This window comes from Alosa alosa, chromosome 7, assembly GCF_017589495.1.
Source record: "Alosa alosa isolate M-15738 ecotype Scorff River chromosome 7, AALO_Geno_1.1, whole genome shotgun sequence".
In the NCBI taxonomy this organism is placed as follows: Eukaryota; Metazoa; Chordata; class Actinopteri; order Clupeiformes; family Clupeidae; genus Alosa; species Alosa alosa.
The window spans coordinates 4782087-4926265 of NC_063195.1; the positions used below are offsets into that span (position 1 = coordinate 4782087).

Consider the following 144179-nt stretch of genomic DNA (forward strand, 5'->3'; position numbering starts at 1 on the left):
AGGGCTCTGGACTCCTAACTTCAATTCTCGTCTGTGCAGTCGACACTCAGAAGCATCACTTCAGCACTGATTCCATGGTACTTTGACATTTTTCATACATTTAATTGGAGCAACCTACTGGTTGTATATTCCAGACATCGTTACCATATACTGAACAAACATGAATGCATTTCAGACATTTAGAGTGGCTTTTTATTTTGAGCAGTCCAGGGCACATCTGTGCAATAACTATCAAAATAATTTATCATTAGCATCTTTTGATAAGTCACACACGGAAAGTAGTTGCATTATGCCTTCAAATCAGCAGGTTTTGGTTGGATACAGATTGCATAATTAAACAATATGGCACCAGTGGCTGGCTATTGTTTGACTGGACCTTGGCCTAACTGTTAATAACTACCTCAATAGGGTGTAGATATGAGCTTACACTGTTTTACTGAAAACACAAAAATACAAGAAAAATGTATTCTACATTACTTTAAATACACCACATTTGTTTTTGCTTATTGCCCGCATAAACAGGGCATGTGCAATAGTTGAATACGCGTGTCCTGTCCCCATTCAGCTAAGTGTTCTGTGAGTTTGTTGTTCATTATAAATATTGGGAGTGAGTCTGCAAATCTTACTTCGTTGTTGTCATATATTGCCTCCACAGTCTATGATTACCACATAAAATTTTTTTTTAGCTTAATTTGTGAGCACTTGTTCATAGTTTACAGTAAGTTCAAGGATGTGACATATACCAATATTTCTGTTTTCAGATCTGGAACATTTTGAAATCCTACCAGATGGGGCAGAAGTCATTGAGCAGTGGCAGCTTCTGATTTCAAGGACTTTGTTCACCTTTATTTACAGCATTTGCATCTGTGTCTTTAAAGTGATCTAATATGTATTGACTATGTACTAGCTTATTAATCATTTGGATCCATATGAAGTTCCAAACAATGAGTGGAGCACTGACGACGACTTGTTGCCACTGTTTTGCATATCAGACGTCTTCGGCTACCTTGTTTGTGGTGTGAGCGCCTATACTCCAGAACAGTTCCGAAGCTACAAGTCCTTGGAGTCTCATGTGCAGTTCACGAATGGGTGGGTTCAGGAGCTGCAGATCATAAAGCCAGCAAACAGTGGGAACACAGTAATTCGTACAAAGGTTGTGCTCCGACGGGCTCTGGCACCTGCTAGTTTAGTAGCTGCTAACCGTTAGTGCTAACAACCACTCACGCATGTAATGTACTTTTAACTAGCTGCTATGTGTTTCAAATGTGTAGTTAGTAATGTTAACTGTCAACCCTCCCTAAACCCTCCGGGTTTCTCACGTATTTGAGCCTTTTCCCGCTGCCGTTTTAGTATTTTCCCGTAAAAGATCCCATATTTTAACTCTCTCATAACATTGCGTTAGCTCTTCCATCGGACCTGTCAGTCTCTGTACTGTTGTCCTGTTGCTACCCCCTTGCCTTTCCAGAAACACGACGCTTTTCAAAGCATCGTTTTGCTTACTTGAAGGCAACCTTTGCGTGATGTCCTTTTTAAGATAACAGCGTGGTTGTTGTCCAACGCCAATCTGTAAGCAAAATCACGTCAGACTTAGCTTCACAACACGCTTAGTTAATGCAGCAGTTTTGTAGTACGAATTTTTGCTGTCAGCAGAGGGATAGCAACAGAAAGATGAATGTTGAAATAATTTTCAGATGTTATACTTTACTGTCGTATAAATGTCATTAATATGTCATGTATACACATTACTGAGGGGTTGAGGTTAATGTTTGGTTTCCTGCATAGAATGAAACATAATGAAGTGGTGTCCTTACCTGCATAATGTATGTCCATTTATTTCTCCTCAGGTCTTGCACTCTCAGCGCATCAATGAGACTCCCCTGAAGCCATGGGTCATCATTGCCAACGATGGCCAGGTTTCCTGTGCACACTGTACATGCATGGCTGGCATTGCAGAGGCATGTACACATGTTGGGGCTCTATGGTTTAAGATTGAGGCAGCAGTCCGCATCCGTGGAAATAAGACCGTGACAGATGTGCCAGCTTACTGGAAAATACCAGCAGGAATTAACAAAGTCCACGGAGAAGTCGCCCACAAGATGGACTTTACTTCAGCAAAAGCGCAGAGGATTGCTCTGGACAGAGTCATCAATGACAACAGTCCCATGCCTGGCCTACGGACACGGGCCAGCAGACACACGCCCCAAGCCACGTTGGACGACTTGTCGTCACTGCTCCCTGTTCTTCATAAGCATAGGGCAGTTTGTATGTCGACAATGGAGACCTACTTTCACGACTATGCTGACCCTGTCCAGCCAGCTGTGATGCCAAAACCCCTGCAAGACCGTCTGCGTGACCCACAGTTTGATAATGCTCCACTAGCTGTCCTTCTCCAGCACTGTGAGACAGTGAAAGACATTGCAGCTGTGTCAAAGGAACAAGCCAACATCATCAGCAGCCACACAAAGCAGCAACATAAGTCATCTGCCTGGTATGGAGTACGGGCAGGGAGAGTAACCGCCTCAGCAATGCATGCAGTTGTTGTTTGCAACATTGAGAAGCTGGCTGTGTCCACGGTGCGAAAATTGTGCTACCCAACAGCACTGTTGACTACACAAGATGGGGAATTGAGCACGAGGAGACTGCAAGGAGTGTGTATCAGGCCAAGCAAGCACCACACCACATTGACCTGAAAATTGAGCTGTCTGGTTTCTGCATCAACCCTGAGTTTCCTCAAGTAGGCGCTTCACCTGATGGAATGCTTCACTGTATCTGCTGTGGGAAAGGCTGCCTGGAAACAAAGTGTCCGGCAAAGCACAAGAACAACACTGTCCAGGAGGCTTGTGATGGTGACAGGGACTTCTGTCTCCAACTTGTGGACAACACATATCAACTTAAACAAGGCCACAGATACTACACACAGGTGCAGACACAGATCTTTGTGACTGAGTCCAAATACTGTGACTTTATGGTGTGGACACAGAAAGATCTCATTGTTGTCCGAGGCATGCCAGATGTCAGGTTCTGGAAGTCATGTCTGCAGAAGGCACAGGAATTTTTACTGAAGGTTTCCCTCCCTGAGCTCATTTGCCGCCACTACACACAAGATGCCTCCACACCGCAGACCTCAAGAGTTATGGCTGTCAAATCTCCTAACACTGTAACAGTCCCACAAGTAAGAGGGCAAAAGAGAGCGAGGGAACTGGAGTAGGTGCGTGTGCCAAGGGCCTGAGGAACTAGAGAATACGCGGTGCGTGTGCCAAGGGCCTGAGGAACTAGAGAATATGCGGTGCGTGTACCAAGGGCCTGAGGAACTGGAGAATACGCGGTGCATGTGCCAAGGGCCTGAGGAACTGGATGACATGGTTGCGTGTGACAACGAGAACTGTGCGACGCAGTGGTTCCACCTTTCCTGTGTTGGACTTGATGCAACCACTGCAGCAGGTGACTCCTGGTTTTGTGATGCATGTCTGTAGTAGCTGTCCAAAGACATACATGGTATATTATATATTATATATTATTAAATATTGTTATATTATATTATTATATTAGATTGTATATTATATTATTGTATATTATTATATATTGTATAGATACCTTTATTTATACATTTTAAGAAATGTATATTCATTATTATATAAGAAATTGCACTACCATTTTTATTTGTATCTGTTATTGTTTACTATATTTTTAATTTGCACTACCTCCATTTTTTATTTGTATCTGTTATTGTTTATTTAATTTGCACTACCTCCATTTTCTATGTCCCATTGTTGTTTTATAGATGCCTATTTATTAATAGTATTTAACATTTTTTATAAAAACATAGTATTTGTTATTGTTATAAGAAATTGCACTACATTTTCTATGCGTCCATTTTTTATTTGTAACCTTTTACCTTCAAGCAATCCAACTGCACTGCACCGTTCTGCACTGCACTGTGTTTCAAGTTGCACTACTTGCAAATAAACACTGAAAAACATCTGATTGTCTGACACCTCTTGCTTTTGGGTATGGATGCAACAGAAACTTATGGCTGAAAACCACTTACTTGTTAGATGTTAGCTTAGAGTATATTGTCAGTACAAATAAATTGCCAATTCAATATTGATCAACATTCTTTGTGTTAATACAGTACTGCAGAAACAGCAGAATGAAGTTGTTGAAATCAATTTTAAAAGTTAACCAATAATGATAAGGGAGAAACCAGATGCACATTTATTTCAGCACAACACTAGGGCTCATGTTTGTCAGAACACAACATACAGACACAATCTTATCAAGAAATGTCATGTCTTCATCCTTGCACGGCAACACCATGTGAATAGGTACTTTAGCTGACAAAATGGTGTACTTGTTGCGGACGGTTCCGATCACCCTTTCCACATGAATTCGGAGGTGGGCAATTTTTCTTGTGCTCTCCACGTCTCTTGCATCCAGCTGACAGCGTCCTTTTGTGAAAGCTGGGATCTTTACTTCGGCACACATAAGTCCCACACTGTCCTGTATGTCAAAGCCGCGGTCAGCCAACACCAAATCCCCAGGTAACAGTTTGTCCAGAATCCCACAGTTATCAGTTACGTGCTTATCACTGACGCGTCCCCCCCATCCCTTGGAAATGAAAGAAATTGAGCCCTGTGGTGCAATACCAATGAGGAACTTCATAGTTGTGTTAGTCCCAAAGGTGACAAACTGATGGTATCTCGCCCTGGCCAGTTTACTACTGCAGAACTGTGTCATTTAGGTGAGGGTCAGGAAAACACAGGCTGACAGAACACCTGTGTCATGTACGGTCCAACACAGGCTAGAACACCCATGACAACTTCCAAGGTGTGGAAGTCCAGTGTAGTATTTCACTTTGACGTTGTCATCCTTCAGGAAATGTTCATCCATTTTTCTCTGGCCAAGCTCACATTTCAGGGTCCTGTTCTCTTCCAGCAGCCGGTTGATTTCAGCACGCCGGCGCTGGCAGAAGTCACATTCTGTCAGCAGTGTCTGGTCAGCTCCATCCTCTGCTGGTGCTGGTGTCTCCACTGTGGATCAAATAAGGAAATATTTTAGCTAAATGTGCATCATGCAGCTGAAACAGCAACAAAAGCAATATAAGGTCTTGTATCTGCTGGCTCTGTAAGGCTTACCTGGTGGAACAAGGTCATCAATAACTGTCTCATCCATCGCAGGTGTGCTGTCAGTCCTTTGCCGTTTTCTCTTTTCCTGTCTCTCATAGCGTGCAGTCTTTGTGGCCTTCATCTCAGTGTGGCCCAAGTGTCGTGATGGTGCCCAATCCGGATGCGAGTTGTACATTTCATTTGCTGGTTTTCCTGGTAACACAATTTAAAATTATTATCCATAGCAGAAGTGTTGAACACATATAGAACCATAATGTTATCAAAGATCCTTAATATACATATTATTATATTATATGATTACATTACATTACATTACAAGACGGCTGGTAAGTGCTAGGATCAGCAAGACTTGTAAGTGGTGCTATGAGAGATGTTGTTCTCTAAAGAGCTGGGTCTTCAGGAGTTTTTTGAAAATGGAGAGGGATGTCCCTGCCCTTGTAGGAACTGGCAGTGTGTTCTACCGAAGAGGATGAAATGCTATATCAAATGCTATATCAACCAACGAGGATGAAATGCTATATCAACCGTCTCTGGGCGCGCATTCATGCATGTATGTGGTGTCGCGGTTGAAGGAAAGAAACAATGTAGGCTATAAAAATAAAACCGTGCATCTTTAACTTACCAGAATGAAAATGCAGTGAACACACTATCAGACATCGGGATACTGTGGAAAGTTATGTTCGGTCGTCTTACAGCCGCGATCCAAGCGAGCCGACGACTCTTCGTTATCTCTGACACTTGGTCTCCGTGGTTACGCCTCCAGGCAGGAAAGCGGTGGAAAGTTAACCCATTTTCTATCTTTTTCCCTTGGCGATCATGTGTTGCGCTGTTACAGCCCACAATACAGCAACGGTTTACCATGGTTGAAATCAAGTTAAGGTGAAATTAATCAAATTAAAACACGGCTGAGAGGGAGTATAGCAGGCAGTAGTCATAGGCAGTAGTCTGAGTAGCGGTAAAGGAGGCAATCAACATGGCGGCCACGCAAAGTAATTACGTCATGACGCCCACACCCTATACAGCGAGCTGGCTGATGTTATCGTAAATTAATTAACGTTACAATGATGGCTGCCACATATTGCACACTGCCCTCTCCCCACATACACAGCACACTATCCCATCTCTCCTGTCATCCCCCCAACACACACCAAGACCCCTGGCAGTTGGGTTGGCTCCTTGAGCCGTGGATCTGCCCAAGGTTTCTTCCTGGGTAAGGGAGTTTTTCCTTGCCCCTGTTGCTCTTAGGTGCTCCTTGTTTGTGCCCCCCACCCAATCCCAATGCCCCCACCTTTTTTATGCAGCCCTTGCCACTTAATCTACTAAACCCCTCTTCTACTGCACTTTTTACCCCCCATTAATGCACAAATAGGCTGACACCAGACATCATGTCACTGCATTTCTTACTTCCAGTAACTATATGCATGTGACAATAAACTTCCTTGTAATCCTTGTATCCTTGCCACTGAGGATATGAGATGCTAATGTTAATCACAAAACAATAAAGGCAAAGATACATTTTTGTCAGTATGAGTTGCTGAACCTGTAACGCTTAAACTGCTAAATTACTCTCGCTATTTTACCGTAACTTCAGCAAGGGAGGGATAGCTAAGCGTTAGTTTATTTTACCTAGAAGCTAGAATCTGCAAACTCAACTCTTCATTCTCAACTTTTCAACCGCTCACCAATACCTTTCAGCATACAAAATTAAAAAGTGTCTGAACATGGCATTAAGAAACATACATGAACTTCACGTTAGCAGATCAAACTTACCAGCAAATTATGTTACAGCAACGTCTGTGCCAGTCCATCTTGTAGGCCTAACGTTACAGATAGCTTAGCTGAGGCTGCTTTGACGACGGGCCGGGTTCACCGGCTTGCTCAGGAGGTGGGCGGGTTAGAATTTCCCAAGGTTTTCCAAGATTTATGCCGCCCATACCCCCATAAACGGCTTCATAACCGTTCTTCAGAAAATCTATGGGTGACGTCACAGACGCTTTGTCCATATTTTTTACAGTCTATGGTTGAAATGTCCAGGGATATTCCAACTCATGGAACGTCTCTCGGCCAATCAGAAACAAATAAATAGTTCCATAGAACCCAATTGTTGTATAATTAAAGTGTGTGTGTGTATGTGTGATAGTCATATCATAACATCAATGTTTCGAATAATTATAGTAATGCAACTTTCTGAGAGTCTGAATGCTACCCCTGTGTGTGAGTGTGTCTGTGTGTATTTGATGATTGTGTGTGGCGTTGTGTGTATTTGATTGTGTGCAACACAAAGGAAGTCTCCATATATGGATAACATAGTGTGATACAGGAAAAACAGAGCTTTCCAACGGGACTACAGATGATATGTTTTGGATCACGGCCACGGTAGTACATGCAAGGTAAGAATGTTAACTTTTGGTGAATTTAGGAGAAATATACAGGCGCGAGTAAACACAACATAATGTCGCTACGTAATTTTGCGTAACTTCTGTTTTTTCGGACAATTTACCACTCCTAAATAGCCTGGCTAACGTCAGACCTCATCTTATTGAATAAAATTGTGCGCGTAAGGCAGCATGGGAAAACCCAGGCTAACTCCTAACCCTTAGAACCCGATTGACGCAAAGTGCGTCAAAAAAATAACACCCTTTCTTCTCTGTTACATTGCTCCGGAACTGTTCATCGCAGCAAATTAAAAAAAATAAATCATGAAATTAAATCAAATTGCATCATATTTACAGTCTATACTTCTCTGCGTTCACCTGCGCAACCATTACTCTTTTGAATTACTCGCGAACCCGTGATGGCATAGATATGGCAAGCATATCAGATGAAAGATGGGACACAGGGCTATCCATTGGTACCATGTATATCGATCCTGCTGGCTTATAAAAACAGACGAAGTGACTGCAAAAATATAACGTCATGTACACAAACCAACACTGCACACCCATTACTCTCGTTTAAATTACTCGCGGACCCGTGATCTGATAGATATGCCACGCATGTCAGATGAAAGAGGAGACTCAGAGCCATCATTTGATATCAAGTACATCCTTCTGGGTTATAAAACAGACAAAGTGACAGCAAAATAACAACTTCAAATAGCTGGACTTACCCCACATTTTTTTCTGTTTTTGTGGCAAAGCATGTTTATAATCCAAAACTATCGTTGTGTTTCTATGGCAAAGCATGTTCATAATCCGGTTTTGAGATCCTAGCAAATTCCTGCATGGCATCCAATTCAAGGCTCACATTGCATCCCAATTTGTTCAACAAAGAAACACCTTTTTTGCCTTTACTTTGTTCATGGCAATGCAGTAAAAAGTTGAGAATCATTATGAGTGCATACACCATAGCAGGCTAACACGCCAAACCTCGGTCAAGTCAGGTCAGATCAGTTCGTGTCACAGATAGGCTATGGAGCGCAGAAAGGTCATTTTTCATCACTAAATAAAAAATGGCATTTATTTCCGTAAATCACACACCACATATTTCTGTAAATTGCTCAGCCCCAGAGTATCCCTCGAACATGGTGTGGCAGGACCAAGTCCCTAATACCAGAGTCTGGATACTTAGCTCCCCCGAGCACTCTACCTAGTCTCCCACCACAGGTCACTCAAATGAATGAATGAGGGCAAGAGATGCAAAGTTCCTCGAAATACATTAATTTTATTAAATGCTCATGACCAGGTAAAACAAACATTTATTTAAAAGAAACTCAGGTAATCAGTACAACAGCGAATGGGCCCGGAGGCAAAAGTGCAGCAGTGCAATATGGACACTCAAAAGCTGGTTCACAGCACGGCAAACCATACAAGGGCCATGACCCGGCATACACACCACAAATTAAATACAAAACCAAGTCACCAAATAAGGAGCACAACAAAAGGAAACAACTTCAACAGAAAACAAAAGGCCCACATGTAATTCTGTACTACTGCCCCAGATGGAATTTGCCCAAGCCAATACTGATTACATATTCCCCAAATTAATAAAAAGAAATAAACAGTGAAACAAAACCCACAATAACCCCAACTTACAGAAACGATAAATGACAAGACAAGACAAACCAACAGACACAGACAAACAGACGGACACGTAGATTATGCTACACACACACACACGCTACACAGTCAAACACAAACCCACGCACTCCATCTTAATTTAACTTTTAACCACGCACACACGCAAACTCACCCAGTCAACAGACACACTGCAAACAGCAAGCACACCGACCGCCCAGCAGTAGGAAAGCACTGATAGTAGTATGAGCAGCGAGCAATAGCAGCAGGTACGATGGAGATGCGCGGCCGAGACCAATTATCCCAGCCCTCCAGCACGCAGCAAGAAAGACCATACAGCCTGAAGTTCCGACCGGCACCGAGCAAAGCGGCGGATAGACAGCCAAGCAGCAGAGCAGCAAAGCATCAACCGACAGACTACCTGCTGTGGCGATGCGTTGAGCCCACAACCCGAAGTACTATGAAGTACTACGATCCTCCACTGACACCCTTTACTACAGGAGGGAACGAGGAAATAAGGAGGAAACACAGTGAAACGATCACCAAGCCAAGTTTCCACTCTTGCCGTTCTTTACGAACTCTTTTCCCAAAATATGGGCAAACAATGCGTCTGCCACAAACATGAGCTGCCGTCTAACTCCAAACCCACAACACCGCTGCTTATAAATGGCATGCATGTTCGTCAATGGTGAACACCTGATGGATCAATTGGTGTCACCCCCAATCGTGTCGCCATTTGAGCTTACCCTATCACAATGGCAATTGCATTGCCCGATTTAGCACAGTCTGCCCTACACACACATGAAATGCATGTAGAGCTATAAGCTTGCTGTGGTGAGATACATGTCGAAATATACGAATTTTTATAATACGCTTTTTCTATTTTAATTCTCTAAAAATCAAAATATGCTAGTGCTAATACATGAAATGATGGCAGATCTGGATAGCCTAGACTCTGCTGAAAAAAAAACAATATATAATATATGTGTGTGGCACTTACAATGACCAGAATAAATCCTTATGAATAAAGGTAGTGAAAATGCCCTAAAAACAGCTTAGGGTTCTAAGGGCTAAATGGATCGCAACGGGATCAAAGCATTACACCTCAGGAGGTAGAGAGACTCCAGCAGGCAGCATTGGGATTTCTTGTCAGGGCTGTGGAGTATGCAATGAATAAACTATCCCCGAAGGAGACCCATCTTAAGCACACTAAATTTGTTGATGTCTAGCAGAGGACATTTGGAATAGATTGGGAAGTTTGTTGACCACAAGACAAACAATGCTGTTTCTCCCACTGTATCTTAATCAGTTCACATTATGTTTCTCCCACTGTATATTAATCAGTTCACATTATGTTTCTTAAATCAGTTCACATTATGTTTCTCCCACTGTATCTTAATCAGTTCACATTATGTTCTTTTTAGGTTTCCAGAATTCCTTACTTTTCAAGGACCACACAAACATAATAAGCTCTGTGAGGTCATAGAATACCAACTGATGAACACCACCATGCCCCCAGACCCAACCACGTTTGACATTGAGGGTTTTTGCAGGAATATGATAATATCAATAAAAGATAAGGTAAGAAATAGTCTACACCATTTGACACACATATCTACTTAACATCAAATTACATATGCCTTTTCTCAATATGTAATATCACATTGTATTTTTGTGTACCTAATTTTGAGTTTAGGTGAATGCTCTTATCATAAACAACACAACTGTGAGTTTTGTGATTAACTACAGAACTTTGAGTTTAGGCGAGTGTTCTTATGATAAAAGGACTCAACTTTTGAATTTAGGCGAGTAGTTTTATGATTAACTCCAAAGTTGAGTGTAGGTGAGGGCTATTATTTATATTTTGGGGGTTGCCTTCAGACAGGATGCATTTGGTACAGTAAGACCCATATAATGGTACGGATGCTGCAGCCTGCACCTCAGCTCCCCCTGGTGTCTGTAAGCTGTTATTAACAATTGTCTTGACAATTAAATTCAGGCACCACTGACATCTCATGGTTGTTTTTATTATGAAAGGAATAGGAGAAGTAGGCAATGTTGTTTGATATAACCGAAGACAACATTTCATTGATCTACAAAGACATGGCACATGTACTAAAATGCATATATGCATAGAGAATATACAAAAAGGCAACTACCCCTCTTATACTTGATACCAGAGGCAAGGGCAGAAATGGGCCTTGGCCGAGTGCAAAGATATAAATAGGTTCGCACCATAAGTCTTAATGCTCAAATCTGATTTTTTTGCCTGGTTGTGGCTGGTCTTTGTTATTAATTGTGGCCAATATCAGATTCAGATGTTGTGTGATTGTGTCAGTTGTGTGTGCAAAAGGACAAATGAACACACTCACAGCACACAACTAACCCAGCTGACTGAATGCCTGACTACCTTTATCGCCCTCTTTCATTTCCATGGAGTGATGCGGTAACACACAGCTAACCCAGGTATGAGTATATATACTTTGGATCCCGTGAGGGAAATTTGGTCTCTGCATGTATTTTTCGCTCAGCACACAGTGAACACACAGTGAGGTGAAGCACACACTAATCCAGACGTAGTGAGCTACCTGCTACAGCGGCGCTCGGGGAGCAGTGAGGGGTTAGGTGCCTTGCTCAAGGGCACTTCAGCCATTCCTACTGGTCGGGGTTCAAATCCGAAGTGCTAACCAGTAGGCCACAGCTGCCCCATAGAGGAAACGGATGCCAGATATAACTGTTCATACTGCACGTCACATTGCAAAACATGTGGAAGTGGCCCAAATCAGAATTCCATGTGACTTGCACTGTTGACACTGTTTTAAAGGGACACCAGGCAAGCCTGATGCTTTTTCTCTACGAAACTCCCCCTCGCTCGGTCTGAAGCTCTTTTCCTTTTCTTTGCGTCTTCCATTAAGGGTTTTCGCTGCTTCTTCGCCGGCTCTGCCATTATACACACGTTTGCAACAATCTCTAGCATTTCGTTAGCCTGCCTCTGTGCTGTAAATTGATCCTGCTTTGGTCGGCGGGTAGGATACACCGAACTTGCAAGTGGGATATTCTTCCTACAGGCATTAGGGCGGGAGAGAGCCTTCATTCAGCCTAAAGAATGAGTCATTTAACCATATACCGACTTACAAAGATGAGTAATTAACACAAAAACGTTGCCTGGTGTCCCTTTAAAACATCAGATATGTGGCGTCGTTAGACCTGGGCATTCGGGGCTATAGCCCCGGATCCTCTGGGGATAGCCCCGGATCTATGGGCCATCAACAACAACAACAAAAACTCTAATCGTGAATGAAATAAATAGCCCCGTAGAAGAGACTTTTGTGTTTTGTGTCCATTGTGTGCATTAACAGCAGCGCAAGAAAATCTGACGTGATCTGGGCAGGTTTAGAATCATTTGTTGCAAAATGTTGCACTTTCAATTCTCCTCTACGCTATTACGCATTGCTGTTTCGTGCTTCTACTAACTAGCCTTAGCGAAATAAGTGTACAGAAGGACAAACGGATATTAGAAGTTTCTTTAGAGAAAAAAAGGGCAGAGCAGGTACAAGAAGTGAAAACTCACAGTGTGTCATCATCTCCCGCAACCCAGGAGGACATTTCTCTATTCATTTACTGTTGAAATCACATGCGCAGTAAATATGGTAAACCTGACCGTGTTTGAGGGGGCTTCCAAGCAATGCATGTTGGGCTTGATTTTGACAGAATGTAACTTTTTCTTTGGGCAAAAGTTTGTGATAGCCTACACAACCCAAAGGCATTGCTTTCAAGGCACCCATAGCCCATTAATTGAAGGGGATGACGTCCAAATGTTTATCCCGAGACGAACACTCACACCTGTGCACTTGACAGAGGTGCATGACGATGTTTATTCTACAGGCTATTTTAATGTCATATTTTGGGTGTTGTATATAATGCACTTTGGCAGAAGAGACGTTCTCCTTACACGGTCTTTAAACATCAAAATATTCAGAATGCCGTGACGTGAGTCATTACAATTGGCAATTGTCAATACATTACAATTAAAGTTAAAATTGCATGTTCATCCATTTTCAAAATCTCACGGGGGAGAAACCCCAGAACCCCCCGAACCCCCGGACAAAAAGGTCTCTAACTTCTGGGCTCTAGCCCCGAACCCCCGGACAAAAAGGTCTCTAACTTCTGGCCTCTAGCCCCGAACCCCCGGACAAAAAGGTCTCTAACTTCTGGGCTCTAGCCCCAACCCCGGACAAAAAACTTCTGGCCTCTAGCCCGAACCCCCAGACAAAAGGTCTCTAACTTCTGGCCTCTAGCCCCGAACCCCCAGACAAAAGGTCTCTAACTCTGGGCTCTGCCCAACCCCCAGACCTTCTGGCCTCTAGCCCCGAACCCCCAGACAAAAAGGTCTCTAACTTCTGGGCTCTAGCCCCGAATGTTTTAAATAGCTAGCGACGCCCCTGGTGTAATATCAAGTGAAAAAACAAAACAACAGATTTGGCCTAGTAGTGTACACATATAGCCTGGGAGAACCCAGACAAACCTTTGGAGAACCCAATTTGAATTTGCTCTGGAGGTCTATCTGCCAAAAGAGGCCTCTTTAGGGTACGTTCAGACTTTAGCGTATTTTTCTGACAAAAGAAGTTATGCAGACCACTTTTTCAGTTTGAAAAAAAATTTGCCAGCGTTCTTGTTCCAAAAAGCAGCCGGAAGCGTTTTTTTGCGATAGGCAAAGTAACTAAAGTTACGTGTGGATACAAAATATCGCGGAAGAAAAAAAGGGGTTGGCTATTGCTTTTGGGATGTCATGGTAAAGTTGTGAAGTCATGTCAAACAATTCCCTATGCTCAGACACTAAAACGAGTCTCTCGACCGGTGTTCTGTCACCTTCTCCATTTTTTACTTGGTTGTCATGGGAAACCACAGGTTTCGGTAATCTGCTTGTGATTGGTCATCTGTAAAAAAGACAGCATGACGTATGCCATTTTTCCGCTAGAAGTTGAAAATTTCTCAACTTTTGAGCTGCAGAAAAAGACGGTTACAGTCGCATTTTAAAAGAAGCCGACGACTTTTTTGAAAACACGGTCCACTTCATATTGTTATAATGTAAAACGGACGCCGGCAGCTGAGTTTTTTGAAGAACACTTATTTGTTGAGATGTTTTTTTTTTCCTTTGCTCTTCATAAGTCATCTCTTTCATTGCTCTGATTAAGTCTATCCAGTTGTGTCCAGATCGGCGTCGGTTAGTGACGCCCCTTTGAATGAAACTTGTTCAGACCCAATCTCAATTTCAGTCGAGATGAGGTCTGGTGCCAACCAGGCTAGTGAACCTAGTCATAGGTTATTGGTGGAGCCACTTCCATTGATCATACTAAAATCACATTGCCTAAAAACAACCATTATCATGAATAACCACCACTCCCATTGAATATACTGTTTGTGTTTAAGTGTATGTTCACCGTATTTAGCAGACGCTTATGTCCAAAGCGACTGACAATGGCATGAAGGAACGTTAACATAGTGGGTTCAAGGCACTTACCCCAAGCTGCTCTGGGAACAACGTAATCCCTTGTAATATAGTTGACATATGTAAGTCACTTTGGACAACAGTGTCTGCTAACTGAATACATTTAAATGTAAATCGTGAATATTAAAAGAAAATAAAAAAATAAAAAGATAAGACACTTTTAGAAGATCCCAAATCTACCATTAGAATGAAGGGCACAAATGCAGTCCCTTCTGGACAAAGTATGACTTCTATGCCTCACATCTCACACACACGCTTTGTTGCTGACGTGGTCATTGGCCAGGGTGAGGATGTGTGAGAAAGTGGAAGAGTGTCATTGTTTAAATGTCTGCAACACACACACATGTACACACACATATATATATATACACACACACACACACACACACACACAGGTCTCATTGTTTGAATGTCTGCAACACACACACACACACACACACAGACACACACACACACACACACACACACACACAGGTCTCATTGTTTAAATGTCCACATCCTCTCCCATCTGGTAAGGCCACTCCGATTGAATATACTGTTTGTGTATGTTCATAGTATTTATGTTCACCGTATTTAGCAGACACTTTTGCCCAAAGCGACCGACAATGACATGCACTTATGGCTCTGAATAGAGAAGGGCGAACCGGAGAAAAACAACTACAGAGAGGGAGAACGACACACTGTGTGTCTCTGTGTGTGTGTGTGTGTCTCTGTGTGTGTGTGTGTGTGTGTGTCTCTGTGTGTGTGTGTGTGTGTCTCCTGTGTGTGTGTGTGTGTCTCTGTGTGTGTGTGTGTGTGTGTGTGTGTGTGTGTGTGTGTGTGTGTGTCAGGAAGTTCTCTCATCTAACAGTCTCATTGATCTCTCTCTCACAGATAAGCGCTTGAGGGGCATTAGAATGCATGAAATCAGACAGCCCAACATGTCGCCTCTCAACAAGGGCTCTCAGAATTTGTTTTTCACCTGTTTTTTCGGTTTCAAACCGCACTTGCTGCCTTGCTCCCCAGTTAGATATCTTAAAAGGCAGCAACTTTATCCATTCTCTTGTGCTGTTTGCTCAGTTTTATTTGTATAGACAGCATTTAGATGTCCTCTTGCCTGAGGACGGAGCAAGTCTAAGTAAACAGATAAGCCAAGGGAGGAAGTGATGTAATTAGAGGTCCAGACCACCAGTGTAGTCGCAAGACAGGGAGTCTTATCACTCGACGTCCTGGGACTGTGCTGTGTGGACTCTTGCACGCACCAGAGAGTGACACCTCAGGTCAAGCGAGCGCGGGGAACAGGACAATGACATGAAGGAACAAGCTGGCATAGTCGTTGAGAGCATCACACACACACACACAATTCTCATTCTGCTTTGCTGCTGACGTAGTCGTTGGCCAGGGTGAGGATGTGAGAGAGCGTGTGTGTGATGACGGCGTCCATCTTGTCGTCCAGCTCCATCTCCTCATGGTAGTTCTTCACCGGGAAGATGGAGCTCAGGGGAACCCCCAGCAGCTCACTGCACTCCTCCATCTGCACACACACACACACACAGTTATACACACACAGAGTTACAAACACACACACACACAGTTATACACACAAACACACACACACACACACACACAGAGTTACAAACACACACACACAGTTACACACACACACAGAGACAATAAATAGTCCATGTATGAAGTATGCAGACTATGCACTCATATGTCACATCCGCATAGCGGTACAAAATATGACTGCCGCTGTACGTCCTCGCCACGAAAATGAATGCTTGTCAAATTCTTTCCATCCCCTACTCTTGCAATTTTTGTGTGTGTATGTGTGTGTGCCTGTGTGTGTATGCTTGTGAGTGTGTGCGTGCCTGTGTGTTTATGTGTGTACAGTTGTGCTCATAAGTTTACATACCCTGCACATACACATGCTAAAGTAAACTAAAAAGAGGAATAAAAACATTCTTCTTTTGAAAATTGATCATAATGCCTTAATTAAACACAAATGGAAATATCCAACCTTTAATGACACCAATTTTCTTTGTGAATGAATAATGCAGGGTTTCCTGCAGGACTTTGCAGTTAAGGCGGTCGCTACGACAACTACGTTGTCAAAATAAGGCGGTCGCTACGACAACTACGTTGTCACCGTGTTACTATGCTACTATGTTTAGTCCCTTTCATTCCAAACCGCGACCGCAACCGACACCAGTTCAAATGTCCTGGTCTGTGGTCGGGGGTTTACAAGGGTGACTAGACTGAGAGGCTCTCTATCAGCATCAACTTCCCTATTTGCTAAACTCGTAAATGCACAATGTGGTTTGTTCAGAAAGATTTTGGAGCTCCATTTGCAGAAGTTAATCTGCCCACATAAGTGAAAGGGAGTTTAAAGTTCTGTTGACAGGCGTCTGTCTGCCAATGTAGGTGAAAAGGAATTTAATGTAAGTTTTCTTACAGATACATTTGTGTCTGTTTACGGAGTTCCCCATCCTCGCTTGTGCATGGTGGAAGCCTCAAAAAAAGTTTTCGACCAAACAAAGTTTTTCCATAAAAGTCTAGTGGGGCTACACACCAAGTTTCATGTGCCCTGGTGTTTCGGTGTTTGGGGAATCGTTGACCAAAAAGTCAAGAAATTGATGATGGATTTTCTTTTATAATAATATAAACACACACATACTCTCTCAGAAGAATAGACACAGACACACACACACGCACCTTGTCTTTGATCGTCTTGCTAGTGTACATCTCTCGAAGATCCTCTCTTACCAGTGGGCTGACTCTGTCGACCATCGTCATGACGACAGCTTGGGGTATATCTGCAACATTTAAGCACAGCTCAGAGTGTTTGTTTGGATAACTCCAGCTCGCTCACACACACACACAGATCAAATTAAATTGAAAATTTAAAAACAAATGTGTGAGTGAAAAGTGTAACTATTTCCTGTTGTTGTTTTCAGGTCTGTTTGTTTTCTTGTATGTGGTTTGTTTGTTTTCTTGTATGTGGTTTATTTCCTGTTGTTGTTTTTAGGCCTCTGTTTGTTTTCTTGTATATGGTTTATTTCCTGGTTAATGTGCATATTGCATGTGCTTGAAGTGTGTGTGTGTGTGTGTAGGGCATGTGAGAGGGGAATTGATGTGCTTTGATTCCAACTTGGTGGTAGTAGTAGTCTACGGGATTAAAAAGCATGCCCACATGTGTACATAGTATCCAAACAAAAACAGCTTGCAAATTATCCTCCTGAGCCCAGCAAGGGTTTTGCCTAAAGCAAAAGTATCTTCTGACTGGGCCAAGGTGCATTCAGATCTATGACAATCGGCTTGTTCCTTTGCTTTTTTTTAGTTTAAAACGAACTGAAAACCCAGACACGACCGTTCAGTTAAAACGTCAAAGAAAAAAGCCTGCTGAGAATGTTCGCTTCTATCTGTCAAATTTGAACCCAGTTCATGCTTTATGTGCAACATAACACTAGTCTCGCTTAGTGGGCCTAGTGCATTAATATACAAGGATCAGAAAGAGAAGAAATAAAAACTTCACAACATGCCTAGTTAAGAGGTTAAGTGGTTGGTTAGGGTTTTTAGGGTTATGGTTCAGTCCGCATCAACAGGACGGACCAACCTAGACCATGCCTAGGTTGGTTAAGGGTATTTGTTTATTGTGGTAATATGGTGGCAACATGGTGCGTAAGCTAACTGGGCTGGTTAAGAGTAGTTTGGGTATTGGATATTTCAATGTGGTAATATGGTGGCAGCATGGAGGGGAGTGTCTCCAGGACGCTGGTTTCACTGTTAAGCCTTCATGAGGTGTCGTGGGCCTAACTTAACGAAACATTGATGAATGAGGGTGCCCACTTGATAGTCCCGATGACATGCTGCATACTGTATACTGCTGTTGGATGGACCATTTGTCTTGTGTTTGTCACCATTGGTTGGCAGATTGTTGGTTAACGTGCTTGTTCTAAGTTGGGCAGGAGCTTCTGAATGTGTGTTTACCTTGGATTTTGGCACAAGGGATTTAATCCTGTGTATTAATGTAATGCTGAAGCTAGCATAGGCTAGTGATTGCTGTGAATAGGGCAGCTGGCAACTAGGGAAAGACCTTGTGAATGTATGTTTACTTGGATTTTGGCACAAGGGTTTATACCACCTAAGTCTGTGTATTAATGTAATCTTGCATGTGTAGCAACATTTTGTGAATGTTGCAAGAAACATTCACAAAAATCCATGGCATATTCTCACCTGCGTGAAGCTGCCCCCCATGTTATTCAAAAATGATTAAAAACACTGCTATTCATTTGTGCTGCGTTTGTGCCGGTTTGTGCCGTAAAAATTATCGTTTGTGCTGTTAAGGGTTTTAAGTAATTAAACTTTACATTTTCTGGAATTAATGGACTCGGGCGGAGGCTGCACGCTGGGGAGTTCTTTGCCCTCGCCCTCCTCCATTAATTCCGTATAACAGGACACCTCGGCAGAAGTTATCCCATACATTGCTCCTACGAATAATACATTTAAATGTTAAAACAGCTTGCCATGCATGCACACAATGGTAAGCTCTGCTTTCAAGTTTACCCACTGTAGGCGGTTTGCCATAAGGTATGTTAAAACCGCTTGCCATAGAACTGCCAGGTCATGGACAACGGCATTTGCAAGCAAGCTAATCTAACAGGGAACAGGGACTAACAGTTAATTCAGTGTGTTCCCAAATGCTTCAAGAAATTTCATGTCTTAACCCATAACACGCAATAGTTTTGAACATGTTAGGCTACATGTCGGTGTTGAAGTGTTTAGATTCCCAGTGCTAGCCTAGTAGGCATTTTAACAGCAATTATGGCTATGTGCTAACACCAGTCAGCTGAGTTTAATTAGCGATAACTACGGAGATGGTTTTGTAGCCTCTTTGACAGCTCAGTGACATCAGGTATGTAGCCTAACCTTATGTTTTTGCCAGCGAACTTTTAACATGATCTTCATATTGATGCTATATGGGCCTCATGCACATGAAAGATTAATATCATGCCATTGTGTTGTTTTAGAACACACCGTGAAATAAAGTTTTCACCTTACAACTTTGCTGATAACATTTCAAATAAATGCCAGTTAGCGCATTAGCAAGGATATTGTGTAACATATAGGCCACTGTTGTTTCATAGCCTTTTGCTTGTGTGTAGTTAGGAAGGCCCACTGCTAGATTTTGACAGGAGCTCGCGATATCGCGTTAAAGTAAGCTACATGGGCTCACGCAAGCTGTCAAACACTGTCCACTTGCCTACGTGGTGCACTCCTCTGGTTTATACATCCAGTGTTTACGTTAGCTAGCAGCTAACTGTGTCTGGATGTGTTGCTATCAGAGCAAAACATTAGAGATGGCGCATGACATGCAGTGATGCCTCGTATAAAAAAATAAAAATAAAAAAACGCTTTTTAAGCACCGAAATGAGGCACCGGTGCCATATTAGAAGCGTGTTTCGGTGCCCAACCCTAGTTATAACCCATCCTTATCACCTAACACATGAAACATAAAAAGGTTAATGCAACAAGAACCAAAAAAAAATGAATGAAATGTTAATTAGAAACTTTCTGATATTTGGGAATGGAAAAATAATGGATAAAATAATCAAAAAATGAATCGTTACATTAGTCGACTAATCAAAAAAATATTCGTTAGATTAATTGTTTATAAAATAAACATTTGGGAGCCATAACACATACACACACACACACACTTACCATGTGCTCTCTGTCTGACAGTCTTTATCTTGGTGATGAGGCTTTCGTCCAGGCTGGATATGTGTTCAGCTGACACCACCATGAGCAGACAGTGGGCCTGATCAGCCAAACTGGGACTACTGTTATAGTAGGAGCCCTCGTCAGACAGTGGAGACACCGGATTAAACTACAGGAGAGAGAGAGAATGAGAGAGTGGAGACACCGGATTAAACTACGGGAGAGAGAGAGAGACACCGGATTAAAGAGAGAGAGAGAGAGAGAGAGTGGAGACACCGGATTAAACTACGGAGAGAGAGAGAGAGAGAGACACCGGATTAAACTACAGGAGAGAGAGAGAATGAAGACACCGGATTAAACTACGGAGAGAGAGAGAGAGAGAGTGGAGACACCGGATTAAACTACAGGAGAGAGAGAATGAAGACACCGGATTAAACTACGGGAGAGAGAGAGTGGAGACACCGGATTAAACTACGGGAGAGAGAGAGAGTGGAGACACCGGATTAAACTACGGGAGAGAGAGAGGAAACATCTGATTTAACTATTGGAGACACGGATTAAACATGGGGAGAGAGAGAGATAGAGTGGAGACACGGATGGGGAAAGAGGAAACCACGGGAGAGAGAGAGGAAACATCTGATTTAACTATGGGGGGGAGAGAGAGAGAGAGAGAGAGAGACACACATCCAAATAAACTACGGGGGAGAGAAAGAGAGAGTGGAAACATCAGATTTAACTACAGGAGAAAGAGAGAGTGTGGAGGCACTGCAAACTCACTGCATTCCATTATCGTTACGTTGAAACAAGAATGACACATCAGCTGCTGTGCCATTATTGCTGAAGAACTACTTTAATTATGAATAAAAAAAATAGTAAATAAATAAGTGAATAAATTATTGCATTTTTGTTTCTGTCTTTTTAATTTCCTGAAAACCATCACTGTGCGTCATGCTTAATACTCTTTGATTTATGGTCTTTTAAGGGAATCAGACGTGTCTGAGTGTGTATGTAGGTGAGTCTTTTAGGGAATCAGGCGTGTTTAAGTGTGTATGTACCGTATTTTCCGGACTATAGGACTATAAGTCCACCAGTCAAAAAAACCATGATATATAAATATATATATATATGTTGCACCTGAGTCGCAGGACCAGCCAAACTAAAAATGTGTGACTTATAGAGGAAAAAACATATATATAATATATATATATATGTTGCACCTGAATCTTTTAGGGAATCAGGACCAGCCAAAGTCTATAGGGAAAAAGTGTGACTTATAGTCCTAGGGAAAATCTGAGTGTGTGGTAGGTGAGTCTTCTAGGGAATAAAGCATCTCTGAGTGTGTATGTAGGTGAGTCTTTTAGGGAATCAGGTGTAGATAGATAGATAGATACTTTATTGATCCCCAGGGGAAATTCAAGATCAGGTGTGTCTGAGTGTGTATGTAGGTGAGTCTTTAAGGGAATCAAGTCTGAGTGAGTATGTAGGTGAGTCTTTGTACCAACTTCCCACCTGGTAACCATCCTTTATGCGCCCCTTCAGGGCATTGGTGAGGTCATCAACAAGCGCCCCTGCTTTGTCTCCGCCCTCCAGTCCCATGACATCAGCGATGACAAAAGGAAGTGGTCCAGATGACCCGTTCTTAAATGAGTAGTTTTTATACTGCGGGAAACATACACACATTTGAACACATTAAAGTCTCTCTGTATATGTGTGTTTGTGTGTGTGTGTGTGTGTTAGAGACTCACTCTTGTAGTGAATCCTGCTGTAGAGTTTGCTGCTGGTGCTGGGGTTGTGACCCTTCCCTGAAGGACGCTGCTGACGGAGTTGATGAAGCTGGACTTCCCCACTCCCATTGGGCCACACAGCAGGAGGCGGAGCCTCGACACCTCTGGGTTGCCCATACACAGAGACCTCAACTCAGATAGACTGGCAGATGGCCTGCAAACACAAATGCACACACACACACAGAAACTTCAGCTCAGACAGACACACATACGTGTACACACACACACACACGCATATAGTTAAGTACAACTTATTATACGGCTCTTCACAATGCAAGTAGAATGCTCCATTGACTTGAATGGGATTTCCGAAAGTTCTAGCGGTCATTATTTCTTGGGAAAGGACCTCTGAAAACAAGAATGACCGCTGTCAATGGCAACGGAGTTTGTGCTTGGAACTTCATTCAAAAAGCAGACGGTTGATCAGCTGTGTTCTAAAGAATGTTTGATTCAAGTTCAGCGTGTGTTGCGAACTATGTTTCTTTTGCAAAAGCCACGACGAAACGGTAACAAATAAGTGTAAAGAGACATATCATGGAGTTTTATTTTTTTCGTTTTGGCAAGTAGTCGTATAATAAGCGGGATAATGTATAGAACGCCGGTCATCATGGGAAAATAAGTCCCTTCAGGGCGAAACAAGACCCCTCCGCTGGCTCGTCGGGGTCCGGTTCGCCCTGTCGGACTTATTTTCCCCATAATGACCGGCGTTCTATACATTATCCCTTACATAATGACCGGCGTTCTATACATTATCCCTTACATATAAGCCCAGTCTTTGTATTTGAGTACTTACTCCCATCTTATCCGTCTCCACTCCCGGTCCAGCTGATTCTCTGGCAAACACACAGACACAACAGCATTGGAACACACTCAAATGGAACACTCACACAGACACAACAGCATTGGAACACACTCAAATGGAACACTCACACACAGACACGACAGCATTGGAACACACTCAAATGGAACACTCTCACACAACAGCATTGGAACACACTCAAATGGAACACACACACACAGACACGACAGCATTGGAACACACTCAAATGGAACACTCTCACACAACAGCATTGGAACACACTCAAATGGAACACTCACACAGACACAACAGCATTGGAACACACTCAAATGGAACACTCTCACACAACAGCATTGGAACACACTCAAATGGAACACTCACACACACACAGACACGACAGCATTGGAACACACTCAAATGGAACACTCACACACAGACAAGACAGCATTGGAACACACTCAAATGGAACACTCACACACAGACAAGACAGCATTGGAACACACTCAAATGGAACACTCACACACAGACACGACAGCATTGGAACACACTCAAATGGAACACTCACACACAGACAAGACAGCATTGGAACACACTCAAATGGAACACTCACACACAGACACGACAGCATTGGAACACACTCAAATGGAACACTCACACACAGACAAGACAGCATTGGAACACACTCAAATGGAACACTCACGCAGACACGACAGCATTGGAACACACTCAAATGGAACACACAGAAACAACAGCAATGCAACACACTCAAATGTGCTCACATACCCACATATGCACACACACAAATAACAATTGCACAGACACACATAAACACACACAAACACACAAACACCTCTTGGTGTGGGGTGGAGGTCATAGATGTAGTCGTTTGCAAGGAGAACAATCTGCTTCAGGGCGCGTAGCAACAAGGTGTCAATCATCTCATTAAGCTCCTCCTCGTCATGGTAGTTCTTGACAGGGAAGATGAGGCTCATGGGAACTCCCACTTTAGAACTGCACTCATGCATCTACACACACACACACACACACATGTAAAAATGTTTTACAAAACAAAATGCATACAAGTTGGCCCCAGGTCCTCTCTCTATGTGTGTGTCTATGTGTGTGTGTGTGTGTCCCACCTTCTCTTTGATCTTGTGGCTCCTATAGACAGACCCCAGGTCTTCTTTGACGTGAGGACAAGCCTCGTCCACGTACGTCATGACAACCACCTGAGGGACACCTGTAGAGCGACAAGAGACGTCAGACACCATGACATTCTGTGTGTGTGTGTGTGTAGGCCCGCATGTGTGTGCACATATATAAGTATGTGTGTGTGTGTGTGCATGCGTGCATGTGTATCTGTGTGTGCGTGCATGTGTGTGTGTATGTATGCACGTCCTTGTTTGTGTGTGTGTGTGTTTGTGTACGTGTGTGTATATCTGTGTGTGTGTTTCTGTGTGTGATTCTGTGTGTGTGCATGTATACTGTATGTGTGCGTGTGTATGTGTATCTCAAAGTCAAAGTCAGCTTTATTGTCAATTTCTTCACATGTTCCAGACATACAAAGAGATCGAAATTACGTTTCTCACTATCCCACGGTGAAGACAAGACATATTTTACCAATTTAGGTCCACAGACAAACATAACATTCAAGTAAACAAAAAAGTAAGTAAATAAGAGGGCACTTATAATAATGAAAAAATAAGAGCAGAAAAATTTGGTTGAAATTGTGCATAGACAGTCAATAAAATACTAGTGCAAAGTCAGGCCAACAAAAGGCTTGGGTAGTTCTGTTTGACCTAAGTAGAAAGAAAGTGGCATAGTGGTGCAAGTTATGTAAGAGCAGCAGAAGTGTTGTGTTTTCAGGACAACAACACCAAGTTGTAAAGTGTACAAGTGTGCAAGTGTGCAAGTGTGCAAGTGGAGTAGTGCAGGCGGCCATTTTGGGTCCAATGTCCAGGATGTTATGTAGCTGAGGGGTGGAGGGGGAGAGGAGGGAGAGAGTTCAGCATCATTACAGCTTGGTGTATGAAGCTGTTGGTGAGTCTGGTAGTGCGGAGCGCGAGGCTTCTGTACCTCTTCCCAGAGGGCAGTAGATCAAACAGATTGTGAGCGGGTGACTTGCATCACTCACAATTTTGGTCAGCTTTTTGCGGGTGAGGTGGGTGGTGTAAATGTCCTTCAGGGAGGGGAGTGAAGCACCAATAATCCTTCCAGCTGTGTTCACTAGGGCTTTCCTGTTGTATTCAGTGCAGCTTCCGCCCCACACAGCGATACAGCTGGAGAGGATGCTCTCAATGGTTCCTCGGTAGAATGTGGTCATGATGGCTGGTGGAGCACTTGCTCGCCTGAGTTTCCTGAGGAAGTACAGGCGGCGCTGAGCTCTTCGCCATTGATGCAGTGTTGGTGGTCCAGGAGAGGTCTTCACTGATGTGCACCCCCAGGAATTTGGTGCTGCTCGCTCTCTCCACCACAGCACCGCCGATGGTCAGTGGCAGGTGTTGGGTGTGACCTCTCCGAAGTCAACAACAATCTCTTTGGTCTTGCTGGACGTTCAGCAGGAGGTTGTTGTCCCTGCACCACGCGGGTCAGATGGTCGACCTCCAACCTGTATTGAGTCTCGTCGCCCTTAGTGATGAGACCCACCAGAGTTGTGTCGCCAGCAAATTTCACTATGTGATTGTTGCTGTAGGTTGCAGTGCAGTCATCGTCAGCAGGGTGAAGAGCAGCGGACTGAGCACGCGGCCTTGGGGGGCCCCTGTGCTCAGTGTGATGCTGCTTGAGGTATTGTTGCCAACACGCACTACTTGGGGCCTCTGACAGAGGAAGTCCAGTAGCCAGTTGCAGAGGTAGGTACTGAGTCCCAGTTTGTCAAGTTTGCAGATGAGTTGTTGTGGTATTATGGTGTTGAATGCAGAACTGAAGTCTATAAACAGCAATCTCAATGCATGAGTCTCTTTTTTTTCCAGGTGGGTGAGGGCTGGGTGGAGGGCAGAGCAGATTGCATCCTCTGTAGACCGCTTGGCTCGGTATACAAACTGGAAGGGGTCCAGGGTGGGGAGAGTGGCTTTGATATGTGACATGACAAGCCGCTCAAAGCACTTCATGATGATGGGTGTCAGTGCCACAGGGTGGTAGTCATTGAAGCAGGATGGAGCAGTTTTCTTCGCACAGGTATGATGGTGGCAGCTTTGAAACATGATGGGACGATGGCTTGCTTCAGGGAAGTGTTAAAGATGTCTGTGAAGACATCCTTAAGCTCCCCCCGCGCAGTCCTTCAGCCACGACCTGGGATGTTGTCTGGACCTGTTGCCTTACGGGTGTTGATAGCAGCAAGTGTCCTCTTCACGCTGTCGGCAGAGAGGCACAGGGGCTGCTCATGTAGAGGGGGATGGGTCTTCTGTGGGCAGGTGCTGTTTTGTGCTTCAAAGCGAGCAAAGAAGCGGTTCAGGTTGTATGCATATGTGTGTGTATGCATGCATATGTGTGTATGCATATGTGTGTGTGTGTGTTTGTGTACGTGTGTGTATATCTGTGTGTGCATGTATATGTGTGCGTGTGTATGTGTATGCATATGTGTGTGTGTGTGTGTGTGTGTGTGTGTGTATATCTGTGTGTGTGTTTCTGTGTGTGATTCTGTGTGTGTGCATGTATACTGTATGTGTGCGTGTGTATGTGTATCTGTATGCATATGTGTGTGTATGCATGCATATGTGTGTGTGTGTGTTTGTGTACGTGTGTGTATATCTGTGTGTGCATGTATATGTGTGCGTGTGTATGTGTATGCATATGTGTGTGTGTGTGTGTGCATGTGTGTGTGTGTGTATGCATGTGTGCATGCATGTGTGTGTGTGTGTGCATGCATATGTGTGTGTGTGTGTGTGTGTGTGTGTATGTGTGTGTGCATATGTGTGTGTCTGTGTGTGTGTGTGTTTGTGTGTGTGTGTAAGTACCCACCCAGCTCACTGGCTTTCTTCCTGACCAATTTAATCTTCTGGATGATGGAGTCGTCTATGAGGGAGATCTTGCTGGCCGGGATGACGCTGACCAGACAGTGGACCTTATCGCTCAGACTGGGACTGGCGTTGTAGTGGGGGTCATTTTCAGACAGGGAGACGGCAGACTTAAACACACACACACACACCGAAGTCAGAATGTGTGTGTGTGTGTGTGTGTGTGTGTGTGTGTGTGTGTGTGTGTGTGTGTGTGTGTGTGTGTATGAGGATAGAAACATACACATCCTTACACACGCTGTAAACATTCTCACACACACACACAAACCACCATGCACATGAACACATACCTTTTAAAGATATAACATAAACAATCACCTTGTGACCATCTCTGATGTGTCCGTGTAACACTTTAATGAGGTCATCAGGATGCGCCCCCTGTAGATCGCCCTTCTCCAGCCCCATGATGTCACAAAGGACAAACGGCACACAGGTTCCGTAATGGCCGTCCTTAATTTTATGGGTTCTGAACTGAAACAAGACAAAGACTTTAGGCAGTTGTTCTAGAGGTAGAGTGAATGAAGGAGTTTGTTTGATAAGCCACGAATGTTGCTGATTGGATCATAAACGGCCGCAGTAACGGAGAGGAAGGACTTCTCTATTATTGTGTTAAATGCTCCAAATGTAAAGCACTTTCTGTGTATGAAACATAAAACAGTCGGATCTCATGCCATGAGTTCTGTCTAAGCAATGAAAAGTACTATATAAGTCTAATCCATTTTTTTATTATTGTTGTTGTTATTACAATAATAATAACAATAATAATAATAATAACAATAATAATAATTAGAATCATTATTATTGTTATTATTATTGATTGTTGCTGTTGTTGTTGTTACTGATAAACCAGTTTTTTTACGATGCTGGTGAAGCTGCAGTCACTGGCCGTCTCTGTCAAAGCCGGACTGGTCATCCGGCCCTGGAAGATGGAGTCGACGGAGTTGATGAAGCTGGACTTCCCAGCTCCCACCGGACCATGGACCAGGATGCGGAGATGCTCGACGCCCGGGTTACTGGGCTCCACTGTCCTCGTCTCTTCCTTCAGGTCATTCCTGATCCTGAGGGAGACAACCCCATGACAGTAGGAACATACGTAAGAATACCTTTGTTTTGTCACGACAGTAGGAACATACATAAGAATACCTTTGTTTTGTCACAACAGTAGGAACATCCGTAAGAATACCTTTGTTTTGTCACGACAGTAGGAACATACGTAAGAATACCTTTGTTTTGTCATGACAGTAGGAAAAAAACTTTGTTTTGTCACAACAGTAGGAACATAGATAAGAATACCTTTGTTTTGTCACAACAGTAGGAACATACATAAGAATACCTTTGTTTTGTCACAACAGTAGGAACATACGTAAGAATACCTTTGTTTTGTCACGACAGTAGGAACATACGTAAGAATACCTTTGTTTTGTCATGACAGTAGGAAAAAACCTTTGTTTTGTCACAACAGTAGGAACATACATAAGAATACCTTTGTTTTGTCACAACAGTAGGAACATACATAAGAATACCTTTGTTTTGTCACAACCATGATGGTAGAAACATGCATATGAATACCTTTTGTTTTAATTATGTATGTGCAGGTGAGACCAGTGTTTTCCATACATTGACTTATTTGTGGCGGCCCACCACAATATCAACATTGACCACCACACAATGATTTTCCAGGTTGTGCTAAATTGTGCTTAAATCTGGTTAGCATCATAACCACGCTGCGCTAATTTGTTAAAAACTGCTGCATTCAAATAAATTCTGCAAACCTACCACCACAAATATAATTAAATTCTGTGGGAAACACTGGAGACCTACTGACGTTGTCCCTGATCCTGAGGGAGACTCAAGACAGTGGTAGGGGATGGTTTGTTTTTACATTTTACTGTATACTGTATATGGAATTATAGCATAACAGCTAAAGCAGCCAGGCAGCTAGCCTACAGTTTTTTTATATGTATATACTTATATTACTTTTTCTGCTGTAAGTGCATGTTGTGTGTGATATCTGTATGGAACTAAGATCTTTAATTTCCCCTTGGGGATCAATAAAGTATCTATCTATCTATCTATCTATCTATCTATCTATCTATCTATCTATCTATCTATCTATCTATCTATCTATCTATCAGTCATACAGCGCTATACTCTGGGAGCATGTTCACGCAGTTAGGATGCTACAGCCATAGATATAGGCTACATAATGTTAAAAACTGTTGCATTCAGGTTAATTCTGCAAACGTGGCACCACAAATATAATTCAGTTGTGGGAAACACTGTACTCTGGGGCATGTTCAAGCAAGCAGCTACAGCGTTACACTCTGGGGGCATGCTCATTGTTCAGCGGAATTCCCCTTTAACTTACATCCAGTTGATTGGGCGCCAGTCTTTTTCCAACACTGAAAGAAAGCACACACACCAGAATCAAATTACACACAGGTACACCCAGGCAGGCAGAAAGTGTGGTTATGATCTGGTACTAACACTGTCATCCCATTGGAAATGGTGATGTGTGTGTGTGTGTGTGTGTGTGTGTGTGAGTGAGTGAGTGAGAGAGAGCGTGTGTGTGTGTGTGTGTGTGTGTGTGTGTGTGTGTGTGTGAGAGAGTGAGAGAGAGAGCGTGTCAGCGCTAGTGGAAAAGAGAAAGACGGATATGTTTACACTCACAGGGAAGAGCGCTCGGAGGGCTTGACTGAAAAAAGGCGAGAATGGTCTGCATGCACAGAAGGATATGTCAAATGTTAAGAAATAGTAGGCAAATCATAGGAATCGTAAACAGTATTTTGGGACATATGTTACTATAAGAACATTAGGATAGCCTATTAAAGTGCCATTACAACATCATATTACTATTATAGCATACACTACCATAGATCTACCTAGACCTACTATAGAAATCTATTAGCCTACTAGTGTTTCGTGAGAGTAGCTTACGGGCTGGTTCAAAGTCCACAAGCTGCATATTAGCCTGGCTAAGCCAGTCCGAATTCAAAACTGACTGTGCCAGGCTAGAGACAATAACAAACAAACTAGGCCTAATTAAAGTTAAATCCGAACGAACGTAACTTTGTGCTGCAGATTTCGGTTAACCCGGAGGCTTCCAACTAGACTGTTTATACGTTTTCTCGTTTAGCTAGGTAAAGCGGAAGAATTGTGTAACTCAACCTTGCACACACCTTTTTTTTAACTGGCTGCAGGCAAATAGGCCTAGTATATTCTCGTAGCCTAGGCTATGTTAGTTATATTGTAGCCACTATGCTGAATGTTAAAAGCGTTCACCTTTCTCACCTGTGTGATGAGATTCCAAATACGTAGAAGTAGGTCCAGAAAATTCGCGAATCCATCATCTGCACGAGCACGTTGTCCGTTCATGTTGGCGTGCTCTATGCTTTCTACCACTCGAATCTGCGTCTATATCGTTTATTTTTCAGACCTTTCTTCCCTTATTCTGATGGACCTTTTCTATGGACCTTTCCGTACTTTCTACGTGCACAATAACTTCTTCGTTAGTGACGGTACTTTCCTGATGATTCACTCAGTTTAAGTTTCGATTTCCTCATCTCTGACCATAAAAGTGTCAATTCCTAGATACAGAAAAATCATGTGACTAGCCTACTAGCTGAACTTGAAAAACAAAGCCGATGACTCGTGTAACAAAAAACAAAACAAAACAAAATTATTCTGATTCCCCCTCCCATTCTTTCTCTTTCTTTCTTTCTCAATTTAGACAGTGATGATGGACTTGGATCTGGGGTTTGTCTAGTTTGGTCATGGTAATGCTTTCTCGGCAATTTAAATACAGTTTTTGTATATTAAAACAAAATTTTGTATATTAGTCCCTGAGTGCGCCTCTTTACTTTCCTGTCTGAACGAACTTTATCTTGGAGTTACGCACCGGGATTAGACGAAAGGCGCAGACGCCACCTCTACCTACGTACAGAGAATGTATGTATTAATACTACTACTACTATAATAATAATAATAATAATAATAATAATAATAATAATAAAAAGGCCTAGTCTATGGAATGCACGAACAAACTTCATCACCCAGAAGTCCTAGTAATTCGGAAGTGCGTAGACGCATAGACAGGAAGACGCAAAGACGCCACCGCGCCAAATTCAGAAGAAAACATACCTCAAGGAAAGAGGTAACGTTAACATAACATTCTGTGATCTAAAAGTGTTTCAGGCCCTTGACCTCCAAGAAGCGTGTATCGTTTTTATCGTTTTTGAGAAGCTAGCCGTGCAACCTGTGTGAGTCGTCAAAATTTGCCTTTGACTATGTAAGTAAGTAAGCAAACATAACAAACAGTAAAAGCAAAGCAAACCTAATGTTCTATCCATGCTGTCAGAGTTAGCTAGATAATGTTAACATTAGTTTACTGTCCATTTCAGTAGCCACCATGTCATTAAGTTTCCCAAGCAGGCATTGACTATCTTCATTTGCGTAGTTTATTGAGCCATTAACATTAGCGTTATGATTAATTTGTCCAGTTAGTAAGTTACCATCGCCAGTGGCATGAACACACATCGTTGCTGTTTCTTGGATATGGCAGGTAGACTGGAGCGACGAACGAGACGCCTTGAAGCAGTGACTGAAAAGGGAATTGCTCAGCAAAAACATCCGTCAGATGAACAATGTATTTTAAGTTAACTTGTTCTTGTTTTTTCCCCCCCCGGTTGCCACCAGCATCGCAGTGACAATGGGTGACGATTACCTATCGGCGTCCGTGTCCGCGGTGGGAGAGGCTACGTACACACTGGCCGGAGAGGAGGACAGCGACGCGCCAGCCGTCTTCTTCTGCGTGAAGTGCAGACTGCCCCTGGGCGATTCTTTCTCGTGGTCCGGGACGGACGAGCAGCAGAACCACATACTGCTACGGAGTAAGCATCCGTTGTAGCAGGCAGCTCACTGCGCCGGGATTAGTGTGTGCTTCACCTCACTGTGTGTTCACTGTGTGCTGTTTGTGTTTCACTAATTCGCCGATTGGGTTAAATGACCAAATTTCCCTCACGGGATCAAAAAAGTATATATACTTATACTTCTTCTTCTTCTTCTTCTTGGGAATGGGTGGGTTTCTATAGCAACAGATCAATCATACTGACTCGGAACCTAACTGAGCGTCGTAACATACAACATACATTAATTTGTTAGACACGAATACCATTTAAGGTAAGATGACCGTAGCGGTCCTGTGTGTGGTATGTCGTATTGTGCAGTTAAACACATGGTAAAGTTTGTTTAATATTTAACATAATTCTCTGTCCCCTTCGTTTCCATCTCTCTCAGGAGTCTGCAACTATATTGTATCAGTGTACATTTGTATTTATCAATATGACTATTTTAAATACTACTACTAGTATTATTCATCTGCTGACTTGCATGCATTTTGTGTGTTTAGTCTAACAAACTTCCTTATGACAAATAGTGGGCTTTTCTCAAAGTCAAGGATTCGTGCTTGGTAGAACGAGTCATGCCGAGTCAAATCCTTCAAAGACGAGGCAAAACTTCTTAACATATAGAACACACACAATGGAACAGACTAGCGAGTGTGCAGGAAGCTGCAGGTGCATCATTAAAAATCATGTGCGCACAGGATTGTGGGTGTTCCAAGCACGCAGAAGATACACGCATGCATCCTCGAAAATCTTAGAACGAAGGACTCAGTACATGATAGAATTTTAAAGCACCCTTGACATTGGACCAGTGCTTGGCGAGATTCGATGATGTAACGTCCTTGAAAAAGTGCCTTTGAAGGACCCATCCTTGACTTTGAGAAGTGTCTCTGACAGCTTGTCACTAGCGCTCTTCCCCATGTGTAAAGGAAGCGTGTCACTGTAATGACACAACATTTTATAACCTCTAAGTCAGTGGCAGTGAATCTGCTGGGTTTGTTCTCAGTCTGTCTCTCTCTCTCCTCTTGCCGTCTCATCTTCTTATCTTTCTTTCTTTCTATTTTACTTTCTTGTTCTCTCTCTCTCCCCTCCCCTCCCCTCTCCCTCTTTCTCTCTCTCTTTCTCTCTCACAGGAGTCAGCAACAACGTGGCCGTCGGCCGGGAGCCTCTCTTCGCTGGAAAGTACAAGAAGATGGGCTGGTACGTATGGGGACCTCACTCACTCACGTCATACATGCTGTAATAAATGTAGCTGCCCCCAGGGGGTGCCATTACTCTGTCAAGTTATCCTACCTTGATGAAACATCCTACCAGTGAAGAAGATAGGCTGGCCCATAGTTTCACTGACATTCATAAGTTTGGGGAAGACCTACACCCACTGGAGCTTAGCTATCCCACATTTGGACAATTTAGTATAATTTTCTACAGATTACTTTCATCCTAAACGATTGATATTTAGTACACTTTTCTACAGATGACTTTTATCTAGGGCCGGTTCCATAGTAACAAAATTCAAGTTATAGAATGTAGGGCTTTTATTGCAATCCCCCCAAAAATATACTTCAACAAAAAAACTGTTAGGATAGCAAATCCCAGTAGCTGACATCCAACCGTATAGGACAAACAAGGCGGGCAAAAAAACAGGGCCCAAAATGTTGCACCTCAGACTTAAATGGGACTTTAGTGATTATGGTTGTTGCGTAAAACTCCAGATTGTTTTTCCACATGACCAGTGTGATCCGGACCCTGAGCTGTCTCGGCTGTTCCTCGCCGATCGGAATCATGTACGTGTCGACGCCCAAGGAACTGGACCATCGGCGGTCTCTCTTCAGCATGGACGTGGCCAGAATCGACAGGTACACGCACACACTCACACTCATGCGCACACACGCACACACACACTCACACACACACGCACGCACGCACACACACACACACGCACGCACTCGCACACGAACGCCCAGGGGCATAGCTACCCATTGTTTGAGGGGTATGCAACAACAAATTGCCGTCCCCCCTCCCCACCAAAAAAAAAAAAACACAAACAACTAAAGTAAAACAAAAGGCCAATAATGTATTACATATTATTTTTTAAGAAATTCTGCCAATTTGAACTTGAAGTATTGTGAAGTGTTGCATTGTCACTTTAGGAGAGTCTAAACGGTTCTCATAACGTCCTTTTGCCAGCTGTTGCTCACAAAAGATAAGGCTGGTCCAACTCTAGCCTTTGTTTGTGCCACATTGACAGCACAACATTGTTATTACAAGGAGTCTTCATTGTTAGTAAATGGAAACATGTAATGAGTTGTTGCTAGTGTGACATTTCTGTTTGCAGTTTGCCATATGATTAAAAGTGTGCAGTATGAGCATGGTAGCCACCTAGCTATCTGAATGGAATAGGCTATTACAATCGGCATATGCTTAGCAAACGCTAGTTAGTCTGGTAACATGAATAACACGAACATGAAACGTGTGCCTCCATGCACAGACGTCACACTTTAAACCCTACCTGTTGCTTTTCACCATCCACTTATTTAGCTACTGTCGCATCCCTTGACATGCCATCTCATTTTCCCTTTCTTTTTCTATTTTTAGCCCCCAACAGCTTTTTTGCTGCATCCATCTTTTTCCATAGACGAAAACTCACTACTCGTACCTGCTCGCTCAGCGCTCACGGCGCCCCCACTCCCTCTTCTATGTCAAAATTCTATGATAGGGTGCCTACTCTAGCCTGTTAGTCCTCTAAAATGTTATTTAACATTGAGGAAATGCAGAAATGATAACAACAGTATCATGAACAGTAGCTACATATAGAATATACCAAATATGTTATTATTATTGACCATGGCTTTGGCGCCCCCATGGTGCTGTGCCCCTATGCGCCGCATATAGCGCATACCCACTTTTTGCGCCACTTCGAACGCCCACGAACCCAGAGCTCTGCAATGCCACTGCAGATCTCTATTAATTAATTTTAATGGAACTTTCGCAGCGTTCTGAAGAGCCGTATAGTAATGATAGGCCTAGTTTTAAAATAGTTATGAAAAGAATTGTTTAGTTTTGGCCGGAAAAAAAAATATGCATGGCTGGTAATTTTTTTCATCTATCAGCCACTTTGGCTAGTAGGCCAAAAAGTTCATTCCCCCTTTTATTATCATAAACCAACCCCCCCCCCCCAGGGACTTTGTCGTCAGTCTGAAATAAAGATTGGATTGACAAAGTGGAGTGGAATAATTGACCTGTACGTTCCCTTTCTTGTGTATGTGCAGCTATGTAGTGGGGTCCTCCACCCAACAGAGGGCGACGTTGAGCTCCGAGAAGACGCCTGTTACCCTTGAGTACAGAGAGGGCGTTCAACAGCAGCTCAATGAGGTGACGAGAGTAGAGACACACGTAGAGAAATTTGATACATTTACAGACAATTTACTTTAAAATTGTTTTGCAAAATACTAGCAAATAATTATGGTCCACAAGACTCTTAACTGCCCCTGTGTGTGTGTTTGTGTGTCATGTTGTCCAGCTGAAGACTCTGTGTGTGTGTGTTTGTTTGTGTGTCATGTTGACCAGCTGAAGACTCAAACTGCTCCTGTGTTTGTGTGTCATGTTGCCCAGGTGAAGGCTCTAACCGTGGCGATAGGACAGAGGCTGTCTGAGATCGAGGCCAACCTGCAGAACAAGTCCGTATGACCACGATGGCCTCTACAACTCTGCTCACCTTCACCAGTGGTGACTTTGACAACCCAAACATACAACTAATGTGACTTTGTCTGAGATCAGTGGTGACGTTTGCAGCCTCGACCCTTATGACTTTCACTGGTGTTGACTTTTTCAACCCCTATTGGCCATTTCTGATGACCTTCATCGCTAACTCTCCGGCTAAGATACGACCCTCTGATGACCTTCACAGTTGTGGCATTAACGACTTTTATTTACACCCGCTCTGCTTCACATTGTTGTGTCACAAATACACAGCAGTCATTTGTACAGGTCTTAGAAAGCATCATTTAAATACATAGCAGTCATTTGTACAGGTCTTAGAAAGCATCATTTAAAGTGTGAATTTAAAAACAAATGTGTTCAATTCTGTTATTAAAGTTCATGGATTGTGAAAATGTACAACATACACTGGTCAACATACAAAACACAAATAATAATAATAATAATAATTGTGTGTGTGTGTGATTTGGGAGAATGTTTTTATAAAGTACAGCTATTACAGTCACACACAGTGACTATAGATAAAGTCCAATGAGAACACACAAACACCCTGAGGCTTGTATGTATGTATTAGATCCAGAGGATAGGGAAACAGAGTCAAAACCCCGCCATTCTAATCAGAATCCGCTGGTTCAGTGAATGGGTGGAACACACACACAGGACTTCCACAGGGCTTTGATGTCAGCTCTTCCCATCATTGTGAAGTAGAATTCACCAAGTGTGTTCACCCACTAACAGGGAACGTGAGCTGGGTCGCGAGACAGGTTAGTGTTTTTTTTTTACCCTACTGATGTGTTGTTGCCATGGTTATCCTGCTTAGGGTGTAATGCCGCCCGGATATTCGTAAATCCCGACCTGCGACTGAGGGGAAAAAACACTTCAGCACAAACAACACATTACATTTATAACACGTTACATCAAAATCATGCTCTCCAATGACTGTGGCCTCCCCTTGTGCACCCTGGCTCACGCCTGATATCAGGCACAGTGCCTGATTACTTTCTTAAGCAGAGTTTCCTCATCTCTGCACTTGCTTGTGTGTGTGTGTGGGAAGTTATGTGTCGTAAAGTGCAGTCACTGCAGCCACCGTGGGCAGGAGCTGCCTGAGGCCTTTCTGGGCAGTGCTGGCCATCCTGACCAAGGGGTACATGGGCCCCTGGATCAACTGAGCATGTGCTATTCGTACGACGACGTCCTCAATGTTGCCCCCATCTGGCAAGGTTCTGACGCACATCCTGTGGAGGACATCGAGCAAGCCATCAATCTCGTACGTACTTCCTTCCAGGGCGGCGCAGAGAATGTCCCTCTCTGCTGTGCCGGTGAACCTTTTCGGGAGTCAGAGCACAAACATGTCATTAGAATGCAGAATGCTATTCACTCACTGAGAATTCTATGTGATGCAATAATGAACAAATGCTATTCACAGAGGGTTCCTTTTTGATGATGAAACAATGAAAAATTCTATTCACAGGGGGTTCCTTTTTGATGATGCAACAATGGAAAAATTCTATTCACTGAGGGTTCCATTTGATGATGCATAAATGAATACACGTCTAATCTTGATTACATCAAAGATTATTGAGCACTACAGTTAGACGTGTATTCATTTATGCATCATCAAACAGACTTCAAAATGGAGAAAGCCTATATTATTCCTAATAGATATATAGTTTAGAAACATATATTGTTTAACAGATATATATGGTATGGTTTTTGGCTTTGGAAGTCTGTTCCTGATATAGTAGGCTCCTCCACATGAACAAATTACCCCTGACAAATATTAGTATAGAAGCCACAAAATGGGAACTCAGACACTCAGAACTCATGTTCAACACATACAATTTCATATATTTTTATAGATTTTATTTATTACAGCTCATTTGTGTTCATAGAATGACTTCACCCTCAACTGAAAGTTAATCAGCAACATTGACAGAATACCCCACAGGTTTCCATTTGCAGTACACACTTTAATACAGAAATCAGGCGTGTGCAAAATTCCAGAATTTAATTGAAACTGGCTCTTAAATTCCAATTAAATTCTTGAATTTCACTTGCATTTCAATTGAGGTAGCAAACAGGAAGCAGAATTGCAATTCGAATTGTGCACAACCCTGACAGAAATGCATAAAATCTTAGTTTTGAGCATTTCACTCTGATCTTCCCACACAGGCTTAAAATTGTAGTAAACATTTTAGAGTGGTAAGGACTGCACAGAAACTGGTCGGCCATCCCCTCTCCACCCTGTTTGACATCTTCAACTCTTGCTGTCTCAGCAGAGAGAGAAACATCATCACAGACATCACTCACCCATGCCACCATCTGTTTGACCTGTTGCCCTCTGGAAGGCACTAGGTGCATCAATTCCAGAACCAACAGACTCAGAAACAGCTTTATCCCCTAGGGCCATAACCATGTCGAACTCAAAAAAAAGCAAATCCCCTCCCCACAACCAGTGCTATATTTATTAGCTTTTATTTTATCAAGCCTCATCTTTTTTATGTTACATATGCACTTTAAAGTGTAGAGCTCTTAATTTTGTTGAATTTGTCCTGTGACACATTTCTGATTAATAGTATTTTATTTAACCAACCACAAGACTTGATGTTGCAAAAGTAGGAGATGGAGTAAAGCCTGATGTCATCATACTCAAATTATAGTCAGAACATGAGTCTGATACTGCTCCATTGAGATGTGATTATGGGATGTGTTTCAACCGATACAGGGGGTGAATCCTGTAGGAAGAACACCCGAACCATCCTTCTCCACAATTGCCTTAACATTGTTATCTGGTCTTTTTTTAAAAGTTATTGCACTGTCGATATCTTCTACGAAAGACGCGATGGCGAAATCTAAATCTCTACTTTCTAGCAACAGTGTTTTTGTTAGGGAGAACCAGGATGAAACGCTTTGTAATTAAACATCATTTACAAAGACATTGTACCATACCGAAAGCAAATATTTTGTCCCTAGCAATCTACATCTGTCCTCTTTCAAACACAGTTGCATTTTCAGCTCTAAACAAAACCGCTTAGGAGTTACTCTGGTCCGAACCGCTCTGGTTCAGGCATAGTTGCTCCACAACGGAACCAGTCCAGACCAAACTTCGCAACCTCAAATGTCGTGGGCTAAGTTTGGCTGGCACCCAGGCTAGGATGGAGTACCAGATGGAGACAAATTGACAAGTGTGATTTATTTTTGCGGAGAGAATGTGCAGGACTGGTCATATTTTGTACCACTACACACCACTCGGACATCTAGTTTCACAATAAACATTTCACCTTACTCTCCACTAACTCCATTTTCTCACTCAGATGGAACATTATCAGCTTTAAAGGGAAACTTGGCAGGATTTCCCCCTCTGCTGGAGAAATTGTGCATTATGCTATTTCAAACTGTAGGAAAAGGTAATGATAAAGCACATGGATTTGTTTACAAGCTAGCGAAACGGTTAGCTTAAGTTTGGCAGAACTATGTGGATGTTACAAGGTAAGAAACACGATTTAAAACTAGTTTCTTGTTTCTCACTTCTCTTTCCGGGACGGTAGTCTCAATGTTGCAAGGTTGGTTTTCCGCCTGGGGACGCTAGGCGCAGCGGGGAAAGTCACCATTTTCACCGGTACAGGTCATTTAACCATCCAAATGATTTCTAAACGGGTTTATTACGTTGAAATAGTTGCCAAGTTCCCCTTTAAGCCCTTAATGCTTTAGCTTTTAATGAGCAGCTTTCATTAGGAACGTTGATGGAATACCACCAGTTGTCTATTTGAAGTACACATTTTAATATAAATACATAAAAATTTAAGTCAATACATAAAGTGTTATGTCACTCTACCCACCTCAGGAAAGACTTGATGAGCATCTCCGGGGTGAGCGCCTCCTCTCCGTGAACGAGACAGACGGCGAAGGCAAGGGGTAGCCGGGTGGGGAAGTAGCCAACGTCCCGATAGCCCTTCAGCAGGATCCTGCCGGCAGCCTCCCACTCTGCCTTGCCCCGGTCAGGCAGCAGGGTGGGGATGCGCGGCGTCGTTGTTCGCTCGCTGCTGCCGCCGCAGCGTCCGCCTGCAAGAACACTGCCCAAAACCTGGAATACGCTTCCCGAGGGGATGCTTGGCCTGGCGCATTGACGCCAGACTCGTCTGCGAAGCTCACGGATGCAGAGGCCAGGCGGGACGCGTCGGCGGCAGATTCGCCGACGAAGCTTACAGACAGAGCGGCGTCCATCATGCTGGGGTCTTCGAACTGCTTGATCATGTCGCGGGCGATGTTGACGCGCCGCAGTCTGAGCGTCCTCGAAGTGGAGCTGGGACACGACGGCTCCCACCGAGACCTCTTTGGTTGAGACGGAGCCTCAAGAGCGGGGACGCGCGACTCCTGGGAGTCACAGAGAAGCTTGGGAGCTTGCGAGTCACAACTATTCAACTCTAACTGCGCGTGGTGTCCGGATCTAAAAGACGGCGGCGATGCCAACGCCTCGACCGCAAAGTGATACGACTCGTCCGGGTACCCGAGGACCTCGTGAGCTAAATCGCTGGAGGCAACGCAGTTGACGTCCGATGACAGCGATGACATTGAAGTCGACGTCGAGCGCGGTGGCGGCCCGAGCTGGGGCCTGCTCGGGCTTGACACGTGCTCAGAACCGCACGACTCGGACCCGGACTCCAATCTTAACTCAGACTCGGGTTCGAGTTCGCCGCGATCACCTGAGCACAGGTAGAGTCGCAGCATTCCATGCTTGAGGGGCTCATAGAGCGCTCCCACGGTTGCATCGCGGGGCATCTGCGTGCCGCTGTAGTCCCGGATTTGGAACAGGAAGTCAGTCTCGGGGCCCTTGGTGGAGAGCCCCTCCGGGAAGAACATCTCCTTCCCCAGCTGGAAGAGGTCGTCGTAACTGGCGTTCTTGGGCATGACCAAACGCCGCGTGCCTCCGCCGTTGCGGCTGCGCACCTGTCTGCCGTTGTGCATCCAGCCGAACTCTATCAGCCGTGTGTGCTTGGCCGCATTCTTGTTGCCCAGCAACGTAGACATACGCCGGTGGTGATGCTCCTCCTCCTCAGTGGCTGCGTTCATCTTCTGGAAGGCAAAATAAAATCATTCACAATTTTTTTATTTCATAATTATTATTTAGTTATTATTGTATAAATATAATAATTTAATAAATGATTTTGTGTTGACTTTGTAAAGTGACCTTGAGTCTGAGAAAGGCGCTGTATAAATAAAACATATTATTATTATTGCACAGCCTCACATTTCGGTGTCTGGACCGGTCTTGTAGCTTATCCATGAGATCCGGCCTCCTTGACTCCTCGCGCAGGTCCCACGAAACAGGAAGTAATCTTTCCCTTGCTCCGTAGTCTACTCTCAATGCTGTTGCTTGGCTAAACTGTCGAGACACACACATAATATTTGAAAAATATTTAAATACAGATATATAGAACCTTTTAGAATAATTTACTGATGTTTATTACATCCATACATATGCATTTCCTTAGCATAATTCTTACCACCAACACAGAGTAATATTCATCCGCAACATAAACATAATGTTTATTCATTCATTCAAAAGGTCATTCATTCATCCTTAATAATGGATTGGATTTGTAGGGGTCCCAGTGATCTGTGAGGGGATTGGTGGAGGTCCCAGTGATCTGTGTAGTGATTGGTGGGGGTCCCAGTGATCTGTGAGGGGATCACACACACACACACACACACACACACACACACACACACACACACACACACACACACACACACACACACACAAACACACACACAGGGAACATACCGGAGGCCTCTCTGCAGTGTGTGATGTCCTGAGATGGTTTGACAGGGAAGACGCCATGGTGGTCACCGGAGAGCACTGGTGCGAAGGCGGCGGTTGACGTTCCCCGCAACCCGACAGGCCGTCACTGAGATGCAGCGGCGGAAAGCTAACTCTACACGGAGTCTCTCCGCTGTCCGCATCTACAAAGTAGAGCAAATAACAAACACAAACAAACAAACAAATGTTAAAAGTAAGTTTTGTTTCTCCTCCACATGGATGATTACTTCAATACTAATTTGAGAATGACATAAAAACAAGCAACCCACAAGAAAATGGTAAGATGATCTCCTTACCATCCTGCGAATTGTCATCATTTTTTAAATTATTAAATATATGATGTTTTTTCGTTGGTTAGTTTGTTTAATTATTATATTTGTTCTTATTTTTCTTTTTCTCTATTATTGTGTGACATGATCCACATGTAAAGCACTTTAAACTGCATTCTCTGTATGAAATGTGCCATACAAATAAAGCTTATTATTATTATTATTATTATTATAATAAAAAAAACCTTCACATCATACAAATGTAACACTACTGTGTAATACACGCACTTAATATTGCTTCCCTTTTTTCTGCAATACAGGGATGAAAAATCTGCTTCCTAAAAATGCAGTCCAAAAGTAGGCAAAACAAATAGTGCACAAAAACTACACAAAATAGTAGTTACAAACAAAATCAGAAGTCTTCGAACTTCAGAATGGAGAAGAATTATGTCTGTCCCTACCTTGTCGACGACAACCCTCTTCATGTTCTTCGAACTCCTCCATCTTCACCATAGCGACCTGTTGACATGCTTGCAGTAGTGCCGCGTCCCGGTCTTCTGCAACTTCCTCCTCCTTTAGTATCAACTCAATACTGGCTGGCTTGATGTCGCTGTAGCCGCAGCTAAGTGAGAGAAAAGAAGACTCCTTCTCTTCTTGGGAATCTTTCACTTTTACAATGACCTCCATGATGGACCGTTCGAGTAGAACTGCAGAACCTCTGCTAGTGCAGTGCGAATGGGGGGAAAGGTCCGTCTCAGCGCCAGAACCAGAACCATTTATTACGGGTCGGCCTGACCGGTTCCACGGATAGGTTCCACATGAAGACGATCAGCCTAGAACACAAAGAACATTGAGGCGCGTTCTGTGAGAACCTCAGTAATCTTGCTCCGTAGTCCACAGTAACCTTTCCCCTGCTGCGTAGACCTCAGTGCTGTTGCTTGGCTATACTGTATAGTAGAGATACAAACATGCACAAATAATACCTCAAGAGACAGAATATTCATATAGAGATTAAAGAGAGTGTGTTGAACTCAGACAGACAGACAGATAGATAGATAGATAGATAGATAGATAGAGATACTTTATTTATCCAGAAGGAAATGAAGGTGTCAAATAGCTAAATACACATCATACATACACATAGGCACACAGACATATGCCATCTACGCATGCATGCAGACTACAAAAACTACACATACAATACAAAGGAACCAAAAATACAAAGCAAAATGCTGGATGAACCAGCTGTGTGCATCGGATATTTCAACATGTGGAAATAAAAAAGGGCTTAAATCTAGAAATATGCAAAACTCTTTGGTGGACTATTTAGCTTAGGCTAAGACAAGGCAAGTTGATTTATATATCGCTTTTCATACACGGAGGATTCAATGTGCTGTACACTATCAGATAATAACAAGCAGCTGTAGGCTAAGTAACATAAAGCTATTCACTTACTAGAGTTTAGATTAGGTCTCCTATAAGGACAAGGAAAGCCACTGCATGTCTAGTCAATGTATTAATCAATGACTGGTCACCCTATCTATTTCTGAACCAACTTAATTAACTTTAATAGTCTTGTTGAACGTCTAGGTTAGCTGTAGGCTTTACCGTAACCAGGACCATCAACTAAATGCCATTCATAAAACGTAGCTATTCTCTACATGTAGTCTACATATTCAGATTACCAATGTCATAGAGTTCATTTTAGTTGCAACCTGTAGTGTTTCTGTTCATCTGCGTCTACCACCTGTATAATGTTTGTTTACAGAAATGTAAACAAAAGCCTAGCACATAGACTAACGTGAAGACGTGAAGTCAGGTCGGTTATTGCGTGCTAGTGCATAGCAAAGACTGTTTTTACAGTTGTTTACCTTTCATTAAGAAGGCAAATGTTGTCTCCTGATAACAGCACAGCACCTTCAATCTCGAACAAGTGAGATTTGATTTATAGTTTTACCATGATATCGTGTGCCTCTCATTCATACTGTTAGCGTTAGCCAAGTAAAACTTACATCTCCCTCTCTGAAGTCTTCTGGCGGTTGTCAACTCCAAGTTTAGAATTACTGCCACCTAAAGGACTGGAGGGAGAAGTCCCATGCCTCATGACAAACCACAGAAAAAATAAAAAAGTAAATCAATAGTGATAACCCTTTGGTGCCTATCGAAAAATGACCCATTTATACTTATTTTAATCAGCTGATTGATACTAATATTCACAAATAATCTACTAAACTTAATATCCCTGACTTAGTCAGATTAAAAAGGGTCAGGAGTCAAAGGCATCATTTAAAACTGAGGGAAAAGTTAAACACAATAGTAGTACAATGTTGGTTTCATTTTTGGTGAATGATTAGGAATTCTGCATGAGTCATTGGGAAACATTTAAAAACTTTATGAGTGTGTGTATGTGAGAGACCAATATGTTTTTTATTGGCCAATCTCTGCTCTTGAACTTCGCCTGCAAATATAAATAGCTGTGTCAATCTTCTGACATTGGCTGTGATATTCGGCTGTTAAATGAAAAATGAACACAATAAAAATAAAGAAAGAAAGAAATCAAGCATAGGAAAGGTTAAAGCAACACCAAAGAGTTTTTTGTACCTTAAAATAATGTTTCCAAAATCGTTTCAGTGGTTCATCAACTGGTAACAGGGTGAGCGGCACTTTCTGCATTCCCTTTCGAGGCCCTCTATCGGCTATAACCGCACTATGTAAGTTTGCCAGATCGGGTAGCGGATCTGTAGTTCGATGGAATGAGACAAGAAACTACAAATTTGACTTGCATCTGATGTCGCAATACATCATACGTTTTATAAGTCATGCAAAATATTATCCCTTGTCTGTGGACATCGTTATTTGCAAAGCCAGTGCTGGATAAACAAATAGCGTGCGTGTGACAGAGAGAAAGTTGGTTTAAGGTTAAAACACATCATAAGTCACACATTGTAAGACCCTAGGTTGCTCTTAGACTACAGTTTCCCTTTAAATAACCAGACTTTATTATTCTCATACTAAATAAATGTTCCATTGGCAAGTCTTGGAAAAAAAAAAGTCACAGGTCTGCGTCAAGCTGGCCCCCCATGTCATTACAAAATGATATTCAAAACCCTGCTATTTGTGCCGGTTTGTGCCGTAAAAAATATTGTTTGTGCCATTAAGGGTTTTAAGTAGGCCTAGCCTAATTAAACTTCACATTTTCTGGCCAGGGACGTCACTCAGCCCCCCATACTTGTCCAAATTTCCCCAAAGTAATCTCAATAGTTCGTGCTACATTTGTGCTGATAAAAGATCTGCAGTTAAAAGAAACATACAAAACCGTACAGAGAGGTTGTAACACCTGTAACTGGTAACTGTTTGATCTTACAGCGTAGCAAGGTTGAACATGCCCGCGTATTTGACGATACGGTATCATACTGAATCAGGAAGGTATGGACCAGGAAGGCATTTTCTTCCATTTTCTTCCAAAGGCATTTTCTTCCATACGGGTCTTATTATAACCTCTCGGTACACTTTCAAAGTCTACAATACTTTGGTTTGTCTGGAGAAACCCTCACCACACAACAGAAGTGTTATTATATTTAAAGCATTGTTAGGGGTATAAAATAGCGACAGGCACCGGTTAGCTTTACTGTAAGCCTATTCAGTGATAATGCAAATAAACGGTAATGCTCAAAACGCCACCAATTAAGGTATTTTAATAAAAGGTAAAGTTTGAAGTTGTTAACTACCGTGATTACACCCTAGTTTGTTTTCACTCCGAGTTACACTTCAACAAACAATTTATGAATTGGATGCACTTAACTTAAGCCTAAACCTGTCAGTATTGCTACACAGAGAACACTGATACGACGTTCCATCTGTACAGATCTTCTGATGGATCTTCTGATGACCAGTGAGGTGACTAAAAGTCTGTTCACACAGAGGGCTTTTCTTCTGTGTGGAGTGTCTGATGTGACCTCAGAGAATACAAGTGTAAACATCCCTATTCACACTGAGAACGCTGGTGCACCTTCATTCCGTACTTGGCTTCTCTCTTCCATGCGTTCTCATGGAGCCTCAAATTAGAGTTGGTCCTAAATGCCTTTCCACACCGGGGACACGGATACGGCCTTTCCCCAGTATGGATCCTCTGGTGGTTCTTCAGACAAGACGCGTATGTAAAAGCCTTTCCACACTCGGAGCACTGATGAGGCTTTATTCCTGTGTGAATCTTCTGATGCTTGGCGATGGACGACTTCCATCTGAAACGCTTCCCACATACAGGACATGAATAAGGCTTCTCTTCAGAATGGACCCTCTGGTGTTCTCCAAGTTTGGAGCGTCGCCTGAACGTCTTCCCACACTCTAGACACCGATGAGTCTTTTTTCCAGTATGGATCGCCTGGTGTTCCGTAAGTGTGGACATTAGCCTGAATGTCTTTCCACACTCTAAACACCGATAAGGCTTTTTTCCCGTATGGACCTTCTGGTGTAGTTTGAGATGAGACTTCTGCATAAAGCTTTTCTCACACACTGGGCAAGGATAACGTTCTACTCCAGGGTGGCTGATATCTCCTGAGTTCATACACAGAGTTACATTTCAATCCACATAATGAACATTGACGTCGCCTTTCCCGCCTATGGAACCTCTGGTGAACGCCCAGATGTGAGATGTACTTGAGACTCTTTCCACATATAGTACACTGATACCATTTTTCTTTAGCGTGGTTTGATTCGTGCAGCTTGAGGCAAATCTTCCACTTAAATGCCTTCCCACACTGGGAGCACCGATGTGGCTTTATTGGCGAATGGATGACCTGATGTGCCGCCAGACTGTTGCCATGTCTGAAGCACTTCCCACACGTGCTACACTGAAACGGCTTTTCTCCAGTATGGATCCTCAGATGTTGTTCAAGGATATGCGTTTCACCGAAACTCATTCCGCACTCTTTGCACCTATGAGGCCTTTCTCCAGTGTGTCTGATTATCCGGTGTCTCTCCAAGTTGTGCGAGTCCATAAAAGCCTTACCACATTCTAAACACTTACAGCGTTTTTCCTCATGCGACTTCAGGTGTGTCTGCAACTGCTCCTTAAACATAAAGGACTCTCGGCACTGAGGACACCGAAATGGCTTTTCGCCCGTGTGGATCTTCTGATGGTCTGTGAATTCTCGCCTCGTCCTGAACACCTGCCCACATTTACTGCACACACACAGCTTTCTCTCTGTGTGAATTCTCTGGTGGGTCTTGAGCGAATTTATCTTGGAGAACGTCTTTCCACACTGACAACACCGATGCTGCAGGGCCCCCCGACCCCGTTACGACGCCAACCCCAGCTCTTGATGGTCTTGGTGGCGGTGTCGATGGAGTTCTCCACACGTGAGAAGCTGATGGTCCCTGAGGCTTGGGAGATCACGGAAACCTTTCATGCACATGTTGCAGAGGTACAGTCTGATGTGAGTTTGTTTGTGATCCGTAAGAATGGCTAGGTCGGCAAATGTTCTGAAACACAAGGGACATCTGTACGGCTTACAGTCTTACAAATAGCCTATTATCCTAGTCTTACAAATATCCTACCCTAGTCTTACAGTCTTACAAATAGCCTATCCTAGTGTTATAAATAGCCTATTGTCCTAGTAGTCTTATAAATAGCCTATCCTAGTCTATCCTGTTCCTGTCTTACAAATAGCCTGTCCTAGTCTTGTAAATAGCTTATCCTAGTCTTACAAATAGCCTATCCTAGTCTTACAGTCTTACAAATAGCCTATCCTAGTCTTACAAATAGCCTATCCTAGTCTTACAAATAGCCTATCCTAGTCTTACAAATAAGTGCAGGTGTAAGGTATCACTTAGTAAAAGACACATTTTTGCGTTATTGACTAAATACCCCACTTTGACCAACTATTCATTCAGACATACTTTAATGTTTTTTGAAACCCTGTTACACATACCTTGTGTATTAATTGTAGCCTATTTTTGTTGACGTCTAAGTGACACGTTGGCTTTGATGCCGAACATGACTAGCCTATAAACCAACATTCTATATAGGCTACAATTGTTTGAGGGGCTGACAATGGTATGTCATTGTTTCCACCTCAACCAACCAATATCAACGTTTGGCCAACGTGTGTTTGCTGGTTGATTGTTGATATGCTTTTTACAACAAATGTGTTGCTCAACTAAGAGAACATTACAAACAAGTATTTTACCATGCAAGCTACACAGTAACTTACTTGTAGGAGAGGAATCATGATGGTCATATTTATTTAAGTCCAATTCTCTTTTCTGTTCATGATCGTGGTTCTGTCCAGGCGATTCTGCTTCCTGTTTACAATCATGTTCTGGTCCAGGTGTTTCTACTTCCTGTTTACAATCATGTTCCGGTCCAGGTGTTTCTACTTCCTGTTTACAATCATGTTCTGGTCCAGGTGTTTCTACTTCCTGTTTACAATCATGTTCCGGTCCAGGCCATTTTTCTTCCTGTTTACAGTCATGTTCCTGTCCAGGCAGTTCTACTTTCTGTTCAAAAGCATGTTCTTGTCCAGGTGATTCTGCTTCCTGTTTACAATTATTTTCCAGTCCTGGTAATTCTGTCTCCTGTTTACAGTCATGTTCCGGTCCAGGTGGTTTTACTTCCTCTTCCTCATGTTCCTGTCCAGGCAGTTCTACTTTCTGTTCAAAAGCATGTTCTTGTCCAGGCGATTCTGCTTCTTGTTTACAATTTTTTTTCCAGTCCTGGTAATTCTGCCTCCTGTTTACAGTCATGTTCCGGTCCAGGCCAGTCTTCCTCTTCTATGATCTCAATCTTGATTGGCAAAACTGCATCCACACTTTCCCTGCAGCCAGACAAAGTGAACACATAAGAATCTGTCACACACACAGACAGCCAGACAGTGAACACATGTATACGAATCAGTCACACACACATACACAGAGAGACAGACAGACAGATGCACACACACAGACAGACAGACAGAGAGAATTACATGCACACACACACACAGACAAATTATGCTGTTGTAACATTATGTGTTATGCTGCAGTAGTTTGGTGTTCTATCTCTCTCTCTAACACACACACATACTTTTGCTGTCACACAAACACACAAACACAAATTCACACGGACAATACACAAAACACACACACAGATGCTTAAACTGTCTTTCTTTTTCTATCTCTCTCTCACACACATAATGGGCAAGATAAGGTCATCTTATTTCAATGTGCTTTACATAAACACAAGTACAGAGTACATAAAAGGGTACAGTAAAAGTACAGTACATAAATAGAGTGGTTAAGACATAAACAACAACATAGAATAATATTTAGCAAACCAGTGATAGTGATCCTTGTCAAACACATAATACTCATGAAGTGAAGACATTTCTGACTGTCTGTGATCCAGGGATGAGATTCCCCCTCTGTCTGCAATGAAGGGAATACATGTCAATACATTCCAAACAAACAAACCAAACAAACCAAACAAACAAACAATAACATGAAAACATGATTCATGATGAACAAGTATGTGGAGCGTCAGTACCAGGCCAATGGCGAGTTTATTTTTGTATTGGCGTCTGAATTATGGCAGGTACTGCGCCACTTTAGTGTGTGGAAAATGGCTGATTATCAACTGAGAGACTTCAGTCTGTCATGTTAAACTGGCTTGCCATATCAACTTCACTTTGCTTCTGTTCGTCCAATATTGACATGGGACGTCCGATAGGCTATGCAGCTACTTGCCAAAATGAGAAATGAAGAGTTTAACAGTTATTTGGTTAACCGTTCATGCGGATCTTTGTTTCCAACTGTGGCGAGTCCATTTCTCTTTGGATAAAAAGTGTCTGCTAAATACTGGGTAAAATCTTTACAATGTATTTTGTTACGGCCCAGGCCACTGTGTCCTAACTCCGCCCACCGGCACTGACGTGCCTGGGTGCTTGTTTCCCCTGTGTGCCCAGGTGTGCCTGATTGGGAGTGATATTTAAGATCGGCTCAGTCTGCACTCCAGCGTTCTCCTCCCCGGCTTGGCATTCATTTTGTTATGCTACCTTCGCCTCTGTACTGACTTACACTTCACTTTTATGTAACTAACACTACACTGACTTGCACCTCATCCTTATCGCTATTCTGAAATGTTTATGTTTAACTTTCTTTATTTCAAATTAATTTATGAATATTTCAACACCGAGCCAGTATGGTCAATTTGAATGTTGACATATGTCATGGAGCCAGTATGTTAAACAATTTGTTATGTTGACAAAATGTATAAGAATATCATGAATAAAGAATGTATTAAGAATTAAATAAACATGTATAAGAATCTGTCACACACACACACACACAGTGAAACAGTATAACAGTGATTATAGAATGGGATGAGTGTATTATTGAATTAAATAAACATGTATAAGTAAAACTTCAAATAAACATGTATAAGAATCTTTCACACACACACACACAGACAGCCAGACAGTCAGACAGTGAACACATGAGTGGATGAGTGTAGCCTATTGATGTAAATGTTTTTTAAATTGTCCTAAAATTGTTGAGAATTGCTCTAAAACTTAAACTGTTTACCATGTTGTTAGTCGCTTTGGCTAAAAATGCGTCAGCCAAATGTAATGTAATGTAATGTAATGTAATGTAATGTAATGAATGTCATGGGTACCGGTAGTTCTGAAAACATGAAAACACTTTGTCATACCCTAATACAAATATAGGAATATGTTAAAGGTGCCATGTGTAATGTCCGCCAAAAAATCAATTCATACTCCACATTCCATAAAAGATGGAGCAGTATACCTCCAGAAAGTGAGTTGGTCTACCCTAGAGTAACAACCGAGACACGTGTATTGTGTAGTTTTGGCTGGCGGTTATGTTGCCCGCGATACCGCCTCCCATAATTTTAAACTGGTATTATGACACCTGTCGGCTGTGGCTAGTAATTTAGCATGCTTATTAGGGTTGATCTCTGCAGCACTATACCTTGTCATTTTTTTAATGACATCATCGCCCTTATTTCTTCTCATTCTTTTGATGCGTGTAGCTCATTTTTTGGATATTTTTACCTCAATTCTTACACATGGCACCTTTAAAGCCCACTATGAATTTCTTTGTAATTGCTGGAAAACAGCAAACAAACTGCTCTTATACATATCTACCATTAGAGTGATGAAACATTTGATTCCCACCCCATTCAGAAAATGATCACTAATAAAAACATGGAAATGCAAATACATTCAGGGCTCTACACTAACATTTTTTTCCAGGAGCACTTGTGCGCCCAAGTAAAAAAATTTAGGAGCACAGACAAAAATTTGGGCACACAGTCACTTCTGTACTTAACTTACACATAATCTAACATTACACTGCAGCTAACAGTTAAACGTGCCAGTGCACCAATTGCGAATATTAAGAATGACTGACAACATTTAGGCTACAGGAAAAAGGATTTTAAAGATCAGTGCTTACTTTATTTTCAGTCTGTTCTATTTTCCTACATTTTGTTAATGTAAAATAATATAATACATTGCCATATTTGCATTTAGCCTGTATATCAAGTATCCTGCCAAATGTAGGCTAATTTATTTATTTGTGAATCCATCTGTAGCTAATCCAAATATGCCCATGGTGACCTATCTGACTGCATATTGCCTAATACTACTACTAAAACAGTCCGTTTTCTCTTCCACAAAACCCAGCATAGGCTATCAAGGATATATATATATATATATATATATATATATATTTATTTGAAATATCTGCATTGATGGGGGCAGTAGGCAAACGTTAGGGCCTAGTATTTCGCTTTTGCACTTCAGCTTGTATTCGTGTAAACAAACAAGCATGCGGAAGCCTGGAGTTGTCAGTAGTAGCTCTACCTTGAATAAAATGGGAGTATTACGGGAGGCTACTTTGTGCCTGTTCGCTACAGCTATATTTTGCATATTGCAGCCAATACGCCAACTGGGCTAAAAGGCATGTTAGGTTACCTTTTCTTCTCTCACTGCATTCTCAGAATTCATCCTGTTCCTCCTATAACCGATGAATTCGTGGATAGAAGAACTCATTTCTTCAATCTTTGCATCTTGGCTGGCTAGTCTAACTTTCCGCTTTTTCTGCGCCGTTTGATTTGATAGAAGTTGATTATTAGAGTCACAACGCTAAATTGCTAACGCTGATGGGAGGTGTAGTTTTTATGCTGCATTCGCGACGCGGATTCTATGGTTTGCACATGCTCTAAATATTTTTCTCGATGTTGCAGTGTATTTTGTAGACAAACAATGACATGGTTAGAAGTCATGTGTATTGCTCAATTCAGATTCGAAGACAGATTCGTCTGGTGTGTTTTGTATGGCAAAATTCATTTGAATAGGAAAGCAGCTGCCTGACGTGCATTACCAAGATGGCCACCGAATGGGAGGACTTTCCTAAAGGGCTTTGAGTTAACTCACCTTGCAAAGAATAACCCTGGAGTCCTTCAGCGTCCTCTGTTTTCACCACAACATCCTGTTGAGATGCTTCGCCATCACCAGGTAGTGTCGCGTGGTTGTCCTCGAGGGCGTCCATTTCTTTCCCTGCGATCTCCATGCCCGTTAAGTCTTCAGTCGGACGAGTCGTCAGATGATATTCGAGATAGAGACTTCGGCTAAAAGTCTTCCCACAGATGCTACACAGATTCCGACGGGCCTCTTCCGCTACGCTATGCATCTTCACGTGATCTCGGAGAGTAACGATGACACTGTAAGTCTTTCCGCAATGAGAACACTGATACGCCCTTCTACTCGATTTCTCTGCTAGAACCGATTTATCTGCTACCTGATGCCCGCTAACTTCTGAAATGCTCTCGACACCGTTTCCGTGCGCATTGCACGGGTAGCGCTTTCCTCTGCCATGCGTCTTCTCGTGGGCCTTTAGATTAGAAATTTGACTAAAAGCCTCGCCGCAGCGAGCGCACGGATACAGATCCTCCCTGTTGTGCACCGCCTGATGGACTCTGAGCTCGCAGAGACGGCTGAAGCACACCTTACATGCGTTGCACTGATAAGGCTTTTCCCCTGTGTGAGTGCGCTCATGAGCAGCCAGCACAGCTGGCAAAGTGAAGGTTCGGACACACTGTCAGCACTTATGCCGTTTCTCTCTGGCGTTCAAAAGCTGCTTCCTGCCATGATCCTCCGAGTTCCCCCTTACACTAACATGTTCTTCAGCGTTCCCCCTTTGACTAGAAAGTTCTTCAGCATTCTCCCTTTGGCTAGCATGTTCTTCAGCATTCCCCCGTTTGCTAACACGTTCTTCAGTGTTCCCCCTTACAATAGCATGTTCTTCAGCATTCCCCCGTTCGCTAACACGTTCTTCAGTGTTCCCCTTACACTAGCATGTTCTTCAGCATTCCCCCGTCCGCTAACACGTTCTTCAGTGTTCCCCCTTACGCCTGCACGTTCTTGCGTATCCTTTGCTTCCACCACAGCATCCTGTTGAGAAGGTTCCCGGCACACCGGTAGTGTTGCATCTTTGTCCCCTAGAGAACCCTCTTCTTTCGAAAGGACATCAATACAAATCGAGTTCTCAGACGTGTGCGTCATCTGATGGCATTTGAGACCTTGGCTACTGCTGAATGTCATCACACACACACCGCACTGATAAGAACTCTCCATACTGTGGGTTTTCTCGTGTGCCTTGAGATTAAACATTTGACTAAATGTCTTTTCACAATGAGAACATGGATATGTCCTTTCACTTGTATGCGTTATCTGATGCATGACAAGTTCCGGGAGACCCTTTTCAAATGTGTTGAACGGATAGGGCTTTTCTCTGCTATGCCTTTTCTCATGCACCTTGAAATTAAACATTTGACTAAAGGCCTCTCCACAATGAGAACATTGTTATAGATTTCCTCTGCTGCATATTATGCACTGTATGCCAGGTTCTGGGAGACTATTGAAACTTGTCTCAGACTCCAGGGCTTTTCTCTCTTGTGTGTTAGGTGTTCATGAGACTATTGAAACGTGTCTCAGACACGCTAAACAGCCAGGGTTCTTCTCTCTTGTGTGTTAGGTGTTCCGGGGCCACTTGTTCTCCAGTATTCTAGAATGCATCTTTTGAAAGTCTCCTAAAATAATACACAAGAATAACTTCAGATTGATAAAGATGCTGGATTGAACAAACAAACAAAGACAATTGTGATGTAATTGAAAACAGGAGCTACAATTCATTAGGCTATTTTATATCTTCCATTCATAAATACTCATATCCCAAAACCAAAAAGAAAGAAAGTGAATTTAGTATTTATCTTAAACAGTAAAATGCTAAATGGACTGCATATACTCCAAGCACTTAGGGCAGATATGGACAAAAAAAAATAATAATCTCGATGTTTCAGCCCTGTACACAATTCTCAATTATAATATTTTATTTTCTCTTCATCTGATCTCAAGATAACACGATTTGAAAATAATTTCCCTTTTTAATACTGTAGTCTACACAGTTCTTGGATCATGCTGCTCACTTCAACTATTTTATTTGTAAATTAAATTAAATTCACTGACACTGCTAGACACGTGTAATTGAAAAAAAAAAAAATCTATTGTTGACTGGCAGAGAGGTGACACTCACTGGTGCCACTCGTATAGCTACTATTTAATAATTCTGCAGACGTTACAGCTTCAATCTGTCTGTCTCAACCATGTTCCCATACCTGTCACTATCTTGCTCAGGTTTAGAAATGCACAACAAGGCCATCTTACCTTTCCGATGATTCATGCATTTCTGACCGATTGCAAAGTTGCAAACACCACATATCGTATTTGCTTCTTACACACCCAAAGCACATTCCATTGAGAAAATATTAACTCTGAAATCGAAAAATAGAGATAGATTGGTGACTTGACATCCGTCTCGAGTTAACAACAAAGTCCTCTTCTTCCATTAGTATTTTTGGCAGTTTGTAGCGCACCACCGCCGTCTACTGGACTGGGTGTGAACACACAGTAAAATCCAGTGTGGTTTGCTGTGTTTTAGAATTTAAGCTATGAAGAGCATCAACACTAGGCCCGTGACTATTGATAAAGATAAGAGGTGCTTCTCAACTTTGAAATGGGACAAAACATTTTTGAGAAACACCTTGGCCCAGACTGAACGCCGTGACCACCTTATCAACGGAGTGAATGTTAATAAAAAAACTACCGCTGTCTGGCCACAAGAGTGTGTACCTTCTTATGAGAGCTGTTTTGCACGTGCTGATGTTTGTGTGTGGTATATCAAATTCACTTTCTAATGTAATGTTTTCATATCATATAGGCTATATGTATTTTATCACGCTGTATGATCACCCCATAAGAATGTATTTAGATTTCTTATGGCCTACCTATGTACATGTACACATTCATACTCATGTGATACAGATTGTTTATAGGCCTACCTACATACAAGCACATTCACATTCATGATTTTATGTCACATTATCCCCTTTTGGAATTAATTTGTATTATTTTATTGGCACACCTCATACTTTTCTAATAGTGATCAATATATAAGTAAGGGATAATGTATAGAACGCCGGTCATTATGGGGAAAATAGAAGTCCGTATTTAACCGGACCCATGGCCAATGAGGGTCTTGTTTCACCCTGAAGGGACTTATTTTCCCATGATGACCGGGCGTTCTATACATTATCCCGCTTATTATACAGCTACTTGACAAAACGAAAAAAAATTAACTCCATGATATGTCTCTTTACACTTATTTAAGTATAGTATATAAGTATATATACTTTTTTGATCCCATGAGGGAAATTTGGTCTCTGCATTTAACCCAATCGGTGAATTAGTGAAACACACTGCACACAGTGAACACACAGTGAGGTGAAGCACACACTAATCTCCGGGAGCAGTGAGCTGCCTGCTTTTTGGGCGGGCTTTCGGGGAGCAGTGAGGGGTTAGGTGCCTTGCTCAAGGGCACTTCTTGCTCAAGGGAACGTATTTGTTACCGTTTCGTCGTGGCTTTTGCTGAGAAACAAATAGTTTGCAACACACGCTGAACTTGAATCAAACATTCTTTAGAACACAGCTGATCAACCGTCTGCTTTCACTTTTGAATGAAGTTCCAAGCACAAACTCCGTTGCCATTGACAGCGGTCATTCTTGTTTTCAGAGGTCCTTTCCCAAGAAATAATGACCACTAGAACTTTCGGAAATCCCATTCAAGTCAATGGAGCATTCTACTTGCATTGTGAAGAGCCGTATAATAACAGAAATTTAAATTGATTTGAAGATTATGGCATGCTCTAATCCACAGAAAAAAAAATAGACTTTTTAGGTTAGGGTGCTCTTTGGTTCAAGTTAACAAACAGTCAAAAAAAAGAGGGACATTTTTTCTCCAGCCAAGACACTCCTTAATTAAAGCCCACACGTACAGTAGCCTTCTTCAGGGCATAGAGGCCCTCATGCTGCTACGCGTGGGCTTTAATTAACTGGTCCATTTAGGACATGCCATTGTGAAACAAAAGACATTTTAATTATTTAAATAATAATAATTATTTAAGTAATTTAAATTGTTGTTAACTTGTGATGGTAAAAGCAATGTTGACCCCTGGCCTAGACGACTGTCATGTGTGCGTTACGAACGAACCATACATTTCTGTGGGAGATTATTTGAGTGAAAGTTGAAGAGGAGGGACGCTGGGCGGACTGAACAGGCTGGTGAGGAAAGCTGGCTCTGTAGTGGGCATTGAGCTAGAGTCAATCAAAACAACTGCAGAGGAACAGACCATGAGTAGGATACTGCCGATCATGGACAATGACCGCCAGTCCCACTGCAGAGAAACAGACCAGCACACTTATTAAACAGAGGAGCATGTTTAGTGGCAGACTTCTGTCACTGTCATGCTCAACAGACAGGTTGAGGAGTCCTTTGTCCCCAGGGCCATCCAACTCTTCAATACCACACAAAAGGGGAGGGGAGAAATGGCCCTACCTTTATAGATAGATAGATAGATAGTTCAGATAGATGAGCCTGTCAAGGGGAAATTCAAGAATATATAATATTTATATCACTGTGCTGTACACCTGACTGTCCTATGGGCTATATTATATTATCCTACACAGTATTTTTTTTTTTGAAGTTGCTGTGTATTTTGTAGACAAACATTAACATGTTTAGAAGTCATTCACCCCAGTCCACTTAAATATTTTTTGCACTCATACGCCATCATTTTTGCTTTTTGCATGTGCAAGTGAAATGGGCGCACTGTAGAGTCCTGCACCCCATTCTCAATAAACGGGACTGAGGTGGAGTGGAGTGTGTCACCAGCTTCAGGTTCCTGGGTGCATGTGCACATCTCTGAGGACCTCTTGGACCCTCAACACCTCTACCCTGATCAAGAAGGCTCACCAGCGTCTCTTCTTTCTAATGAAACTAAAGAAGGTCCACCTGTCTCCTCAGATCCTGGTGAACTTCTCCCTGCTGCACCATCAAGAGCATCCTCACCAACTGTGCCACAGTTTGGTATGGCAACTGCTCTGCCTATGACTGGAAAGCACTGCAGAGGGTGGTGAAAACTGCCCAACGCATCACCGGTTCCTCACTCCCCTCCATCAAGGCCATCCAGGCCAAGCAATGCTTGCATAAGGGTGTACAGCATCATCAAAGACTGTTCTCACCCCAACCACAGACTGTTCACCCCACCTCTGGGAGGTTTTTACAGGTCTCCGCACGAACCAGCAGGTTCAGAGCCTGTGCCTCTGTGGCTGTCACCCTACTGAACTCTAGCTCTGCATCAGGGACAACAACCTACAACCCCCACACACAACACACACACACACACTTATATTACACTATACATGGCTATATTATACTGCTCTCCACACTATTTATCCTGAACATACACTTATTCTTACTACTCTTATGATGTTACTGTTTCTGCCAAGACTTTCCAGTTTGACAGTATTCATATTTTGGTGTGTTGCATTTAGGGGAAACCGATTGTTGTTTTATTCTATTGAAATGATCCTGTTTATTTGATGTTATTGTTTTTAAAGACATCCCGCCAAGGACCTCCCCCAACATTTTAAACAATGTATGCACCAGTTTGCATAGTAATGTTATACACCATTTCCTGTGAATCCAAAATGACAACTTTTTTTGTACAGTCTGTATAGTGCATTACATTCTCAGATTAATCTTATTATGTCTCAATTAAATTTGATCCAAAATGCCCCCCTCCCCTCCCTCCACAATGTGCTATATTGATCCACTGGCTGCAGTCCTGCTGCAGAAAACAATGCAACATATTGGGTACTGAAATATTCACAAGAATTCATAGAAATTGAATCTTCATGTTGTATTATCCAATATTAGTTATACAGATGTATAGTCTATCTTATACACACTCATTGAACCAGCAAAGTAAATGCAAAAATAGAGACTTTTTTGTAATTATTCCATATACCTGAACACCTGACATACAATCTTAATAGTCCACAAGAAAACCTGAAAGTGTTACCTTTCATTTGAGACCAGGATTATGCTTCTACAGAAAGGGGTTCATGTGCAGTAAGAATTTGTTTGTCAGTATGCATTTTGGATGACAAAAAGTCCTATGGGGAGTTTCCATAGGCATTTTACAAAACGCATGAGCATACCTTGGCAAATAATGGTCTAAAGCACTCATATTTTCATTCTATATTGATCTACTTTTGCACACAGCTTCACAAGACCTGGTGCTAGGGCTCAGTTGTGTTTCTAATGGATATCAAGTGACCCAGAGGGCTGCAATGTGGTCAGTTCAGAGATGCTGAAAAAATATATTCTAGCCTCTGTTACTCTGCGTGTACATCACACTGTTGTGACAAACGAAGACTACAGGTTCTCAGCTTTCTAGAACATAGAACATAGAACATTTCTTTTGGTCCAACATTTGATGGTAGGCCCCAAAAGAGGTGGGAACAATGCACAACAGTGCAATTTCAGGCAAAAACGTGAAATTTGTCTTGAGATACAGTATAAATGGGTGACAATACTTTTGTCAGTGACTGTATATGGTTCGCACTGAATATCCATCCCAAGCACCCCAAGTTGATCTGATTGGTTATTGTCATCTTGAGTTTTTATTGGTCTGTGAGTAATTAATTTAGAAAATGAGAAAATATCCAACTTTTAATGACACCAATTTTCTTTATGGATGAATCATGCATTGTAAATAAATAAACATTATTCCTTAAAATACAGGGGACATAATAAGGAACCCCCTATGTAAAATGTTAATAGAGACAAGCAGATCTTTATTTTAAAAGGCCAGTTATTTCATGGATCCAGGATACTATGCATTCTGATAAAGTTCCCTTGGCCTTTATTTGGCAGTTTGCAAACAGAGTGCATTAGCACCATTTGCTGGAATAGTGTGATGGCAAGTGTACCCTGTAGCCTCGTTCTGGCCGCTGGGTGAATAAGGCGGATTGAGACATAAATGAATGAGGAGGAAAGAGTTAAACATTCATGGCAAGATGAGTTGCTTTGTTGTTGATAGTATCAACAAACCTAACCTCACAGGACAGAACAAGTCCAGCCAGTTCTCTACATGGAGCGTCTGAGACTCAAGGAAATGAAAAGAGAATAAAACTCAAAAAATTCGTTTACTACATGAGCTGTATGCAATGTTACATTTCTCTTGAGTTTTGGATGTCTGTACTGTACATTTGTGTATAATGTTTGTATGAAGTCCTATTTGTGGCCCTAGTTTAAGGTAAGAGCAGAATGGCAATCTCAGTGCCCATGCATCTCCAACTATTGATCCTGTTATAGTATAGAAAAGCTAAATTGTGGTTAGTTCTATTAGAACGTCACAGAGGGAACTCTGAGTTCAACTTTACCACCTATTGTTTTGAATTATATGCCTGGAAGATGCAACCTGTTAAGTTGTTTTGATAGTTTCTTGATAACTTTCTCTTCCTGGACACTTCTTGAGAGAGTTAAACATTCATGGCAAGATCAATAATAGTCTGTATTTTGCTTTTGATTGTATCAGTGATTGCACCACATTCTAGTTTGATTTTTGTTTACTTGCATATTTCCATGGTGTGTGTGTGTGATGCAATTTGTCAATCATTTGTGTGAGGAAAGAGTATTCATGACAAGATGTTTTGCTCTTGATAGTACAACACACCTGACTGAACAAGTCCATCCAGTTGTCTACAGTTCTCTACATGAAATATAAGCCAAGGCTACTGAATAGATCATATTTGTCAATTTAACTCCATTATAACGTAATATGTCGAGTTAGCCTACTCTTTTGCCAGGGCCAGATTATCAAATCATTGTCGTGCATAACTGGCTGTAGGCTACTATGGGTAGATCACCAACTGATTATGCTCCTCCTGGAAACATTTCTGTTGTCGTCTTTTACAGCGTGCATTTTGTTTCCCTATTTGCTCATGCTGTGAATATTTGCAACATACGTGACGTGCAATCGATGAAGTTGTTTTCAGAATTTGCAGGTGTTTTCTGAATATGCAAATGTTTTGGCATTTGTATGGCAAGTTTTATAAATACTGTGTGTAATTGTTGTGGCGTTTGTATGGCAAGTTTTATAAATACTGTGTGTAATTGTTGTGGCGTTTGTATGGCAAGTTTTATAAATACTGTGTGTAATTGTTGTGGCGTTTGTATGGCAAGTTTTATAAATACTGTGTGTAATTGTTTTTGGCGTTTGTATGGCAAGTTTTATAAATACTGTGTGTAATTGTTTTGGCGTTTGTATGGCAAGTTTTATAAATACTGTGTGTAATTGTTTGTGGCGTTTGTATGGCAAGTTTTATAAATACTGTGTGTAATTGTTGTGGCGTTTGTATGGCAAGTTTTATAAATACTGTGTGTAATTGTTGTGGCGTTTGTATGGCAAGTTTTATAAATACTGTGTGTAATTGTTTGTGGCGTTTGTATGGCAAGTTTATAAATACTGTGTGTAATTGTTGTGGCGTTTGCATGGCAAGTTTTATAAATACTGTGTGTAATTGTTGTGGCGTTTGCATGGCAAGTTTTATAAATACTGTGTGTAATTGTTGTGGCGTTTGCATGGCAAGTTTTATAAATACTGTGTGTAATTGTTGTGGCGTTTGTATGGCAAGTTTTATAAATACTGTGTGTAATTGTTGTGGCGTTTGTATGGCAAGTTTTATAAATACTGTGTGTAATTGTTGTGGCGTTTGTATGGCAAGTTTTATAAATACTGTGTGTAATTGTTGTGGCGTTTGTATGGCAAGTTTTATAAATACTGTGTGTAATTGTTGTGGCGTTTGTATGGCAAAGTTTTATAAATACTGTGTGTAATTGTTGTGGCGTTTGCATGGCAAGTTTATAAATACTGTGTGTAATTGTTGTGGCGTTTGCATGGCAAGTTTTATAAATACTGTGTGTAATTGGTGCCCTTGACCTCTGACCCCCTGGGCCTGGCCTGGGATGTCCGTGTGCTTAATCCAGACCCGACTTATTTATAACGCTGTTATTCCAATCACTGCCCGACTGTCATAAAGCCATGCAAACTAGACTAGATTAGCGATAAAATATGTTTAATTGCATTGTTTTCAATTGGAGTTTCTTAACCCAATAGAAGGACATATTTAACAGACTCAGTGTAGACAGCCATACAAGACGGATCCTATTAGGACAAGACTTAAAGCTGCATTTGTCTCATGTACATTCCCAGAGAGACTCCCACTGCTGCTAGGATGAGTGTCTCTCAGGAGAGAGAGGAGGCTTCAGGTCACTGTGAGACACTCAGACCGGAGTCTGCAGTACACAGCTGTGTGCAACAAAGCAGCAAACCAACACACTCTGATGGAGGATAAGTTAATCCACTGATACAGTACACATCATACCTGTCCCAACACACTCTGGTGGAGGGTAAGTCAGGGGCGTTTCTAGACTTTAAGGACAACCTGGGCTTAGCCCGGCTGGACCGGATGTAAATGTAAATATACCATACATAAAAGGTGTTATTATAGTAGACAACAGACTACATTAGACTGCCCAAATGATTTATTATTGAATTACTAGGTACATACACGTTTAAGTGTGAGGTTGCATGTAATATATCATTAAGCAAATGTTCTGCACCTCCTTCTGTTGATCTCCCTTCTCTCTCCATCACCTGACTGCTCTTTTGTTGTTTGATCTATGCCAGAGATCTACCAAAAAGACAGTAAAATGTTTGAAGTTGAAGTTCTGTTTCAGTCTGTTTCTCTGTCTGTTCTTATCACTTACTCTCTTCTTTCAAAACTTGCTGCTGTCCTTCTCATCACTTACACCTCTCTCTTCTCCTCCTCACACCATCACTTCTCCTCATCACTTGAGAATTTGTCCTTCATCACTTACACCTCTCCTCCTCATCACTTGCTGTTGTCCTTCTCATCATCACTTTATCACTTACCTCTCCTCTCCTCCTCATCACTTGCTGTTGTCCTTCTCATCTCCTCCTCATCACTTACTGCTGTCTCTCCTCTCCTCCCTCATCACTTGCTGTTGTCCTTCTCATCACATCATACTTACGTCCTTCATCACTTACACCTCTCTCTTCTCCTCCTCATCACTTGCTGTTGTCCTTCATCACTTACACCTCTCTCTTCTCCTCCTCATCACTTGCTGTTGTCCTTCTCATCACTTACACGTCTCTCCTCTCCTCCTCATCACTTGCTGTCCTTCTCATCACTTACACCTCTCTCCTCCTCCTCATCACTTGCTGCTGTCCTTCTCATCACTTACACCTCTCTCTTCTCCTCCTCATCACTTGCTGCTGTCCTTCTCATCACTTTGCTGTCCTTCTCTTCTCTCCTCCTCATCACTTGCTGCTGTCCTTCATCACTTACACCTCTCTCTTCTCCTCCTCATCACTTACTGCTGTCCTTCATCACTTACACCTCTCTCTTCTCCTCCTCATCACTTACTGCTGTCCTTCATCACTTACACCTCTCTCTTCTCCTCCTCATCACTTGCTGCTGTCCTTCATCACTTACACCTCTCTCTTCTCCTTCTCTGAATAATGGTTACCAATGTCCATGCCTGATCCTGACATAGGCCTATGCTCCTGCTGCTGGCTCCTCCTCCTCTGTTTGTAGCCCATCTTTGCTGCTACCCTCTACAAAATCATGGAATCAGATCAGTGTGTGGCAAACCAACAAAAACATACTACATTACCGGATACAAAGAACTTTTGAGATTGCAATTTTCAGCTCTAATTACAAATGCTTTGCTTATGCATAGGGCATTTGCATACATTTCAGTGGACATTTAAAAACATTCCCATGAAACATGTTCATCCCCATGAAACTTGTTTTTTTTTATGCTGTTTTATGTTTATGTCATCAGCTTTGTAATCACTTTGATGGTTAAATGGCTCATTACAGGGTGAATGAAAGCTGTCTCAGCCCCCTCTAGATATTTAATGGTTTATAGTTTGTCACTGTTAAAACATCTCCCTTACGAAAAAATCCTACATCGCAGGCCAACTGTGTATCAAAACTGCAATTTTTTGCTATAGTGTTAGAGAGTGTAACATCCTCGTCTGCTCCTCAGAACATCAGTACAAATGTTCAACAACGGGGGAAAGCATTTAGCCCTTCTGACTAAATTTAGTTATTTAGAGCTGAGTGTAATAAATCTCTCTCTCTCTCTCTCAAAACGAGCACTGAAATGTGTAGTGTGACATGTGTAGTATGACATCCAAAAAGTTAACATTTTCTTTCGCCTGACCAGAATACATTCTCTCAGTATTTAATAGGCTTGTCCAAATGTTGTGTAGCAAACTTTCAACGAGTTTCGACATGTTTTTCTTCAGTAATAGAGTCATGCGGGGGGAGTGTGCATAGAGGCCATGGCGGTGGAGTGCATTACCTATGATTTTCTCTGTAACAATTGAACCTGCTGCCTCCAAGTCTTTCGGAGCTTTCTCCAAGTGGTCCTTGGCTCTTAGGTTACACTTCTGACTATCCTTCTGACTTCCTGGTCAGAAATCTTGTGAGGAGATCCTGTGCATGTCCAGTTGATGATGCAGTGATGTTCCTTCCACTTGCAGATAATGGCTCCAATACTGCTTACTGGATGATTCTGAAGTTTTGAAATGCATCTGTAACCAGTTCCACTGATATGTTTTGCAACAATAATGTTGCAAAGGTCTTGGAAGAGCTCTTTGCTTTTACCCATCATGAAATGTTTCTTGTGTGAAACCTTGGTAATGAAAAACCTTTTTATAGCTCATTAAAATATACTAATCCATCTTATATTAATTTGCACAGATATGAGGGATAACTGCGTATAGATTCCAGCTCGTTCCTGGCCATTCCTTGCCTTTGTGCACTGCTTTTTCTTAGCGTGTTCAATACTTTTTCCCTGTGCCATTCCACTTTTTTGCTCATAACTCTACTTATGGACATTAATGTTTGGATTTGTTTGGAAGTTAATACTAATGTCTGGTGAAAATTTCATGCAAATAGCCTCACTGGAAGTATACTTACTGAAAAAAATGATGACGTGTTCAATACTTATTTTCCCCTTTATATAAAACATATTTTTCTGTTTGGATATGAGGCACTCATTTAGGCTCATTGGCTTGTTTATTTTGATAACCAGCCTAGACTAGCTAAAATATTTCAGAATCATCCCATTGTAGCATCTTAATGTCTGCTGAAAAGTTTCAGTTAAAACATAGGAATGAATATTTCTTGGGATTTGACTTGCAGTATTTGCATTATTAAAATGAAATCAGGCAAAGATTTTGACGATGTGTGTAGGTCTTTTCAAAATTATGATTAAACACTGTAGCCTAGGCCTATACATTTTCCTGGATAGAATGGAAACTTAACCAAATGCAGATGATAAAACAAAGTTCTCCCACACAAATTAGGTAAGGATGTGATCGGTTGCCTTTATTTGGTCATTTTATATTACTGCAATTTAAAGCTGCCTGCTTTGCAACTAGCTTTAATTTCCCAACTAACCCGCAGCTACACTAAACTTTAGGATTGCATTGATAGAATTGACAGCCTGTAACAACTTGGGAGTTTTGACTAGCCGGCAGCAAGTTTTAATAACTCGTGGCAGATTTAATGGGTTTGCTTTCTCGTCGGTTGTTTGGTATGGATTTTAACCAGGGTTAAACAAAAGGTAGGCTCTAAATTACTACATTCCTGCTGCTGGTGTTGTGTGTGTGGAAGGTGTGTCGTTGCGGCTCCAACAAACTCACGTAGTTTTCAGTCAATGACTATCATTTGCAGGAGAGAGCTAGCATATGAGAAACAATGTTTGTCCAGTTGACATGTAGCCTTGTATTACAGGCTGTGTTGTGCATTAAGATATCCTAGGCTACAAGCCATGCGCTAATGCACCGCTTGTTACTGTAACCTGCGTTGTGTTGAACCTGCGCGATTCAGCCCTGCACACGCCCAGACTCGAACCCGCGAACAGCAGCACATCGGATCAGGAGGCGAGCGCGCTAACAATTGAGCCAATAGCCCAGGCTACTGGCTCGCATGCCAGCAGCACTCTTGAGGCGTCGGAGAGTGAGGTTTACCAACGTTCCACAAGCACAGCTAAGCTAGCTGGCATCCGTTACATTACTGAATATGTTGTTGAGTTAAGGCTTTTAAGTTAGGCTAGGCTATCAAGATTAGCCTATCTTTAATACACCAGCATAATCATTCCTTGATCTTGGCATTTAGGCTAGGCTACGTTTCAAAGCCATCAATCTAACAAAAAGCAAGCACTGCAAAACATGTAGGCTACAGTATACACTTTAATTAAGTTAGTGTGTGTCTGAGGTGATTTAATTGAATAATGCATAGCCTAGACATAACACCAGCCGACAATACAACTTCACGTTGATGGTCGGTCAGAAGGCAGCTTGCCATAACTTCACACCGTAACTTCAATCGAGTGTTCAGTAGCAGCGTGAAAGGAAGGCATAAAGCCGTATCTGATGTTACGGGCTTCTGCCACAGTTTCCCCTTGGCTTTTTGAGGTTACGGCAAAAACATAATCTTATTTCTCCCAAAAAAAAAACGAATTGAAACTTGATGACTTATGTTTATTGTCCTAATTATGACAAAAACTAATTTTCGCCAAAATCGAAGGTACGACCTTCTGCCTTAGTACGGCAGCATTGTCCATTGACAATAGATGTGTTGTCATTGTCCATATTAATGCTGGTCTCTTTTATCGTCCATATTTAATGCTGATGTCTCTAGACTTTATCCCTGCACTGTTGGACTTATTTTGCACAACCACCATGACACATCACATAGAGCACCTTACCACTGCATACTAAAACAGAGGGTCAGTCTCAGCCCTGTCACTGCAAGCGCCTCATGCTTATACATCCTTAGTACATTCATGTGGATCTTTGATTTACTATATTTTAGTATATTTTACTGCCCTTATTAGTCATGTGAATTTATTATTTTATCATCCTTTTTATGCTGTAGTGTATGTTGTGTGTGATGTCTTAAGCTACTGGGACCTTGACATTCCTGTTACAACAGCTGTTTTCAGTGACTTAGGAAAAGTGCCAGACCGCAGTGATACATTTACAATTTGAAGGACATCTGTCGCTATGAGGTGAAAAGTAGAAGTCTAAGACACATGTGGAAGAGCTGTGATTCTGTACTGTTTTTTCAAGTGTTTTGTAGTCTATCAAGCTGAACTCTGACATCAACTTAAGTTTCCCTCTGTTTGTTGCTGGAAGTTCAGGTTGTTGAATTAGTGATTGAGCAGATATGTTGAGTCTGATTTTGTCAATTTTACCTTTAAAAGAGATCAGTAAAATCAAGTCATTGCATTTATTAGTTGGGAGAAGTTCAGGCGCTAATTGGGAGGGGGATTTGTTAAAGGTGCGATTTGTAGGATTGTTACCAAACGTTCTGTAGGCCAAAATCAAAACACTGGTTAACGTTCTCAAGACTACCAGACGCGAGCCTCTTCTGGGTTGCCAGATGTAATGAAGACTTAGCTAACGTTAGTTGACCTGCAGCTGCTTTAACGTTTCTCCAACCATGACCCAGCTACACATTACGGAAACAGTGAAAACAAAAAATATCTCTCTAACCAGCGTAACATATTTAGCTGAAGTTAGCGATGCAGATGAAGTTTAGCCTAGGCTACCTGTTGTGGAGAAATATGGCCAACTCTGCGTCAGACTTGATATTCTTCGTTTGATGAAGACGTCACCATCTCAGGAAGCTCCTCCGATGTCCACTTAATTTGTTTCTTGTTTTAATTTTGGAAATTTGCCTGCCTTCATGACTACAACTGACAGCTGTTGACAGTTGGCCTTTGCTAATTTGGCAACCCAAATAGGAGGACGCGCTAGCCCATTATTAATACGCTATTCTAGAATTCATCATTTAAAAAACATAGGCTAAACGAAAATTCCAAGAGATTCCGCACCATAACTAATTTTTTTTCATGGGTTTTACGGGTTAGAGTAATGTTGTTAAATAAGCCATTACTTCAATTCATTGTGTTTCCTTACTCTGACAACATATGGTGATCATTTTTGGAATGGTTACAGTTTATTTTCCATTATTTCCTACATACTGGACCTTTAACTTATAAACAGTTGAAAATAGAATACGAGTGTTATTTGAACTTGTATTGATAATGTTAGAAAAGAAAGACCATCTTGCTTTGCATATTTCAGAGTTATATGTGCGGAGCATCTCTTTATAGATTTCATAGTGGATCTGAAGTTTGTATTTACACCATTTTCTTTCAGTCTTCCTACACTGGTTTTTAGAAGTTTAACTGCTGGAGTTTGCCTCCATGGTGTTTTCTGTTTGTCCTTAACTGAAGAGCGGTGTATCCCTCCCTCCCCCTGACTCGAGGTTGCCAACCCTTTTTTGAATTGTAATGGAGCAATATCATCCATAATGTTTGCCACTTTTTTGCATTAAAGTGATCAAATAAGTCTTCTACCGAGTGTGACAGTTGACTTTGACTTTCTTGAAGTGAAAGTGCATAATGTTTGCTCATTAAAGAAAGCACTTGTCTGATCATTTATGATTCTCCTTTTTACCATCATAGCTGTGTTTTGAGTGTGTGGGGACATAGATTAACAACTAAAGCAAACCTCACTGTCCATCAGAGGATTCATACTGGAGAAAAGACACATCTGTAAGAGTTTCAAAATTAGCTCAGAATAGCTGGCTTTCCATCAGTTCAGAAATGCCTCGTCAGTGAAGCACATCTGGGAAGTAATCTAAAGGACATCTCAATCTCCATATGACACATATTGATGAAAAACGAGTGTGTAAAACTCATGTGTTGTCTGATGTTCTTAAACATATGCATTTTAGCTAGTATGTCAGACTGCCATAGTGCATTTCTGACCACTGTGGTCAAAATTAATCCAAGACAACTGGTGTGAGACTGCAGCTTTATTTGCGACGCCGGGAGCATGTTACCCACATGAAATGTCAAAGTAACAAGCCTACACATCTGAGTGAAGGCAACTCTTATACCCTTAACACACACCCACGGAAATCACAAATTGTCACCCACCAGTGATCACCTAACCATCTGTTTTTTTTTACAGAGATAAGAAATGTTTACCACCCCTCATCCTGAGGGTCACCATCAGTTGATGACACAGGCACTCCTGTCTTAGCACTCCTAAGTCAAAACATTCTTACGGAGGGGTTTCAGATGACACAGGGATCAGAGTCAGAGGATGGTAACCAGATGCCACTACATATATGTAAGGTATATTAAACATTCAATGAGAGACATATAGATCTTGACAACTAAAGACATCTCAATCTCCATGGCACATGCTAATTAAAAACAAGTGTGTAAGACATGTGTTGTCTGATGTACCTAAATGTATGAATTGTAGCTAGTATGCTAGACTGCCATCGTGCATTTCTGACCACCATATTGATCACATGTGCAAAATCATTGAAATGGGTCCATTTGACCTCCTGCTTCACAGCCTGGAGGATATTGCTTGCCTTATCTGTAACACAAGCAGCCATGTTGTACTAGATAGCCCACTGTTGATGCACACTGTCTAATTTTTATGCAAGATGTTCAGCTGCGTAGTGAAAACAACCCAATACATTTGAGTTTAATTTAAAGTCCATGTTGTTGTGTTTGATGAAGGAGTTTTGTTGTCTGCAGCCTATATGAGTTCCTCAACCCCTAAATCCTTATTAGACAAACAGAAATTTAACCCACAACTTTTCTGTCTGTGGCATGCTAGCCCAAACACTACCATGGCACCACTATACAACACATACCATTCCTCCACATCTTCTTAGCAGGGTTCCCACCCATGGGTCAAGGAATTTCTGGAATATCATGGAATTTTGGAAAGTTTATTCCAGACCTCGAAAGTCAGAAAATTTGATCATTTTGATGGATGGAATATCAGGGAATTTTGTTTTTGTGTTGCTCCGGTTACGGTGCCATGTTCTGTCAGGTGAGTTAGCCCTTTTCTACTGTTCAGATTGTTCATGCACAACTCCTTCCCACATTTTATTATGTGTTCCAAAAGCTTTTGCTGCTGATTGGTCATGTTTCAATCTAGTCGGCTGTTGGTGTGTTTAATTGTGAAACATAAAGACCTCCATTTCTTAAAGAATCCTGCAAAAAATGTTATGTTTTCCAAAAATGACAATAGAAACATCCACCCTCCAAAATTATTGGATAGAAATAATGGTACACAGTTTGAAAAGCTTCAGGATTTTTTTTTGTGTCAGTGCCAGGCTTCCTCTACATACCATCTCCTAACCCTACATACTATCACAGTTCACACCTCCACCCCTCCCCATCAACTCTCTGCTACCCAATAGCATTTCAGTTCACACCTCCACCCCTCCCACATCAACTCTCTGCTACCCAATAGCATTTCAGTTCACACCTCCACCCCTCCCCATCAACTCTCTGCTACCCAATAGCATTCCAGTTCACACCTCCACCCCTCCCCACATACCCTCCTTTATGGAGATTCTGCAGGTATGCACATGGAACTCCTTCTCATTACCCTTAATCATTCTGATCTTTTGCATATCAAAGCCTTTGCTACTGATTGGACATGTTTGAATCCAGTTGCTTGATTGGTCGAAAAGAATAGGGTTGGCGAAACATAAAGGAGTGGCTCTGATTACTGAACTTACTTTTTTCACAGAGGCACAAGGGTGTTCTAATTCTAGAGGCACAAGGGTGTTCTAATTCTAGAGGCACAAGGGTGTTCTAATTCTTGCTTTTTTCACAGAGGCACAAGGGTGTTCTAATTCTTGCTTTTTTCACAGAGGCACAAGGGTGTTCTGATTCTTGCTTTTTTCACAGAGGCACAAGGGTGTTCTAATTCTTACTTTTTTCACAGAGGCACAAGGGTGTTCTAATTCTTGTTGGAAGGAAAGGTTGACTAGATTGACTAGATTTCTTTTGGAAACAATTTCAGTCTGAGATGTCAAGATTTAATGAACCATCACAAGAGTCTCTGTCAGTGAAGGAGGAGATTAAAGATGAAGAATTTGATGATTTCCTACAAGAGTCTCTGTCAGTGAAGGAGGAGATTAAAGATGAAGAATTTGATGATTTCCTGCAAGAGTATCTGCTCAAGACAGATGTGAAGGAGAAGCCTGGACTGAAACATGGCTGTAAGATGGAAACATGTACATCACCCAGCAAAGATTCACCAATGGACATTAAAGTGGAAGAAGAATCTGATTTGAGCAAAGTGGAAGAAGAATCTGATCTGAGAGAGTATGGTCACTATGGATCTTCTCCTACAAGTAAGTTGCTGACTAGATTATATAAAAACGTGATGAAAACAAAATCCCTAGCAATGTCGTATTTGTTTGTACAAGACCTGCAGTTTAGTGAATAGCTTTAACCCTGGGATTACTGTTCATATTGAGTGAGAACTGTCATAATTTTGTCTCCAGCTCTCTAACATGTGTGTGTTTGTGTGGCTCTCTGTGTTTTAGCAAAGCCCATCATTAAAGGTTGTATCAGCGATGGCAGGGTAATGCCACTTCTGTTGTTCAAACAAAACAGAGAGCTAGCTCACTACCCCCCGCGTGCAATTGAAACTCTTCTGAATGTGCATCTTGTCGGTTAATGGTTGGAACACTTTATTTTGCTTTTGAATGGTTGGCAACAGTTGTTGTTAGCAATTGTTTTTGTGTGCAGATCTCAGAGCAGAGGGAGAAAGTGTGAGATATAGAGAGAGAGGGGGAGAGAGAGAGAGGGAAAGAAAGTGTGAGAGAGAGAGGGAGAGATAATTGAATTTTCAAAAACTCTTTATTACAATCTTAAAAATACATCAAGATCAACCTGACACTGTACTCAAAAAGTAAAAGTTAGGAAAGTTAATTAAAGTAATGTGCTATCTGTAGCTTATCATTCTCAACAATACACATCACGGAGAGAGAGAGGGAGAGAGAAAGAGGGAGAAAGTGTGAGATAGAGAGAGAGAGGGAGAAGGAAAAAGAAAGAGAGGGGGTAGGGAGAGAGAAAGAGAGAGAGAGAGAAGGAAAGAGAGAAAGAGAGATGCGGTGTTTTGACGGCTTGCTTATGGGGGGCAGGCAGCTAACAGATCGTTTAGATCTTTTATGTTTGGACCTTTTTGGGCCTGCAATCGCTGATACAACCTTTACATTTAAAAAGTACTAAATTGTGGAGAAGAGACAGGATATTGATTATTCATTTTTTTGTTTAATGTTTCAGGACATATTCAAACGAACCAGTCCAATAAAGAAGGGGACACTGAGGAAAACCATGAGACTGGTGAATGTCATAGTCAGCTCCCATACACAGAAGAAGAGCCCCATCGGTGCAGCACATGTGGGAAGAGTTTTTCAACTAGATCATCTCTCAATGTCCATCAGAGGATCCATACTGGAGAAAAACCATATCAGTGCAACACATGTGGGAAGAGTTTTGGAACTAGATCATCTCTCAATGTCCATCAGAAGATCCACATAGGAGAAAAGCCATATCAGTGCAGCACATGTGGGAAGAGTTTTACAACTAGATATTATCTCACTACTCATCAGAAGATCCATACAGGAGAAAATCTGCATCAGTGCAGCACATGTGGGAAGAGATTTATAACTAGATCATCTCTCACTACTCATCAGAAGATCCACACAGGAGAAAAGCCCCATCACTGTAGCACATGTGGGAAGAGTTTTAGATATATACATCATCTCACCCCTCATCAGAGGATCCACACAGGAGAAAAACCATATCTTTGCAACACATGTGGGAAGGTGTTTGCAACTAGATACAATCTTACTATCCATCAGAGGATCCATACAGGAGAAAAACCATATCAGTGCAACACATGTGGGGAGAGTTTTGCAACTAGATATTATCTGGCTTCTCATCAGAAGATCCACACAGGGGAAAAACCATGTCAGTGCAGCACATGTGGGAAGGTGTTTGCAGCTAGATCAAGCCTCACTGCTCATCAGAAGTTCCATACTGGAGAAAAACCATGTCAGTGCAGCACATGTGGGAAGACGTTTGCAACTAAATCATCTCTGACTGTCCATCAGATGATCCATACTGGAGAAAAAACATATCAGTGCAACACATGTGGGAAGACGTTTGCAACTAAATATTATCTGGCTTCTCATCATAAGATCCATACAGGGGGAAAACCATGTCAGTGCAGAACATGTGGGAAGGTGTTTGCAACTAGATACAAGCTTACTATCCATCAGAGGATCCATACTGGACAAAAACCATATCAGTGTACTACATGCAGGAAGAGTTTCAAACGTAGATCAGAGGCGACTAGGCATCAGCTCACACACACAGTGGACAAGCCCCATCATTGTAGCACATGTGGGAAGAGTTTTACAATTAAATCATATCTCACCCGCCATCAGAGGATCCATACTGGAGAAAAAACATATCAGTGCAGCACATGTGGGAAGGTGTTTGCTAGTAGATCACATCTCACTGCTCATGAAAGGACATATCATATGACCATATCAGAATAACCATATCAAAATACATACTGATATGGACAGGGTAGTGTGTTAGGAACAAGAGGATACCACATTGTTTTTGGAATGAAAATGACCCCCCTACCTGATCACACTTTCAACGCGTGTTTATGGAGTATGATGTAAAACTTCTTCATTGTTGGTTTCAGCTTTGGCGTTTCTTTTGAGCAGTTTATTGTAAAGACCATCTCCCATGAAGTTTCTTCCTGTGTCGATTATCATTTTCACTTTTTGATCATGAATCCGTATTGTCTCTTCGCCTTCAGTATTTATTGAATAAACAAATTCATCTGAGTCATCTGATGTCTGCTCATTCACTACTTTAATGAAGTTCATCCAACATGTTTAGAAAGGCAGCTACACCATACCTCATAAACTTTGAAAGCCCAAACTAAATTGTTATTAATGAATAGCAACATGCGCGGATCTACGGGGTGGCAACTGCCACCCCTGGGACACAGTCTTGCCACCCCTGTTGCCACCCCATTTATAAATCAGATAATATTTTTTTAAGTATATTTTATGTTCATACATGTTGGACTGTGAGAAGGTGTGAAACCCGCACCAAACTCCTCTCAAATAGAAATCGCCGATTTAGAATCCCCCGCCCCCTCACAATGGTTTCACCCATCACCATCAGCGCAGTGACCGCCGCTAAATTTCACCATTGGAAGCAGATTGCACAGTGCATGCAACTATGTGTCAACTGTCTGTAGGCCTACAACGAAGTGGTAAGTTTGACCACCAAGTCGAAAAAGTCCATAATCAGACCCATAGTCGGTCCATAAATCAGTTAACCCAAGAATAACCTCACTGTTAGTCTACGCCATTTACATCCGCAAGACTTTGTCTCATCGAATTTTTCGATGATGGTCAGGTCAGATAATAAGGGCATGTTCATGCGATTTAACGCTTAACGCTTAAAGTCTATTTGTGTGTGTCGCTAGTTTATAACCTTTGATTGTAAATACTGCTGTCGATGTCAACCCATTAATACACATGATAATTCAACACGGGTTCTCAAAATTGTCATGCATCCACTTTCCCAGCATCTATGACTATCCAATTTGGTTGACGTGTCAAATCAAACTAGAATATCTAATCGGTGTATCTAATATCAAGTTGGTGGCGGTTATGCTTTTTCTTTTCTTTCTTTTCATATGTGGTGTAAATCAATCTACACAAGTAAAAGTACAGTTACATGACTGAAATTCTACTTAATCACAATAAGTAAAAGTAGCCTACTATTTTCAAACAAACCCTACTCAGAGTAGGCTAGACTAGACGTTTGATGATGTCAAAGCATATCACATATGAAGCTTTGTGCATGAGATGTAATTAGATTTAGATTCCAGTTAAATTGTCCAGATTTTCATTGGGTGATAGAGTTTGTTTCAAGAAATTAACATGTTGCTTTTGCATGGTAGATGAACATTGGGTGATAGATTTCAATCATTTGCTGGTAGATGGCCAGCTGACAGGAGTTTGTGTCCTCAAGAAATTAACATGTTGCTTGTTCACTCGTGTTTGAGGTCGTTTCTTAATAGGATATTTATAAAGGTACTTTAATACAGTATACATGTACTTCATTATTCACCACTTTGTGAGTGAGTGAGTGAGTGAGTAGCCTAAATTGTGAATGGCAAAACATAATTTGCCACTAAAGATCAGGGACTGAGGGGGACTGATTTCCATTTAGGTTCGTTCTGAGCAAAAACATTATTTGATATCATAATATTATAATACCTATATAATTAACTTAAAGGCACAGAAAATGTCCTTGCTTTAAGCCTTGCAATAGCCTAACCTACAGTATGTATGGTGCTACCAACTGCATGACAGGCCTATAAATAGTTGCCTAGTGTCTCTGGTATCTTATTTCACAAATTGTTTTAGTAATTTAGACTACATCCTTGGAAAAGGCAGTTAGATAGTGTTGGATATTAATATTCTTTTTTTTATCAACTAGTAGTTCTAGCCAATTATGCAGGGGAGATACCGATTCATAACATCTGACTAAATTCATCTTATATGGGGTCTGGGGAACACAGTGTGGGCAGATGACTTTCCAAGCCTATGGAGTTTTGAATAATATTCAAACAAAGGTTAATCGGAATGATGTGTTCCGGTTTTCATTTTCATTCTTTGAACCGTTTCTAATCCCTGCTAAAGATATTTGGCCTTTAATTGTAGGGGGTTGAAGTAAAAACCTTCCAAAGAATTAAATAATTGAATTAGATACCCATACCAAGTACTTAGTTACTGTCCACCAGTGTGTGTGTTTGCATGTTTATTAGTGAGGTGGTAGATGAATAATTACATTCTTGCTATGTACATTTTAAATTGGTGTATTATAATTATTATTATTATATAATTATTATTATAATAAATCCAAAAAGAATGTTTTGACTAAGAAGGTTCTTACTTGACTGAGTCTTTATTGAATCAGATGGAAATGTTTTGACAGTCACAGTCATGGTTATCATTGCAACAATCCTGCATTAGAATCTTGTTTCAATACCTAAATCTACCGATGGCTTATTTTGTATGACTAAATTTGTCCATATTCCCTCAAAACTCACTAGAAGACATCATTTGAGGGGTTATGTTTTAAAATACCCCCAAATCATCAGAATCTTGTTTCAATCCATATAACCTAAATCTATTGATGGCTTATTTTATAGATATATCCATATTCCCTCAAAAGTAACTAGAAGAAATCATTTGAGGGGTCATTTTTTAAAAGAATCTTCTGGGGGAACATACCTCCAAACCCCCCTAGAATTGCTTTTTGACACTGTATAATTTAAGTACAGACTACACAGACTGTATAGTGATTACACAGAGAAAGAAATTCACATATTAAGACCCACATCATCCAAAACACCAGCTACATCTCCCATTTGCCTCCCACCTCGCGTAATGTAATGTAGAGAACAAAACATATTCAATGAAATCCGTAGAATTTTAAAGGAACCGTATGCAAGAAATGTATTTCTATTAATCATAAAATGGCCTTGATATGTCACTAGACATTAAGAAATCATGTTCATTTCAAATACTTATATCACTGACAACAGTAGTCCGGCCAGAATATTGTCATTTAAAAAGTGAAGTTGCAGCCCTCAACTGATGTTGATGTTGTGTTTTGTCATGTCATGTTGTGTTTTGGCCTGATGCGCCACCCTCTACCTATCTACTAATCACAAAGTCAGTAGTGTTTCGGCATCTGGGTTGGCAACCTCGAGTCAGGGGGGAGGGGGAGGGGATACACCGCTCTTCAGTATTTTGAAAGTGGTTGCAGTACCAGTTTTGGCCACAATCTTACATATGGTTCCTTTAAGTTTTGAATAATGTCCATGGCCCCCCTCCTGGAACCTCATGCCACCCCTTCGCCACCCCAGGAAAAAATCTCTAGATCCGCCCCTGAAAAGCAAGCAGTTAGAATAGTTTCTGGCACTTCATTCTTCATTCATTGCTTTGTCATGTGATGACATAAGGTCAGAATAACTTGGGGTTGCAAATATCTAACATGCTGAATGGAAACTATAGCTTTTCTTTTCATTTGCACATCATTGTAGCTACTTCTAGTTAATGCTGCTAATGAAAATGTATGGAGTAAAAGTTACATTACATGAAGTAGAACTTTTTGAAGTGTAATTTTGTTTAAAGTAGAATCATGTTGTTAGTATGACTTGGCTTAAGATATAATCACGGTTGGATTTAAAGAAAAGTAATCATGTTTGGGTACATAACAATCGTGGTTGTGTTTTACCTGAGCGGTGCTAAAATCTATTTTTTATTGTAAATGTTTATTTTGGTGCTCCCAAAACACCTGTACATGCATTTATTCTGTGAATGGGACAATATTGGTACTTTACACACTCAATGTCCATATGCTTAGCTATTTCCACATAGATTTTTATGGTCCTACTAACTATCCCACATATAGTCTGAGCGAATTAGCCTAGAAAAGGGTCAAAAGTGGAAGTAAATACAGCAAAAGCATATTTGGTATCATTTGAATCGTAATTTTCTGTAGATTAAGCATTTTTGGTGCCTGCAGCGCAGATTTGTACCGAAAAAAATATATAGGGCTTTGAATGGAGCATGGCACAATGAATTTTGGGCCAAAAACGTATGTTAGTACATCTTGATATTAGCTGATATCTCTTAAGCCAAGATATTCATCAAACTTGGTCTACTTACCCACTATAAGTTGTCAAAGAGCTGGCAAGACAATTTAGGTCTTGACGTCAAAGGTCAAGATTACAAGGAGTCACAAAATAACTCACATGCAGTATTTGGTTCATATCTCCAAAGCAGACTGATGGATCTTCATTAACTCTAGTACATTTATTGTCTATACAAGTTAGATTAACTTAGGGCCATGGGGTCAAAGGCTAAGGTCAGTTTCATCCCCTGACATACAAGGTTATAGATGGTGGAGACATGCTAATCAACATGCCATGTTCAATTCAATTACTGTAAATACAGCCATTTTTTTTATGTTGCAAAACATAGACTTGGTTGTTTTTGACATGGGGAGTCCCTATCTACAGCACAATGAGTTTAATATCCCTCCTTTGTATATAAGAATCAATAATCTGATTGCGATTACTGTAGGCAAATGTGCTTAGCAGTTACATAACAGTGAAATACTTCCACTAGCATAGTCATGACCTGACCAATATCTCTTTCAATATTGCCCATGCAGTCCTTTCCACAGTACAAGCAGTGCTACTTCCAGCTGTAAATTATAGCTTTCTGTGCTGTGGTGACTTTCCATAAGTTAGTATGACTGTTAACTGTGGCCCTTGCTATTTTTCCCTTCATGGACAAGGTGTTGTCCACCTTCTCCTGGCAATTTCTGTAACCCTGAAGACTAGCATTGTCTTCCAGTTTTGATGTTAGTAATGTGGCATGTCCATTGTTGTCTGTTCGGTTGAAGTTAGGGGTGGGCAAAAAATAATATCTAAATATTTTGGAAGATTTTGACGGTAAATATCAATAATATAATTAAATACGAATTTGTCAATCTCTTAAAAAATGGGATTTAATTGTATGAGTTACAAGCCACCTTATAATTTCTTACAAAGCACATTAAGGGACACAAAGTATTAGGATAGCAGTTCATTTTCTAAATTTTGTTTCTGAAAAGATGAGACTGTTGTAAGAAGCAATATTTTCCCCTGGGATGAATATCAGTATTTAGTTGTGCTCAGTACTGTCTTGATTCATTATTTTCCATTTCACTGCAATGGATGATGAGACAGCACTTGAAGAGGAACCTGGCATATGCGCAGATCTTTGTGTTATCTGCCAATGTGGAGGTGAGGTGTCATCTTGTAGCACTGGCTTGCAAAAGCTGATTTACTATAGCATTGCTATAGGCAACAACACATTTTTTAAGGGGTGGTTCAGGATTTTGGACAAAAGGCCTCATTTCCAAGTTAGCATGTGTGATATTTATCAGTGGAGACCGTTTTCAACACGTTTCATCCAGTCCTTCTAATTGCAGAGTTCGCAGGTGCTAGGCTAGCGCAAGTCATCAGTATGTGTTAACCTGCCACTAAAAACAGTCTTACCCACTCCACAGTACACCCAGGCAAATACGTTATAACGGCAGACAAATAAATTATAACGGCAGACTGTCGATGTAATTGTCTGTGTTGATAGTTTTATTTCTAACATTATTCTATCCTTGCATTTCAATGATTGCATAACATTTTGAGGGACTAGTTTCTTAGCAGTGGTTAGTAGTACTGTGCCAAAAAGTAAAAGAGAAGCGCACTCCAATCAGGATACTGTCGTGGAAAATGTCTAACCTGGAAATCCAGAGTTCTCACGAGAGCAGAATGAAATGAGCAATGATGCATGTTACTTTTACCCCTTGCATCCCGGGAAACCAATCAAATCGGCGTATCTGATATATGCGGGCCAGAGGCGAGCTAAACTGATGACGACAGCGCTGTAACGTTGGAGGTCAGTAAACATCGGTCATAGAGTTATCCTAATTGTGTCGAAGTCCGGAATCATTCAGAGTAAACATTGGTCTAGTGTTATCCAATTGCGTGCAGTGAGATTTTCAAATGCATGCTTGGTGCCGCCCCTCGAGTTGAGCCATTACATTGCTCGTGGCCAGACCCTTAATCTTTCTAGATTACCAGGGTTTGGATTTTCCAGGCTAGAAAATGTCCACTTCCAAATCCAATTGTCCAATTAACAATTACCACTTGACTATTTAGTAATTTAGCACTCTGGAACAAGGTGTCCTAAGGAGACCATGTAGATAGAAGATTTTCCAAAGACTGTTGATCTTTATTCACCGTATTGCAATGATAGGACAGCCCAACCAAAGTCCAGACCAACCATCAAAGCAATAGGGAGGAGATGTCATCAGCTGGGGCCCCCGACAAGATCTCCCCTACGGATGGGCTATACACTATATTTTATACTCCTCAGCCCTTGAGAAGTGCCACCCTCTCACGCCATCTCCATCAACACCCTTCACCAATCAGTACCAAGCAGGGTCGCATACATTGGTGGAAACCATCTTCCCATCATGCATAAAACTATATGCAAACCTATGTAATGCATAGGTAACATTTGTAAAATAGTGTAACCCTAAGTTTTTATGGTTCCTTCCAGTTTGGTTTCCAGTTATCTTATTCTCTTCCTAGCTGGACAGACCTAACTCATAAGGCACAGTGGCCTCCTCATCCCTGTCCTGTCCAGTCCTCACCAGCTTGATAACACCCCCTCTCCCTTAACCATGTAAGGAGGAGATCCTCTCATCCTGGTACTCCCAGTACTTTTCCACTCACCCCACTCCTCTGACAGTTGGTCTAGCCCCCTTGGGGATCAATAAAGTATCTATCTATCTATCTATCTATCTATCTATATATCTATCTAGCCTACACAAGATACAATGACCTCACACTGCTCACAGCAAATGCAGTGGCATTAAGACTTATGACACTCATGACTACATTCTTCTAAAACATGAAAACCCATGCAATAGTATAAACCTTTATGAAACCCATGATTACATCCCTTCACATCCTGAAAACCCACCACAATACCTAGTAGAATCCTCGGTAATATCAGTCCGCTGCTGCTGTTGCTTATATGCCTACTACCAACTTCAGGGAACAAAGTATAACTATTGCAATGCGATGCAAGGGTAGTTTTTATTTCTAACACTATTCTATCAACATAGACATTTACATCGATTGTCTGGCGTTATAATTTAAGTTGAAGGAAATAGCTCAAGATGACAATGTTTATCAGATGTTTGACCGAAATGGTTTGGATTTAATCTAAAACTTCTGCTATTCAGCTTGTCTAAATTAAATACAATGGTGTTATTGATGTACTGAATGTTATGTAATAGTACTTTGTTTTTTACTCCAATATCATTTATGAACTGAAACAGTTCAGAGAGGCTACTACAATATTAAAATAAGATGTGGAGGTTTCAGATAGTTGATTCCATGCCTCAGCCACCTATAGCCTCATGACCTTTAACCTCTACCTGTGACCCCATGATCTTTAATGCCTTTAATGCTTTTAGGCTTAATTAACTGTGTTGGGTTTAATGAGGATCCTTCAATCTGCTTGAGCGGTATAAAACAAACATTGCATGTCAAGTATGACCTCACGTGACCTTGACCTTTGACTCCAAGACATTAAACACCTACTAATTTCATCAAGAATTTATGGTGAGTAAATACACCAAGTTTGGTAAAGATCCTTTTACCAGTATGGGAGATATCAGCTAATATCTAGATGTGATAATATACGATTTTGGCCCAATAATCATTATACCATGGTCCATTCAAAGCTGTATATCTTTTTTCTGGTACAAATCTGCGCTGTAGGCACCTGAAATTCTTAATCTACATGAAATTACGGTTCGATTGAAACCAAATATCCTTTTGCTGTATTTACTTCCACCTTCAACCCTAATTCGCTCAGACTAATACCATTTCATTCAAAAATACAAACATGCCTTGTTTTATCCAGGATATTATTGTCATGGTCTTTTGTTTTGAAGACTTAATTTTGGGACAACATTAACAAAGGATTATTTTTGTCATGAGCCCTCTCACTCCACCGGGTTACCACCTTAATTGGTTTCCATTATCTTTCACTCTGCTCACCACTCTCTCTACTCAGCCTAACTAGCTCCACCTGTCTCTGCTCTGCTCTAATTACTCTCCCAGCTGCGCTGCATTACCCACTAACCTCTCCCAGTATTTAAAGTCCTGTCTTTCAGTTCTCCTTTGTCAGATCGTCTGCAAAGCTCACACCCGAACCTGTTTGCTCTCGCTTCTGGCTCACACTTGTTTTTGTGACCCCGGACCTGCCTGATTCTTGGATACTCTTCTGCCCCAGAAAACCAGACCTGCTTTCTGCAGAATGACTCCTGACTACTCTTCGATCCGGTAACTCTGACCAGCCTTCTGCCTTGCTACTATGAATTTGGATCTCCCTTGAACTGTACTTCTGCCTTGTTTCATCCGCCCCGTTGTGTCTGTGTTCCCCCCCAGGACTTCCGGACCACCCACCACCGGCGTCATAGAACGCATCGCTGCCACTGGGGGGGACACAGACACAGCACATTGGACGGAACCCCTGTATCCCTGTTATTCCCAGTAACCCCTGGAGCCTTCACTCACTCCCTACTTCCCTTTTCCCTTAAGTTTAATAAACTTTCTGGTGTGACGCAATTGTGGTCGTCTGTCTGAACCGTGACAATTTTTCTAAAGAAAATACTGATTGATTACAGGTGTGTCACAATAAAGGAGTTTTGAGACCCTCAATATCACTTTTTTGCATGTTTTTCTTCACAAACTAGGGACTTCCATAAAACCAATGAGACTGTGGTACAAACTTGTAATGATTGAATACTGCTGAGAACATGTTTGTCTTCCATTCTATAAAGTTTGGTCAGGCTAAGAATAATACTTTTTAAGATATGATTGTCCAAACATGGCCTCCAAAATAAGGCCTTTTAGAGAGTGTAAACAATCTTGAGCAAAAAGACTATGGCAACAATAAAATTGAACAAAAATATTTGACAGGTTTTAGTTATGGAACCTAAACATTGTGTAGAGTCAGTGCTGCAACCATTTTCCTGGATTTTGTCTTATTTGACATGGAATGACCCACATACCATATATAGAAAAGATGGGTAACACTATATTAAGACACACATATTCACCATTAATTAGCTGCTTACTAACATGTATATTAGTAGCATACTAGCCATTTGTTAGTCATAAGTCACTAATTAATACTTTTTTCTGCAAGACCTTATTCTACCCTTACTAGACCCTTTATTAAGAATTGCCCTTATGTAAGCTCCTAACCTATGTAACCCCTTATTCATAGTTATTAAATAAGTTGTTGCATATGAATTATGACCTAAATATGCATGGCTCAGTATGGGGCTTGTAAGGTGGTAGTACCACAAGAACAGTTATTCACCCCTAATAATACTTATCAAATATACCCTTTTAAATAGAACTAGACACTAAACCACAAGTGCTAATAGTGTACAAATAACCAGAGGTGGCAAAAGTACTCACTTTCCATACTCAAGTAGAAGTACAAATACTTGTGTTAAAAAATACTCTGGTAAAAGTAGAAGTACTGGTTTAACTTCTTTACTCAAGTAAAAGTAACAAAGTACAGGCTTGGAAATTTACTTAAAGTATAAAAGTAAAAGTAGTTTTGTGAATGACAACCATTTTTTATGCAACGGTACCTGGACCACACAAATGTTACCAGTGGCAAGAGTGCCAGTCTCTCTTTTTAAATCTTCCCATAACCTGTTGCCCTGTTTCTTGGGCAGTTTCTTAGGAAGCGCTGGCACAGAGTTACAGAGCCTAGAATATTGTTTTTTCTTTCTGCCGGATAACAAGCATCTCTGAACTGACAAAATTTCAGCCCTCTAGGTCTCTTGATATGATTTTAGAAACACAATTGAGCCCTAGCACCAGGTCTTGCGAAGCTGTGTGCAAAAGTAGATCAATATAGAATAAAAAATCAGTATTTTAGACCATTATTTGCCAAGGTACTGTATGCTCATGCGTTTTGTAATGCCTTATGGAAACTCCTCATAGGACTTTTGGTTACCCAAAATGCATACTGACAATAAAAGTATGCATTTCTGAGTTTTCTGGTAGACTATTTGGATTGTGTGTCAGGTTCTGATATAGAATGACTGCACAAAATGGAATAATTACATAAAAGTCTCTATTTATGCATTTTCTTTGTTGGCTTCATGGGTGTGTATAAGATGGGCTATACATCTGCACAACTAATATTGGATAAAACAACATGAATATTTAATTCCTATGGATTCCTGTGAATATTTCAAGACCAGAAATGTAGTGGTAAAATATATAATAAGAGGTGGGTAAACTATGAATTCTGTGATCACAGTAAGAACATGTTTGATGATGGAGGTTATTGTCCAGTGTTTACAACAATACAAGTTGCATTAAGTGGTTCATAGAGTGTTGATGAGTGTACATATTGTTATTGTGGATAATACAGTGTGATTTTTAAATGCTAACAGCTGTAATTGGGGAATTAACTCTTTTGAGAGGTGGATAAACTCTAATAAGAGGTGGAGAAACTATTTCTTAAATTTCTAAACTGCGTTTTGCCTACTTGCGTTTAGCAGGCTCCACTACATCCCTGTTCAAGACCCAATGCTGCATCTAGCCTACTTATTGCTAAGGATATAGGCTACACTGCAGCTAGAAGTTAGGGAGGCACCAAAGGTGAGGGCATTTTTGACTATTTAATTGAGACATAGGCTACTACTACGTGCTAACGTTAACGTTACTGCCATCAAGCTGCAATGATTTGCCGCGAATGAATGCCGCCCAAATCGAGTCATCTTGTAGTGGTGCTTCAAGTGCAACGTATATTCCCATCCGCTATTGATGACGCGAAAAATAATAACAGTAGGCTACTGAAATTATTTGAAACTAAAGTAACGAGCCAGTTTTGTAAAATGTAAGGAGTAGAAAGTACCGATATTCAAGTTAAAATGTAAGGAGTAAAAGTAAAAAGTCGCCTCAAAAATAAATAGTAAAGTAAACATATCTGAAAAATCTACTTGAGTACAGTAACAAAGTATTTGTACTTCGTTCTTACCATCTCTGCAAATAACTCATAATTAAGTCTTTGTAATGCAAATGCATGTAATATGTTCCCTATTCTAAAGTTGGGTCTAAAATCGATTTTTGTATTTGTGCTAACTTGGCTGTCTGCTTATTGTGTGCGCTGTATTACACTTATGTGAATTAAATGTGAACAAAGACCCAACATCCTGGGTCCGCGCTGACCATTGTTATCTATCTCAGTGTTTCTCAAACTTTTTCACACCAAGGACCACTTAGCCAATAAAAAAAAAAAAATCACGGACCACCTACCTAGAAAAAAAAGTAGACCTACTTCAACAGTACAATAGGCCTACTCACTGACTTGCTTATTGTTTTTGCACCTTGCTTATTGTGTCAGATGATTCATATGATTTAAACTGGCGTAGCTTACATAGGCAGTGTTGCAGAACTGTTTGGATTTACATAGAAGTTGGTTCAATATTGCAAATATATTATATTTTACCACATTTGCTCACGGACCACTTGAGATAGTTTGCGGACCGCCAGTGGTCCCTGGACCACACTTTGAGAAACACTGATCTATCTGACTATCTGTTACTATTTATCAAGGCTCTTAGTCTTAATGATACTATGTTTTATTTTTTCCATCTGAAGGATGAAGCAATAATCAGATTCCTGTGGGGCTATTGACCATTGTCCCAGAGGAAAGCCAGCCTCTGTGTCCTGCTGTCTACCAGAATCCATCCATTGTCTCAATCATCCTTGAAGGTGGCATTGTCATGGAGGATGTAGGGAACCACTCTGAAGATATGTGTTTAACTTTTGGGCTAATAAACAATCTTCACTTAGACTACCCCAAAAAGATGAAGAAAACATTTGAATTTATTCAGAGGATCATGCTTAACCTAGGTACAGGTAACCTCAGCCCAAAATTGCAGAGTTTAAAAAATGAGTCCTTCTAAAGTTCTTTTAGGCAAGTTCCTCCTCTCGGCAGCCATATTGCAGTGCTTTTTGGGCACTCATCGGGCATCCTATTCGGCAGAAATGCGCGTGCGCAAGGCTTCACGACACCAATCTTGCTCCAGCGGTGAGTTGACAACACATGATTGGCACGATGTCTTCACAACACACCATATGATTGGCTCAATGTATTCACATCACACCACATGATTGGCTCAATGTATTCACATGTCAACGTTTTGCCGAGGAAGGGGTGGGATATGTGTAGACAACGGTTACAAACTAGCCCCATGCATTTCTATGGAGTGCTGTGTCTCCTCATTAGAAAGTCTCTGGTCCTTCTCAGTCCCTCTCTCCCTCTCAATCTTTTACAATATCTCCATCTCTGAAATAAGTTTTCTGCATTTCATGTATGTATGTTAAATGTCACACTTTGATGAATTTTGATGATTTACAATAATACAAAAACAATATCTGAATTTTTAGTTTCCTTTATTCTGTTATATAAGTACTTTGGTTGTTCAAGTTGGCAGTACTTAGAAACTATAATTAATGTGTATATTCTGCAAGTAAACTTGATTATCCTAGCCTAGAAATCTAGACGCCCCTAGCGGCCGCAAATTACATTTGCTGCCAGGGCTAGTCTAGCAACTCTCCGTTGGCTTGTGAGCTCCAGAAATCGAAACTTAATCAGGCCAATGAAATCGTGTATAGAGTCGTTAGGTGGGCAGATGATGATTGATGGCAGAGTTGCAACGGTTTGGCTTGAATTCCCTGCTACTTGAAAACAAATAAGATGGATGTTACTGCTGGCAAACAGTGTGACACGAGTTAAGCTTTTATTAAGTAGGCAAATGTTTGAACTAGCCAACTAGCTCCGCTGGTGGGAAACGCATGGGACTCATAGCGCTGCCGCTGTCCTATTGCGTGCAGAGGGAATTTGAAAGACAACTGATTATCCCGCCCCTCGGACTGAGCACTGCGAACGGTGAGGGTCCAGACCCTACATTTTAATGTGGGTCTGGCTCGTCAGGCTATGATTATCCAACATAAAGTACCCTTTACAACTCAAAGTAAGGGTAACTCATTTAACAGTAGTAAATACAACTTTGTTTCAAGTAAGCTTTACTAGAGGGCATGAAGTAAACTTTACTAGTTGGAAGTAAGTAACCAGAACTTTAAAGTCTTAACTAAGGATAGCTTTCTTACTGCCAGGACTTTTACGGGCTTTTCCCAAATCATGGAAGTAACGTTGACACAGCAGTAGATAGCAGCAGAGAGTAGAATCCATCAGGCAAGTGTAATTTAAATAAACTCCTGGTGTACTTACAAACTTTTCAATGCCTTGTTTTATGAGTACAGAAGATAGTTGTACTACTGTAGAAGTTTCGTACCATTCAGGGCATTATTAGTGGGGTAATTTATGAGCTACTCTATAGGTTCCATAAGTCATTAGTTTCTGACAGCGCTACTCGACCAGGGTTTGACCAAGGGAAAACAGGTTCTGGGAGGGTGTTTGGCTCTGGGCCATGGTGCAAAGGACCCTAGGGGGAAATTACTCCGAACCATTGCTTTAAGCTTTTTCACGTTAAGCCCCCCTCCCCCACCCCCTTCTTTCACAAGCAGTGCAGCTTTCTGAAGCTAATGTAACAACAAATACCACCAATATTGCTGTGTGGCAATAAATGTATCCAGGGTTTGCAAAAGTAGCCTAAATATATAAATAAATTAATAAAATACTTAACGTGAAAAAGCTTAACATAGTTTAATGTCCCAAAATGGCAACAAGTCATTTTACTCCCTGTATGCGCTCATTGTAAAGAAAGTTTAACGTGTCCCAAAAACAGCTATCAATTTATCACCAAACGTCTTGCCAGGAGCAACACCTTGCAAAAAAAAGATAAAAATAATAATGGTTGGAATGGAAAGATGCAAATTATGTTTTAAAAACAAATGCTCCCGTTACCCCGCAGAAGTTTCAAACTAGCCTACACCCAGCCTAAGCCTACTTCAGAACACCTCATCAACTGTCTGTAGTAGGCTACAACTTCGATTCAATAAAAAAAATTCTAAAGAGAAACGTTGCATCATTACTCCTGTCTGGATTCAAACTCAGGACTGCCTGAAAGAACAGACCTGTTCTGGTAACACGTGCATTAACCCACTCGACCGTCAGACACCGCCAGCTATATTGTGTATAATAATAATTAGTTTTCCTTTGTCATATGAATGCTGTCATTTTGTTAACATTACTGTTAAGGATATGCTGTAGCCAAAGGCTATATTTCAACCAGACATGTGCAGTATTTCAATTATATGTATTTAAAATACGTATTTAATAACTTTAGCGTATTTTGTCATTTGTATTTTGCAGGATTGGAAAAACTCAAATGTAGTTTGTAACAAAATACTTTGAGGGATTGTATTTGAGTATTTCAACTACTTAAATACTTCTCAAATAAGCAAAAATGTCATCACTCAATTAAATATACTACCCGCTATAACCATGACAATAGGCAATGCTTATCATCATCTGGTTTTAAGAATAGGCTGGGTGCCTGGAGATATCCTTTGGGCAATTTCCTATATTCAACTGTAAAGTTGACCTAAACATTTCATTACCTTTTTGGAAGAAAAGCATGAAATGTTTACCCATTTTTCTTGCTGTGGTATGCCACATTGTGACCAACTTAAAAGTGTTAGATCCAACTTTCTTCTATTACGATTCTCTCTGAACATGTGTTAAGTTGGGAAAAAAAATTCAAAGAAAAGTCAATTGTGGGAGCCAAAATGGTCAACTTTATCACCCTTCTGTAAGGACAACATGGGGTGTAAACCCAATTTGTTTGTTTATGTCCATTTTTGTCACCCTGTAGACAACTTAAAGCCCCTTAGAACCCCTTAGAACATGTCAGGAAGTTGAAAGAAATTAAAAAAGTAACTAGGAGCTTAAATTGTCAGGTGTGTTAAGTGCTACAAGACTACAATTTGAAAACGATACAGATAAGATACTGAGGGAGAATATTAGGACCATGGCCTTTGACCCCATGACCTTGAGTACCTAATAGCTGATGTTCATTCTCACTACAGGACAGTATTAAAACTTGGATTTGGCATGAGGATTTATGTAAAGGGGTAAGATCCGCATTTACTACAGGACAGTATTAAAACTTGGATTTGGCATGAGGATTTATGTTAAAGGAGTAAGATCCGCATTTACTACAGGACAGTATTAAAACTTGGATTTGGATGAGGATTTATTAAAACATTTTACAGGACAGTATTAAAACTTGGATTTGACATGAGGATTTATGTAAAAGGAGTAAGATCCGCATTTACTACAGGACAGTATTAAAACTTGGATTTGACATGAGGAGTTATGTAAAAGGAGTAAGATCCGCATTTACTACAGGACAGTATTAAAACTTGGATTTGGCATGAGGATTTATGTGAAAGGAGTAAGATCCGCATTTACTACAGGACAGTATTAAAACTTGGATTGGACATGAGGGTTTATGTAAAAGGAGTAAGATCCGCATTTACTACAGGACAGTATTAAAACTTGGATTTGACATGAGGGTTTATGTAAAAGGAGTAAGATCCGCTGAGGTGTCCTGATGCAGAAATAACGGAGGAGACGGAGACAAAGACCTCGCGGAGTGGAATTCTCTCCCGGAGTGGAACTCTCTCCCGGAGTGGAATTCTCTCCCGGAGTGGAATTCTCTCGGAGTGGAACTGGAGTGGAACTCTCTCCCAAGTTAAATCAGTCCGTATATTGGGGCACCTTATAGGTTGTTATTCTGTTTATCCCCCATGTTGCCAGTAGGCATGCATTTATAGCGCAACAAGGGAAATGTAGTCCAGTTTAAAAAGAGGCCGACCTGTTCAATTTGTTGTACTACTTTCATTGGTTACGGAAAATGATGGTGGGTAGTTTGCTTTGTTACAGTTGATTCCACTGTTGCGAAGCCTGCTTGTCAGTTAAATCATTGTTTACATTGATATGGGATGGTGATTATATTTTTTACCAGATCTACTTCATAGGTGTCCCAATGTACAGAATGAATAGCCCCCTGCCAGCCAATCAAAAATAGTATTTCTTGTCTCTTGGGGATACATTTTAATAATATGCCTTCTTAGTACCATGATTATTGTGTGGGTATTTTTGTATTTGCAAATTACTAATTACTTAATTACTTTAATTAAATACATTTTTCACATCAGTATTTTGTATTTTATTTTGTTACATTTCATGAGCCAGTATTTGTAATTTGTAACATAGTTTTTGATGTATTTGTGCCCACCTCTGATTTCAACCTTGTTAGTGTAGTAAAAAAAAAAATCAGAACTATTCACGAGGTTTCTGGGCAGCATATTTATGTTCTGTTAGCAAGCAAACTTCTCATGACTGCCGACAAAGTAGCCTACTGCCAGCTGACGAAGCTCTCATTTTAAAACATTACTGAGAGACAGGCACTGTACAATCAAAAAATCCTGCCACTGAATCCAAAACTATGTTTGACATTATGTACAAAGCTTATAGGCTACAGTGGACTAGCATGTTGCAGGGGATGCTAAAAACACAGACAAACAACACGCTGAAAACTCGGCCAATCACAGCCCTTGCTGTCGAACGCTCTGTCCGGTTCGACCGGGGAACGCCACAGCGGACTTATGCTGCTCCCAAGCGCAGCTGTGTGAATCACGTTTTTTGTGAATGAAGTGTCCATTTTTATCTAGTACCCACTGTATGTGCTCTCTGATGGATAGTGAGCCCTCCTTTGGTTCTGAAACTCTTCCCACATGTAGCACACTGATATGACATTTCCCCAGTATGGATTTTCTGGTGTTTCTTGAGATGACTCAACTGAGTAAAAGTCATATCACAATCTGAACACTGATATGGCCTTTCTCCAGTATGTGTTCTCTGATGGACCGTAAGCTCTCCTTTGGTTCTGAAACTCTTCCCACATGTAATACACTGATATGGCTTTTCCCCAGTATGGATCATCAGATGTGTTTTAAGATTAGGCAACTGACTAAAATTCTTTCCACACTCCGAGCAGTGATATGTTTTTTCCCCATTATGGATCTTCTGGTGTGCTTTGAGATGAGTCAGCCGACTAAAATTATCTCCACACTCTGAGCAGTGATATGGTTTTTCCCCAGTATGGATCTTCTGGTGTGTTTTGAGATGAGTCATCCAACTAAAATTCTTTCCACACTCTGAGCAGTGATATGGCTTTTCCCCAGTATGGATCTTCTGGTGTCTTTTGAGATAACCCACCTGAGTAAACTTCTTTCCACAATCTGAACACTGATATGGCTTTTCTCCAGTATGTGTTCTCTCATGTTCATTGAGAAGAGACCTGCTACTACAGGCCTTTCCACACTGATATGGTTCCTGCCCAGTAGGTGTTATTTGATGTGTGTTGAAATCTGAACCACTCTTGGAACTTCCCCCACCAGTGATCCTTTGAGCAATTCCTGTAATTTAAGAAAAAAATATACTTTGTATTCCTTGTCCTTCTCCTCCTCTAGCATTAACATTTTCACATAGTAATTTAGACTAAATGTGTAAAGCTAGAGATCAGGCACAAATATGATGAAGCACATTGAATGACCTCTGTGTATGAAATGCACAATATGAATAAACTTGACTTGATAAGTCAAGGGCAGGAGACACAAAGGGTAACAAAGCAAATACTGTAGCATGAAACTATTTTTAACTATAACATAAATATAATAATAAGACTAAAGACAACACCTCACACCCTAGATTTTCCTAATACAAACTTGTATGTGTCTTACTTGTCGTAGGAGAGAGGCCATCACAGTAATATTCTCCAATATTGTTTTCCTCTGCTGAGAATGCCTCTTCTTTGCAAGTTGATAATGTTTGTGTCTCAATCCATGAGCCGTGTTCCAGTTCAGCTTTATCTTCCAATTTGCCTAAAAAAATATATTCTCTGAGGAAATCATCAAAGTCTTCTTCTTTGATTTCCTTCTTCACTGACACAAGTGGTTCTGTCAACCCATACATTTTAGATTTCAGGTCCAGTTTAGGTTCAGTGTAAAGGCAATTAAATGGATATTTGTGACCAAAGAAAAGTCCTGTTAAAATCCTTTACCTACACGATGTACAGTATCGTGGAGAAAGCCTTGTGACTTCAGGAATCTCTCTTCTAAGGCTTCTTATTTATCTGACCCTTTGGTGTCCTAGATACAAGCTTAACCAATCAGCTGCAAGGATGCAGCATTTGAAATGCAAATCATGATGACAAAGTATGGGCGTGTCCTCTTTAATGGTCCTTAGTCTGATGGTCCTTAGGTGGTTATGGCTATGGGTCACCCTTCACAAAGATCACAAATTAAAGTATGTGGGGGTGGGGTGGAGATGTAACCTGAGTGGTGATGGGTGTAGGAGACTGCAGATGGGGGTGGGGTGGACATCAGAAACTCAAATAATTGAAAATCTCTTTCTAAAATTTCAGAGGGGGATAAACTGTGTTGCGTTGTAAACTCTCTTGCGTTTACTTGAGTTTCAAGTTGTGTCGAGCCTTCTTAGTGTTTGAAAAATAGTGATTTTGATGTGATCATGCAGCAAAATAGTAGTGCCCCACCACTCTCATTCAAATGGCCATTTGACTCAAAGACGACAATACGGTCATGCTTAGAAGTGGCGCTTCCAACGTAATTATGATTTTAAATGAAAGTTTGACTCGGCTACATTCACGAAAACACCTTATGTTGTATTTTGGCGAGAGCTATGCTTTAACAACAACATATTCTTTGCAATCTCACATAGACTACACACAGTGCTTCTGTGTCTTGAATACAACAGTGAACAAGACCATTGTATACCCAAGCGTTGCACCGTGGATGCTTTGGTTGTTCTGCATGGACTCTGTGTTCCCTTAGGGACATGGTCAACATAGAAGCGTAGGCTACAGGAAGGCATTTGTACTGGTAATGCTGTTAGCAGTGACTGTGAAGCGAGTGTTGGCCGACAGTCACCCAAGGAGGAGAGTGCAGTGCAGTGGCTTAATCAACTAGAATGTTTACACTTCCATGAGTAAGCAGGCTTCGGCTTACAATAAGAACACAACAGAAATAAAGACAGAATAATTTTAAAATATTTTATTGTCAGCACTAATCTCACTACAGCGCAGGAACAGATTCATAACTACATAGGAACTGACCAAACATTTTAATATTAACATACAGGTGCAGATACCTCAGGGAACGCAGAGAGAGATGACACCCGAGTAAATGTCTTTCCAAACTGAGAACACAGATATGGTCTCTCCTCTAAATGGATCCTCTGATGTACCAGGTAATTACACACTATTTAATGACACTTAAAGGTGCCATGTGTAATGTCTGCCAAAAAATTAATTCATACTCCACATTCCATAAAATATGGGGACAGTATACCTCCAGAAAGTGAGTTGGTCTACCCTAGTGTAACAACCGAGAAACGTGTATTGCAGTTTGGCTGGTGGTTATGTTGCCCGTATACCGCCTCCCATGGCCGAAACTGGTATTATGACACCTGTCGGGCTGTGGCTAGTAATTTAGCATGCTAATTCAGGTTGATATCTCTGTAGCACTATACCTTGTTCATTTTTTAATGACATCATTGCCCTTATTTCTTCTCATTCTTTTGATGCGTGTAGCTCATTTTTTGGATATTTTTACCTCAATTCTTACACATGGCACCTTTAATAATAAAAGACTATCTACTGAAGGAGTACCGTGTATGGATTCTCTGGTGATTCTTGAGTGAACCCACCCGAGTAAAACTCTTTCCACAATCTGAACAGTGATATGGCTTTACCCGAGTAAGATATCAGATGCTATATCTATGGTAACATGTAAAGTGGATAAAGACAACGAAATGGAGACAATCCGTAACTTTGACTGCAAATGCTACGGAAGAAGATAGGATAACTCTCTCATTGGGACACATTTGTGTAGCAACAAACTTTCTCCAGAGCTTACGTACAGCATACAGTTGGATTGTCTAGGTGCCGAAAGAGAGTGGCAGGACATGTGAATGATTGGACATCTCCAGGAAAACCGACACACAGTAGTTACTTTGGACATGACTACATCCACCAAGAAGCCCCAGACAAAGAGAAAGCGTCCCCTGACCACTTATTCCATCAGAGGCAATGAAGTCTGCAGGAATACTTTTCAGTTTCTTATAGAGTGAGTTTCTATTAACATCCAAGTTATCTACTTTGCGTTATGTGTTCATTCAAAGTAACAGTCAAAGTCACAAGGATTACAAACCGCAAGCTGTAATGGGAGGTTTAGGCTAGTAATGTGAGCATCTACTATTCATTTGAATAATGATTGAATTGCTTGAATTGGCTGATGCTAATGATTTAGCACCTAGCTTACTGGAGGATCATTTGGATGAATACATCCAGAGTAATGCCTCATTTACACATCCCGTTCCCGACTGGTAGTGTGACAATGTGATGTCAAAATGACGAAGATCACTTTAATATAGTAGAATACACCCTACATTAAGAGCAAAAAATAAACAAAACAATTCACTTGATAAAAAGCTTTCTCTCTGTTCCTAAAATCAGCATTTTATTTTCAGCACTCATCTCATTACAGCCAAGGAACACAATCATAACTGCATATAAACTCACCATCTAACAGTTTAATATAAAGATGCAGGTAAACTCAGTACAGAAACAACATCAGAGTGTTCTAAATGAATGTAGCTTTTCCCCCTCTCTGGGTGACTTTTGGCTAAAGACCTTTATGGCTTATCCCCAGTATGGACCATCTGGTGTCTCTTGAGATTACTCACACAAGTAAAAGCCCTTCCACATGTAGAACACTGATATGACTTTTCCCCAGTGTGGATCTTCTGGTGTGTCTTGAGATTACTCACACTAGTAAAGGTCTTACCACACTCTGAACACACATAGCGCTGCCCAGTATGGATCATCTGGTGTGACTTTAGACTTGAGCAAAAGTCATTTCACATTCTGAACACTGATATGGCTTTTCCCCAGTGTGGATCCTCTGATGTTTTTTAAGATAACCGGTCTGACTGAAAGTCTTTCCACACTCTGAGCATTGATAAGGCTTTTCTCCAGAATGTATTCTCATATGGTTAGTGAGCTTTTCACTGGTTCTGAAACTTTTCCCACATGTAGTACACTGGTATGGCTTTTCCCCAGTGTGGATCATTTGGTGTGTTTTAAGAGAACTGATCTGGGTAAAAGTCTTTCCACACTCTGAGCAGTGATATGGCTTTTCTCCAGAATGCATTCTCTTATGAAGAGTGAGTTCCCCACTGGTTTTGAAACCCTTCTTACATATAGTACACTGATATGGCTTTTCCCCAGTGTGGATCCTCTGATGTTTTTTAAGAGAACCGGTCTGACTGAAAGTCTTTCCACACTCTGAGCATTGATAAGGCTTTTCTCCAGAATGTATTCTCATATGGTTAGTGAGCTTTTCACTGGTTCTGAAACTTTTCCCACATGTAGTACACTGGTATGGCTTTTCCCCAGTGTGGATCATCTGGTGTGTTTTAAGAGAACTGATCTGGCTAAAAGTCTTTCCACACTCTGAGCAGTGATATGGCTTTTCTCCAGAATGTATTCTCTTATGGATAGTGAGTTCTCTGCTGATTTTGAAACTCTTCCCACATGTAGTACACAGATATGGCTTTTCCCAAGTGTGGATCTTCTGACATGTCTTGAGAAGAGAGTCACTATCAATGGCCTTGCCCCATTGAGAACACTGAATTGGCTTTTGTCCAGTATTTGTTGTCTGATGTGGGTTGAGATCTGAACCACTCTTGAAACTCTTTCCATGAGTGATCCTTCGAACAATTCCTGTAATATGAGAACATGATTAAAAAATTGCCTTCTCTTTCTCCTTCTACAGCAATGCTTTTTTTTCTCAACATAAATTACATGAAGTCAAGAGCAGAGGACAAAGGGTAAAAGCATCATCATAGTATTCCCATAAAATCTAATATTATGAATTGAAAGACCTCATCACAACCCTCTGTTTTATTTTTCTGAAATCATATATATATATATATATATATATATATATATATAATCAATAAATAACGCACAAATCAAACCCCCACAAGGTTATACCACAGTAAAGCCACAATAAGTTTTAAAGAACTTTTAAGAATCTTACTTGTAGTAGAGGAGTCATCATGATCAGAATCGTGTCCCTCTTTCCTTTCCACTGGTGAGAATGCCACTTCCCTGCAAGTTGATGGTGTCATTTTAGACTTGATCTGCTGTGCCAAATAATTCCTGCCAAACTTCTGTCCCCAACCAAATAAAGTATACACTGTAACAAGATTCTGTGATTTTCACAGTATCACTGCTGTTTTTGAGAAAAATGTGTACTGTATTTGTGAATACAGTATGTTGCTGTAGTTTCGCTATGAATTATGGTCAAAAATGGTCATACTACAGTAATAAAAATTTGCTGCGAATCATAACACAGTAATAAATCTGACTCCTCCCTCACTTGTCAGCTTTTTGAAAATTTTGAAAAAACATGGCGGAAAATCAGTTGGGGTTTTCTGTTTTCTTTTTGCACATAAATACAAAGCTAAGCTCCCAGATAGCAAGGTGACATTGATATTATGTTGATTTTCCATCCAAATCATCATTTTGAAAAGATATTGAAAAGTCATGGATTTATGGTTTACTGGGAAATTTTGACGTGGTGATTGAAACGTGCACCGCGCGACGACGTTTGAACTGTCCGGCGGCGGGAGATCATTTTTGAGCAACAGTTCAGTCAGTCAGACCAACGGTGTTCAGCACTCTGTCAAGTTCGCAGCTCCACCTTAATGGTAAGCAAGCATTTATTTATGTAACGTTAATGTTTCATTGTGAAATTGTACTACATTAAATTCGGGCATGTGTACAGTCTATGTACGTTGTACTGTCTAACTTACAAACTCATCCATGCTTGTTGGATCAACTAAGTAAGTAACGTTAGGCTAGCTATCATAGTTGCTGTTGCTGTGAAGGTGGCATTAACGTTTATGTTTTATGTTACGTTAACGTTTTGGCAGTCTCATTTATATTAGGCCTACCTTAGTTCTCAGTAAGTTACAGTTTATTATATTCATATAATTTATATAAAACATTCGCTAGTAGTGCTAGGCCTAGTATGTTACTGTCACAATGTTAGGCTGAAGATGATGTGCTGCTGGAGGTTTAGCTGCTACCAGCTAACTTATGTAACGTTAACTCATCGTAATCATGTACGGTTTTGTGAGTTTAATAGGCTAACTTTAGCAATATTGATATAAGTTAACTTTAAGTCACATCTGACTATCATTAACCGTTGTTCGGACGAACAGCGCGAATGGCTGTTGCTGCCATATGTGTTGCTGCAAGCAAACATCATCAATGAGCTCACCCAGCTGGCTAACGTTAGCAGCTAAATATACCTTGCGAAACTGAGTTATGCTAACACCATCTTCAGCCTGGCATTTTGACAGTAAACTCAAAAAACATACAGTATATATATAAATGATTATTCTAAAGTTTCACTTGTAAGTAGCCTTCAGTTTCAGTTGAAAATTGTTATCTAACACTGTTTATCTTTTTTTCTTCTATTTCTGCTAGGTGCTGCTTCACTCTGCTACTGGTGGTGGATCAGGCTGACTGCAACCGTTGGTCTAACGTTAGGAAGCAGCACACGAGAATTTCTAAACGGAAAAAAGTAAATAAATGTACTTGCTTTTCAAACTGATAACAAGTTGTCAATGGTTATTTATGCAAGTTTGTGTAGCCTAAACCATACCTAGGCCTAGTCAAATTTATCCTGGCTGTAGATAAAGCAGGATATGAATTTCCCAAAATTACTGTATATAATATTACAGCACTGGTATTACTACTGTACTAAATTACAGTATGATCCATAAGTACTGTGATTAAAAATACGGTAGACAATTCAATACTGTATACATTACAGCACTGGTAGTACTACTGTAGTTTGCATTTACAGTATCAGGCATAGGTACTGTGATTTCATATACAGTAGGTGTACTGTAGAGTGAAATACAGCAACTTGCTGGTTATTTGCTGCCAGTAAGTTGCTGTAAACTTTACGTTAAACTTTTTACAGTGTAGTTGTCCTGCTAGAAATGTACACCTACACACTTCCACAGCATCCGTGTGACAACCTTGCTTCAGACATCACTACCCTACTATAAGGCTTCTTATATGTCTGTCCATTGGTGCCCTAGATTTCATCTTAACCAATAAGCTCCATGAATGCTGCATTTGGAATGCAAATGATGGTGACAAAGGATTATGGGTAAAGATTACCATGTGAATTCCATATAAGCCTGATTGTCCTCAGGTGGATATGAATCAACCTGCACAAAGTCCACAAAGGAGGGTATGTGGGGGTGGGGTGGAGGTGTGAACTGGTTGGAGACGGGGTTAGGAGACTGCATGTGTGGGTGGAGGTGTGAACTGTTTGGTGATGGGGATAGGAGGCAGCAGGTGGGGGTGGGCTGGAGTTGTGTGAACTGAGCATATCACAGTAAAACAAAAAAAACGTTTCCCTCACACCAAGACCTGCCAAATGGCTTCTATCCCATTTTCATTTCCTTGTGACTTGACATAGAGTATATTTCCTGTGGACTTGAACACTGGTCTCTACATTCCACCAAGGAACACCAACTGCCCGTACAGATCTATGGTGACGCTGAAGTGTCAGGGTAGGAGAGGATGGAGGTGTGCACTGAGAGGTGATGGGGTATGAGAGGGTGGAGGTGTGAACTGAGAGGTGATGGGGTATGAGAGGGTGGAGGTGTGCACTGAGAGGTGATGGGGTATGTGACATTGATGTACAGAATGGTTCTATGGGCTCAGCGCACGTGGACACCAAGCATGTAACGGCGGCCTTACATTGTACGATTTTGGTCTGTTTTTTTACAGTCGGCAACTAAATTTGCAAAGTAGAAAATACAAAGCAGAAATACACCAAATGTTGGAAAATAATTCACGTGTGATGAAGTCTTGGGTCTGTTATTCACCTATTCTGATTCTGAAGGAGAATATCTGCCTTTTGGAGAATATGATCGATCGTCTATTGACTGATAGTCACGGAGCGTCTGTGAATGGAGGTGCGTCTTTTTCGACAGTGTCCACTAAGCATAACATGCTTATTTCGACCCTCTGCCCAGCATAGCTGGAGGTGCCAGTGACAATAGTGATGATAGTGTCCGTAATGGACGTGGTATAGACAGCAGGGGTTGTAAAAATAGGGCTCTGAAGAACTTCAAAGTCACCCGCGATATGGAACTGATTTGACCAGGCTACTTTATTGGGGAACGTACCTATGTTCCCCGGGTCCTATGTTCCCCGCTTTGTATGGGACCGGGGAACATTGGACCCTTTTAAAACCTTAACCCCGAGCGGGGAACATAGGGATGACCCCCTTTATTGTATAGTAGCATAGGGTTTGTGATTATAGTAATAGTTTACTATTGTTGGTTTACATGTGACTGTATTCCTGTTCATTTGTTATGTCGGTGAAATGACAAAAAAAGAAAGTAAAACTGCTCAAATATGTTCAACATCTAGTATTTACTGAAATGTGCATAATTCACGGTGGTTGCCATCCAGTGACGTCATAAAAAGCAAATTAGATGAGTAAATTTACCCCCTTCATAAACTTCTGGTCATACTCAATGATTTTCACATTTACAGTAGGACTTTTTCTCTGACCACATGCAAGCCATGGCCTTTTGAAATTTTGATGTAAAATTCCAATTTATATTTTTTAAACCCTGGCGGCTAAAGGGTTAACACTCTCAGGGATGACATATGCAATAAAATTGATTCCCTCTCGACTGAATTGAGATCCGAAATTGCAACAGTTTGTGCTGAGCTGAAAAGTGCTATAGCACCACTGCTACAGAAAATTGAAAACCATGATAGCACCATCAGAGATTTGGAGCATGCTCCATCTAACCAGGGTGACCACTTGAGTGAGTTGGAAAACATCTCACAGATTCTGAGAACACAAGTGGATCAGCTGAATGCTAAGTGCGAGGATCTAGAGGGGCGCTCAAGAAGAAACAACATTCGTCTGATTGGGATACTGGAAGACGTGGATGGCTCTAATCCAACTGAATTTGCCTCTTTGGGCTTTTTGAGTCTTGACCAAAAACCTATCCCAGATAGAGCCCACCGTAGTTTGCGCGAGAAGCCCAGTAAGGACAAACCACCCAGGTTATTGTTCAGGTTGTTGTTCCCTGCCCTGCTGAAAATTACATTGCCTGATGGAACACTGCATAAATTCGAAGACCCCTCTGCAGCAGTGGATTTCATCAAGAACTTAACATCTGCGGGTCGTACACCAGCCTAACTTCAGGATACAGATGGCAGTGAGCTAACGGTGGCCAAGTAAATAGACTGTCTATTTGGACTAGCCTACTGATGGACTGCTAAGCTAGAATGTCCTTGCTATTTTCCCTTCTCTTTCCATCTTCAAATGGCTCTCTTGAATGAGCAACGGTGCCATTTCAGACTGTTTGTCAATGTAAAAAGGGAATATCCGGGCGTCCTGTTCAACGGACGCTTTATCAAGGGATACATGTGTTTTGTCTTGTAATCTACTTTTTCAATGTTTATGTTGCATGTATTTGTCAATCATTATGCCTGCTAAAATAGCCTTTCCTCCGTGGTTGCGATTCACAGTAGTTAACGTCACTCACTCTTTATCAAACAGTGACTCATATGTCGCAGTCTCATAAGAATAACTTGAATTTTGTCAGATGGAATTGCAGGGGATTAAATGCACCACTTAAACATAACTTATTTGCAAGAGACAAATCTAAAGGTGGTGGATCACGCTAGGTTGAGAAAGAATTGGATAGGTAAAATATATCACCTAGGCTATATCACCCTAGCCTAGAAATCTAGACGCACCCTAGTGGCAGCAAATTACAAATGTAAAATTACATTTGCTGCCAGGGCTAGTCTAGCAACTCTCTGTTGGCTTGTATCAGGCCAATCAAACCGTGTATAGAGTCATTAGGTGGGCTTAAAGCAACACCAAAGAGTTTTTTGTACCTTAAAAATGTGTTTTCGTTTCAGTGGTTCATCAACTCGTAACAGGGTGAACGGCACTTCTGCATTCGCTTCGCGGCCCTCTATCGGCTATAACCGCACTATGTAAGTTTGCCAGATCGGGTAGCGGATCTGTAGTTCGATGGAATGAGGCATAAGAAACTACAAATTTGACTTGCATCTGATGTTGCAATACAGCATACTTTCATAAAATCATGCAACATATTCTACCTTGTCTGTGGACATCGTTATTTCCAAAGCCAGTGCTGGATAAACAAATAGTGCGTGCGACAGAGGAAAAGTTCTTTGTTGTTGCTTTAACATAATGATTGATGGCAGAGTTGCAACAGTTTGGCTTGAATTCCCTGCTACTTGAAAACAAATAAGATGGATGTTGCTGTTGGCGAACAGTGTGACACGAGTTAAGCTTTTATTAAGTTGGCAAAAGTTTGAACTAGCCAACTAGCTCCGCTGGTGGGAAACGCATGGGACTCATAGCGCTGTCCTATTGCGTGCAGAGGGAATTTGAAAGACAACCGATTATCCCGCCCCTCGGACTGAGCACTGCGAACGGTGAATGCCCAGACCCTACATTTAAATGTGGGTCTGGCTCGTCAGGCTAATATCACCCAACATTTCAGGCCTAATCCAGGGGTACAGCTATCCTTGTGCAAATGAAGGTGAAAAAAGGATTATGGGTAAAGATTACCATGTGAAAGACATATGTAAAATGTGGCCTTACAGACTATAGTGACTACGCCACCCTCCCATACCTGGAGAAGAACCCCTGGAGCTACCCACTCAGCCCCCCCAGCTGTAGGCTACTGTTCAAGACAGGATATCAGGAGGCACAGGTGATGATAATACAAAATTTCATTTATTATATTCTTAGACAAAAGCTTAAAACATCATTTGCACCCATACAGGTGTGTGGTAACGAATGGGCAATTGTTGGACAAAACAGGCTAAGGCAATTCTAAATATCGCCCACACTTCCCAGCAAATGAGAGTAATTGAAAAGTAATCAATACTGACAGGTGAAATAACATTGATAATTCACAGCACACCGGTATCAAACCAAACCAGAAAGAAATTAAATAAATAAAAATAATTCATCAAATAGGTTAAACCACACCAATATCACACCAGAGACAATTTGCACTGCAAGTCCACAATGGACCACGTTAATAAATCCTATTAATTTCACCTAGCAATGATATAGAGCATGAAATGTTATACCAATACAAAGAAACCCCAGACAATAGCTGGTAACTGACCAATTGCACGTTGCCCAATAAATTACCCACATCCCCCCTCACAACCCCATATAAATACGCACACACGCATGGTCTCTAAACAGTACACAGAAATCCCTCAATTCAAAAGGAGAAAAACAGTGGCTACATGCTGGAGCTGCAGCCCAAGGGTCTGTATCGGTGTCCACAATCCACCTAATGGTACAAACAATAATAAAACCTTTAGCTCCGTTCGTACCAATAAAGACGGGCATAGTCTACAAGTTTGTTCCCGTTCAAAACCCCACTGCAGATGAAAAGTGACCTCAAATGTCCCCGCCGTGATCACCACCTCAAATGTCCCCGCTGTGATCACCACCTGCCGTGATCACCACCTACACCTCATTCCCAGAGGGAATGCTGACTCAGTTCAGGCTGTGGGAGATTTATTTGCACGTAAGTAATTTGTACATGCAGCCAGCCACTTTTAGAAGCGATGTGGCCCAATATGAGAGATGAATGAGACAGTTACGTTACCTCTTGATTTATAATGTCGCCTCGCAAACCTAGGACCCGACACTTCACTGCAGCACCAGCGTTCTGATTCTCTGCTCCTTACTGCCGGAAGCAAACAGTCCGTACATAGAGGCCCCGATGTATAAATATACATGCCAATTTACTAATCTATCAATTACCTAATTCATCAGTGTCTGGTGATTAGTTGCCAATCACTTCCCTGGTCCTCACGCTCCGGTGGGCGTGAAGTTCACAAAGGAGGGTATGAGGGAGTGGGGTGAAGGTGTGAACTGGTTGGTGATGTAGGTAGGAGACTGAAGGAGAATAAAACCATTTAGTTTCATCCATGTAACACCATGGCAAGCCTTGATCCTTTTAGAAGTGCACTTTTGATCCTTTTAGAAGTGCACTTTATAAAATAGACATCAGCAAACCAAAATAACTTTAGTGGCGGTGATGTGATGGCACCACAACTGAACCATGTAACTGAGTAGTTCTGCTCATCTTTAAGCACCATGTAACTGATAAGCACCATGTAACTGAGTAGTTATGCTCATCTTTAAGCACCATGTAACTGAGTAGTTATGCTCATCTTTAAGCACCATGTAACTGAGTAGTTATGCTCATCTTTAAGCACCATGTAACTGAGTAGTTCTGCTCATCTTTAAGCACCATGTAACTGATAAGCACCATGTAACTGAGTAGTTATGCTCATCTTTAAGCACCATGTAACTGAGTAGTTATGCTCATCTTTAAGCACCATGTAACTGATAAGCACCATGTAACTGAGTAGTTATGCTCATCTTTAAGCACCATGTAACTGAGTAGTTATGCACCATGTAACTGAGTAGTTATGCTCATCTTTAAGCACCATGTAACTGAGTAGTTATGCTCATCTTTAAGCACCATGTAACTGAGTAGTTATGCTCATCTTTAAGCACCATGTAACTGAGTAGTTATGCACCATGTAACTGAGTAGTTATGCTCATCTTTAAGCACCATGTAACTGAGTAGTTATGCTCATCTTTAAGCACCATGTAACTGAGTAGTTCTGCTCATCTTTAAGCACCATGTAACTGATAAGCACCATGTAACTGAGTAGTTATGCTCATCTTTAAGCACCATGTAACTGAGCAGTTATGCTCATCTTTAAGCACCATGTAACTGAGTAGTTATGCACCATGTAACTGAGTAGTTATGCTCATCTTTAAGCACCATGTAACTGAGTAGTTATGCTCATCTTTAAGCACCATGTAACTGAGTAGTTCTGCTCATCTTTAAGCACCATGTAACTGATAAGCACCATGTAACTGAGTAGTTATGCTCATCTTTAAGCACCATGTAACTGAGCAGTTATGCTCATCTTTAAGCACCATGTAACTGAGTAGTTCTGCTCATCTTTAAGCACCATGTAACTGATAAGCACCATGTAACTGAGTAGTTATGCTCATCTTTAAGCACCATGTAACTGAGCAGTTATGCACCATGTAACTGATAAGCACCATGTAACTGAGTAGTTATGCTCATCTTTAAGCACCATGTAACTGAGTAGTTATGCACCATGTAACTGAGCAGTTATGCACATCTTTAAGCACCATGTAACTGAGTAGTTCTGCACCATGTAACTGAGTAGTTATGCACCATGTAACTGATAAGCACCATGTAACTGAGCAGTTATGCTCATCTTTAAGCACCATGTAACTGAGTAGTTATGCACCATGTAACTGAGTAGTTATGCACCATGTAACTGATAAGCACCATGTAACTGAGTAGTTATGCTCATCTTTAAGCACCATGTAACTGAGTAGTTATGCACATCTTTAAGTTGTGCCTTGTTTTGACTGCAGTATCAATGCACATCTTTTATTATTGTTTATTTACAGTTGTGCTTTGTTTTGACTGCAGTATTGGAGATGGTAGAATGTCTTACTCATCTAAAATGTTTGTACTTCCATTATATATTAGACTACACCTCTCATTATGGTAACGACACAAATAAAATCAATGCACATCTTTTATTATTGTTTATTTACAGTTTGTTTTTTTTAGCACTAGAGCGTGAGTTGTGCCTTGTTTTGACTGCAGTACTTATGTACATCTTGAAGTTGTTTTGACTGCAGTAGTTATGAACATCTTTTATTATTGTTTATTTCCAGTTTGTTTTTTTTTTAGCACTAGAGCATGCACTTTTTTGAACTACAGCACAGGAACAGATTTATAACCACATATGAATTTATCATAAAACATTTCAATATAAACATACAGAAAGCATCTGAGAGATGTTTGGTCTTAAGTCTAGATTTGAAACTGGCTACAGTTGGGGCGACTTTGATCTCATCTGAGAGTTGGCTCCAGAGGTGAACTGCACACTGTCAAGTCAAGTTTATTTATATAGCACATTTCATACAGAGGTCATTCAATGTGCTTTACACAAACAAAAGCAGACTGTAATTACAAATAAAAGCATAGAAGGGCAATATAGTCAAAGAATGGTTCATAAGGTGATGATCATAATAAAAAGAAAACACACAAGGTCAAATCATTTAAAAATTAAGAATAATTAAGAAGCAAAAAGCAAAAGTAGTAAAAACTGTATTTTATCAACTAAAAGCTGCTTCACCATGTTTAGTTCTGACAGTAGGTTTAACTAACACGTATTTCCCCAGAGACCTGAGAGGTCTGGAAGGTGGGACCTGCTTCACCATGTTTAGTTCTGACAGTAACATTTTCCTCTTTAATTTCCCTGGGTAAGAACGCTTCTGCTTTGCAGGTTGATGATGCTTGTGTCTTGTAGTCATGTTCCAGTCCCGCCTTATCTTCCAATTTCTTAGCTGCACAAATATATTCTTGGAGAAAATCGTCAATTGTTTCTTCTTTGATCTCCTCCATCACTGAGACAAATGGTTCTGTCAACCAGTTTGTTTTCCAGTCATATGTTCTGCTGGAACAACAAAAAAAACAATCCTGCCTATCCTTCTTTCTGTGTAAAGATAATCAAGAGAATATATGCAACTGAACAACAGTACAGTTGTTCTGTTGGTAACTCACACATATACACTCTACTTCCACGGTGTCCCACTGAAGATGACTGCAATAATCACCACTCTCTGTTATAAAGCTTCTTCCTTTCGACCGATTGGTGTCCTGGATTCAAGCTTCACCAATCAGATCCTTGCATGTAGCATGTGAAAAGCAAATGATGATGACAAAGGATCATGGGTAAGGACTTTCATGTGCATGTCACCTTTAAAAGTCTGATGGTCCCCAGGTGGGCATGGCCATTAAGGTAAAAGCCAATAACAGATACAGAACCTTCCAGTTCACTAATCCACCCCACCCCCACCTACCCATCTATATGGTGTTTCCCTCATCCACCCCACCCCACCTACTATCTATATGGTGTTTCACTCATCCAACCCACCCCCACCTACCCATCTATGTGGTGTTTCACTCATCCACCCCACCCCCACCTACCCATCTTTGTGGTGTTTTGATTGGCTAAATGTGATTTTAATTGTTCAGGCTAATGGAACATCATCTCACATTTGTGTGGTTTGAATAATGGGATGGTTTGGGATGGTTTGCTGTTATTCAACAAAAGTTAAAACCCCCTCCCTGAAATGTCCAGACTTTCTGAATAGGCATAAAATAATACAACTGTGAAGTAGATTATGGATCATGACTTGATTAAAGTGTGGTGTGCGATGGTTCGGAGTAATTTCACCCTAGGGTCCTTTGCACCATGACCCGAGCCAAACACCCTCCCAGAACCTGTTTTCCCTTGGTCGAACCCTGGTGTAGTAGCGCTGTCAGAAACAAATGACTTTCTGCAGTCGTGATGGAACCAACTTTTATCCCGTAAAATTACCCCATTAATAATGCCCTGAATAGTACGAAACTTCTACAGTAGTACAACTATACTCTTTACTCATAAAACGAGGCATTGAAAAGTTTGTTAATACACCAGGCGTTTATTTAAATAACATTTGCCTGATGGATGCTACTATCTGCTACTATACCGCTGCGTCGAGTGTTATTTAAATAAACTCCGGGTGTACTTACAAACTTTTCAATGCCTCGTTTTATGAGTAAAGAGAATAGTTGTACTACTGTAGAAGTTTCGTACCATTCGGCTCAACTTTTGCATGCTGTTACATACATATGATTAGTATGTAGCAATATTGTGATATTTGGGTCAGGATGATCTAACATGGTCAAAGCTGTCCCTCAAAGTTGATCAAAATTGTATTGGAGTTTTTGGCTGGGCTCTATTTAGGCCTTCAGGAGAAATATTTGTATTCAACATAGACTCTTAAATGTGTGTCCTTATTGAGATAAGTAGAAATACTCTCACAAATATCTGAAGCAATGAACAGAAAATAAATTCCTTCAGGATCTGAACAGTAGACCTCACAAGTCACATGATCATTGAATCTCAGGTAAACTAAGGCAGAATATTGTCTACACCTGGTGGTGACTACCAGGAACTGTTTCTGGCGATCCTTAAACCGTAAATCTCCAAATCTTCCCAGTGTCCATACCACACATGTGAGTTAAGTAGTGTGGCTCCACTCTGTGGAGTGGAAATGATGATCCACTGGTCTGAACAACTACATTTAGCCAATCAGCTGCAGGATTGACACATCTGATGGTCATCAGGTGGGTAAAGCCATAGCCTTACCTGCAGGAACTCCACATCTGATGGTCATCAGGTGGGTAAAGCCACAGCCTTACCTGCAGGAACTTCACAAAGGAGGGTGTGTATGTGTGGGGAGGGGTGAACTGAGAGATAATTGAGGTCAGTTTCAGGCTCCATAACAGGGTGCCTATGCTATTTCTTGTGTTTTCCAGGCACAGCATTGGATTAAAACCATTGGATTAAAAAAACAATAGTTTTCACAGTTCCAGGAAAGGATTCTTTTTCTGCTAGTGTCAGCCCTCCCTAAGCACTCCCTTCTACCTCCTCCACACACATTCAACAAGTCAGTCACTTTCACTTCACACCCCCTCCCCACCCCATGCACATTCACCAAGTTAATCACTTCACACCTCCTCCCCACCCCACGGAAAAGGTTCACACCTCCTTATTTTCCCACCAATGATTTTCGACCTGTAATTCTGGGAGGGGGTGCATTCCAAAAGTGTGTGCTGCTGATTGGTCACATCTGAATCCAGTTGTTTGATTGGTCAGGCATAAGACGGTTTGTGAAACATAAAGGAGTGGGATGAGATAACCAAACTCACATTTGTCATAGAGGCACATGGGGTTATCTGATTCCTTTTAAAAGGAAATACCAACTGGATTTCATTTGCAAACAACTGTAGTCAGAAATGTCAAGATTTACTAAACTATCTGATGACTTTCCGTCAGTGAAGAACAGTATCAAAGAGGAATTTGATGATTTCCTACAAGAGTATCTACTCAAAATGGGTGAGGGGGGGAATCCTGGACAGGAACATGGCTGTAAGATGCAGGCATCATATACCTACAAAGAAGAGCCATTCTCACCAGTGGAAATAAAAGAGGAAAACAATTCTGATTTTGGAGAATATGAACATGCTGATGCCTCACATACAAGTAAGCTGTGGAAAAAAATTGTATTAATCTGGACAATGGATTGGGATTAGATATATTAGATTTAGTTGTTTCTTGGCCTTGAATAATTTGTGCCTGTGTTGTTACATATCACCTCTAGCTAGACTTAAACTTAAATAACTAAGTGGAGAAAAACATTCATTGCTGTAGGAGAGATCCAATTGAGGCTATTTTTTAATCCTTTTCTGATATTGCAGATGTTGAAAGGATCACAAATGGGAAGGTGTGCAAGTATGGGTCAGATCTCAACCCACATCATACTGGACAAAAGCCATATCCGTGTGCTACTTGTGGGAAGGGTTTCAAAACTAGCGGAAACCTCACTGTCCATCAAAGAACACATACTGGAGTAAATCCATATGAGTGTTCATATTGTGGAAAGACTTTTACCCTGGCAGGTCATCTCAAGACACATCTGATGATCCATACTGGGGAAAAGCCACATCAGTGTGCTACATGTGGGAAGAGTTTCAAAACTAGTAGAGAGCTTACTGTCCATCAGAGAACACACACTGCAGAAAAGCCATATCAGTGTTCAGATTGTGGAAAGACTTTTACTCAGGCAGGTCAACTCCGGACACACCAGAGGATCCATACTGGGGAAAAGCCACATCAGTGTTCAGAATGTGGAAAGGCCTTTACTGAGGCAGGCCAACTCAAGACACATCAGAAAATCCATACTGGGGAAAAGCAGTATCAGTGTGCTACATGCTGGAAGACTTTTGCCACCAGGTATAATCTCAAGTCACACCAGAAAATCCATACTGGAGAAAAGCCATATCAGTGTTCAGAGTGTGGAAAGGCTTTTACTCATATGTGTAATCTCAAGAGACACCAGAGGATCCATACTGGGGAAAAGTCCCATCAGTGTTCTACATGTGGGAAGAGTTTCAGAACCAGCGAAGATCTTACTGTCCATCAGAGAACACATACTAGGCACAAGCCATATCAGTGTACAGAGTGTGGAAAGACTTTTGCCACCAGGTCTAATCTCAAGTCACACCATAAACTCCATACCGGAGAAAAGCAATTTCACTGTTCAGAGTGTGGGAAGACTTTTACTTGGGCATCTAACCTCAAGAAACACCAGAAAAGCCATACTGGGGAAAAGTCATATTAGTGTTCAGAGTGCTGAAAGATTTTTACTCATCTGAAGACACACCAGAAAATCCATAATCCATCGGTAGTCCTTCGGTAGAAAGTCTTTTGTCAAGATATCCAAGCCAAAAAGGCTAATCGGTGCACCCAGTGTGGGAAGACATTAAATTATGTGTAATTTAAAGGTACATCAGATGATCCATTTAGAGGAGAGACCATGTCTGTGTTCTAAGTTTGTTCTCATACTGCTCAGTCTCATACAGTCTCTGTAATGTCTTTACATTAAAAAGTTTGATGGTCAATTCCTATGTAGTTATGAATCTGTCCCTGCACTATGAATCTACAAAGTCCAAATTTGGTATAGGGGCTTGGTACTTGATTCTGAGGAAGCACTAGAAAATTGGCTTGTAATACAGGAAGTGAGCTTGTATCGCGGCAACGCTTTGATGTACCAAGTCCAAACTTGGTATAGGGACTTGGTACCTGATTGTGAGGATGAACTAGGACTAGGCCCTAATTCCGCCCACTCACTCATCAACGGTTAGACCGAGAATTCTCACTGTGAAATCAAAATTCCACTGGAGCAACAAATGGTTTTGTACACGCAGCCTTTTTGTACATAATTTCAAATACATGTATGGTGCAGGTGCTTGTGTTTCCTTTGGAATCTGCCATCTTGGTTTATGTATAAATCAATATTAAGTGAAACATACATGCAAAAGGGCAAAAATAGATCACAGGCGGAAATAGGTGACTTTCCGACTGACGAACATATTGCTCTGTATGATCGTGCCTGGTGCCCTGCCTAGCTAGTGGGGGGCTTGATGAAAAGGGACTCTATACTCCATACTCCATAACAACGGACAATGGGAGTAACACACCTGTGGCCAGAGGTGGGCACAAATACATCAAAAACGATTTTTTTTACAAACTACGAATACTGGCTCATAAAATGTAACAAAATAAAATACAAAATACTGATATTATGATGAAATATGTATTTAATTAAAATACAAGTAATTAATAATTTGAAAATACAAAAATATCCACACAATAATCATGGTTTAAAAAGAAAGAAAAAGAAAAGGCATATTATTGAAAATGTATATGAAAAAAAAATACTATTTTCTGATTGGCTGGCAGAGGGCTATTAATTATATACATTGGTGCTCCTATGAAGTAGATCTGGTAAACAAAAAATGTAAACAGCATCCCATATTGATGACTGAACTGACAAGAAGCAAACTTTGCAACAGTGAAATCAACTGTAACCTAGCACAGTGTTTCTTAACTAGTGGGTCGGGACCCAAAAGTGGCCGCAGAACTGTTCTGGGTGGGTCGCAGAGCTTATGGTTAAAAATAAATAAAAATAGGCAATTTCAAATGCTACCTTATCTGATCTAATATTGGACCTTTATTTTGATAAACTTTATTCATAGCCTACATATCAGTCATTGCCATGGACATAGACAATGTTTATGTGACAGGTCATGTTAGAGATCATTTTAGTGGTAAACGGAAGTACACTGCTACTCTGAATATTTGAAGTAGCCTGCAGTAGGCTTGGATATGGATTCACTTAAACTGAGGACAAAACAGGAAACCCCATTGTGTGGTGTGCAGTAGATGGCTGGCACATGAGAGCATGAAACCATCAAAACTAAAATGCCACATGGAAACAAGGCACCCCTGTCAAAGTCATACCTGTTGAGTACTTTGAAAGGTGACATCAAGAGTTGAAGACTTCACAAATGTAGGCTAATACAAAACAAGTAGGTCTACAGGCACTTTGCTTGTCTTATCATGTAGCTCACCATACCCATTGGCTTGAACGCTAAAAAATATATTTATATGGGTCGCAACTTTATGAACCCAAAGTCAGACTAGTTGAGAACCACTGACATGGCATACTACCCACGATCATTTCCTTTACCAATGAATGTAGAACGACAAATTTAACAGGTCAGCCTCTTTTTAAACTGAACTGCATTATAAATGCATGCCTGTTGCCTACATAAATGACTGGCAACATGGGGGACAAACAGAATAACATCCTGCAAGGTGTCCCGATATACAGAATTAATTAACTTGGTGGAGATAACTCTTTCTGCATCGGGGTGGTCTTTGCATCCGTCTCCTGTATCATTTCTGCATACCTCGGCAGATGTTATCCCTGGCATAAATCCTCATGTCAAATCCATTAAGTGGTTTTAATGCTGTCCTGTAGTGAGAATGAACATCAGCTATTAGGTACTCAAGGTCATGGGGTCAAAGGTCATCATATGGGGTCCATGTCCTAATGTTCTCCATCAGTATCTTATCTGTATCGTTTTCACATTTTAGTCTTGATTTGAAACACCTGACAATTCAAGCTCCTGAAGACAGTTACTTTTTATTTTATTTTTTCTAACTTTCATTGTTCTAAGGGGATGATGAAACAGAATACAGATTTTTATATACAGATTTTTCTTAAGTATTGAAGTATTTGAAACACTCTAAATACAATCCCTTAAAGTAATTTAGTACAAACTACATTAGATTTGTTCCAATCCTGCAAAATACAAATTCCAAAATACGCTAAAGTAATTAAATAAGTATTTAAAATGCATTAATTAAAATACTGCCCATGTCTTCCTGTGGCTTAATTTGTGGAGTACGTAGGGAGAGAATCCGTTTGATAAATGAGCCAGTAGTGGAGAAATAACTCTTAAGAAATAATCTGTAGCCTATAGGCTAATGCAAACAACATTAGGTAGGTCTACTAGTGATGAGAATTAGCCAACCACTCAGGGCCCTATCATGACATTCTAAAGTGCATCGTCACTCGTCAAAAGTCTATTCAAATTTAATAGGATGTCCAGTTCACATTGGGAGGGGTTTTGTTATCAAAAGTGGAGCGCATGGCGTAACAAGGTGTTCCTAGGTTTTTTAATCAGTCATATGGGTGTGTTTGGGGCGTAACATCATTTTAAACCAATGACATTGACATCTGTCATTCCCTTTAATGGCGCAGCGTGCAATATGTCAAATAAATGCATCGGTATTTTGGCATTCAACGGCGCATTTGAAGGAGGCTGCTTGCGAGACCGTATGGAATAGTCATTCTTAAACCATGCTTTGCTAAAACCTAGCATAGCCTTCACGCATTTGCACTCGTCTATTATTTGAACTCATTGGCAAAGTGAAACTAACTTCACCAAGGAGTCAGTCAACGACAAGACAGTTATATGCAGTTACTTTCAGTATTGACTGACAATGGGTTACCACTGAAAACATAGGCTGGAAAAAGCAACACTTAAACTAATATTGCTCAAATGACTGAATAAAACAACATTTATCCTGCAGAGGAGTTGCTTATATCTCGTGACAGTGCATCTTCAGCTGTGCTCCATACGTGTCTCTCGCATCTCCCCTAATCACTTTTAACCGTCATTACCAATTTGCAAATGATGGTGAATAACTAATCATTATGAGATGTACAGTATTTCATAATATATTTATTCTAATTATGTTTCCCATTGTAATCGTGCAATTTGTAATGCTTTGCATGGACATGCACTGGTTGTGCTTTCATGAATGATAGAAGGATGGTGCGTGCACCTGCCAATATGACTGTTGACATGCACTCTTAAAATAGCATATGAACAGCTCGCCAGTGACTTCTGACCAGGTTTAGGTGGTGTACGATAGCGATTTTTAGACAACGCGCCAGGCCCCTCCCTTGGTTGTTAATTGCCACACCCCTGGGCACAATGTTTAAAAAATAAACGTGCAAAATACCAAATTAAACTTTCCGTGAAAAACGAGTTTTACGCCATGCACTGGTGCCCAAAATACAGCCCTCAATCTCTAATCGAACTGAATGGCTAGTTGAATGTTAATTCTCTAAAAGGCACAACTTCAAGTGTGTGCTAAGAAATCCTTCTGTTTTTGATACTGTACTTAAATTGCCAATTGACAAAGTCAATTTCTTTAGAGACTGAAGGTGTAGCTGCAGCATGTTGATTGACATGTTTTAATTATGTAAAGACATGTTCAAGGAGTTCAGATAGAGCCTGTATCAATACCATATTTAGTTCAATGTGTTATATGTAGTATTTTTGGTAGCCTACTGTACTTCAATGGCCAGTATTTTCTTTATTCATTGAAGCCTCTATGTTTATAGGCGTGTGGTGACGCAATGTGCTGCAGGTGCCAAAAAAATATGTTTGGTACTGCTAATTTGTTTTTTTCGGTCATTGGTTAATGTTTGCAAACATCACACTTTGTGAGAATAAAATCATGGCAGAGAATCATGATAACAATTCTAAGCTCAAAAAATGTGTTTCATATTTCCCCCCGAATCGTGCATGTCTACATTAGGCTATTGTTGTCCTTGTCATCTTCAGAATCGTGCATGTCTGCATTAGGCTATTGTTGTCCTCGTCATCTTCAGAAGTTGATCACAAGTTATAGCTATATACTACGAATGCCTCACATGCGTGAATGGAGCATTTAGAAGCTGCACTGTGTAGTTAGGATCTTTTTTGGATTCTGAAGCAATTCAATCTTTGGCTAAGGATTTATTTGGAGAACGGACAACAGAGATTGATACTGACAGCACTGGGGCTATTTTAATTCCAAAGGCATAAATAACTGTATTGGGATGCATAGTCTTATGGTGATTGGTTGAGAGGAAATATAGGCTACATAATATGTTCATTTACACTTCACAAAATGTAAAGCTGATTCTTCTCAAAACTTGTTTTTATTGCTGAGATGATGATAGCTTTCACATTCTGGTCAATATCTATGGGTTGGCTAAATGGAATTGAACAAATTAGCTCTTGTTTTAAACCATTAATTCTGTGGATTATGAATATCAAATAAACCCATTTTTAATTGGTCAAACTGGACACATTTCGTCATGGCAGCCCCTATATATTTATTGTAAAACAAAGACCAGGAAAAATCTAAAAGCTAAACTCCTAAACCATTCCAGTGTCTACGAATGCCTCACAAGTTTTACCACATGCGTGAACGGAGCATTTAGAAGCTGCGCTGTGTAGTTAGGATCTTTTCGGATTCTGAAGCAATTCAATCTTTGGCTAAGGATTTATTATACATTTTAATGACATAGGATGGCCCGCCAGGCTAGCACCTACTGGTTATGCTGTTAGCAGTGACTATGAAGCTAATGTTGGCCAATAGTCACCCAAGGAGGAGAGTGCAGTGCAGTGGCTTAATCAACTAGAATGTTTACACTTCCATGAGTGTTCTACAGCGTACAATAAGAACACAACAGAAATAAAGACAGTATCATTTGAAATGTTTTTATTGTCAGCACTAATGCCACTACAGCGCAGGAACAGATTCATAACTACATAGGAATTTACCATCAAACATTTTAATATTAACATGCAGGTGCAGACACCTCAGAGACAGGACAGAGAGATGACACCTGAGTAAATGTCTTTCCAAACTGAGAACACAGATATGGTCTCTCCACTAAATGGATCCTCTGATGTACCTGGTAATTACACACCACTTAATGACATTTGACAATAAAAGACTTTCTACCGAAGGACTACCGAGTATGGATTCTCTGGTCTGTATTGAGAGAACCCACCCAAGTAAAACTATTTCCACAATCTGAACAGTGGTTTCTCCAGTATGAGTCATGTGGAGCGTCTTGAGATAACCGCTTTGACTGAAGGACTTACCACATGTAGTGCACAGATACAGCTTTTCTCCAGTATGTGATACAGTGTCTATGTGACAGTGAGAGCTCTGTTGGTTCTGAAACTCCTCCCACATGTAGCACACTGATATGATCTTGAGATGAGCTGCCTGAGTAAAAGTATTTCCACAATCTGAACAGTGATATGGCTCTTCCCCAGTATGGATCCTCTGGTGTGTCTTCAGACTACTCACATGACTAAAAGTCTTTCCACAATCTGAACACTGATATGACTTTACTCCAATATGTGTTCTCTGATGGACAGTGAGTTCTCCTTTGGTTCTGAAACTCTTCCCACATGTAGCACACCGATATGGCTTTTCCCCAGTATGGATCCTCTGGTGTCTCTTAAGATGACCCATCTGATTGAAAGTTTTACCACAATCTGAACACTGATATGGCTTTTCCCCAGTATGGATCATCAGATGTGTCTTGAGAGTACATGCCAGAGTAAAAGTCTTTCCACATTCTGAACAATGATTAGACTTTTCCCCAGTATGTGTTATCTGATGGATATTGAGGTTTCTGCTGGTTTTGAAACTCTTCTCACATGGAGCACGGTGGTGTGACTTTTGTCCAGACTGTGTTGCCTGATGTGGGTTGAGATCTGATCCTCTGTTGAAACTCTTCCCATGTGTGATCCTTTCAACTCCTGTAATATAAGAACATTATTAAAACATATAATCTATCTTCCTCCTCCTACAGCAATGAAAATGTTATCTTTCTCCACTTAGGGCTTTCTAGTAAAAGTTTCTAGCTAGAGATGGTAGGTGAATGTCAACACAGGCACAGATACATGGCGTCGAAAAGCAGAGGACTATGTTTTACAGATGGTAAAAATGCATCCTATTATCCTAAAATATTATCCTAAAATATGATAAAGAATATGAAGAACTCCTCACCACCATGTTTTTATAATACAAACTTTTAAGAATCAAACTTGTTGGAGAGGAGTCATCATGGTCATATTCTCTTTGAGACACATTGGGTTAAGATTCTTTTTCTCGTTTTGGCAAGTAGCTGTATAATAAGAGGGGTCATATATTGGCCACCAGTCAGTATTGGTAAATAAGTCCCAACCATATTGCAGGTGGTGACTGTCCTGTGTGTGTAGGATATATATGTATACGGCAGTCTGAGGAGATTTAAGGCACACTGATCACATGATCAAAACTGATTATATGTCCCAACTATACCCGTCAATATTAATCTTAGAAAGAGTGATTTGGCGAAAGGAAACCAGCGTGAAACAGACTTGATATGGCAAGCCAGTTTAACATGACAGTCTAAAGTAACCTATTGACACAGACTTGATATGGCAAGCCAGTTTAACATGACAGTCTAAAGTAACCTATTGACACAGACTTGATATGGCAAGCCAGTTTAACATGACAGTCTAAAGTAACCTATTGACACAGACAATAAGCAGCCAAATTCCACACCACAACACAAAAACAATTTCCGAGCCCTGATGTTATTGGTCAAACAACTAATCAACAATAGTCCCACAGATCAACAGATTAATCAACTATGAAAGTATAGGCTTAATGATTACTTGCAACCCCTGTGTGAGTGTGTGTGTCTCTTACTGGTCTCAGACGGTTCTGCATCTCCGTTGGTCTGCTTGTTCGTCCCTCGCTGTCCTTGTGGTCTACAGCAGTCCACCAGCACCACTGATGCCCTGTTCATCTGGGCCAGAGAAATGGGGTCTGTAGGGGACAGGTCAGTTTTGAATTGGACTATAGCGCAAATTTTGGACGTTGTAGTATGTTGGAGCACACATACTGTAAAAACTGCTTGTGAAAGCCAATAGTTATAAATCTTATATTGATACAAACATTACATTTTTAATATAAAAAAAAAACAAGACCTTTCAAATGAAATCATTTAAAAAACTGACAAAGAGTTTGACTTAAGACATCTTATCAAAACAAATTTGCTTAACACACTGGCAGGCTAATGTGTTTGTTTTCTTGATAAATGTGTATTTTTATATTCCATTTTAAATGCTAATAGGGCAGCCCTGTTACATAACAGAAACATTAAATATTACCAGGACATTTCAAGATAAAGCGTTTCCTCCCAGACCCTCCTCCCCCCTTGAGTTTTTATTTTCTCTTGTTTGAATAGTTATGCTTCATCTGCTCATCAACAAAATAAATAAAGCTCTCGCTAACTTGACGCAAGAGGGAGAAAGGGCCTCGATACATTTGTGAATCCCTACGGCCTGCGCAATGTGTGTAGTGAATGTATAGGCCGCCCTGCCTCGATAGCCTGCACGTCAGGACATCAGTCATTTCCAGGGCCGCAGGGCAGCAAAGGAAACACTCAAACAGCAATAGCATGCGATCACATCACAGTAATCAGCCCGGCTCCAAAACACTAAAACGCCACCTGCCCACCGGGAATCCTCCCGGCTCCCTCAATTGCCACTCCGCTAGCGAACAAGTCTAACAGACAGCAAATAATGTGCAATGATTTAAGAATTCCCTCAGAATCTAATAGAAACAATGCTATTAACTAAGAACCCATCCAGGTTTTTCTAGTAGACATTTAAGCATCTTACTTGTAGTATATGAATCATTTCCCTCTGTAATGTCCACCGGTATGAATTTCTCTTCTTTGTAAGTAGATGATGTTTGTGTCTCAGTCTTACAGTCATGTTCCAATACAGTATTATCTTCCAATTTACTGGCCAAAATATGTTCATGGAGGAAATCATCAAAGTCTTCTTCTTTGATCTCCACCTTCACTGGTATTAGTGGTTCTGTCATTTCAGACTTAAGTTTTGCTGTGCCAAAGAAATCCTCTCAAACTTCCCTTCAGTTTGAAAATAACAAAATGTATATGTGGCCAAAGAACAGTACAGTTGTCCTGTTGATAACATACACCTACACACTATACTTCCACAGCATCCCTGTGACAACCACTCTCTGCTATAAGACCTTTATCTGACTTGCTGGCGTCCTGGAGTCCATTTTACCCAATCAGCTGCAAGAATACTGTATTTGCATTGCAAATGATGATGACAAATTATTATTGGTTAGACAATTCTGATGGTAATCAGTTGGGCATGTCCATGGATCAACCTGCCCAAAGTCCACAAAGGAGGGTATGTGGGGGTGGGGTGGAGGTGTGAACTGGTTGGTGATGGGGGTAGGAGACTGCAGGTGGGGGTGGAGGTGTGAACTGATTGGTGATGGGGATAGGAGACTGCAGGTGGGTGTGGGCTGGAGTTATATGAACTGATCATATCCCAGTAAAACAAGTAAAACTCCCAAAAGAACTTCCTCCATCATCACGTCCTTGTGGCAGATTTGCTGTGAAAAGCTCACAACGCCTCCCTAGTCTGATGCCTTGGTCTCTACATTCCTCCAATAACTATTAACTGGCACAGCTGCTCAAACTCTTCTTAGAGCTCCTCCTCTCCCAACACAACCTGAGTTGCACTTATTATGTACACCTTTCCCCAGATGTAGGAGGGCTTATGTATTTTATATTTAATTATTATTTAATTATCTTGTTACAGTCATTTATAATTTATAATTAATTTCCTTCCTCCACCTGCTCACCCTGCTGCCCTCTGGAAAGAGGTACAGAACCATAAAACAACAGAACGAACAGACTGAAGAACAGCTTCTTCCCTTTAGAACACCCCCATGGGCTGCTGCCATAGCAGCTGCTGTTCTTTGTGCAATATCTACAGCCAGTGCAATCATTATTCCAAGTGCATTGAACTGTCTTCCCTCTCTCTATTGTTTAGTCTTTTTAAATGTATTTATTCATCACAACACCACTTTCACTTTTTTAGCTGTGTTTTTATTGTATTGTTTTATCTTGCATGCAAGGTCTGACCCAATCCAACATTCATACATTTCAGACGGTCCAGAATGCAACAGCCAGATTGCTTACTGGTACACTGCAAAAAATTAAGCCCAACCCCACCCAAGCCTTTGCACGTTGTGCACAAGCCCGGCCCGACACATTATCACAGGAGGCTAATAGACCTCTGAAGTTCCCCTACAAAAAAGCAGCCATCTTTGACATCCGGTATCTGACGATTTTTCCTATGGGAATATAACATGGGGATTTTGAATTATCGCATCTTTTAAACTCTCGCGGGGATGAAAATGTCTAAAATGCAGACTTTTTCCTGAACACACTTTTGTCCTCTGCTTTCGAGAGGATGCTTTGATGTCCGGTACGTGAAGGCGGCACACTTAGATTTTTGCTACCCCAGAGCTAATTTCAATGCAACTTGCCATAGGTAGTTAGCTTCAATTAATAACCGGATCTCCTTATATGGGCAAAGATGGCCGTTTTGGTTCTTTTTTGTAGGCGAACTTCAGAGGTCTATGGAGAAACAGCTGTCTCTGATTGGAAATCAGACAGGTGTCTGATTGTTGGCAAGCAGGGACGGGGCTAATGGTTCACTATGGGGATGATGACATAGTGTTTTTATTTAGTCCATTTCATAATGTTCTTATTAGGCATTTTGTTTTCTTTCATGTCGATTTAAGATTGCTTGTGTAGGCTATACGGGTTGAAAATGTTTAATTTCCCTATTTTTACAATCAGCTAGTCAGACACATTTCATTTGAAAAAAGCTAACAACTAAGTGCAACTACAGCTCTATTAATACATCAGAAGGGCACTGAAAGTTTTTAAATTAAACTTAAAATGGGCAAGGGTCGAGGACTTAGGCCATCTCCCGGCACCCTCCCGTTTTTTTATTTCTCCCAGAAATCTCCCGTAATTTGCATGGCCATAAAGCTTCATTTTAAAATCATTGATCCATTCAATTTTTCTATTAGTCTGACATCTCCCAGGTTACCAGATTGTGTATGAAATACACCCTACACATACACGATCACTTAGTTTCAAATTGAACCATTTTGTCATAGGCTAAAACCTAGCAACCCAAAACCCAAATAAGGAAGCGGGTGCCGATTGCGCAGCCTGAGTCTCGTCATAAGCAAGCGGGCTAGTTGAATGGCCTACTCCAGAACAAGCTGTTGTGAAATGGTTGGAAATTTAATTGATTAACACATCACATAAACTGTTATTGAGTGTTGTTGATACACTTGTGTCCTCGGAACCAAATAAGACAGCAAGCAGTTTTGGAAGTAGGCTGCAGGCAGGCAGCTGGTGGATCCATAACTGGCATGCGTAAGATAATGGTAAGGTAAAAACAACGACTGAAATGCAGTGTTGAAACACGTGTATGAAACGTATACATATGCAAACACAGATCCGGTATAAACACAAAATCTCCCGTGTTTGGAAAGCTAAATGTTGACAGGTATGACTTAGGGGTGGTCGAGGACTTAGGGGTGGAAGGGGATTCCATAAGTTTGGGCCAGCAGCAGAGAAGGCCCGCCACCTTTGCTTTTGCGACGTGTGCGGGGGACAGATAAGAGTTGTTTTGAAGATGACCGGGTCTACCTAAGGTTGGAGTGTGGGGAAAGGATTTCAGCAATGTGGGGGTGCATAAGCCATTAATAGGTTTAAAAACAAAAAGTAAAATCAATTATAAATTTAAGAAGAAGCCAGTGCAGCTGAGCCAGGACTGGTGTGATGTGCTCTCTCTCTTTTGAACAGGAACTGAAATGATAGCCTATGAAACTCAGTCATTTACGTGTTTCTGCAGCATTATTTCATGCGTGACATCCCTAACTGATATAGAGTTGTTCTGGAGGAAGAGCCGACTAATGATACATAAAAAACAAAATAACAATTTATCATATTCATGAGGTTTCTACTTTGCCCCATCCTGTTTGGTGTTGGAGAGAGGTCACTATTGGTGTTTATATTGTTCACATCACTATTTGCATGAGCCACGAGTAGAAAGACTTGCGATAATATCAAACATGTTTGATATTGTCGTAACGGCAAAACTAGAAAAAGACTGACTGCGACTGACTTAAAACCGCTAAAATTGGCACCTTACAGTTAACAATCTAGTTGACGGGAGCGCGCCGCGATTCCAGTACAACTCCCATGATTTCTGTCCGACCAAAATCGTACAATGTAAGGCTGCCATTAAATAGCATTGAATGTAGACATGGCATCATTTTTGGCTAATAAATTGTTTTAAATGTAGGCTATACCCATTTAAACATTTTTTACCTGCTTAGCATCAGCTTACCCACATGACACAGATTCCCTGGCAGGTGTAATAGAAAGAAACACATTTCCAGCGGATATTTCACATCTTATCAAAGACTGGTGGTTGTTAAAAGTGACTCTTTTGACTCAAAAATAAAACCAAGACACATCCATGAATTTAAGGATTTTAATCGCATGCTATGAAGTTACATGCAAGTCTCTTTTACGGACGAAACCCATGCTAAAATAAAACTCACAAAGTCACAAATTTGATCATGTTGACCATTATAATAGTAGCAAGAACAATATAGATATGCAGTGTATTAACAGAATGTTACAGAAAAACTGAATAAATACAGATATCTTATGGTTATGATATTTTGCAGACACCTTTGTCCAAAGCCACACACAAATACAAAAACAACATAATATTTAAAATATAACAGGGAACAGATTAGAATGTTGGTCAAACTATAATAAGGAGAATAGTTATAATAAACAATAATGTCAGTTCAATCAATAGCCTAATAAAATAAGCAATGAAAATGAAGGATGAAAAAATAATAAACAACTAGAATGTAATGCCAGAGGAATTACAATAGTGGATGGAACGCTGCTAAAGTTGGTGGGGAAATTCCTGGAAAAAAACATTTAATCACTTAATCTTTGAGTTCATACAAACCCTCGTGCCAAAAGACCTTGTGTGGCAAGGCGTTCTTGAGATATAACACTCAAGGTGTTTTTGACCTTGACATTTGACCTCCAACATTAATTCACTTAATCTTTGAATCCATACAAATACTCATACCAAATTTCAGACATGTACGTCAAGGCATTCTTGAGATATCGCACTCAGAGTGTTCATTGACTTGACCTCCAACATCAACTCACTTCATCTTTGAATCCATACAAACACTTGTACCAAATTTGAAGCATATACGTCAAACCGTTCTGGAGATATAATGCACAAAGCATGAGATATGGCTGTGACTTTTATTTTGACACACAGGAAACACTTAAACAGGATGTGTAGTTTTAGGGAGCACCAGATTGTATGCATTAGAAGCTGAGACAGGTGAATTCACAGGTGACACCTGGGTCAGTGTTCTGATTAGCCCGGGAACTACTCTGGGAGCTTAACGAGCGCAGCTGGCTTTAGGCCATTATGACATCACAGCCATTCAAGTCTATGGGGGAAAAATTTGCTTTTTACCATTTTTAATAAAGTATAAACTTTTAAGAAAATCTGAAAAAGTTACTCTGTTGTCCAACTCCAGACCTACAAAACGGTTATTTCAACATGTCTGTATGTTAAGCGGTCAGAGTCGCATTAATTCTTGAAAAGGTAAAAAGAAAAAAAGGTTATAATATTAATAATAATAAGAAGAAGCCAGGAGATTTCAAGATAGTGGATTCCATCCACTATAATAATGTCTATTCAATCAACCCCAAAACAGTTGGGATGTTGTGTAAAATATGACTAAAAACAGAATGCAATAATCTGCAAATTTCTTAAACTCATATTTAGTTGCAAAAAGGACACAGACAACATATCAGATGTTGAAAATCACAAATTTGACTATATCATGGAAAATATATGTTCATTTTGAATTTGATAAAAGTCCTGGCAGGAAGCGATTTCATCAACGTTTTTTGGTATATCCCAGTTTTTAATATTTTTTTTTCCCGAAGTGTTTACAACTTAGTGTAATAATTTACTAATAATTGTTGCAAACTGGTACTACGAACAAAATATTAGTGCATTCCTGGATCTACATCCTTATGCATGCTTCCTGCCAGGACTTTTACGGGCTTTTCCCAAATCACGGAAGTAATGTCGACACAGCGGTATAGTAGCATCCATCTGGCAAGTGTTATTTAAATAAACACCCGGTGTACTTACAAACTTTTCAATGCCTTGTTTTATGAGTAAAGTGCAAAGGACCCTAGGATGAAATTACTCCGAACCATCGCTTTAAGTATGGGAAAAGTATCAAAATGGAAATTCCTGACTTGGTATCGGTATCAAAACAACAATTTTGATATTGTGACAACACTAGGATATTGAATAAACAAAGTTGAGCAACTCCAGCAAGCAGTAAAGCGAATATTGAGAAAAGTATTTCCCACACTCTGAATGCTATGGCCGCTCCTCAGTATGCAACATCTGGTGTCTCTTGAGATTACTTCCCACAGCAAAAGTCTTACCACAGTCTATACACTGATATGGCTTTTCTCCCGTATGCGTTCTTTTATGGATAGTGAGCTTTCCTTTGGTTATGAAACTCTTCCCACATGTAGAACACTGATATGGCTTTTCCCCAGTATGGATTCTCTGGTGTCTCTTAAGACAACTCCATACCCTGAATCTCTTCTCACATGTAGTACACTCATATGGCTTTTCCCCAGTATGGATCTTTTGGTGTGTCTTCAGATAAGCCACTGTAGTAAAAGTCTTTCCACAATCTGAACACTTATTCAGCTCCCCAGTATGGATATTCTGGTGTGACTTCAGAGCAGACAGGTAAGTAAACACCTTTTCACACTTTGAACACGGATATGGCTTTTCTCCAGAATGTGTTCTCATATGGGAAATAAGCCCTGTGTTCCTTGTGAAACTCTTCCCACATGTAGTACACCGATGCGGCTTTTCCCCACTATGGATTGCCAGGTGTCTTTTGAGATTAGACGCATAAGCAAACATATATCCACAATCTGAACACTGATATGGCTTTTCTCCAGAATGACTTCTCTTATGGAGTGCTAGCGTTGTACTGAGTTTGAATCTCTTCCCACATGTAGTACACAGGTATGGCATTTCCCCAGTATGGATCGTCTGATGTATTTTAAGAGAAGCGATCCGACGAAAAGCCTTTCCACACTCTGAGCAGTGATATGGCTTTTCTCCAGAATGTACTCTCTTATGGACATCGAGCTCCGACCTGGTTTTGAAAGTCTTCTCACATGTAGTGCACAGATATGGCTTTTCCCCTGTATGGACCATCTGGTGACTTTTGAGATGACCTGCCTGAGTATAAGTCTTTCCACACTCTGAACAATGATGCAAATTTCCCCTAGTATGAATGCACCTATGTGTCTTTAGATTAAACTTCTTTCTATAGTACTTTCCACACTGAAGACAGTGATACGGTTTTCTCCCACTATGAATCTGCTGATGTATCTTGAGAGAACCCTTTTGACCAAATGACTTCCCACATATAGCACACATATATGGCTTTTCCCTTTCCCCTGTATGGACCCTCTGGTGTGCTTTAAGCTGAGTCACCTGACTAAAAGTCCTCCCGCACTCTGTGCAGTGATATGGCTTTTCTCCAGAATGTGTTCTCTGATGGAGAGTGAGATCGTTGCTGTTTCTGAATCTCTTCCCACATGTAGTACATGAATATGGCTTTTCCCCAGTATGAATCATCTGATGCATCTTCATATTAAACAACCGAGCAAAAGTCTTTCCGCACTCTGAACACTGATATGGCTTTTCCCCAGTATGCATCCTCTGATGTCTCATGAGATGTGACAAAAAGCCAAAGGCCTTTCCACACTGAGAACACTGATGTTTTCCAGTAGTTGTTATCTGATGTGGTTTGGGATCGGACCCCCTCTTGGAATTCTTTCCACGTGCAATCCTTTGACCAAGTCCTGTAATATGAGAACAGTATTACAAAATTGCCTCTCTCTTTCTCTTTCTACAGCTATGATTGTTTTTTTCTAACATTAGTGTTCAAAACTCAACAGTCCATTGGATGTGCATCAAACTAACATATTTCGAAATTTTAATATGCTTATTTGCGAAAATATATGAGCAATGCAATTGTTCCTCTCCAGCAGTGTCAGCCATCTTGGTTGACAAATTTGGCCGGCTCTCTTGAGCTCGCACGGTATCTTGGGTTATTTCATATCCCACTCCGTTTTAAGCCTGCATCGATCCTGGCTATATTTTGAGGGTTGATTTTAAGGGGAAAATAGCATTTCGCCTTGCATCCTAAAGCAATGGGACACCCTACCCCTACACACGCAATAACAAGGGTTAGGGGAAAAATCTAGAGGAAGGGGAGGTATTGGGACGTGCCCTAATTTTCAAACAGTTTACTGATGAGTGCCATGCAACCCTAGATGGTCCAGATGGATGGAGTAATGGATGGGTTGGATCAATGGCCACCATGTCCCAACAAGGCTGAGACGTCAGCAAGGAGGTGGCGGTGTCATGTTTTGGGCCGGAATCATGGAAAGAGAGCTGGTAGGCCCCTCTAGGGTCCCTGATGGTGTGAAAATGACCTCGGCAAGAGTTTCTGACTGACCACTTTCTTCCATGGTACAAAAAGAAGAGCCGTGCCTTCCGTAGCAAAATCATCTTTATGCATAACAATGCACCATCTCATGCTGCAAAGAATACCTCTGGGTCGTTAGCTGCTATGGGCTAACTCATGGTGCGGCCCCCCATCTTCCTCCGACCTCAACCCTATTGACAACCTTTAGAGCATCATCAAGCAAAAGATCTGAGGGTGGTAGGCAGTTCACATCCAAGCAGCAGCTCTGGGAGACTATTCTGACATTCTGGCAGCTCTGGGAGGCTATTCTGCAAAGACATTAAAGCATACCCTCTCCAAGAACTCACAAGTTCAATGGATGCAAGAATTGTGAAGGTGATATCAAGGAAGGGGTCCTATGTTAACATTTAACTTGGCCTGTTAAGATGTTTTTGATTGAAATGACTTTTGATTTCATTTATATCACCTCCTAATGCTGCAAATTCAACAAATGACCATTTTTAGTTCTTTACAACCAATAAAATGTCTTGAAACTCTTGTGCATAATAATTTGGAACAGTGCATTTTGAGTTTTTTTATTTTTGATTTATTATTTTTGATTTATTATTTTTTATCATTGGGAGGTTTGTTCAATAAAATTTGAATTATACTCTAACGGTTAATGACTTGAAAATTATACTGACTGTCATTTACATCAACTATTTAGGAAAATCTGAGAAAAATTAAATTTACATAATAATTTGGAACGCAGTGTATAAGAGACATCTGTACATGAAGTGTCAGCAAGCGACTGGTAGCTTAAGAGCGACGTATTGAGACCCATTAGGACAACGACTTTTCATTGGTAACAGTATTAAACCAACCAACAATATGAAATATTAAGAGCTCTTTAATTTCATTGACCTGTAATGTCTCACCTTAAATCGAAACAATGTATTTTAGTGCTCATGGACTGATAGCCATAGGCTATTGGTAGGCAATTATTATCCTGGTCATAATTTGAGGATTTACAGGTACAGTAGGCCTATATGTGATATGCCTCCGAATCGTGTGATGCGTCCGAACAGCGGCAACTGGTGGTTGAATGTCATCGCGCTATATATCTATCATAGTTCGCCAAACATTCTATTTCAAAATTGTAAATCTTGCACAAAAGTATAAAATAATCTAAAATTCATTCACTCTCCGTGTACACATTAGATCAGGGGTTTTCAACCGGTGGTCTGCGGCGTCATTGCAGGTGGTCTGTGACATGCATTCCAGCCTGCGTAATTTCACGATTAATAACTTTTTTCCATCATTAACTTTTCCAAACCATTTCCAGAATTGTTGCGCATTGGTGTGAATACTGAACTTATTGAAAATATCTAAAATACTATAGGAGAAGATGATATTCAAACTGACACAGGATATGTTAGCTTTGTAGGCCTACATAACAGGTCTATCCTGTGCTTTGCTAATGCTGTGTTTTGCGTCCCCAACGTCACATACATAAGTTAGGCTACAGTCTGCGCGAAATAGACCAGCTCGGACGGAGTTCACGTTATGTTTCGTTGAAAAGCAGCTTAATAGTTTCATGAAATTTGAAGGAGTGGAGCTGTTAACTAACGTTTCTAACTAAGGTGAAGAATCAGTACCAGCATGGATCGCTATTTTAGTAGCCTAAGGAAAGTAACAGATGTCAGGATTCTGCTGCATGCTCTTCAGACAAAGCTACAACTTCGGAGGAAACATAGTGGAAATGAAAAAGGAAATACAGTGACGATTAAATGTTAAATATGGATTTAAAGTAACGATTGACAAAACTGGAGACGAGGTATCACTGTTTCGTATGTTCAACGTTGAGGCCATGAAACCGCCAAAACTTGCGTAATATGGATACCCCTGCATTAGATCAAGACAGACTTGTGGAACAGGCTGCAGGAAAATTAGCATAAATGATCCGCACTTGTAAAAGAGTGCAATTACCAAAGGGCCCTTGAATTGTTCTTTTTAAAACCAAGGAGGATGCCTGTAGCGATGCTAGATGTTAGCTCAGCCATAAGCAGTGACTGATCACCTTTGCACATTTTGAAAATGTTATTTTGCACTCCCTTTTGCACTTTGGTGTTTGTTAAAATTGCACACATGAATTCACTGTTCTTGTTTTAGTTGTTATGTTGTAAAAATGTTAAAATTGCACATTGCAACAGTTCTTTTGATAAATAATTGTTATACATAATTTTCTAAATAATTGTTAAATGTAGTACAGAGTCTTTAGTCTATCGCAGTGTTTTTCAACACTGTGCCGGGGCACACTAGTGTGCCGTGAGAGATCATCAGGTGTGCCGCAGAAAATTACCCAAGTGTCACTCACTGGTGCAGAAAAGCAACTGTTGCATCAACGAATTTATAACCACATGCTCTCATTGATTGTATGATTGCACTATTTGTGGTATGCAGGCATTGTACAACAGGGGCCCCATATCCAATATTCACAGAATCATCACATATCCAGTTCATAACAACAATTAAATTAGATATAGTCACCTACAAATGAAATAGAGGGCGCTTGTTTTATTGAGCAGGTCTTGCATAGAAGCCATAATAAGGCCATATCTGTGTATTATTTAAAATTTTAGGCTATGGTATGTTTATTTTTTTCTTCACACAGGATGTTAGTGTGCTGTGGGACATTTTAAGTGTCAAAAGTGTGCCGTGGCACAAAATAGGTTGAAAAACACTGGTCTATCGCACAAGCCCCCCACACTCCCATTATGGCAAACCCCACCCTACCACCTTGACTAACACATTTTCTGCGTAAAACCCTGTTCATCCTTCACAAGGAGTTGGCTGACCACCGACTCTGTGAGGCCCTGGTGCTGGAGTTGCAGGATCTCCCCCTGCAGTCACTCCTCGAGCTACCCATCCTGCTAGTCCTGGTGCAACACACATGCCTGTGCACTTTACCCAGGACAGCACAGGGGTCGATGTGTCCACTGCCAATTGTTTGATGTGCCACATGCTTTATGGTGAGTAGGGACTGTTATAATGCATGGCACACAGATCAGAACAAAAGTTTTTTGTAAATAGTTTTTGTAAATATTTATTTGACCTCAATGCCTTTGAATTTATGTTCCTTTGATTGTATCATGTTTCTTCAGGACTTTATTTTATCTATGTGCTATTTATGTAAGTAGATTTTGTAACCTTTTTTGTCAACATTGTTGCACTGTTATGTTTTGCTCTTTTATATCTTGCACTGTTCATTAGAAGTGTAGTACTTTATGGAACTACACAGTGAGCCATTCATTTGGCTTTCAGGGCTCAGAAGGAAGGTGTGTATTGAGTGCACTACAATACATTTTATGTTACCTCACTTACAGTCTGTATTACGGGTGTAACGGTACACAGAAGTCACGGTTCGGTTCATACCTTGGTTCGGACATTACAGTTCATTACAGTTCAGTAAACAAAATAAGACAATCAGCTATAAAACTGAAAATAGGCCTACAGCATCTCTTATTTCTGAAAGTGCAAATTACATAGAATAAAGATTTTTAAAAATCCACTTAAGCAAGACCTTCAACATCCGTGTTTAGTTGTATATGGAAGGGTCTACAATTTGCCTCAATATTTTTCAGTGTGTGCACAGTAATAATCTACTAACTAGATTATCACACTATTTTGCCTTCTTTTAAAAAAACGAAATTGCTCCTTTCATTTCATGTCTAGTGACTTTACCCTTTGACGTCAACTCACCGTAGCATGATTTGTTTATTAGCCTGGTTAGCGTTGACACTTTCTTTTACTGTCTATGCACTTAACACTGGCAGCTCCTCATGTGAGAAGTTACAAGTTACATAAAAGTAATTACCACACAATTTACATAGCTTTCTGTCATTACGAAATCATTTTAAGCCAGGTTTTGGCCCTATTTGTATGTGTATCCAAAGGCTGGTGAAGCGCAGGGGAAGTTTTTTTTTCTCGTTTCAGTGATTGGTAGCCTACATCGTCTGGGTGATGGCGTTGAATATGTGTAGCATGTTCGATATATTTCCACGCACATAATGTTACCCAACAACTACTGAACAACGCAGTTTCGTCTTATCCACCACTCTCTTGCCTGTACTACTGTAACTGAAGTTCTCAAACTTTGCGATCTTAAAGAGACCAGCGGGTCCTCTAACTCTTGTGGGTTGCCACCACTCGCTTAGTGCTGCTATCTCTCACTGACTCGACCGACGACCTGACAAAAAAATAACATAGGCACCAATCAGAGCTTCAGAGCTAAGGTGAGGCTACAGATTATATAAGTATAAGTATATATACTTTTTTGATCCTGTGAGGGAAATTTGGTCTCTGCATTTATCCCAATCCGTGAATTAGTGAAACACACTCGGCACACAGTGTACACACAGTGAGGTGAAGCACACACTTATCTCGGCGCAGTGAGCTGCCTGCAACAACAGCGGCACTCGCGGAGCAGTTAGGTGCCTTGCTCAAGGGCACTTCAGCCGTTCACACTGGTCGGGGCTCGAACCGGCAACCCTCCAGTTACAGGTCTGGAGTGCTAACCAGTGGGCCACGGCTGCCCACTGTCCACACGGCTGCCCACTGACGTTGTGCCGTGAGGTGGAAATGGACGGAATGGAACATTTGGAATCATTAGGTGAATCGTTAACAAGTGGACGTGGACGTGGACGATTCCGATGGATCGGAACGTTGAGATTAGCGTTAGGTGTCGCTAAAGATGTTTGTTTGTTTAATTTGAGGCCATTTCCGCAGCTAAGGCTATTTAATGGCCAGACCATTGTGTGTTATAGAAACTTAAATATGTTTCTTAAAATCTATGCTAATAAGATATTCTAAAACCTTCAAAGGTGGGACCTTACTAAAAACATCAGCTAGTGTCGCTAAAGAACTCTCGTATTTAACAGTAACTCCGCATTACATTAATTAATCCGCACGCGAGTTTTATGTCTTTTTATACCGTGTATTCTCCATTTAAAATTCATGCACCAAACCGTGACGCCCGTACCGTTTCGGTTCAATACGAAGACATGTACCGTTACACCCCTAGTCTGTATGTATAAAGTTTTTGTGTTTTGTGTTTGTGTGCATTTTAAACTTTTTGTGTTGCTAAGTTTTGATACTTCTAATATTTATTAGGGGTGGCACGGTTCACAAAACCCACGGTTCGGTTCGTATGACTGTTTTAGGGTCACGGTTTTCGGCTCTGTACAGTTCTTGTTGTTATTTTTTCTTTTAATCTTTAACACTTCAGAAATATCATACTTCAGCATATGATGGATAGCTTAATTTAGTTACATTGATGGCCAAAAGTGTTGGCACCCATGCTAAAGTTGACTGAAAAGAGGAATATAAAATCATCTTTTGGAAATTGATCTTAATGCCCTAAGTGAAAAATGAGGAAATATCTAACCTTTAAGGACACCAATTTTCTTAGTGAATGAATAATGTATCATAAATTGGCATGGGTGTTATTTCAGTTAGCCTATTAGCTTGTTTGATGCTCATTGAGCTAAATGCAAATTAAACCAGCTAATAGGCTAACTGAAATAACACCCATGCCAATCTCTAGGTATGGTGAAGGGTATGTGATGATGTGGGGCTATTTTAATTCCAAAGGCCAAGGTAACTCTATCAGGATGCACAGTATTCTGGATCCATGAAATAACTGGCCTTTAAAAATAAAAATCTGCCTGTCTCTATGGGAATTTAACAAAGGGGTGGCAATACTTATGACCACTGTATTTTAAGGAAGAACATTTATTTATTTATGATTCATTATTCATTCACTAAGAAAATTGGTGTCCTTAAAGGTTAGATATTTCCTCATTTTTCACTTAGGGCATTAAGATCAATTTCCAAAAGATGATTTTATATTCCTCTTTTCAGTCAACTTTAGCATGGGTGTCAACACTTTTGGCCGTCACTCTATATCATGTAATCATGCACAAACTAAAAGAATCTTCGTTATCTCTCCCACTTGCCATTTCACGTGACCCGCAGCACTCAACACCTCCGCTTTCACGCAAAAGGGAAAAAAACTGTCTGAGGTCATATATGGGCATGAGGCTACATTACGCCAAAACCGTACGATGCACACATGCCCCGAACCGAGACAAGCGAACCGTGTCACCCCTAATATTTATATAAAACATCTTTCAAGTTCACTTCATTTACTTTTTAATCAAAATCCTGTAGGTGGAATGGTAAAAACAAATGTGTGTTTTCTCTAGTTATGGTCAATCCATACCATACCATCAAACCCCAGGGTGTTAGTTTTCATTTGAGACCAAGATTATGTTTCTAGGTAAAGGGGTTCACAAGTTATAAGCCTTTGATTCTCCGTTGGCACTCCACTGGTAACCAAAAGTCCAAAGAGATTTAGGGGGAAAAATGAAAAAATCAATGTTGATCAATATCGATTCCTGTACCATTTGCTGAACACTTATAGGATGGCTTTGAGAGTGGTTGGCTTTGAATGTCTAATTTAAAGTGGTTTTAGAGAATGAATACCAAGTGTGCAATATCAATACAGAAGTTGAATGCTTTAAATTTTGCATACTGTGACGTTGTGCCGTGAGGTGGAAATGGAGGGAATGGAACATTTGGAATCATTAGGTGAATCGTTAACAAGTGGACGTGTACGATTCCGATGGATCGGAACGTTTGGAACCGGTTCCAAACCGGAACCTGGAACCGATTCCAAAGCCTGTGTGTGTGTGTCTGTGCATGTTTCTAGTTTCTTACTTGTCTCGGGCTGTTCTGCATCTCCATTGGTCTGCGTCTGCATGTCCGTCCCTCGCTGTCCTTGTGGTCTACAGCAGTCCACCAGCACCACTGATACTCTCTTCATCTGGGCCAGAGACATGGGGTCTGTAGGGGATGGGTCAGTTTTGAATTGGACTACAGCGCAAATGTTGGAGCATAAGTTCTATGTTGGAGTTTGTTGGGGCATAAACTGCACTTGAGTGACACTTTCACACCTAAACTTTCTAGCAATAGACCTCTGAAGTTCGCCTACAAAAAAGCTGCCATCTTTGACATCCGGTATCTGGCGATTTTTCCTATGGGAAAATAACATGGGGATTTTGAATTATCGCACCTGTTAAACTCTCGCGGGGATGGAAAAAGTCTTAAATGCAGACGTTTTCCTGAACACACTTTTGTCCTCTGCCTTCGAGTGGATACTGTGATCTCCGGGACGTGAAGGCGGTACACTTAGATTTTTGCTACCCCTGAGCTAACATGCAATGCAACTTGCCATAGGTAGTTAGTTTCAATTATCAACCAGATCTCCTTATATGGGCAAAGATGGCCATTTTGGTTCTTTTTTGTAGGCAAACTTCAGAGGTCTATTTCCACTCTTTTTCTTTTTTATTCTTTTAAGGCTGTCTCATGCGGCTGGCTATGCGATAGTCGAACGTGACAGTTGAATAATATGAATTGCTTTACTACACAAACTACTGGCGACGCGATCACCCATTGATTCAGTGGACATTGGACATGCACTGACTAGACAGCTGTTTTCTATTATGACTCATCAAAATCACCCTGAAAATTAGAAATGAGCCGATTAGAGCGATGCGACGGTAGCGGTCGCCCCGTCGTTCCACTTGTTGCCCTGTTCACTTCAGTAGATTCTATTGTGTGTTGCCCTGTTCACTTCAGTAGATTCCATTGTGTGTTGCCCTATTCACTTCAGTAGATGTCACAAAGTTAAGTGTGAGTCTGTGCAGTGATGGGGGACCAACTGAAAAAACTTTCAATTTGTGTCGCCTTCCCATTGAAAACGACGGAGTCTGTTCGTCCATTTCTTTTACCGTCTATGGTTGAAACACGTGTATGAAACATGTTAAATATGCAAACAAACACTGATAGGCCTACCCCCGTTTTTGGAGAGCTAAATGTTGACCGGTATGGTTTGAACCTGCCGCTGATGTAATTGTGTCTACACGGACCAAGGGGGCAGGCGAATTCCCGGAAGTAGAAGCATCCATGGAGCAGTGGTTATCAACTCTCTGCTAACCCCATAGAACGCCCATTCATTTAGGATTTTTTGAACTCCTATAACTTCATATAACATATATCCTGTGCCGACATTGTAGCTTCTGTATTATCTACATAAACAATAGAAGGCAAAACAGGCTCAACTACCTTGTATGTAACGTTGAGGTTTCCGTAAGAAGTATAGTTAGCGGGTCTGGTTGTAGGGAAGCTAACGTTTGACGTAATATGACGCCATTATGCCTGTTGCACAGTAGGGAGATAACCGTATTGTTTGGATAAGAAGCTAAGTCCTGCCATCATGGAAACTCATGAACAAAGCTATGTAGCCTACAATATCATTGTATGTTAAGGTAAAGCATTACATAGAGGCAAGTAAACCTAATAAAAACCGACACTAACGTTAATAATTTCAGTTTTCGATGGATGGTCGGAAAAGTGGAAAGACGAAGGCTATAACTTTTTAGTTTTGTTTTACCATGATTGTGTTTGAAGTAGGGCTGTCAAAATAACTGATTAATTTCGATTCATTAATTTGAGGAAAAATAACTGATTAAAAAAAATAGCGCAGATTAATCGATTCCGTATGACCTTTGACCCCGAGCCGTTCTAGTCAGTAACCATTACAATGTAAAATGAAGGGGAGAGAAGAAAATGTGCTGCCTAGTAGTGTTGCACTGTGTATCGATACTAAAAAGGTATCACGATGCCTTCACGCAAAAAACAATACGATTTCCGACGTTTTTAGAATCGATACTTTATTACAGTGCATGAAAATGCACTGTACTGTTCTTCCTAGGCTTCTTCTTATTCTTCTTCTAACGTGTTTAATGCAGCTTTAACCGTTTAACGTAGAAACTTCATTCAAACTATGTTACGTGGGTCTTACTTAGGACAAGAGTGCTATGTATTTTTCATCTTTGTAACTTTTATACTTTTTAAACTATTAATTAAAAACTGTTCAAAATTTCCCCATAGACTTAACATGGGCTGATGACATCACAATAGAGCCGTTAAGCAATTAGAATCCTATGGCAGGTGTTCGGGACACCTGCATCAACTGCCAGTCTCAGGCTTTAAGCATACAAACTGGCTCTATTAAGACTACACACCCTGTTCAACTACTTCCTCTGCCAAAAACTGTTTCAAAATAAAAGTCCTCACTACAATATTTCACTGTTAAACAATTTAACCCTTTAAACTACTGAACTTTTTAACTGTTCAGCCATTGTAACTGTTACTGGTCATCAACTATGACTCCTACCCACTGTAGCTAGTTAACATGGTTAGCATAGTTAGCATGTTAGCAAAACTGCTAAAAATGATTAGCTAAGTTAGCTAAGTAACATGGTTAGCATAGTTAGCATGCTAGTTAGCATAACTGCTAAAAATGATTAGCTAAGTTAGCTAAGTAACATGGTTGACATAGTTAACATGTTAGCGTAGTTAACATAACTGTTAAAAATGATTAGCTAAGTCACATGGTTAGCATACTTAACATTTTAACATTGTTAACATGCTAATTAGCATAGTAACTTGGTTAGCATTATTATATTTGTTAACATAGTTAACATAACTGCTAGCAAACATTAGAGCCATTCCAAGTGTCAGTTATCGTCAACTATCTACCTAAATAATTTAACCATTTAAACTATCCACTTATTTAACTGTTCAGTCATTCCAACTATATTAAACCTCATCTACCTAGCAACCAATATAGTTTGTTTTTACTCTGTATGATATTTTACATCATATTTTTGCATTTTCATGCACTGTATTTCCTTCAGGAAATGCTTTTCTAGTTAAAATTAACGTTCTGTGTCTGCGTGAACTGCTGCTCTCACTGCTCCTTGCACGCATCTAGGCAAGTGGGCGTGTCAAGCAGGCAGCTCTGAATGAGTGAGTGCGCAGCCAACGTCAACATACAGTAGTTCTTTGCCGACCGTCCTCGGCCTTGTAGATAAAACAAAAGGTGAAGTGAAATCTGCAACTTTTTCGGATACATCACGAATACTGAAGGCAAGCCATCAGGTACACAGAGGCCCGTTTGTGAAATATGTTTCAAAGTCATTTAAAAGCAGTAGGCTATGCATGGAACTTGGCTAAACACCTCGCAGACATATCCCAACATTTTTGTTCAAAGAACGACAGGTTAACGAATATGCTATAGAAAACACTACATGGTTAGTGCCAAGTTCTTCTCTTCTGTTTTAGTCTAGCCTAAGTGAAACGAGTATGGTTCTCTGGGATAAAGTGAACCTTCCTTCATCAAGGAATTTTGACGAGACATAACGAGCTGTAATCATTTTGACAAGACATAACGAGCTGTAATCATAGGGTGCTAACTTGATGAAAGTGCAATGTTCACGCCAGAATAACATTACCATAACTTGTAAACAATCTATTTCATGTTCGGTCAGTACTACTGGTAATATTTGTCATGGCATGTAGACTGCAATTTGTTCAATAAGTATTGCCCAGATGTAGGATAGGCTACCCGAAATGCGCTAATTAAAGCCCACAGCATATAATACCACCAAAGCGTGTTGAGTCCTAATAATAATAGCGGGTTATTGTTACGTGGTAGCAAATCATGTTATAAAAGAAATAGACGTAGGCTAATGTAGGAATGCACACAGACATATTGCAACAGGTAATGGTGTAGGCCTATCTGACGAAGACCTGAGTGGTTGGAACGTCGTACTTGTACACTGGACGCAAAGAAGACTATCCTCACATTTTTCCCTTAACGGTCAAAGAAATCCCATGAACACGGTAAGACCTAGGGAAGCCTTTACTGTACATCAGATGGCCTAAGATTACACCAGATTAGGCCCCTCTGCATAACATTCAGTGATTTGCATGCAGTAATTTCAACACTGACCTTGATCTAGCCTAGTTTGGCTATTTAAAGCTACTTTATTGGCACAACACAATGTAATGAACTATAACAAAAAATAAAGGACTTGATCACACAAAGTAGGCCTACTATTTTACTGACTATAAAAATAATAATTATGTAGGAAGTTTAGAACCCAGAATTGACCTGCACACTACAAAAGTGCACCGAATTCAACACAAATTACTCAATACACTTGGAGGAGGTAGGAGTCCTTTCTTTTCCAGATATCTTAGGATTTTGCCGTAGTATCGTTTCAGTATCGAGCATCATTTATGGCAGGTATCGTATCGAAGTCATAATTTTCGTATTGTGACAACACTACTGCCTAGATCATTGATTGGAACATTTACTTTTAAAAAACGGCCTGATGGTGTTGATAAAAAATAAAGTGTTGATTAAAATAAAGTCCTCTACAATGTCTGCAGCAAGGAATTTGCATATCACCGGAGTTCGTCAACTCGAAAGTTGCACATCAATGCAAAGAAATAGTGTTGACATTGAGGGGATGCTCATTTATTTTCATTGTGTCCCCTAGGTTATATCTGTGGCCTGAAATGCCTTGTATGTTAAAAAAAACTACTTCCCGAAGCACTTTTGAATTTATTTCCTCAGCATATTAGGTCATATCATAGATTATTATGGCCATTATTTGAATAGTGAAAGTAATAATAAAAGTATTTTTGAACTTTAATGTCACTAACGCTGATTATTTAATGATTAATTTGAATTTAAATATTTAAAATACTTTCACAGCAAAAATTATATCTGTGATTAATTTAGATTAATTAATCACAGAGTATGTAATTTTTTTTTTTAAAGGAACCGTATGTAGGATTTTGGCCAAAACTAGTACTACAATCACTTTCAAAATACTGTAGAGCGGTGTACACCGCAGATGTGGTAACTAGAGCAGAGCTGGCAACCCAGATGCCGAAACACTACTGACTTTGTGATTACTAGATAGGTGGAGGGTGGCGGATCAGGCTAAAACACAAATATGTAAACATCAACATCAGTTGAGGGCTGCAACTTCACTTTTTAAATGGCGATATCCTGGCCGGACTACTGTTGTCAGTGATATAAGTATTTGAAATTAGCATGATTTCCTAATGTCTAGTGACAAATCAGGGCCATTTTATGATTAATTGAATTACATTTCTTACATACGGTTCCTTTAATCGATTGACAGCCCTAGTTTGAAGATGATCACGTCTGGTAGTTTCAACATTAACAGGACTTGATATCACTTGTCAGGATGATAATAATAATACATAAATAAATGTTTAACTTTGATGACTTTGAAGGTGAAGGAAGTATGAGAAGAATTTCTATGTGAACCATCTATCATAGGAGTTACAAAATTCAGTTCGATGGCTAACATCACAAAGTTAAGTGTGAGTCTGCGCAGTGCGATGGCACAAGTACCCCTGGCTGCAGCTTGCAGATCGGGGCTGGGATCAATGTGGGGCGGAGCGCAGCGTTGAGCTCAGCCAAAAACCAGCTCGTCATTACCCGTTGACATCTCTGTGTCCGTCTATTAACCCGGACTCGGAGTTCAATTTTTCTCAAGGAAGAACGCTTAAAGGGGTGGTTCAGGATTTTGGACATAGGACCTCATTTCCAAGTAAGCAAGTGTGATATTTATCAGTGGAGACCGTTTTCAACACGTTTCATCCAGTTGTTCTAATTGCAGAGTTCGCAGGTGCTAGGCTAGCGCAAGTCAACGATATGTGCTAGCCTGCCACTAAAAACAGTCTTACCTACTCCAAAGGACACTCGAGGACACTCGACACTCGATAAAAGCGTATCCTCCTTGAACTACTGCCCACGTTAATCATGTCCCTTCCCTCCTAGCGTTCTAGAATCTATGCTATCGGTGACGATCAGCGTTTCTTGGGTAATCTAGGCTACGCTATAAAGATCATTACATCCAGTCTTGCGGGCGGTTGGGTATCTGGGGGTTGTGTAGTACTTGATGTGATGTTTTGTGTCTGTGTTATTGTATGTTGTGTGTAACTGGCTGTTCGCATAGGTGAGAGTTTGCGGGCGGCTAGGAATCTGGGGGTTGTATTGTATGTGATTTGCTGTCTGTGTTATTGTATTTGTGTATGTCGTGACTGGCTGTCCGTATAAGTGAGAGTCTGCGGGCAGTTGGGTGTCTGGGGGTTGTGTTACGTGACTTGCCGTTTGTGATGTTCCTATGTATGTTGTGGTTGTCCTGATGTGCATGATTAGGGTATGAACACTAACATTACCCTTCATGTTTTGTTGGTCTCTGTGTGTATAGAGAGGTGTATGCACACATATATTACACTTTTAGAATACTTTTAGACTACATATGTTTTTAGAAAGGTCTGACCAGGGACTGGGGTTGCAAATTAGCCAACTGGCTAGAAACCTTTTATGTAACACATCTACAGACATTGTTATGGCATTGACTGTGATAGCTATGTATGTAATAATGTGCGCTGCATTGTCCCTGACAAATAAACTAATAAATAAATAAAATAAAAAAGAAACATAGGCCTATTAATAACATTATCAATGCATTTTATCTCTAGCCTATCGGTATTTTCTTTATAGAATAGTTTAGCAGCCTGTCCAAGTCCCACAGGGAACATGCAACAATGGACATCTTTAGTATCCCTATATGGTCAACAACAATATGAAAGGTCTGCTAAGAGTAGAGAACATAATATTGGCCTATTGTTTACATTTAATTGGGTGTGATCGCGACACAAAACATATACACATATATAACTCGCAAAGCAAGTGTTTGCGCGATAAAATCAGTTCATTTTGCCATAGAGACGGGTGTTACAACTGTTATTTTCATTTTTTGCATTTGCTATGACTATATAAATGGCACTCATGTCAACTTGAAACAGGGGGGCTGAAGATATGAATGACATGTGATTGAAGTCTACACGCTCAAATTTCACGAAGCAAAGTTAAACAAACAGTTGCAGTTTAATTTTTTTTTTTTTTTTTTTTTTTTTTTTTTAAATCGCTATGCTTGAATTTTGCACCTTTTTCTTAATATCTCTGGTCGTATTTAAGTAGCCTACACTAGTGCTGGGCGGTATGACCAAAAATGTAGATCACGGTATTTTTCAAAATTCTTACGGTTTCACGGTATATGACGGTTTTTTTTTTTTACCATGCATAATCAGATGTTCAGCATTTTCTACAGGTTGAGAGAGGAATTGCTGCAGTACATTGACTAAGGATGGTCTATTTTACTGTCATGATGTAGAATAACTCCACACTAGTGGTAATGCAGTTTTGCATGGCCCCAGAAAATTATGCTGTTTACAAAGAGCCACTCTTTCAGAATGCAAAGACATTGCAGTCAAAATACAGAACTTTTACTGTGCAAATTTCACAAGTACATCTTGTATACCAATACAAAAAGTAGTGCAACTTGCAATAATTATACAATTTAAAATAAAACCTCTCTGTTAATATGCTTACTCTGTCAAATAGGCCTATCAGAAATGTATTGTTATTTACATGACGTTAGTGGTAGGCTAACGTTAACTTCATGTGGATGTGGATGTCTTCTCATGTGGATCTCCTGCCATGAGCTTCGGTTCGGTTCGATAGGCAAAACATTAACAAAAAAGTTAGTTTTGGTGCACTGACAGTCAGGATCATTTCTAACTAGCCAGCTAGTATTGCTCAGTGCATGTGTATAACATGCTTTACTTGCTACCTGGATAATTTCAGCTAATATTCTTAAGGTGAGATGAATGATAAGATCATTAAACTTCACTGTGTTCGATGGGTTGCTAACTAACGACATCACCTACTAGCCAGCTAGTTACAGCTGTTGAACAATCTCAATAGAATTGTTGTGACGGTAGGCTAAATCCTTTTCAATGCAGTATCCCTTAACATTTTTCCTTAACTAAAGAAACAATTTAAGGTATTATTCTGTGCAACACCCTTAAATAAACCCCTTACCTAAGGAGAAATTAAGCCTTAAGGGTCATACTTAAGGGGAAAAACTTAAGGTGTTTTGTGTTTACCCTCACAGTGGCACCATGCATGCGTGTGAAAAAAGTCCCGTCTGAAACACTGTCGCGCGGCGCAGTGTTCCAAATGTTGTGTAATCAAATACACCGGTATGGCGGTATATTAAAAATTCATATCATAACGAAAATATACACCGGTGTGAACCGGTATACCGCCCAGCACTAGCCTACACCATTCATATTTGGATGGCTGTAAGATTCTACATAATTACATGATATGTGCAGGGTTCTCAAGTCTCACACAATGGGCGTGAGACACACGCAATTCAACAAGTTCACACCTTGCATTTCTCTTGCAGAAATATTACTAGGGATGTCAAGGTATCTGCATAATTATTAGAGGAGGCGCAGGGATACGAGAGGATTTCTCGCAGGGTTCAGAACTAGCGCACCACTCGCCAGCCAAATCAAAAAAATAAATAGCCACCGACATCCAATCAAAAAATAGTAGGCTATTCGTTGTATCCGGGTAAAATTCCAAAATAGCACATCCCCTCCCTACAACCATGTTATTGTGTGGGGTTGTGTGGGGTTACACAAACTTTTTATTCAGAAATTCAACTGTCTGTCATTTGGTAAACCAGCCTACTTATGGCACTTTACAGGATGTGTAAATCAAGCCTTTTCACAAACATTTGGCCTAGCCTACTTTATGGCAAAAGTATTTCTTATCTATAAACTAAACTAAACTGTCGGTCATTAAGAAAACCTAATGATTGTGTCGTTATAGCTTTGTGTAACCCAGACATCAGCAACGTTCATTTTACATGACCAATCACTCTCGTGGCTGCCTGCACTTTCCCTGTCGTCACGGCTGCAACTTTCGCACTCGTTTGTGCTCTTTAGCGCCGTGTTCATCAGGTCCAGGGACACCCATCTGAGCCTCCATGGACCATGTCAACAATGAATGAAAATTAGCTTATTATTAACGAGTGTTTGAGCGAGTATGCTACACATACATTTTTTTCTAAAGATACAGGACTGCTGCAGACAATGACCTGCCAACCACCACAATGTAATAGCAACCCAAGATAATGAACTTGCTGTCCTTATAAAACATTTTTAAAAAAAGGTCTCAGCATGCACATGCTTAGTCCAATGATTCAGTGACAATATAGGCTACTCAAGTGAATAAAGCAATTAGCCTAATAAATAAAATATTTGTCTCACTGAGTACATATAGGCCTACATCTCGTAAATTGGTGAGCCATAAAATATCCCAGCGTCACAATTATTATATTTAAAGATTCCAATCTATCCCACCTAAATATGAAAAGTTATTTCTACTGACATGCTTCCTGGTGACATAAAAACACAAATGATTTCCCTTGATAAGGCTGACATAAGAGACATAGGCTATACATTATACTTTCCCAGATGGGTACAAATCCCTGACTGTCCTGAAAAATAAATAAAAACAAGAAATAGGATATATAGATTACAATGACAAATTCATGGTCTCAAAGGGTTAATGCTTCTTTCCAATTTTTTTTTTTAATTAGTGAGTGAGTGAGTGCAACCCCCCCCCCCATCTCACTCCAAGCTGAGCTCAAAACTTGAGAACCCTGTATGTGTTTACGTTTCCGTAGCTACACCATATCTTGAGAATAAAACACTGTTACATTTGTACCGCTGTTACAATTGTAGGCCTAACAGTTCTCCTCTACCTCTAGGATTTTTTTAAGCAGTGGAGGCAGGCCTGTCCGCTTAGGTGTTGTACATAGTGAATAAGCACGTTAAGATAGACACTAATTAAGCTACATTCAGAAGGGCGGCAGGTTCAAACACACCGGTCAACACAAACAAGGTCACCACGAGAGCCTTTCGTGCAACTAGTCATAGCGAGAACTTAAATCCCTGCATTGTAGGCTACACGTTTGCTTTAACGAGCACGTAACAAAGATAACTTTAGCATTAGATAATCCGGCCACTTAAATCCAAGGTATCGTTGCATTACTTACACAATCAAGAAACTGAAGTAACGCCAAGACCTGGTGATTATGTACAATTGTCCCGTTCTGAGTTGAAGCGTGAAACTTCTTCTTCTGTTTCTTGGAAGATGACTTTTTTGAAGTATACCGCCACCAACTGTACAGGAGTGTGTAATACCATGAACGTCATGGAGTCTAGACTTATGTTAATAAAAAAAAAAAATTGAGAATAATTATACTCTTCTCATTATACCAGTATTATTAAGATAAATAAATAAAGCTTTAAGTATCTCCCTTGTCATGCCCTTTTCCTCAAGTATAGATACAGTCGGTTAAGACGTTCGGAAAGGTTACCGCCCCCCACGAGGGGGAAATCATGCTAACCTCACACAATGGAAGTCAATGGGCGAACTAGCTAACAGTTAGACTTTATACATTCGTTTTACATTCAGGTGGAGTTCAGTTTGATTCTGAACACAATAATTTGAAGGAATTGTGTTTACTTAACTGCCCAGTGTATGCTAACAACTTAATTCACCCTCGATTGCCCCATGTTGACGGCACATTTCTCTGGAAGCTATATTCAATGGTAGCATCATTAGGTTGCTAACTGGTTAACTTTATATTGTCAGTGTAACATAACCAACTGGTACACATTACTTGTTAAAACTATTCCCACGGCCATTGTAGGGAATGTGCATTCATGTGAGAATAAATTCAGATGCAACTTACGAGTATGTGATGTTAAGGCAAAAGGGTTAGCTTGCTAAACCGAGCTACACAGTCCGGCCATAGAAAGCAGTTCTACAATGAGTACACTCGAGACAGTTCTGGCCGTTTAACTGGAATTAGCAAAATGAGGGAACTTAATGTTACCCTTAACCTCCTTGACACACAGATAACTGACACACATGTTACCCCGCTGCTCATCCAGCTACACTGGCTACCTATGGCCGCCCGCATCAAATTCAAGTCTCTAACGCTTGCCTACAAAGTAGTCTCCGGTTCTGCTCCCACCTACCAGAACACCTACTCTCATAGCAACACTTACAACAAGTCTTACTGATCCTAGCACTCACCAGCCGTTTTAAACTGACAAGTAACTGTTAAAAACAGCACTCACCGACGCACTTATTCTTACTGTACTCTAATGTTTTTTTTTAAACTGTCCTAAAATTGTGAGAATTGTTCTAAAAACTTACTGTTTACCATGTTGTTAGTCGCTTTGGTTAAAAAGCGTCAGCCAAATGTAATGTAATGTAATGTAATGTAATGTAATGTAATGTAATATCTCTCAGTTGAAACGTGTTTGTGCCGTTTAGTGATGTTTGCTAAAAGATTTAATATTTTTATAGGTGCTTTGTGTACTCAAGCCGGTGCACCTCCATTAGATTACATGCAATCGAAACGAATGTTTTCCCCCTCGGGGGCTTTTCAGCCACGGTAACCACGGCAACTGGGGGCGGTAACCACGATCATGACTAGTTGCCGGACTGTATGTATAGAGTGTCCCAGTGACGCCACTTCCGATAGACTTCATGGGTCCTTTCGGCAAAGATTGTTTCGGCTCGGAAAAAATGCATGGGTGTCTATGAGAGAAAAGTTGCTATTTTCTGGTCCCAGTCGTTTCATGTCCCTGATAGCAAATATGTTGTTTGTAAATTAAAATGATGTTTTTTCATGCAAAACGTTTGACCGTTTGTTGTGCTGTTGTTCAGATAAAAGCTGCAGCGAAAACAAACATGAAAAAGACTACGTCGCGTTGTTGACGTCGCATGGTCACTCGTTCTTGCATTGATAAATTTAACAAGATGCCGGTGTGTTTTGTCCCTCAATGTGCCCATTCCAGCAGGAATGGTTGTTCCTTCTTCCGTTTTTCCAGGAAATGCAAGGACCAAGACTCTCTGGCTAAAACGGATCAGGTAAGATATATGTTTTGAGCGAATTTATAAAATATAATATAGCTGCTGGTCAGCTAGCGGCTAACAATGGGAGTAGCTGCTAAGCTAACTTTAACATTACATTACAAGTTTAGCCTTCATTCTCATCGTTTCAGTACATCCATATCCTTACTACACAGTTGGAAGAAAAAGAGTGAACGTTCTGCTATTGTGTGGATTTCTGCATGGTGTGATGATCCAGGTGTTTTATGCACGATTGCTCAATTTGACACGTTAGCATGAAAGAGTACAGGAGTACTGTCCCGCTCAAATTGAAGACCTTCAAGTCTGTGCTCCTAGTAGCAATCAGATATTCACTAGTCATATTTTTATGACCAGGTGATCGGAGAAAACCACACAATTCTAAAGTTCCCCTGTTTCAACTGACTGTAAAGGCAATGATTTCAGAGAAGAGATGAATGTAGTGATAAAAGTTTGTGAGAAAGTAATGATAACATATGTATCCCCTTAATCCATTCCTGTAATTTTACACAATGTATATACAAAAAAATAAAATCAAAATCAGACAGATCAGGGAGAGTTTGAAGTCAAAAGGGACTGGCAGCCAGCCTTGCAAGAAATTCTTCTAGACTGTCAGTTAAGTAAGGCCAATGACACAAATTATTTCTGTTAGTGATTTACTATATAAACGAGTGTGAATCAGTCTACAAAGAATGAACCAAGAAAATGGATTTACTCTTTCCTTTAACTAATGTTATCCTTTGATCCCCTTCTCTTTTCTCAGGAACATTGGAACCCCCCACCCTGGACTGATGTACACAGGATTTTTCAGGTTACGTGTTCTATTAATTCAATCAGCAGTTCTTTTTTCTTAAATATAATTCACCACCCCATGTCTAGAACATTTCACACAATAGGAGAGCTGTGTGGTGGTTCCTAGTGCATAATGATGTGTGATTTTTTTTATTACAGTTTTTCA

At 40.7% G+C, this 144179-nt stretch overlaps 7 protein-coding genes across 13 annotated transcripts; 2 read left to right on the top strand and 5 right to left on the bottom strand.

Annotated features, from left to right (window-relative positions):
• Positions 1-15422: 15422 nt before the first annotated feature.
• Positions 15423-30493, bottom strand: LOC125297301. Of its 2 annotated transcripts, none has more exons than XM_048247582.1 (14): positions 30230-30493; positions 29618-29663; positions 29316-29349; positions 27807-28005; positions 27266-27418; positions 26892-27063; positions 24074-24174; positions 23785-23959; positions 22929-22968; positions 22097-22289; positions 21861-22010; positions 20355-20520; positions 17346-17446; positions 15423-16164 (listed from the first exon to the last, which is right to left on the bottom strand). In XM_048247582.1, the coding sequence occupies exons 1-14, from the start codon at positions 30320-30322 to the stop codon at positions 15997-15999; spliced, it is 1791 nt and encodes a 596-aa protein (XP_048103539.1). In that variant the 5' UTR covers positions 30323-30493; the 3' UTR covers positions 15423-15996. The 2 variants fall into 2 exon arrangements, with proteins under 2 accessions (XP_048103539.1, XP_048103540.1); XM_048247583.1 differs by having other exon boundaries at positions 30239-30491.
• A 326-nt stretch (positions 30494-30819) lies between these two features.
• On the top strand, positions 30820-36015 carry mis18a (MIS18 kinetochore protein A). 5 transcript variants are annotated; one of them, XM_048247789.1, is made up of 6 exons: positions 30820-30895; positions 31643-31836; positions 32982-33048; positions 33582-33704; positions 35118-35220; positions 35461-36015. In XM_048247789.1, the coding sequence occupies exons 2-6, from the start codon at positions 31656-31658 to the stop codon at positions 35533-35535; spliced, it is 549 nt and encodes a 182-aa protein (XP_048103746.1). In that variant the 5' UTR covers positions 30820-30895; positions 31643-31655; the 3' UTR covers positions 35536-36015. The 5 variants fall into 5 exon arrangements, with proteins under 5 accessions (XP_048103746.1, XP_048103744.1, XP_048103745.1 ...); XM_048247787.1 differs by lacking the exon at positions 30820-30895 and adding an exon at positions 30978-31239; XM_048247788.1 differs by lacking the exon at positions 30820-30895 and adding an exon at positions 30978-31100.
• Positions 36016-39410: 3395 nt separating this feature from the next.
• Positions 39411-43695, bottom strand: LOC125297315. 2 transcript variants are annotated; one of them, XM_048247612.1, is made up of 5 exons: positions 43668-43695; positions 42117-42488; positions 41351-41529; positions 40814-40948; positions 39411-40638 (listed from the first exon to the last, which is right to left on the bottom strand). In XM_048247612.1, the coding sequence occupies exons 2-5, from the start codon at positions 42340-42342 to the stop codon at positions 39520-39522; spliced, it is 1659 nt and encodes a 552-aa protein (XP_048103569.1). In that variant the 5' UTR covers positions 42343-42488; positions 43668-43695; the 3' UTR covers positions 39411-39519. The 2 variants fall into 2 exon arrangements, with proteins under 2 accessions (XP_048103569.1, XP_048103568.1); XM_048247611.1 differs by lacking the exon at positions 43668-43695 and adding an exon at positions 43527-43661.
• A 1942-nt stretch (positions 43696-45637) lies between these two features.
• On the bottom strand, positions 45638-46733 carry LOC125297689 (gastrula zinc finger protein XlCGF49.1-like). Its single transcript, XM_048248133.1, has 2 exons — positions 46664-46733; positions 45638-46209 (listed from the first exon to the last, which is right to left on the bottom strand). The coding sequence occupies exons 1-2, from the start codon at positions 46731-46733 to the stop codon at positions 45638-45640; spliced, it is 642 nt and encodes a 213-aa protein (XP_048104090.1).
• A 5527-nt stretch (positions 46734-52260) lies between these two features.
• LOC125297690 (zinc finger protein 664-like) lies at positions 52261-72632 on the top strand. Its single transcript, XM_048248134.1, has 6 exons — positions 52261-52380; positions 52555-52698; positions 52995-53134; positions 67726-67778; positions 71446-72148; positions 72485-72632. The coding sequence occupies exons 1-6, from the start codon at positions 52261-52263 to the stop codon at positions 72630-72632; spliced, it is 1308 nt and encodes a 435-aa protein (XP_048104091.1).
• A 21098-nt stretch (positions 72633-93730) lies between these two features.
• Positions 93731-116922, bottom strand: LOC125297309 (zinc finger protein 260-like). Its single transcript, XM_048247600.1, has 4 exons — positions 116586-116922; positions 115609-115728; positions 114115-114671; positions 93731-94561 (listed from the first exon to the last, which is right to left on the bottom strand). The coding sequence occupies exons 1-4, from the start codon at positions 116791-116793 to the stop codon at positions 93731-93733; spliced, it is 1716 nt and encodes a 571-aa protein (XP_048103557.1). The 5' UTR covers positions 116794-116922.
• Positions 116923-122183: 5261 nt separating this feature from the next.
• LOC125297691 (zinc finger protein 665-like) lies at positions 122184-141478 on the bottom strand. Its single transcript, XM_048248135.1, is given in 3 exon segments — positions 122184-123784; positions 131173-131298; positions 141330-141478. Coding segments are annotated over 2 exon segments (1722 nt in total). The 5' UTR covers positions 131294-131298; positions 141330-141478.
• Positions 141479-144179: the final 2701 nt, after the last annotated feature.

Bases quoted from the DNA above. Each gene is read 5' to 3' on its own strand.
- LOC125297315 (XM_048247612.1), bottom strand. From the start codon at position 42,342: ATGGAGGTCATTGTAAAAGTGAAAGATTCCCAAGAAGAGAAGGAGTCT. The intron at 41,530-42,116 runs GTAGGGACAGAC...TCTACTTTGTAG, and splicing joins AGAGGGTTGTCGTCGACAAG to ATGCGGACAGCGGAGAGACT. The intron at 40,949-41,350 runs GTATGTTCCCTG...GTGTCTCGACAG, and splicing joins ACACTGCAGAGAGGCCTCCG to TTTAGCCAAGCAACAGCATT.
- LOC125297301 (XM_048247582.1), bottom strand. From the start codon at position 30,322: ATGAACGGACAACGTGCTCGTGCAGATGATGGATTCGCGAATTTTCTG. The intron at 28,006-29,315 runs GTAAGTTAAAGG...TGTCTCCCTCAG, and splicing joins TGGCGCCCAATCAACTGGAT to GATCAGGAATGACCTGAAGG. The intron at 20,521-21,860 runs GTGGGAAGTTGG...TCTCTCCTGTAG, and splicing joins GCATAAAGGATGGTTACCAG to TTTAATCCGGTGTCTCCACT.
- LOC125297309 (XM_048247600.1), bottom strand. From the start codon at position 116,793: ATGACAGAACCACTAATACCAGTGAAGGTGGAGATCAAAGAAGAAGAC. The intron at 115,729-116,585 runs GTAAGATGCTTA...TGTCCCCTACAG, and splicing joins AAATGATTCATATACTACAA to ACCCCATTTCTCTGGCCCAG. The intron at 114,672-115,608 runs GTAAGAGACACA...CTTATATTACAG, and splicing joins TGCAGAACCGTCTGAGACCA to GAGTTGAAAGGATCACACAT.
- LOC125297689 (XM_048248133.1), bottom strand. From the start codon at position 46,733: ATGTTTAAGGAGCAGTTGCAGACACACCTGAAGTCGCATGAGGAAAAA. The intron at 46,210-46,663 runs GTAAGGCTTTTA...GTATGAACTCAG, and splicing joins CTGTAAGTGTTTAGAATGTG to GAGATATCAGCCACCCTGGA.
- LOC125297690 (XM_048248134.1), top strand. From the start codon at position 52,261: ATGATATTCGAGATAGAGACTTCGGCTAAAAGTCTTCCCACAGATGCT. The intron at 52,699-52,994 runs GTGAGTGCGCTC...CACGTTCTTCAG, and splicing joins TGATAAGGCTTTTCCCCTGT to TGTTCCCCTTACACTAGCAT. The intron at 53,135-67,725 runs GTAGTGTTGCAT...GTGGGGACATAG, and splicing joins AGAAGGTTCCCGGCACACCG to ATTAACAACTAAAGCAAACC.
- mis18a (XM_048247789.1), top strand. From the start codon at position 31,656: ATGGGTGACGATTACCTATCGGCGTCCGTGTCCGCGGTGGGAGAGGCT. The intron at 31,837-32,981 runs GTAAGCATCCGT...TCTCTCTCACAG, and splicing joins GAACCACATACTGCTACGGA to GAGTCAGCAACAACGTGGCC. The intron at 33,049-33,581 runs GTACGTATGGGG...CCACATGACCAG, and splicing joins AAGTACAAGAAGATGGGCTG to TGTGATCCGGACCCTGAGCT.